The sequence below is a fragment of the Mustelus asterias genome, chromosome 14 (genome assembly GCF_964213995.1).
Source record: "Mustelus asterias chromosome 14, sMusAst1.hap1.1, whole genome shotgun sequence".
Taxonomy (NCBI): Eukaryota; Metazoa; Chordata; class Chondrichthyes; order Carcharhiniformes; family Triakidae; genus Mustelus; species Mustelus asterias.
In genome coordinates this window covers 20,597,203-20,741,381 of record NC_135814.1, presented here as the reverse complement: position 1 = coordinate 20,741,381, position 144,179 = coordinate 20,597,203, and the positions used below count along the sequence as shown (strand labels likewise).

At 43.8% G+C, this 144,179-nt stretch overlaps 2 protein-coding genes across 3 annotated transcripts; one reads left to right on the top strand and one right to left on the bottom strand.

The window, feature by feature from the left end:
* Positions 1-72,763: 72,763 nt before the first annotated feature.
* Positions 72,764-107,657, bottom strand: mmadhcb (metabolism of cobalamin associated Db). 2 transcript variants are annotated; one of them, XM_078227975.1, is made up of 8 exons: positions 107,516-107,657; positions 101,306-101,344; positions 96,979-97,123; positions 95,257-95,474; positions 91,537-91,645; positions 90,169-90,299; positions 75,865-75,951; positions 72,764-73,340 (listed from the first exon to the last, which is right to left on the bottom strand). In XM_078227975.1, exons 2-8 carry the CDS (start codon positions 101,312-101,314, stop codon positions 73,137-73,139), a joined length of 903 nt encoding a protein of 300 aa, XP_078084101.1. In that variant the 5' UTR covers positions 101,315-101,344; positions 107,516-107,657; the 3' UTR covers positions 72,764-73,136. The 2 variants fall into 2 exon arrangements, with proteins under 2 accessions (XP_078084101.1, XP_078084102.1); XM_078227976.1 differs by having other exon boundaries at positions 101,306-101,339; positions 107,516-107,635.
* Positions 107,658-107,877: 220 nt separating this feature from the next.
* LOC144503531 (spermatogenesis-associated protein 24-like) lies at positions 107,878-128,921 on the top strand. Its single transcript, XM_078227974.1, has 6 exons — positions 107,878-108,054; positions 117,226-117,291; positions 121,110-121,240; positions 124,040-124,110; positions 124,828-124,930; positions 126,971-128,921. Exons 1-6 carry the CDS (start codon positions 107,962-107,964, stop codon positions 127,104-127,106), a joined length of 600 nt encoding a protein of 199 aa, XP_078084100.1. The 5' UTR covers positions 107,878-107,961; the 3' UTR covers positions 127,107-128,921.
* Positions 128,922-144,179: the final 15,258 nt, after the last annotated feature.

Here is a 144,179-nt window from a genome sequence, read left to right as displayed (position 1 = left end):
TCCAGTGGCGGTAAGATTGCGGGAGGCGAGAAATTGGGGGTGAACCTGATTTCTCGGCTCATGGGCGATCTTACCGGCTCACCACCCCCCCCGCCATCGGCCGGCAGGGCGCGATGGTAAGATCGCCCCCAAAGTGTTTCTAAGAACCGTAAACGTCAGGATGTTTCCACACATGTCGGTCACCTGCCTGAACCAAAAAAAGTTTAGAAATGCAATCAGTCAGTTTTTATGCGAATGAGCATTTGGCCTTATCTAGGAAGCAGTTTTTTTGGCTCCCGTACAACACATTTCCTCTTGTCGTCTGAATGGTTTGATCATTGATGCTGAATAAAAATGCTGGTATCAAGATGTTTTTATAACTTACTGTACAAACGCTTCCGATTTGCAATCATAAACATTCCAGAAAATGGTTACAAAGGAACCGCTGAGAATTCTAATGACTGTTTTAAAGAGACTATCTCAGAGTTTTACTCCATATATACGTTCTTGAACACCTTCCAGTGCCCCAGTGCAGTTCAATATCTGCCTTTCCAATCCTTAATCCCTCTACGATTACATGCCAAAGTTAAAAGCCATAAAGGACAGGAAATATTTGCCCCGGAGGCGATGGACAGTGGCCAATTGTAAGTTTCTATTATACATCGACCTTCAGGGAAGTCGATAGAGATGTTGGTGCCCTTTGAAAGGCTGCAAGGAATTTGCAGTTGGACTGGCTGCTGATACTAGCCAAGCTTAAGCACAGAACATAGCCACTTTTATGAGGTATTGTGGGAGGGATCTTGTCCTTGGAACTAGATTCCAGTATAATTCTGCTTTCAAATAGGGATGACTATGGAAGAAATTAAGAGGAAGCTTATAGACTGGAGTAACGCTTCAGTTGGCTTATTCTTTCATGATGATTAATCATCCCAGTCATTCGCGATAATCATGCCTTGCTTATGATGTGTGATTATATATAATTACAATAAAGGCTGTTTTTTCCCAGGCCCTTTGGGGACAAGCTGGGATGCAGGAAGGCTGACAAAATGATGCGGCAAGACATTGAGGAGGGCCTGGTCTTTTCCCACTGCCCACTGGCAGGAAAGTTGACCAATCAGCCACCTGCCAGCAGGCTAACTGAGCCAATTAAAGGCCACTTCCTGCCTCTGCACTCGTCCAAGTTGAGAGGCCACTGCATGGGGAGACAACTATGTGAAATCTGGCAGCCTCCCGTTGAGTTTCCTCCTTTGCCGGCGCTGTGTGGCCAGGGAGATCGTTAAAGGGTGGCAACGGCCACCTTCGTGGCAATAGTGTCACCAACCCTCAGTGGATACCCCTTCCTCTGATCGCTGGAGTCTGCTGACATGGTTCCGGTGATTCCCAATGCCACTTACCTGCCTTCAAGAGAGCCCCAATCATTGAAGTGCACTCCCGCTGAAGCTGCAGATTCAGCACTGGCCACCACACCCTGTGGCGCTGTTGAGTTGCTGGCCCTTTGATTGTCTGGTGGTGGCAAAATGCTGCTCTGGCTGCTATTGCCCACCAGACCAGAGCGGAGTCATTGCCCATTCTTGGCAGGCAGTGGGCGGGCGGACCTCTGACCTCTGCACAAAATTCAACCCAAAGTTATTTGAACATCATTAGTGAGTAGTGCAGGGTTAATTTTTCCATCTATTGAGTAGCTGCAACATCATAAAATGGGTGAATCGACGCATATGAGCTTCTCCTGTGTGATGCCACAGAGTGGAAACAAAAGGGTCTGAAATTCTCGGCATGCTGAATTGCAAACATCCCACTGCAGGGAAATGGTGAGTGACATCTCCCACAGGGGAAGGGTGTGGAAATCAGATGGAGAGGCATTCTCATTGGCCTATAAATGACTGGTTTCACAACACAGTTGTCAAGGGGCCTATAGGTAGCAGGTTGCAATCCTGGATTTTTGGCGGATGAAGTGTTGTGGCGATCGAGTCTGAGAAAAAAAGAGATTGCATCAGGACAGGAGTTGAAGAAAGTGACTGTAAAAAAAAACCAGGGCAATTTTCAAAAATGGTTTCAGAATCTCACTTCAATTTATTTCCGTGACTATCAATCTTCCCGATAGATTCCAAGATCCGATACACTTCAAAGTTAAATAACCCGCAGCATGAATTTTTAATGCTAAATTACTGAATGAATAATACCGTTTTAGGGTTATCTAGTTATTGTATCAGATTATAAATCCTATGTAAGGGAAGGTGAAGAGAAGGAATGTGGAGGTTTGTGAGGAGGCGGGGGGTGGGGAGGTGGGGGGGGGGGGGTGAGGGGGTGTGGGAGGGGGGAAGGGTAATAGTGGGATTGGTCTTCCCTCTGGCTGGTGGTGTGAACACTATTTGCATTCACTTCCATCTCATGAATGTTCATTAAAACTGCGGCCCGGCAGTGCCCCATCGGGCCTTCAATCTTGCATCACGCCAGCATGAAATTACGTTGGTCTAAAACGCGATTGCTCGAGTCGCGCACACAAGGCAGTCTTCAGTTGTCAGGAGACTTCGAGGTGAATGCAACAAGCCCTTCATGTCACAGTGCTGTGAGGCTCCTGATGGGCTGTTCACCACTCTGCCAGGGCAGACTGCTTCCTGCCCTCCATCTCCATGCCCAGCTGGTCTCCATGGAGAGCATCGTGCTGCTGGACCCATGGACCCCCCTATGCACCAAGTTGGATCAGTCCTGCACCTGGGTTTAGGGGGTACAGGGGTCTCCTCCCCCCTTGGTTCCATGCACCAGTGTCTACCCGGACAGCACTGTGCTGCTGGACTCATTTAGCCACCACAACAAAGGTCTGAAGTTCGACTGGAGTTGGAGTCTGGGTTGAGGCCAGTTTGCAGGGGGGGGGGGGGGGGGGGGTGAGGAAGATGGCTGAAGACAAGGGGGACAATGCGGAAGGAGGGCTGTGCAAGGAGGCTGGGGGAAGGGCGAAGGCTCATGATGGCAGGCAGAGGGGCAAAGAGGCGGATGAAGTAGCTGAACAATAGAAGGCAGAGGGAAGACGGATGGGAGGAAGCTGGACTCTGACATGGCTGCTTGAAGAACTCATAAACAAGGGGGGTCACACATCATTTACTGGAAGGGGATGGATGAAGACCCCTGATGCAGTGGGTAGAAGTTCAAGTGGGTCCTGGGCAAGTGATTGGCTTTCGGGATGGGTGGTCTAATCGAGGACGAGGCTTCCTCTTCAGGCTGCTAGCCTTTACCCTCTGGATTGCTGACATCCTGGTGAAGACAGGTGGGCTGGAGAGAAGTGAGATGAGTGTGCTGGGCTGGTGTTTAAATATGGCGCCAGGACCTTGGAACATGTCAGTGAGGACGGGCGGACGAATCAGTTGCCAGCCGCCTGGTGATTCGGAGGGGAAATCGCCTGTGCATAATTAATGAGGCTCCGAGCGTAGAACCTGGCGTGGGATCCTGCCATTCCGGTTGGAGAGAAACTTGCTGCTGGAGCTGCCTGCCACCATATTTAGTCTTAAAAATTGGGAATTCCCCCAAGCAGTTAAATAAGGCACCCTGATCACTTATTTACATTTAAAAAATAATATATATCAGTTGCAATTTGTCCATAGAATAGATGTTAGTGTCCAAGGATGTGCGGGTTAGGTAGATTGGCCATGCTAAATTGCCCCTTAATGTCCAAAGATGTGTGGGTTAGGTGGATTGGCCGTGCTAAATTGCCCCTTGGTATCAGAGGGACTAGCTTGGGGTTATGGGGATAGGGCCTAGGTGGGATTGTGGTCGGTCCAGATTCGGTGGGCCGAATGGCCTCCTTCAGCACTGTAGGGATTCTATGATACTATGATGAGAAGTTATAACTGTAATTCCTTAGCCTTTCGCTGAGATCTGAGCTCTCAAAACTGCAGAGGAGGGAATCAGATCTTCAAGTTGGGCCACTTCCATATGCCTCCTGGTGGTCATCTACAGTATGACAAACAGGGCAACATTTTAAAATTTCACATCCAGTTCTGAGAGGAGGAAAGACTCCACAGGTGGTTAAGAACGACAGCGGGAGCCGGATGTGGGAGTCCTGCTCCCATTTCCAGCCGAAACCGTTTCTGTTTGTGAAGGGAAGTGGATGGGGCATTTAAAATAGTGGAGAATTTAAACAGATACCATTTTTGCTGGTGTGAGTGTCTTAACCCTGGAATTGTAAATGCTTCTGAAGGCCTGCTTAAAAAGTGTGTCTCCCTTGTGCAGAGCTCTGCATAATTGAAATTGTGAATGTGGAGCCTTCTTTCAGAGATAGAGGTTGGTGCCAGGTGGGGGCTGTGAAAGTGAAAGGGAATATCCCCTACCCAAAGGTAGGGGAGTCTAAAACTAAAGGGCATAGGTTTAAGGTGAGAGGGGAGAGATACAAAAGTGTCCAGAGGGGCAATTTTTTCACACAGAGGGCGGTGAGTGTCTGGAACAAGCTGCCAGAGGTAGTAGTAGAGGCGGGTACAATTTTATCTTTTAAAAAGCATTTAGATAGATACATGGGTACGATGGGTACAGAGGGATATGGGCCAAATGCGGGCAATTGGGATTAGCTTAGGGGTTTTAAAAAAAGGGAGGCATGGACAAGTTGGGCCAAAGGGCCTGTTTCCATGCTGTAAACCTCTATGACTCTATGACTCTATGTGGCCTGTCAGGAGTGTTCCTTCTCTCGGACAGCCTGTGGAGCTAGGCTCACTGGATGAAGAGTGTGTAGTGAAAGAAGGAAGTTTTAAAAAATGGGTAGAGACATCTGTGCCATGGTGGAGGAAGGTCTAACACCCAATCAACTGATCCCCATGCCCGTCCTATTGCACTCCAAGTTACTGTGATCCTCAATTTCTATACAGCCAGCACCATCCAGGGATCCGTCACAAACCTCTGTGGCATTTATCAATGCGCTACCCACCCTGAATCAACACCATCATGGGATACACTCTGTGCTTGGGTGGGGAACACATCAACTTCCCCACAAATGTGGCATCACAGACACAGAGGACAACAGGCCTTGCCTCCATAGCCGGCTTCTCACAAGTCCAGAGAGTGGTAGACTGTGCCCACATAGCCATAAGGGCACTAATTCAGCAGCTGGAGACATTTCTGAAAAGGAAATCATTTCATTGCATCAACATGCAGGTTGTGTGTGAGGCCTTCCTGCACGTATGTGCACATCTCCCGGGCAGCGGCATTCTGAGGCATTCACACCAGCTGCAACTTTTCCAGCCCAGGTCCGTTGTTGGCCTCTAGGGGATAAAGGGCACCAATTAAAGAGATGGCTGCATACTCGCTTGAGGTGACCAGAGATTGGAACCTCAACATTAGAACAATGGCCAGTTGCAGACGAAGATCATCTTTGAGCAGGCTTTGCTGTAAATGCAGTTCAAATGCCTGGGCTGCTCAGGAGGAGCACTCGGGTACTTGCCTACAAAGAGTGGGAGGGGGGGGGCATTTGTGGGGGCAGGGGGGTGGGGGAGGGTGGTCAAGGATAGTAGTAATTTGCCGCATGCTCCATAATTAGGTGCAGCAGATTCTGGACAGAGAGCTACATCAGTGGAGGAGAAGGAGCCCATCGTCTCTGATGGGGATGCCAGCGAGGAGGAGGGTGACAATGGAAGACATCCTGAGGATAGGCCTAGGTATCCTTGGCTGGATCCATCCAGGGTGCCATTGTCACCAGGGACCCCTCAATCCAGAAGTATTCACCTGAACAGTCTTGAGGATTTGAATACAAACCCAGCAGCAAATCCCTGGCGAGCTATTGCCACATAAATGCCCATGAACATTGCACACCAAATCTTCCAGGAGATTCTAATTCCCAACAGGAGAGAATACCAATAGCAACTCAATATCACCAGCATGGCTGAATCCTGCACCACCATGACCCTTTGTTCACCATTTTCCATAGATTGCCCTTGAGATGCCTTTTAAAAGCTGGGCCTGAAATTGTAAGCTCGAGGCTGGCAAATAACCAGAGACAACTTCACCTTGTGTCTAACCAAAGTGTGTCCACCATATCAAACTGCACATGCTCAGTAAGAGTTGAGATTTAGGATCTGTAGATATGAGTGTGGGCTAACAGAGCTGCAGTGATTAGAAACTGTGCAGGAAAAGCCACACATCTGTTCGCCATGCCACCCACTTCCTTCCACCCAGCACTGACACACAGTGACATCAGTATGGGACATCGAGAACATTCCATGCTGCAACTCACTGAGGCTCCATGTCAACTCATTACCAGCCAGAAGGACAAAAGTTTCAACTCACAAACCACCAGCTTCACTCAGAGACACATAACACATTTTCTTGTAGAGCAGCCAGTGTATCATCATCAAGCCGGTCTCACTGCCTTCTGTACAGCACAGACTACAGATGGTGAACTGCATCTTATCAATGGGTTAGATCATCACAACTTCCTCCAATGCACCTATGAATAGGCAACAAATGCTGGAATGCTACATCCACACCCCTTGGTGCACTGGTACCTTCTCCGAATGGCTGGATGAAGACGCAACCTTCCCATTGCCTAACATGCATGGAAACATCCTTCAAACGCATACCATCACTAAGAGATGGGCTACTGACTGCAGTCTCCATTGGCACTGGTAGAAACCTGCTGCTTTTTCTTGATCTGGTAATTTTAGCCAATACCGTATAATGACAGACTAACACACCCTTTGTAGAATATGCAATGTATATTTACAAGGTGTAAGCAAATAAATATTAACATAATGATAGTAAATGGCACCCTTTAGTGATTGAGGCAAAGTGGCACCCTCCATTCGGGAACACTCCTATGTGGTTCTTCCCATGTTGCCTGGGAGGAGGTGGAGACAGGCTGCTCATCTCTCCTGCTTTACAGTATTGAGGGCTGTGGTAGACGGCCTTGTCATGTCGTAACTCGTTGGGGACATACTGAGACTGCCTCCTCTGCATTTCTGCAGGACAACTATTGTCACTGGGCCACGTACTGCAGACAAAGCATCTGGTGGAGCTGCTGGGTTGGGCCGCATTTGCAGTATTGCGTGCAATTCTGGTTGCCACACTACCAGAAGGACGTGGGAACTTCAGAGAGAATGCAAAGAAGGTTCACCAGGATGTTGCCTGGTCTCGAGGGTGTTGGCTATGAGGAGAGGTTGAATAAACTGGATTGTTTTCACTGGATATATGGAGGCTGAGGGGAGACCAGATAGAGGTCTATAAATTTATGAGAGGTATAGGCAGGGTGGATAGTCAGAGGCTTTTCCCCAGGGTGGAAATGTCAATTACCAGGGGGCACAGGTTCAAAGTGAGAGAGGGAAAGTTTAAGGGAGATGTGAGGGGGAAGATTTTCATGGAGAGTGGTGGGTGCCTGGAACACGAGGAGTTGGTAGAAGCAGGCACATTAGAAACATCTAAGAGGCAGCTGGATGGGTGCATGAATAGGGAGGGATACAGACCGAGTCAGGGCAGAAAGTTTTTTTTAGTTTAGTTAGGGCATTATGATCGGCACAGGCTTGGAGGGCCGAAGGGCCTCTTCCTGTGCTGTACTTTTCTTTGTTCTTTGAAGATAAGGGTGTGAAACATTTGAGTCTCATCCTCCTCACCCACCTCCGCAGCCCTGGGGTGGCTTCCAGGTGAGTTAGATGGGGCTGGTTCCTGGGGCACAGCAGGTGATCCTTCTAGCCACTGATGTGCCATCAGTGTGAACGTCCTGTTGGGGGCACACAGCTCCTCATGTACTCCATGGAGATCGGCACTCACAGGCTGGAGCAAAAGCCTACTCCAGGACACTGAGCCTTGAACCTGTTGCAGGACATCACGCTGCTCTTGCATGTACTTGATGTGACGCTGCATGTGCTGCCCTATGAGATTGGTCATTCTCTCATGTTTAACTCTGCTGATTTAGCGACAGCTTTTGCTGTAACATGACATCGAAAAGTTCTTGCCATTAGTTAGATTTGTTCCTGCACCCAACAGCTCCGAACATTCCCGCCACAGGAATTGTCACAGGCAGGGGCAGAACATGCAAAGATCCGTTGACCTCGGGCGGGATTTTCTGGCCTAGGGGCGAGTGTGGCTGGAAATCCAGCCCACAGTGCGAGATCTGGGCTCAACAAGTTAAGGCTGGTGGGAAAACTGGTGGTGGAACACTGGGCTACCTTGAAAGAAAACAGAGTGCGGGCACAGTCAAGGTATATTCCCTCAAAAGGGAAACAAACCCAGAGCTTAAAGTTTATTTATTAGCGTCACAAATAGGTTTACATTAACACTGCAATGAAGTTACTTTGAAAACCCCTAGTAGCCACACTCTGGCGCCTGTTCAGGTACACTGAGGGAGAATTTAGCATGGCCAATGCATTTAACCAGCAGGTCTTTTGGACTGTGGGAGGAAACCAGAGTGTCCGGAGGAAACCCGTGCAGACACGGGGAGAACATGCAGACTCTACATAGACAGTGACCCAAGCCAGGAATCAAACCCGGGTCCCTGGCGCTGTGAGGCAGCAGTGCTAACCATTGTGCCACCATGCCACCCATTCCTGGATGACAAAAGAGATAGGAGTTAAGTGAAAGTGTGCTTATGGCAAATGTCATGTTGCAAACACAACCGAGAACCGGGCCTTATATAGAAGTTTCAGAGGAGAGGTGAAAAAGCGAATAAGAGAAGCAAAGAGAGGGTATGAAGAGAGAGTGACAGTCAACGTAAAAGAAGAATCCGAAAGTCTTCTACAGACATATCAATAATAAAAGGGTGATAAAGGGAGAAGTGGAACCAAAAATGGGATTTACACCTGGAGGCATAGGGCATAACTGGGATATTAAACAAATACCTTGCATTCAGAAAATACTACCCTGGCCATGGTGAAAGAGAAGGTAATTCAGTTAGTAGAAGGCTTTAAAAGTGACAAGAAGGAGGATTGGATAACTGTCTGTATCTAAAGTTGATAAGACACCAAGACTGGATGAGATGCAGCCAAGGACACCGAGGGAAGTGAGAGTGGAAATTGCAGAGACACTGGCCATAATTTTTCCGTCTTCCTTAGACTCAGGAGTGATGCCAGAGGACTGGAGAATTGCAAACATTACAAAAGGGGAAAAGACAAACCCAGCAGCTACAGGCCATTCAGTTTAACTTCAGAGGGGGGAGACTTCTGGAAACAATAGTTCAGCGCACAATGAATAGTCACGAGGACAAATGCAAGATAATTAAGAAAGGCCAGCATGGATATTTAAAGGGAATACCGTGTTTAACTAACTTGTTGGATTTGAAGAGGTAACAAAGAGGGTTGATGAGGGCAATGCTGTTGATGTGGTGTACATGGACTTCCAAAAGACATTGGATACATTGCCACACAACTGGCTTGTGAACAACTCATGGAATAAAAGAGACAGTAGCAAATGGGTTCCAGAAGAAGATTTGTGGTCGAGTTTCCCAGGGACTTCTGCTTTTCCTGATAAGATCTTCCTCTGCCTTGGTATACAGGGCACAATTTCAAAGTTTGCGGATGATATGAAACTTGGAAGCATTGTGAACTGTGAGGATAGCATAGAACTTCAAAAGGACATAGACAAGTTGGTGGGATGGGTGAACAAGTTCAATGGGCAAATGAAGTTCAATGTGGATACATGTGAAGTGATTCAGTTGGTACACTTGCAATAGTTAGTTTGAAGTGCCAGAGCGTTTGACAGCAATTAACCAATATCATACTGGTAAAGTAGTACTTACATGACTCATTACAAACATCTGTAGCAAGTTTATTTTACATGTGCAGCACAAATATAGCAACTGTGGGATATTCATTGCACCTCAATGTTGAGGCAGACAGCGAAATGCCTGTTTTGCAACTCGAACAGTGATGTGGGGCATCCAAAGAGAAACTTTGAGACATTGACATTTACCAACATTCCCAACTCTCACCTGCAGTTGTTGTACCATAAATGCATAAACAAGAGTAAGTGCCATGAGCCTAAATTGTGTTTAGATGCAAATTATTATATATGAGAGACACTGCGTTTCAAAGAGAGTATATATCAAAGACATTTATTTCATTTACCACTGGGTTAAAAAAAAGGAATATTTTGGAAAAGCTTCTCCCTTTATATTCTAATCCTTCGTTGCAGTTCAGCTGTCTTTTAAATATTGTTTTTATGATTAGAGGCATAGAGTACAAAAGCAAACAAGTTATGCTAAATCTTTACAAGTCACTGATTAGGCCTCAGTTAGAGTATTATCTTCAAATTGTGGCACTAACTTTAGGAAGAATGTTAAGGTCTTTGAGAGGGTAACGAGGAGGCATACGACAAGGATACCAGGGAATAGGGTACCTCCTATCATGATTCTAGAAGCTGAGTTGTCCCCCTTCGAGGGGAGAAGGTTAAAATGATCACAAAATTGTTATGTCAAGAAGGTCATTTGGCCCATCGTAAACACACCGGCTCTCCAAATGAGCATCATGACAATGCCATTCCCTTGCCTTTTCCCCGTACCCTTGCATATTATTTCCAATTAAGTAATCATCCTCTTGAATGCCTCGATTGAACCTGCTTCCGCCACGCTTCCAGGCAATGCATTCCAGTCCTGAACCAATCGCTGTGTGAAAAAGATTTTTCTCACCTCACATTTGCTCCTTTTGCAAATCACTTTAAATCTGTGGCCTCTCGTTCTTGATCCTTTTATGAGCAGGAACATTTGCTCCCTATCTACTCTGTCCAGCCCCCTCATGATTTTGAATATCTCTATCAAATCTCCTCTTAGCCTTCTTCTCTCTAAGGAGAACAGTCCCAACCTCTCCAATCTATCCTCATAACGGAAGTTTCTCATCCTTGGAACCATTCTTATAAATCTCTTCTATACTGTCTCCAATGCATTCAAATACTTCCGATAATGTGGCACCCAGAACTGTACACAATACTCCAGCTGAGGTCTAACTAGTGTCTTGTATAAGTTCAACTTTACCTTCTTGCTCTTGTCCTAGATGCCTCTATTAATAAAACCCAGAATAATAAATATATGCTTTATTAGCTGCTCTCGTCACCTGTCCTGCCACCTCCAATGATCTATTCATATATACACCCAGGTTCCTCTACCCCATCACCTTTTAAGAATTTTATATTGTCCCACATGTTCTTCCCACCAAAATACATCATCTCACACTTCTCCGCACTGAACTTATCTGCCCGTTGCACCAACTTTCCTATGTCCTTTGGAAGTTCTACACTGTCCTCTTCACAGTTTATAATGCATTCATGTTTTGTGCCATCTGCAAACTTTGAAATTGTCCCCTGCACACCAAGCTCTCAATCATTAATATATATCAAGAAAAGCAACGGTCCCAATACCGACCCCTGGGGAACTCCACTACAAACCTCCCTCCAACCCGAAAAATACTTGAATTATGACAGGATTTGATAGAGTAAAAAAAGAAGAATTGTTTCCATTGGCAAGAAATTTACTAATTAGGGGGCACAAATTTAAAATAACGCAAAAAAACCAGTAAAGTGAGTTGCTATAAACTGGAATGCACTGCCTGAAAGAGTGGTGAATATTCAACAGTAAGTTTCAAAAGAGAATTCAATATATACCTGAAAACGAACAGTGCTAGAGTTAAAGAGAGGAAAGAACAGGGCTATGGAATTCATTATATTGCTCATCCAAAGAGCCAGCACAGTTATGATGGGTTGAATGGCTTCCTATTGTGGTGCATGACTCTATGATTCTATATCTTTCATACCTGCAGCAAAGAGGACTGGTTATTGGCTTTTTCCACACCTACTGCTAAAACTGCATTGCAGATTCTCAGGAGGGTCCAGAGATTATCCACATATGATCCATCTCTGATCTTCGCTCCTTCCGCCTTGGGAGAAAATGCTTCATCTCAGTATCTCCTAAGACTACTTTATGGCAGGGAAGAGCAAAATGTGCAAGCAGCGCTTGCTTACCTGTGGTTTAGCACAACTGTGCCACTTTGGATTGTATTTAACATTTAAACTTGCCTGGTTTCATGCCTCTGCCTGTGACATATGTAAGCAAAGGCCTTTGTTCTGTCTTGCCTACTGACTAGACACTATGAAATATTCTCTGAAGCCCAATACAGTTTGCCTACTGAAACTGCGCAACAAGCACTGCAGAAATTACTTTTCCACATATTGCAGCTGTATAGCTAATTGCACCAAGACCACACAAAACTACAAAGGGTTGTGAACGTCACCCAGTCCATCACGCAAACCAACCTCCCATCCATTGATTCCTTCTACGCTTCCCGCTACCTCAGAAAAGCAGCCAGCATAATCAAGGACCCCACATGGCACAATGGCACAGTGGTTAGCACTGCTGCCTCACAGTGCCAGGAACCCGGGTTCGATATCCGGTTTGGGTCACTGTCTGTACGGAGTCTGCATGTTCTCCCCGTGTCTGCCGGGTTTCCTCCCACAGTTCGAAAGAAGTGCTGGTTAGGTGCATTGGTCATACTAAATTATTCTTCAGTGTACTCAAACAGGTGCTGGAGTGTGGCAACTCGTGGATTTTCACAGTAACTTCACTGCAGCGTTACTGTAAACCTACTTGTGACACTAATAAACTAAACTTTAAACGCACCCCAGAAATACCCTCTTCCATTTTCTTCTGTCGGGAAAAAGATAGAGTCTGAGATCATGTACCAACCGACTCAAGAACATCTTCTTCCCTGCTGTGATCAGACTTTTTAATGGCCCGATTATACATTAAACTGACCTTTCTCTTCACCCTACCTGGAACTGCAACACCATATTCTGCACTCTATCCTTTCCTCCTCTCGTATGTACTCTATTTATGGTATGTTCTCTCTGTAAAGCGCACAAGTAATAATTTTCATTGTATCCTAATACATGTGACAATAATAAATCAATTCAAATCAAAACTTAGTATCACAATCAAATAATATTTTGAATAAAATGTTCTGAAATCTTTTTACACAATCATGCAGAATTATGTTATAAAATAAAACATAAAAAACTGTTCAGAACAACATTCATATCTTCCCATTCGGTTCATATACAGGGGCAGGGTATTGTACACTATCACCCCAAGTGTACACAATGACACCTATATGGTTAGGCTAAGAGCTTGATACAGTTTGGTATCTACAAATAAAAGAAAATTAAAATTGGAAGGTATACAATTATAAAGACAAAAGATTTTATCAGGATTTTCCCATGGCAATAGCCGAGTCAGTACATTATCAGCTTCCAGACCTATGAGCAAGTCTGAACCCAATGCTAACTCACATTCATAGCAATATATTATACAGGTATAACTTCAAACAAATCAGCTAATATTCAGCTGGCAGGCAAATCGGAAGGAATTACAAAACTGGAACCTTGGGCAGATTACATGCATTCCAGCACCAGGCTCTAATTATATTCCAAACCTTTGGATTTTGGTTTTAGTCTATTGTGGCCAGTACCAACACTACTCTCTAAGAAATGCACTTGCAGATTCTTCATTTCACAATAATTCACTGTCCATATGTAAGTAGGCAAACAGATAAAACTTCTGACATTTTTTTTGGTGTTGCACCTTTTGGCCTGGAGTTTGATCTCTTTGGGATCTGCCTCCATGTCCTATCCATTGTGAAAAAAAACATGGCACTTTGTTATGGTTTAGTGAACAATAGTCAAGGATCTCACAGAACCATAGAATCCCTACAGTGCAGAAGGAGGCCATCTTTATTCCATCAAGCCCGCACCGATAACAATCCCACCCAGGCCCTATCCCCGCAACCCCATGTATTTACCCTGCTAATCCTCCTGACACTAAGGGGTAATTTAGCTTGGCCAATCAACCTAACCTATACATCTTTTGGACTGTGGGAGGAAACCGGAGCACCCGGAGGAAACCCCCGCAGACTCAGAGAAAATGTGCAGACTCCGTACAGACAGTGATCCAAGGCCGGAAATGAACCTGGGTCCCTGGCGCTGTGAGGCAGCAGTGCTAACCACTGTGCCACCATGCCACCCATTCAGATACAGAAGTAAAGAAGAAAACCTTGACATAAGGCACAAAATTCCCTTTTAGCTTGTCTTTCAGTTTGTGTTCCCCTTTTGTACATTTTCTACTTCTTACTGCAAAATGCAAGAGAATATTTCTGATTATTGAATGTTACTGCAGCAGTCAGACTGGGAGGATTAGAAACTTTGGACATTCCTTTATGAGTTTGGTGAGCTGCATGCACAGATAATTGTGTGGGAATATGATGTTATGATGATAATGCAGATGTGTTAAATATTCCTGTGTTCAAGTTGGTTTCGAATGTTAAGGAAGGAAATTGGAAGTGGTGGCATAATTGATACAAACAAACGTATGAGCGTACAAATTAGGAACGGGGTAGGCCATTTGGCCCCTCAAGCCTGCTACGCCATTCCATGAGGTTATGGTTAATCTGACTGTGGGCCCAAGTCCACATTAATGCTTACGTTTTTGGTCCTTTGTGTCACAAAATGATTTTTTTTGCGCAAATAAATTTAAACTGCCATGTATTTTTGTAAACCATATCTAGGCAGCTCCTCAGAGAAAGGAAATAATAGGAAAGAATAGAAAACAGGGTATTCTTTGCAACTGATACAATTGGTAGTCAAAGTGCTGTGAACCAGGAATCAGTTTAGACACAGATGAGGTGTTGAAGAAGCAGCAGCAAGAGAGAGAGAGAGAAAAAGAAGCAGCTGTTCTCAGCTTAGGTGGAGTTGAAGTGCTAAAGGCAAGTCAGTTTGTGCAAAAAATTGTTTTCTTTGTTGAACCAAAGACAATTCCCAAGTCCTGGTCATTTAAGCTGTACAGTATGGTAATCACTGGCTAGATTTGACCAATAGGTTTATGGTTGTTGTTTGGGAAACGGGGTCTCAACAGAGTTTAGGGTTATGGGGGGAACAGATAGCTTTGGGTTTTCAGTATTTGAGGGACTAAGTGCTTACTGTTAATTTGTCGAATTATAAGATTGTTCTTTGTCGCGTTTTATTATCTTTCTTCTACTTTAATAAATAAATTACCTCTGTCCAAGGAAACATGGAATCAAAGATTTGCAGGCAAAACTGTAGTAGAGAAATAGCCAGTTTTTCACGAGGAGGTGGTTCAGGGATAGCTGGAGTATATTCCCATAAGGGGAAGGGTAGGGAAACCACAGCCTGAGGTCCTTGGATGAGGAAATAGACAGAGGCTGGAATTTTACTGCCCCGCCCACCATGAGAATCAGAGTGGGCGAGGGGCAGAACATGGAAAGGTTCATTGACGGCAGGCGGGATTTTATGGTTTTGGGACAAGCGGGGCCATAAAATGCCAATCACAGAGTAGGTGAAAGTGATGCATATGACAGATGTTAGGTTGATAATACAAGTGAAAACCAGGGTGAATATGAAAAGTTCAGAAGAAAAATGGGAAAGGAAATGAGCAAGGCAAAGAGAGAGAGAGAGAAGAGGTTGGCAACTAATATAAAGGAAAACTCTACAGGTACACAAATTGTAAAGATGGTCAGAGGAGAGGTGGGGTAAATTGGGTATTGAAAAAGCATAGAGGCAGAAGGCACAGTTGAGGTACTAAATGAGTAGCTTGCATCTGTCTTTGCTAATGGAGATTCTATCAAAGTTATTATGAAAGGAGGTATAGTTGAGACACTGGTTACACTACAAATTGATAAAGAGAGGGTATTGGAAAGGTTGGCTGTACTTAAAGCTGATAAACCAGCAGGATTGGATCAGATGCACCAAAGGGTCCTGTGGGGAATAAGAATGGAAATTCTTTATCGTCCTTAGGTACAGGGGTGATGCCATCACGTCCTGCAGTGAATGGAGGGGGATTGAAAATCCAATCTTTTGTTCAAATTTCAATCTTTCTAAAATAATTACAGAAAGAACAGAGATAATGCAGGTAAGTGAGTGACATTGGAATTTGAATTTATGAAAACTGGACCTTGGGAAAATAGTAGAGAGTGTTCCAGAAAAAATGCAAAAGTCTTTTCTCTGGAGGATTGGCTGCAAAGGTCTTTCCCTGATGGAAAATTATTGGAGAAAGTGAAAGAAAAATGGATAGCATTTTGGATAGGTTCAAAGTTAAGGTTAGGAGAGTGGGCAAAGAAGCAGCAGATGGAATACAATGTGGAAAAGAGTGAGGTTATGCACTTTGGAAGGAGGAATGGAGGCATAGACTATTTTCTAAATGGGAAAATGCTTAGGAAATCAGAAACACAAAGGGACTTGGGAGTCCTTGTTCAAGATTCTCTTAAAGTTAACGTGCAGGTTCAGTCAGCAGTTAGGCAGGCAAATGTTAGCATTCATGTCGAGAGGTCTAGAATACAAGAGCTGGGATGTACTTCTGAGTCTCGATCAGGCTCTGGTCAGACCCCATTTGGAGTATTGTGAGCAGTTTTGGGCCCCATCTCTAAGGAAGGGTGCGCTGGCCTTGGAAAGGGTCCAGAGGATGTTCACAAGAATGATCCTGGAATGAAGAGCTTGGCGTATGAGGAACGGTTGAGGACTCTGAGTCTGTAGTCGTTGGAGTTTAGAAGGATGACGGGGGATCTTTTTGAAACTTACAAGATACTGCGAGGCCTGGATAGAGTGGACGTGGAGAGGATATTTCCACTAGTGGAAAAAACTAGAGGGCACAACCTCAGGCTAAAGAGACGGATGATCCTTTAACAGCCAAAGAGTGGTGAATCTGTGGAACTCTTTGCCGCAGAAGGCTGTGGAGGCCAGGTCATTGAGGGTCTTTAAGACAGAGATAGATAAGTTCTTGATTAATAAGGGGATCAGGGGTTATGGGGAAAAGGCAGGAGAATGGGGATGAGAAAAATATCAGTCATGATTGAATGGCGGAGCAGATTCATTCGATGGGCCGAATGGCCTAATTCAGCTCCTATGTCTTATGGTCTTATGGTCTTAAACCAAATGGTTTCAACGAAGGGCAAATAATATAATTGGGTATTGTAGTTCTTAAAATAAAACTTTCATAGGATGTTGTGATCTGTCAAGATATTAACATGGCTTCACACTCTGCAAAGTGGTGTAAAGAAATTGAATGCATCTGAAAATTCAGTGCAAATGAGGGAATGAAAGCCTGGAGAATAGTTGGAAGTGATCGCAAAGGATCATTACAAGAAGAATCTCCAATCAACAAGAGCTCAGGTGATTGTCTGACTCATAGTTAATAACATATATGTTGAAGTTAATTTAGTAATCACAAGTAGACTTACATTAGCATTGCAATGGAGTTACTGTAAAAGTCCCCTGGTTGCCACACTCTGGCACCTGTTCGGGTACACTGAGGAAAAATTTAACAAGGCCAATGCACCTAACCAGCACATCTTTCAGACTGTGGGAGCTAACCGAAGCACCCGGAGGAAACCCACGTGGACACGTGGAGAACATGCAGACTCCACATAGACAGTGACTCAAGCCAGGAATCGAACTCAGGTCCCTGGCACTGAGACAGCAGTGCTAAGCACTGTGCCACTGTGCCGTCCTCAAGTTAGGGATTGGTGCAGCATTTACTTTTTGCTGAGGAGAATAACATATTTGAATATTCTACTGCTACATATCAGTCAGACATCCATTTACTGGGAGTAGAGTAATTAAACAGTTGCCTTTTAAATCATCATTTTCTTTTTCCTTTCTGTTAAATCTGTAGCCATTTGAATTTTGCTGTAATCTTCTTAAATCTGTGTTTATTTCAATCCTGTAATGGTGAGTAGAAATAAACTAATCCCAATAAGTATAACAACCCTTTGGGTGTGTCATTAATTTGTTCTCTTGTGGTTTGCAAGGCAAAGTGAATCCTTGTTAAAAAAATCTACGAAGCGTGACAGGATTCACGCAACCGTATCAAAAATAAATTACATATTTTACCATTGCTTAGACTTCTGCCTCTGAGTTAGAAGGTTGTGGGTCCAAGCCCCACAACTCCAGTTTGAGCAGAATGACTGACACTTCCGTGCAGTATGGAGAGTGTTGCACTGTCAGAGGCACTGGTTTTCAGATAAGACATTAAACCGAGGCTCCATTTGCCCTCTCGCCTGGACTTGAAAGGTCCTCAGCACTGTTCTGAAGAAGAGCAGGGGAATTCTCCCATGGAGAGGAGTTGGGTTGTCTAAAAACAGCAAGCACCAAATACCCTAAAAATCACACTGTAGCTGTACGATTGAATTCAGACACCTCAGCCTGGATTTTCACTGTGTCAGGGTGACTCAGGAGCCTTTTAAAAATGGCGGGTCACAATTCTGGTATTCCCGACCCCATTCTTGGGCAGTCTGATTTCTAGGAGTGCCTTTAAAAGGTGTGGGGTGGTTGCTGTCAAAATCCTGCATTAGGCACACTCAGCCTAACCGACTCCATTATGGGGATAGGGATGTCCTACTCCTCCGCCAATTTCATCAGGTCAGGGAGTCGTGAATCCTAATCTGCAGGAGGGGACCTTTTAACAGGCAAATTCCAAAGGTCCACATCATGCCCCTGTGCCTGCTCTGCCATTTTTTCCACCCCTATGGCCCTCATGTAACTATGCCAAGCTCTGCTATGGCAGCCACCCTATATGGTACTTCCATGCTCATTGACCTGCCAAAACCGCAAGAAACTACAAAAGGTCATGAATGTAGCCCAAACCATCATATAAACCAGCCTCCCATCCATTGACTCTGTCTACACTTCCCGCTGCCTCAGCAAAGCAGCCAGCATAATTAAGGACCTCACTTTCTCTCTTTCACCTTCTTCCGTTGGGAAAAAGATACAAAAGTCTGAGGTCAGGTACCAACCGACTCAAGAACAGGTTCTTCCCTGCTGCCATCAGACTTTTGAATGGACCTACCTTGCATTAAGTTGATCTTTCTCTACACCCTAGCTATGACTGTAACGTTACATTCTGCACTCTCTCATTTCCTTCTCTATGAAGGGTATGTTTTGCCTGTATAGTGTGCAAGAAACAATACTTTTCACTATATGTTAATACATGTGACAATAATGAATCAAATCAAATCAAATCAAACTGTATTGAACCAATTAACCCTATAGTGAGAGTACGATTTATTAAAAGCAGCTTTAGAAAAAGTGATTCATTTAAAACTTTCTACTATGTTGATATCAATAAAATGATGGGTAGGATTATCTACCACCCACCCCCCCCACCCCACCCCCCCGGCCATGGCATGTTTTCAGCAGCAGGGCGGCTCGCCATTGGCTGCTGGTAGGAAAGACTAGAAAATTCCATCCAATCTTCTGGCAGCAGCTGTTTCAACAAGAATAATTGTTGTCTGGGCTCTCAACCAAGCTTCATTATGTATGCTTGGCTGAGAGTCCAGGCATCCATTAGGATTGTTGCATTAGCTGTGTCCTTGAGAAAATATCGTTTGATTGACAGCTCAGGTTCTCCTATCTCTGCTAACAATTTAATAATGTTTATTCAGATTACACTAAGTGGTTTCAAGGGTCTGTGGTTTTTGTTAATTTTTGGTAATTTAAAGGGTCTGGATGATTGACATTTTTATTGGCTTCTAGTGAAATTATGTTTTTTTCGACATAGCTGAAAGTTACGAAAGAATAATTTTGTTTCAAAGCTTTGTTTTTACATAAAGTACGGTCACTATAGGCTTCATTGGTTCTAGACAGCGCATGGAAGTGCTATTGTTTGGCATGGGGGAATGCGGGACCATGGAGGGTGGGTGGAGGTCATGAGAAAGGATGTCGTATGAGGAATGGTTGAGGACTCTGGGTCTTAACTCGTTGGAGTTTAGAAGGATGAGGGGGGGAGCTTATTGAAACTTACAGGATACTGCGAGGCCTGGATAGAGTGGACGTGGAGAGGATGTTTCCACTAGTGGGAAAAACTAGAACCAGAGGGCACAACCTCAGGCTAAAGGGATGATCCTTTAAAACAGAGATGAGGAGGAATTTTTTCAGCCAGAGTGAATCTGTGGAACTCTTTGCCGCAGAAGGCTGTGGAGGCCAGGTCATTGAGTGCCTTTAAGACAGAGATAGATAGGTTCTTGATTAATAAGGGAATCAGGGTTTATTGGGAAAAGGCAGGAGAATGGGGATGAGAAAAATATCAGCCATGATTGAATGGCGGAGCAGACTCAATGGGCTGAGTGGCCTAACTCTTCTCCTATGTCTTATCGTCTTATGGATGGGGAATGAGATGTGTTTGCAGAGTAAGGGAGTGTGAGAGGTAAGGGCTAGAGGGCCTGTTTTCGTTTTAACTGGGTCGAAGTCCCAGGACACCAGGCTGGCCTTTTTAAACAGCCAGCTTTGGTACCTGACTGCCCCTGTGGCAAAAATTCTTCCTGGGCCAGCTGGCCTGCCTCCAGCCAGCAGCCTTCCCCCGGCAATGAAGATCCCACCTTTGCAGGCACTTTCTCCTGAAGTGGGTGGGCTGAACCGGGAATTTTCCAGACTCCTGCTACCTATCTGGAGGATGAAAATCCAGTGCTTCATCCACGGAACGCAATTAGTCAGGCAGGATAATGTTGATTGTTGTATGAGATTAATATCCACAATTGTTTTTGAGGGTTGAGGAAAATTTCACAGAGCATTCACTTTCTTGACTTTTTTCATCTCTGTCAGGTGACTGTGTAGGTTAGGTAAAAGTCTTACGTTTATATGTTCTGTGATAGGTTGATTCCATGATTTGTGGTAAAGAGATGACTGATCAGAAGGAATATGAATGAGCAACAAGCGGCAAAAGAGACAGCACAGTGAAGATGGATGAATGATTTGGGGCGACACAGTGGTTAGCACTGCTGCCTCACAGCAGCAGGGATCCGGGTTCAATTCTGGCCTCAGGTGACTGCCTGTGTGGAGTTTGCATGTTCTCCCTGTGTCTGCGTGTGTTTCCTCCGGGAGCTCCGATTTCCTCCCACAGGTTAGGTTGATTGGCAATGATAAATTGACTCTAATGTCAGGGGAATTAGCAGGGTAAATACATGAAGTTACAGGAATAGGGGCCTGGGTAGGATGGTGGTCAGTGCAGACTCAATGAGCCGAATGACCTCCTTCTGCACTCTGGAGATTTAATAAGAACATTCAAATTTTGCTTTGTAGAATTAACACATTGTAAAAATTCCTTTCTTCTTCAGGAAATACTGATGGACCTGAAATACTGTGATTGGTTTTTCAAAAGGGATTTTAAAACTACACATGATGGGCCCGATTTTACCATCGCGTTGTGCCCGTTTTCAGACGCGAAACTTTGTAAAGTCGGGCGTGAGGCAAATAGCGCGATCTGCGTCTGACTCTGCGCTGGTTCCCCCTTTACCAAGGCCCAAAAATGGCCGCTATCGGGACCACACCTGAAATTGGCGCGACGGCTATTTAAATGCATTTGCAGGCATTTAAATTGACTTGATGGGCTGCATGCCCACCTTACCGGCACTTCCCCCTTTACCACCACGTTCGTCCATCCAGAATCGGCGCGAAACAAGCATTCTGTACAAAAGTCCAATTCGGGCACTTCAGCTAGTGAGGAGATAAGTGCCGAGCATCCGATGGCTCTCTGCTTGAGATCAGGGGCGGGAGGGGGGTCCACTGCCACTCTGCCTGTGATCAGTGAGAGGAAGGGGGGAGGGGGCCGTGATCGGTCTGGGTGGCAGGCGGGTAGGGGGATAAGAGGGTCAGTAATGTTGTGGGAGTAGGGCAATGTCTGTGGGGGCCAGAGGGAGGCATTATCCAGCTCGGGGGCGATGTGGCAGGGGAGCTGCATTCTAATTATTTTTTTGCTGTGCATGCGCGATTGGAGGCACCGATCGGAGCTGCGGGATTTTAAGTGAGTTAAGCCCCGCCCACAGGTTTCTACAACGCGATTCAGAATCGCTGATATTTTTGCAGGCGGAGTGCGTATGGGGGTGCCTGAGAACGGGTCTAAAAGTTGGATCTGAAACACTCCCAGTTTCAAATCCGCCCAGCACTTAGAATCAAAATGGTAAAATAGGGCTCGATACTTATTGAGTGGCACTGCCGGCTGCTATGAAATTAATATTATGGTGTCATTTTTGCAAATAATGCCAAGCATTGCACACACGCACGCTTTTGTATGTATTCTTTAAATGTCACTGATCTCCCCAAAGTAGTAATGATTGATCACTGATTTCCAAAAGATAGATTAAATGGGGCTATTGGCAAACCCACTGCATCACATTGGAACATATTTTCTGCTACATATCCCTGTTCCTGCTTTAGTGTTTACATGACAAATGAAGTCAGATGGGTGACCAGGTCATGGGACTCAGAGTTGAATAACTATACAAATATAGATTGGTGCAAGAGAATGCTGGAGCAGAACATTATTGTAATTCAAGTCCTGCCTGTCCACTGAACCTTTTCTAGTCAGATAGCCCTAAAACAGAACATTCTTGGGTTGGGGGCCCCTATCAATTTATGGCCGGCAGGGTGGTCCATCCCTCTGGGGTCCACTTGCCTTTCTTCATCCATATTCCTGGGCCATAGATACCCTCTCTGCTTTGCCAGATTTTTCATGTTTCCCGCTTCCTAATGGGACTAAAGGCTGACAAGTCCCCTGGACTCTACAGTCTGTATCCTGGAAGTGGCTGCAGAAATAGAATAGAGTCCTACAGTGCAGAAGGAAGCCATTTGGCCGATCAAGTCTGCACCGACCACAATCCCACCCAGCCCCTATTCCCATAACCCCATACATTTACCCTAGCTACTCCCCCGACACTAAGGGGCAATTTAGCATAGCCAATCCACCCGCACATCTTTGGACTGTGGGAGGAAACCGGAGCATCCAGAGGAAACCCATGCAGACACGGGGAGAATGTGCAAACTGCACACAGACAGGGACTCAAGCTGGTCCCTGGCGCTATGAGGCAGCATTGCTAACCACTGTGTCACCGTGCTGCCCCGGATAAAGGATGCATTGGTGGTAATCTTCCAAAATTCCTTAAATCTGAAAAGGTCCCAGCAGGTTGCAAGAAATGAGGGAGACAGAGAGCAGGAACCTATAGGCCTGTTAGTCTCACATCTTTATTGAGGAAATGTTGGAATCCATTATTAAGCAGGACATTCTAGAAAATCATTATACAATCAGGCTGAGTCAACTTCGTTTGATGAAAGGAAAATTGTGTTTGAAAAATTTATTACAGTTCATTGTGGAATTAACAAGCAGGGTGGATAAAGGGAAGCCAGTAGATGTGGTGCATTTCGATTTCCAAAAGGCATTCAGTAAGCTGCCTCATAAAAGCTAAGCGCTCACTGGGGTTGGGGGTGAAGAAATCAATTAGGAGAGGAAAGAGGGGACATGAGAAAGCTCTGGCTGGTATAAGTAGGGAAAGTCATAAGATATCCATAAGTATATCAATGGGAAGAGGATAACCAGGGAAAGAGTAGGGCCCATTAGGGACAAAGGGAGAAAACTGTAGGTGGAGGCAGAGGACATTGGTTGGGTGTTGAATGAATATTTCACATCTGTCTTCACCATGAGAATGAGGAGGTAGTTATGGAACTTGGGAAGAGAGACTGTGAGGCTCTAGAGAAAATTATCATAGCGAGTGACAAGGTATTGGAGGTATTGGCGAGTTTAACAGTGGACAAATCTCCAGGCCCAGGTGAATTGTGTCCCAGGCTGTTGTGGGAGGCAAGGGAGAAAATTGTAGGGGCTCTGATCCAAATTTTGAATTTCTCCCTGGCCACTGGGGAGGTGCCAGAGGACTGGAGAACAGCTAATGTGGTCCCACTATTTAAGAAAAGTTGTAGAGACAAGCCAGGGAACTACAGACCAGTGAGTCTCATGTCCATGGTTGGGAAACTACTGGAGAAGATTCTGAAGAAGAGAATCGATCTCCATTTAGAGAGGCAAGGTTTGATCAGGGATAGTCAGCATGGTTTTGTCAGAGGGAGGTCAAGCCTAACAAATCTGATTGAATTTTTTGAGCACGTAACCAAGTGTGTGGATGAGGGTAGTGTGGTTGATGTAGTTTACATGGATTTCAGCAAAGCCTTTGACAAAGTCTCACCTGGGAGACTTATTAAGAAGGCTAATGCACATGGGATACAGGATGATCTGACAAGTGGATTCATAATTGGCTAAGCGGTAGGAGACAGAGGGTGGTGACAGACGGCTGCTTGAGTGACTGGAGGCCTGTGACCAGCGGCGTACCACAGGGATCCGTGCTGGGCCCCCTATTGTTCCTCATTTATATAAATGACATAGAGGACTATGTGGGGGTAGGATCAGTAAGTTTACCACTGACACAAAGATTGGCCGGGTGGTTAACAGTGAAGTTGAGTGTCTTGGGTTACAGGAAGATATAGATGAGATGGTCAAAAGGGCAAATAAGTGGCAGATGGAATTTAACCCTGAAAAGTGTGAGGTGGTGCACTTTGGAAGGAGTAAGTTGACAAGAAAGTATACTATGAAAGATTTGACACTGGGAAGTTCCGAAGAACAAAGGAACCTGGACGTGTTTGTCCATAGATCCCTGAAGGCGGAAAGGCAGGTTAATAGGGTGGTGAAAAAGGCATATGGCACACTCACCTTTATCAATCGGGATATAGATTACGAAAGCAGAGAGATCATGTTGGAGTTGTATAGAACTTTGGTGAGGCCACAGCTGAAGTACTGTGTGTAGTTCTTGTCTCCACATTATAGGAAGGATGTGAACGCACTGGAGAGGGTGCAGAGGAGATTTACCAGAATGTTGCCTGGGATGGAACATTTAAGTTATGAAGAGAGGTTGGATAGGCTTGGGTTGTTTCCATTGGAGCAGAGAAGACTGAGGGGTGACCTGATCGAGGTGTACAAGGTTATGAGGGGCATAGACAGGGTTGATAGGGAACAGCTGTTCCCCTTAGTTGAAGGGTCAGTTATGAGGGGACACAAGTCAAAAGTGAGGGATGGGAGGTTTAGGAGGGATTTGAGGCAAAACATTTTTACTCAGAGGGTGGTGGCGGTCTGGAATGCGCTGCCTGGAAGGGTGATGGAGGTGGGATTCAGGTAAAAAGTACATGAATGAGTACTTGGCATGCCATAACATTCAAGGCTATGGGCCAAGTGCTGACAAATGGGATTAGGTGGGCAGGTCAAGGCATTTCATGCATCGGTGCAGACTCAATGGGCCAAAGGGCCTCTTCTGCACTGTACTATTCTGTGATTCTGTGATTCTGTAATATATTGACATGTAAACGGGATTGGATAACTAATAGAATACACAGGGGATGATCTTACCACTATAGATCCCTATAGATCACCTCCGGCCAATTGGAGTATCGATTATCCCTACTCTCAGTCCCTACCTCTCAAGCAAAATTCCCTACCCAATTCAATAGGTTGTCTTATGCATTCTCATTTTAGTTAACATTCTCTCATGTGGAACTTTATTGAATGCCTTCTGGAAGTCCATGAAAATAATGCCCATAGACACTCTCATTTCTATCACATTAGCTCGCTCCTCAAAATAATCAACAAGGCTCATTATACATGATCATGTTTGTCACTCTCTAGACAGATCTGTCTTGTCTTAAGAGTGAAGTGCCTCAATATTTGGAGTTTCAATTCATTGACAACGCTGGGAATAGGTTTTGAAGTAAATATTTATTCTAAAGATGTTGAAATTCACTGCATTTCATTCTGTTGAGAGACTGACAACATTTTGTTAACATTTGTACATTTCTGATTCTTAATGGTAATTTTCAAAAACAAATGGCAAAAATACTGTGAATACTGGAAATCTGAAATTTAAACAGAAGATGCTGGAATCACTTTGCAGTCTGGATGATTGACACTTTTATTAGCTTCCAGCTTTCTACAATGGAGAAAGTTATGAATGATTTTTTTCAAAACTTTTGTTTACACTTTCCACTCTCACTATATGGCATGGCAGAGTGGGTCAATGTGTAAGTACCATAGCTAGGCATAGAGAGAAATTGGCCAAAATGGGCCTAGAATCTCCAGAGTTTCAAAGAATGAGAGGTGATCTCATTGAAATCTACAAAATACTTAAAGTAATAGACAGGCTAGATACAGGATAGGTGTTTCCCTTTGCTGGAGAGTCTAGAACCATGGGGCTCAATTACAAAATAAAGGGGAAGCTACTCAGGACCAAGATAAGGAGAAATATTTTTACCCAAAGGGTTGTGAATCTTTGCAATTCTCTGCCCCAGAGGGTTGTGGAGGCTCAGTTATTGAGTATGTTTAAGGTAGAGATCGATAGACTTCTGATTAACAATAACGGAAAGAATGATGGGGATAGTGTGCGAAAGGCATTGAAGCGTCCAATCAGCCATGAACATATTGAATGGCAGAGCAGGCTCGATGGGCTGAATGGCCTATTCCTGTTCCTATGTTCCTATTGACTCAATGATTATTGCAACGTTTGACGCTGCCACTAATTAGGAGCATTCAAATAGCTCAATTCTCACATTCTAATTCATATATTTGACTCTGTATTAAAATTTGTATAAAAGGGGTAGAGGGCTACACAACAAATATTTGCAAGAGGATTCCACAGGTAGAAGTGCTGTGTGAAGCCTTGATGCAAGTACTCTGTGTGGGCAATATGCAAGACAAAATGAATATCTTTCATGCTCAAAAGTCACAGAGCAGGTAACTCAGAATATTTTATAGACTGGTCATGGAAATATACCTACAAAACAGTTAGACTTAGGGTGGGATTTTCCAGCTCTGCCCGCTGTCATGAACATGCGGCCCCAACAAATGTCAATGGACCTTTGGCTGAGCTGCCAAGTTTTCCCGCGACGGGTCCCACCAAGACGGGGCCTGAAACTCCTGGTCTTAGGCTTATTTCCTGCAGCTAGAGACACATGAGGCAGACAAGGCACAAGTTTGAGTCTGTTTTCTGCAGCTTGTTTTTACCTGGAACAGATCACTGACTTGAAACCAGAGCTATAGCTTGAGGGGCATCACTCGGCATCAAGCATGGCTGATCAGGAGTCTCTCCCATTCTTACAAAGTGCCACAGGCATGTTGGAAGGATTTGCTGGCTGATACTCGACCTGTTTGACCACCTTATGAACACACCTTCCATGGCCACCAAGTCCCAGAGTGGGATTTGAACACAGAGCTTGGGGCATAGAGGCAGGGGGCACTATTCACTGAACCACAAGACATTGTGCCCAAGTTATCTGTTCAAAAATTAAGTTTATTAGTTTGAATTTTTAAAATCTGTATTTTTTAAGTTTGTGTTGTAATAAAGATGTTTTGTAAGTTAAAGATCTCTTTCAAGCGCTACTCTTTAATATCTTGCCACAGCGACCAACTAATTACTTTGAATTCTTGAAGCAAAATCTAATGGGATTACAGGACTGAAATTTCACACAACACGTTATACCCTTCAACAAAGAGGCAGCTGTGAGTTTAGTGGGACCAGGGTCAGATACTGAAATGCAAGGCTGTATTGAGCTGTTCATTCTTAACCTTGAAACCTATCTGTTATTTGTTCTATGGGAATGAACAGGATATAACAGCGCCACATTGAGACCTTTTTTCAAGTATTGAGCAATATATATGTGTGAGGCATCCATCAGTAAAATCCAGGATTCATACTTTCAGTGGAGTCGCTGGCCACTAGTATTCTCACTTAACAGGAAATAGTTCATTAGAACATTGTGATGCTTCCAGGGAATGAGTGCCTTGATAAATAAAAACGTTTTAAAGTAGCCACTGTTTCTCTTTTAAATATCATTTTGAAATTAGAACGTTGCTTAACCCTTATTCATCCTCAAAATTTCTTCAATCGAGCATAATCTTCAAGAAGAATCCCAGGAGTGAATACTCTGGTGGGGTTTCTTCAGACTAACCAGTCGAATCCTAGAGAAGTGCCATGAATAGTCAATGATGCTATTTCTTTTGGGTTTCCACCAATCTTCCAGCAAGCTTGTGATAGGCCGGCATGGTGGCAGAGTGGTTAGCACTGATGTCTTACAGCGCTAGGGATCCAAATTCGATTCCCGGCTTGGGTCACTGTCTGTGCGGAGTCTGCATGTTCTCCCCGTGTCTGTGTGGGTTTCCACCCACAGTCTGAAAAACCTGCTGGTTAGTTGCATTGGCCATGGTAAATTCTCCCTTAGTGTACACAAACGTGTGCTGGAGTGTGGCGACTAGGGGATTTTCACAGTAACTTCATTGCAGTGTTAATATAAGCCTACTTGTGACATTAATAAATGAAATAAAATAGACAATCAGAGAAAAAAAAATAGAAGTGTCTTGCCATTTACTGCGGTAGCGAGCCAGACACAGAAAGAGGGATTATCCTGGGCAGAAGGGGTTGAATTTAGGTAGAATCTTTCTAGTCCCAGTTGTGAAGAAGTGGCTGGGGTGAAATATCAGCCAAGGATTCTTCTGCCAATTATTATCTTGTGACCTCCTGCTGGAATGTGCATGTGCTTGGTATCAAAGTAGCTAAAGGTGAAGTTGAAAGGGATTTAGGGAATTAAATCGCCTTGCCATATCCAATCTCTTCGAGACACCAATCAAGGGAAGCATTCTCACCCACATTGTTAAACCAGTTAGAGGAAGTCATGCTCAAACTCTGTAGTGTTCCAGCTAACCCACAATTGGAATCTTGTTTCTATTTTTGAACAGTGGTGCACAAGGGTATACTCAAGTCTTGGAAGCAGTTCAGTGAACCTAATCCTTAGTGCCAGAGGATTGAATTATGAGTTAAGACTAGAGAGACATTAACTATTTAGCTTTAAAGGGAGGTGACAAAGAGGTACTGGTTTATAAATATGTATGTATATATCTAATATATATATATAAACATAGACAGTATGTAGAAATCTAGCTATTAAAAATTGCATTAAACTAAAATATGAGAATAGGAGCACAGGTACAAGAGAGTAAAATGCAAAACTCGGGACTAATTGCTGTCTTTCTTCTTCACACAAGATGATATAAACCTAATTCTTAGAATAATATTTGAGGCAAAAACCTCAGCATCATTTAAGAAACAATGAGATGTGGGGAGCTATTTTTTCGTGTTTCTTTACTCTTTTTGTCCTCTGTATCTTGGACTGCATCTATGGGAAATCCTAAACTCCTCCTGTCCCAGAGAGGGTTTCCCCTTGCTTGGAGATCTAAAGGCTAATTCACAGTGAACCACAGACCAAAGTGAGAATTTTCTCATTTCCTTCATTTTATTTTAGCTTCTAGTTTTATCAGGCGATCTCATCTGACCTTTCCAATGATGGTAATATTCTAGAACTTAACTTAACCTTTCACTGTCAAAAACCAGCCTCCCATCCATTTGCTCTGCCTACACTTCCCGCAGCCTCGTAAAAGCAGCCAGCATAATCAAGGACCCCACGCACTCCGGACATTCTCTCTTCCAACTTCTTCTGTCGGGAAAAAGATACAAAAGTCTGAGGTCCCGTACCAATAGACTCAAGAACAGCTTCTTCTCTGCTGCCATCAGAATTTTGAATGGTCCTATCATATATTAAGCTGATCTTTCTCTTCACCCTACATGTAACTGCAACACTATATTCTGCACCGCATCCTTTCTTTCTCCTTATGTACTCTATGAATGGTATGTTTTGACTCTATAACATGGAATACTTTTCACTTTATCCCAATGTGACAATAATCAACCAAATCAAATCAAATCAAAAAAGACAAACAGCAGTGATACTGAGCTTATTGAAGTATTGAGCTTAGCTAACTTTTCAAATTATAGATAATTATAAATGGCTAGTGTTTTAAACTAATGAGTGAACAATATTTTTTGCATGGGAGAACTTTATCTTACTGTCATGCAAGTTGTTTGCTTTGACTGTCTCTTCAGACAGGTTTGCTTGGCTAAAAAAACAATAGGCTGCTTCAAGCTTTGAAAAAAATATCCGAGCCAAGCAAATTGAAGTTATTGGTTTGGTTAAAAAAAAAGCTGCCAAATACTTATGTCAGTAAATCATGATGGGCTTGGCCTCTCCCTCGGACATCAGGCGCAAGCAAACTGATTAAAACCTGTAGCGGTATAACCGAGTTAGCCAGGAGTACGATTTCTGTGGATGGAGTTGCTTCATGTACCATGAAAGAATTAAAGAGGTCAATAGCATGCCAAACCTAAGAGAAGGAAGGATGAATGAGCTAAGATGACCCAGATGGCCTTCATCATTTATATTTAGCTTTGCCCTTTCTGAGTGGCATATGGTTTCTGTTTGGTTCAAAGAACTTGACACAGAATTATATGTTATCGTTGAATCATGCGATCATGTTGAATAATTTGTGCAGAGTTTCTCTGTTCATATTCCCTTTGATGGTGTCCTTTTAATTAATATATAGATATATATATTTAAATCCTAACATTTAGACATTTTATGCTGGCAACCATCACTTAGCATTCCCAGCTTGTCCTAAGCACTCTCAAATGTCTGGTACAGCGACAGATGCGAGAGCAAACTTGAATCACCAGATTGTGTCCCAGTAGCAAGCACAGCATACACTATACTCTCAGCATGAAAAGGCAGGTGTGCCAGGGAGTCTGGACTCATCATCAACAGTCTTTCCCCGATGATTCAAGCTTAAGCCACATGATCACATATTTTGACAGGGATGAACTAAACCAGCTTATCTCTGAGGGGGAAAAAAAATAAATCTCATTCCTCCCGTGATTAATGTTAAGCTAAATATTTTCTCAGCAGAGGAGGGCACAAGGCCTGAGATTGTATTTTGTATCCTAGCCTTGGGTTCGTGACATCTCCTAGCACTGTTGTTGCTAGAATTGCCTTATTATTGCCGTACGGGTACAAAACAATGCTACATTAATCAGTCAGAACTTCAGGGATGAGTTGGACTGTTTTTGTGGACCATATTCGCAAAATATCATTGTGGAACAATTCTAAGAAAGCTTCAATTTACCTGAAAATCGTGCATTGAAAGATCGTGATATTGTTCCCTTATTCGAATGAACTGAAACTTGCTGAGGTGGGAAAAAATCCTGATCTTTATTTCAGGCAGGTAAAGCTAACAGAGTGGAATAAAGAATTCTATATTATGCATTTGTCTCGATTAAATGTGTGACAGATGTGAGGAACACTATCTGAATGATAATGAGGTTCCCCTTTCAATTCCTGGTACATTTGACTTTCTGAGGTAATAACAACTGACCATGCTGCTATTGATTAAATAATTTATATAAAGCCTCAGGCATGGGAGCATTGGGTAGATTTTTGTTCCACTCCCTACAAATTATTGCAATGTCAATGCGTCAGTGTTGTTGGTTCAGATTTTCTGGTATTGTAGATACTACTAAAGTAATTTCCCTGCTTTGCTTCAAACATAACTACACATAACAGTGTATTAGAGCCCAGGAAATCTATAGGAGACCTTTCTGGGGACAGATCTATGTTGGGATCAATCATATTCACCTGGTCGATGGATCTGACCTCTGATCGTATCTCATTTGATTTGATTTATTATTATTGCCACATGTATTAACATACAGTGAAAAGTATTATTTCTTGCGCGCTATACAGGTACCATTCATAGAGAAGAAAACGAGAGAGTGCAGAATTTAATGTTACAGTCATAGCTAGGGTGTAGAGAAAGATCAACTTAATGCAAGGTAAGTCCATTCGAAGGTCTGACAGCAGCAGGGAAGAAGCTGTTCTTGCGATGGTTGGTACGTGACCCGATGGAAGAAGGTGAAAGAGAGAATGTCCGGGGTGCGGGGGGGTCCTTAATTATGCCATTCAGCCCTTTGAACCTGTTTCACCATTTAATAAGATCACAGATGACCGAAGGCTCATGAAGTTCCCTTTCCTGCCTTCTCTCTGTAACCCTTAATTCCCCGACTGATTAAAAACCTATCGACCTCAGCCATGAAAATGTTCTAGGACTCGGCCTCCATGGTTGGTCCATGAACGAAGCCATGTGGGCCTGTACTGGAAGTTTGTGTTAAACCTCCTCTCGAGGTTAACATTAGGCACTGGAAGTGTAAGTTGTTCTGTCCCTCGCATTGATTTCATTTGCTTTCATGACCACAAATGCATAACCTCCCTGAAGAAATAAACCTCTAAGAATATTAATAATTGTATGCACAGACTTCAATGCAATTACCGCCCACCTAGATTAAATCAATAAAGCAAAGAACAAAGGAAATTATAGGTAGCTACTGAATTTCATTAAATAACATTTCCATGGACTATAAATATGCTCCTCTAATGAGACAACCTTTTTCACTCGTTTGATGTAGCAATGATAACACATCTCATCAAATTGAAACTCATCCTGTTTTTATTTTATTGTTTTACAGCAAGCCTAAAAGTATTTTGCCACTCTGACTTTTCCCAATGACCATTGCATCACCAATATGAAACTCTTTATCCAATTTTGACAGTTGTTCAATAAAAGATGGGCAAATGTCAGAGCTGATGTGGAGATGCCGGCGTTGGACTGGGGTAAACACAATAAGAAGTCTAACAACACCAGGTTAAAGTCCAACAGGTTTATTTGGGAGCAAAAGCCACTAGTTTTCGGAACAGGATGTCCCTTCGTCAGGTGGGTGGGAGTTCTGATTACAAACAGGGCACAAAGACACAAACTCAATTTACATGAATAATGATTGGAATGTGAGTCTTTGCAGCTAATCAAGTCTAAAAGGTACAGATAATGTGAGTGGAGGGAGTATTAAGCACAGGTTAAAGAGATGTATATTGTCTCCAGACAGGACAGCTAGTGAGATTTTGCACATCCAGGCAGGTTGTGGGGGTTACAGATAGTGTGACATGAACCCAATATCCCGGTTGAGGCCGTCCTCATGTGTGCGGAACCTGGCTATCAGTCTCTGCTCAACGACTCTGTGCTTACAAATGTCAGAGCTGCCAGAGGAGGTGGTAGAGACGGGTACAATTACAATATTTAAAAGACAATTGGATAGGTACATGGATAGGAAAGGTTTAGAGGGATGTGGGCCAAATGCAGGCAAGTAGGACTAGTTCAGTTTAAGAAACCTGGTCGGCATGGGTGAGTTGGGCCAAAGAGCCTTTTTCCATGCTGTATATGTCTATGACTCTATGATTCTATTTAAATACTGCAAGTGGCTATCCCTCTCTCAACTTCAACTTCATACAGCTTGTGCAGGTGAATGAAGATTTTCATACTTCTGAACTAAAGAGTTTGGAAAGATCGACATGTTCAAGTGAATGCAATTGAACACAGGTAAATTTATCAGGACGTGCCTTCAAGAGGGAGCTGGACCAATTCTTGAGTCATAGGCCCTGATTTTACCAGCACAGCCGCCCTGAAATTGGAGCAGGCGAAGCTCGCAGAACGGCAGTCCCCACTGACCGCGGGTGCGATCTTATGAGCCTCGGGTGGCCATGCCAGTAAACTCAGGGCCATAGAGTCATAGAACTACAGAGGTTTACAGCGTGGAAAAAGGCCCTTCGGCCCAACTTCTCCATGTCGCCCAGATTTTACCATTAAGTGAGACCCAATTGCCCACATTTGGCCCATATCCCATACACATCTTACCCATGTAACTGTCTAAATCCTTTTTAAAAGACAAAATTGTACCCGCCTCTACTACTACCTCTGGCAGCTTGTTCCAGACACTCACCATCCTCTGTGTGAAAAATTTGCCCCTCTGGACCTTTATGTGTCTCTCCCCTCTCACCTTAAACCTATGCCCTCTAGTTTTAGACTCTTCCACCTTTGGGAAAAGATATTGACTATCTAGCTGATCTATGCCCCTCATTATTTTATAGACCTCTATAAGATCACCCCTAAGCCTACTACGCTCCAGGGAAAAAAGTCCCAGTCTATCCAGCCTCTTCTTATAGCTCAAGCCATCAATCCCGGTAGCATCCTAGTAAATCTTTTCTTCACTCTTTCTAGTTTAATAATATCCTTTCTATACTAGGGTGACCTGCACACAGTATTCCAAGTGTGGCTTTACATTCGTCAGCTCACTGGCCCAATTGATCAAGATCACATTGCAATCCTAGATAACCTTTTCTACTGTCCACTATGCCACCAATCTTGGTGTCTTTGATTTGATTTGATTTATTATTGTCACATGTATTAGTATACAGTGAAAAGTATTGTTTCTTGTATGCTATTCAGACAAAGCATACTGTTCATAGAGAAGGAAAGGAGAGAATGCAGAATGTACTGTTACAGTCATAGCTAGGGTGTAGAGAAAGATCAACTTAATGCAAGGTAGGTCCATTCAAAAGTCTGATGGCAGCAGGGAAGAACCTGTTCTTGAGTCGGTTGACCTCAGACTTTTGTATCTTTTTCCCAACGTAAGAAGGTGGAAGAGAGAATGTCCGAGGTGCGTAGGGTCCTTAATTATACTGGCTGCTTTTCTGAGGCAGTGGGAAATGTAGACAGAGTCAATGGATGGGAGGTTGGTTTGTGAGATGGATTGGGCTCCATTCACATCTGCAAACTTACTAACCATGCCTCCTAAATTCTCATCCAAATCATTAATATAAATGACAAAAAAGAGTGGATCCAGCATCGATCCCTGAGGCACACCGCTGGTCACAGGCCTTCAGTTTGAGTGGGGCAGAAATCATACCATTTGGAAGGTAACATATGGACCATGTGATCTTCCGGACTGGTTCCAATCTCTTGATGGGGATGGAGAGCAATTTTCGATCCCACTTTCTCTTTCCTTACTGGCTGTGGGTTTTACTCTGGTTTCTGCTTGTGGAGATTACATAGCTGTAGGTGGGTAGTCCAGGCACGCTGCTGCAGTCACCATGGACAGTCTTGCTAAACAAGTTGTTCTTGTTTTTTATAATGTTCCTAAGATGGCAGCCTTCGCCCATCACAGAGGCCCAAGCAGCCGAACTTCAAAAACATTTTAATTCCTGCTTGGGTCTTTCTTTAAGATGTAGATTGCAACATCAATGGATGTCTGATAATTGTAGATTTTGTTGTAAAATCCGAATCTCATGCTTCCCCTGCTTGCAATGCGAGTTATCTGATTTGCATTCTGTGTCTCTGTGATTATGTAATTATATCTCCAAGCTGCAGGCTGTCCATTTTTGAACTGGATTTGTTGAATGGATGTTCTTGCGAAGTAGAATTAGTTACTGAGTGTGGCATAATGCCTGCAATTAGATTTTAAAGGATTTTCCGAAACTCATTTCGATTAAACAGTTAGGAGTTCCAGTACCTTATACAAACATCATTTCTTAACTTTCAAGATCATATCCGCTGCTTAACATATGCTTAATGTGTTTCAGCTTTCTCACAAGGGTTTTGTATCAAGGCATCTTTTAGTAGCACTGAATGCCTTTTTTAAAAATTCATTTTACGAGATGAGGGGCATCGCAGGCTTGGCCAGCATTTATTGCCCATCCCGCTCCATCCATTTAGAGTGGTAGAGATTTACAGCATGGAAACAGGCCCTTCAGTTTTTTTTAAACACCTAAGCTGGTCGCAATTGCCTGCATTTGGCCCATATCCCTCTATACCCTCGTACCCATGTGAATTCTAAACGCTTTTTAAAAGACAAAATTGTACCCGCCTCTACTACTACCTCTGGCAGCTTGTTCCAGACACTCACCATCCTCTGTGTGAAGAATTTGCCCCTCTGGACCCTTATGTGTCTCTCCCCTCTCACCTTAAACCTATGCCCTCTAGTTTTAGACTCTTCCACCTTTGGGAAAAGATATTGACTATCTAGCTGATCTATGCCCCTCATTATTTTATAGACCTCTATAAGATCACCCCTCAGCCTCCTACCCTCCAGAGAAAACAGTCCCAGTCTATCCAGCCTCTCCTTATAACTCAAACCATCAAATCCCGGTAGCATCCTAATAAATCTTTTTTGCACTCTTTCTAGTTTAATAATATCCTCTCTATAATAGGGTGACCAGAACTGTACACAGTATCCCAAGTGTGGCCTTACCAATGTCTTGTACAACTTCAACAAGACGTCCCAACTCCTTATTCAATGTTCTGACCAATGAAACCAAGCATGCTGAATGCCTTCCTCACCACTCTGTCCACCTGTGACTCCACTTTCAAGGAGCTATGAACATGTATCTTGAGATCTCTTTGTTCTGTAACTCTCCCCATTGCCCTACCATTAATGGAGTAAGTCCTGCCCTGGCTCAATCTACCAAAATGCATCACCTTGCATTTATCTAAATTAAACTCCATCTGCCATTCATCAGCCCACTGGCCCAATTGATCAAGATATCCCGTTGCAATCCGAGATAATCTTCTCCACTGTCCACTATGCCACCAATCTTGGGGCCTGATTTTACCAAAACTTCGTGCCCGTTTTCGGCTGCCTTTAATGCGATCTGCACCCGAATCCGAGCAGATCGCGGCTTCACCGACATCTGATTTGGGCGCGGGTCTGGCGCGCGTCCGAATTGGGCAACCTGACGATTTAAATGCATTAGCATACATTTAAATCGACTTAATGAACCACGCGCCCAACTCTACCGCCAAATCCCACTTTACCGTCTTCTGGCCCGATCCGCGTCCGCGCTGTAACCGACCTGCAGAATAAAAGTCTGAAGTTGCCGCTGCAGCCTCCGAAGAACGGGGTCAGAGACTGCAACGGCTCTCTGACCCAGACCATCCTCTGGATGGGGCGGGAGGGGGGTGGGAGGAGGAGAGGGGGTGTGACGTCTCATCCCCTGGGGGGCGGGGGGGGGGGGCTGAGGAGAGGGGCTGTGACGTCTCATTCCCTGGGGGGAGCGGGGGGTGGGAGGAGGAGAGGGGGTGTGACATCTCATCCTCTGGGGGGGTGGGGGGGAGGGGGTGTGACTGATCATCCCCTGGGGGGGGCAGGAGAGGGGGTGTGACTTCTCATCCTCTGGCTGGGAGATTCCTGTGCCTGTCTGCGGCCGATCCCTCCTGGCACCATCACTGGTTCACTACCAGCCACAGATTACTCTTCCCTGCAGGTGCGAGAGAGTGGGAGAGATGGCTGTGGCTGGTAGTGTACCAGTGATGGTGCCAGATGCGACCGGCTGCAGACAGGCAGCGGAACCCCCCCCCCGACCAGAGGATGAGATGTCACACCCCCTCCCCTCCATCCCCCCGCGCCCCCCCCCCCCACCCCCAGGGGATAAGACATCACCTTCCCTCCAGCCCCCCCAGGGGATGATCGGTCACACCCCCTCCCCTCCTCTCCGCCCCCCCCCCCCACAGGGGATGATCGGTCACACCCCCTCCCCTCCCACCTCCCCTCCCGCCCAACCCCGACCAGAGGATGAACGTCAGAGAGCCGCTCTTTCCGCTTTCTGCTTTTTTTCGCGCTCGGGCGCGCTGTCAGATTTTTTTCGAACTGCGCATGCGCAGTTCAGAGCTCTGATCGATCCGCCAGCGCTAAGCCCCGCACACAGCGCGGATCGGGCCGGAGCCGGCAAAACGCGTATGGGCGCGCTGGAAAGAGGATTCCTGGCGCAGATCTATTTGACGCCCAGATCCGGCACTTACACTCAAAATGGTAAAATTCCCCCCTTGGTGTCATCTGCAAACTTACTAACCATGCCTCCTATATTCTCATCCAAATCATTAATATAAATTAATATAAATTTCAGAAGACATTTAAGAGTCAACCACATTGCTGTGGATCTGGAATCACGTGTAGGCCAGATCAGTAAGGATGGCAGATTTCATAGAATCCCTACAGTTCTAAAGGAGGCCATTTGGTCCATCGAGCCTGCGCTGACAACAATCCCACCCAGGCCTAACCCCAGAACCCCACGTATTAATCCTGCTAATCCCCCTGACACCAAGGGGCAATTTAGCATGGCCAATCAACCTAACCCGCACACCTTTGGATTATGGGAGGAAATTGGAGCACCCGGAGGAAACCCAGGCAGACACAGGAAGAATGTGCAAACTCCACACAGTCAGTGAAGCACACTTTCAAAGATTCAGTGTCTTCAGTGGATGCTGTGTCCAGTAATAACATCAACTAGGATCATAACAATTGACAAGGAAGTTAAGGGGGACAGGCAGGAAAGTGGAGTTAAGACAACAATCAAATTAGCCATGATATTGTCGAATGGCAGAGTGGGTTCCATGGGCTGAATGGCCAACTCCTGCTCCTATTTCTTATGATCTTATGATATTACATTCTAGCATTGTCTGTTGCCTCCAAAAGAGGGCAGGAAGGAATGGGTGAAAGTCAGCACAAGAAGGTAGAAAGAAAAAGTATTAAACAGTTCCTGCTGAGTACAATAATAGGATTTATGAGATTTGAATCTAACAGGAGGAATCCCAGCCTCATTGGTTTATTGTCAGGTTATGTTCCTCAGTAAAAATGGATAAAATCTTCTACACTTAGTTTAAAGTCACAGGTAGGCTTACATTAACACGACAATGAAGTTACTGTGAAAATCCCTGAGTCACCACATTCCCACAGCACTCACCTGATGAAGGAGTAGTGCTCTGAAAGCTCATGCTACCAAATAAACCCGTTGGACTTTAACCTGGAGCTGTGAGACTTCTTACTGTCACCACACTATGGCGCCTGTTCGAGTTCACAGAAGGAGAATTTAGCATGGCCAATGCACCTAACCAGCACATCTTTCAGACTGTGGGAGGAAACCAGAGCACCCAGAAGAAACCCATGTAGACACAGGGAAAACGTGCAGACTCTGCACAGACAGTGACCCAAGCCAGGAATTGAACCCAGGTCCTTGGCACTGTGAAGCAGCAATGCTAACCGCTGTATCACTATGCCACCCACAATTCTATTTAGAAGAAAATACGTTGAAAGTCTGCACAGGTTTTCACAATACTTTCAAAGCAATGGAAACTCTTCATGTTATATTTAAAATATAAATAATCCCAAACTATCAAATGTATGACAATTGCCAATTTAATAGCTATTTAACACCTAACAGTTGTGATAATTGGGTAGGCAATCTGATTGAAGTTACAAGCAGATTGGCAAAGCAAAATTTCCTCTTGAAAGTGTTTACATTCTAAGCACTGTTAAAGCAAACACATATAAGCCTTGTGAACCATTGCATATTATTACTCGCTTACACTGTGTCATACACCCAAAAAATCTCTTAGAATAAGCCAAATCAGTCACTGAGTATGAAATACAAATGTCCAGAGATACTCTCTCATTTGCCGGTCTACAGGATTGTTATTAAAGCTTCAGTGACCAAAGGAGATTTTTAAAAATTCGTAGTTTTAGAGAATAACCAACAAAAATCAACGACATGAGAGAAAAGTAAGATGTAAATATTCTGGACGCAATGGGAGGGCACGTATCAATGCCTCAGAGGATACAAAGCTGCCCTTAGGTCAAGATTAGCAATCTGTGGTGCCACTCTTGATAATGGAAACAACAGAAATCATTCTGCAGTCCCACATTCCCAGAAGCTGCAACACAGTGACCACAGTTCGACCACACTGGGCAGTTTTGCATGAACACAGCTCCCTATTGTATCACCCCAACTCTGGGTGGCACAGTGGTTAGCACTGCTGCCTCATAGTGCCAGGGACCTAGGTTCGATTCCAGCCTCAGATCGCTGTCTGTGTGGAGTTTATGGACTCTCCCTGTGTCTGCGTGGGCTTCCTCTCGGTGCTCTGGTTTCCTCCCACATTCCAAAGATGTGTAGGTTTGGTTGATTGGTCATGCCAAGTTGTCACTTAGGGTGTGATTTTATGGCCTTGCTCGACCCAAGACTGGAACACTCTGCCCAAGGTCAATGGACCTTCTCATTGTCCGCCCCTTGCCAGCTCTGAATTCCAACAGTAGTATCACAAGGAGTAGCAGGGTAAATACATGGGATTGGTGGGATTGTTGTCAGTGCAGGCTCAGTGGGCCGAATGGCCTCCTTCTGCGCTGTTGGGATTCTATTATTCTAACTCTTATTCATTCCCAGGTCCTTAACACTGAAGAACCTCTTGTTTTCTGCAACCTATTTGGTCTATCTTTTTCCCCTTACAAACTGCAGCGCTTCAAAATCCTTGTTTGGTATCCAGAACTTCCTAATCTGCTTATAATTTCCTTTTATTTTCAGTTAATTTTTATTTTTGCACTTTTCTTTTCAACCTTGGGGTTGTTTTGTAGGAATCTCAGGAATTCACTGTTGCTTTTCAATTAAGAACATTAACTTACCACTTACAATTGCTAACCTAACCGCATCAAATAAAATAAGTAAAAATTACTGTCATTATTGTAAAGCAAATTAGGTGTCGACAAGGCAAGAAGAAACAATTATGTTTTAAGAGTAACATTGAAACAACAGCAGCTCAGAGATGTGTTTCCCTTAATCTGAACACTTGACTTTTAATTGAAAAGATTTCAGCACCTACCTAAAGCTTTTGTGTTGAAAGAATAATACGGTGGTACAGTGGTTAGCACTGCTGCCTCACTGCGCCAAGGACCTGGGTTCGATTCCTGCTTGGATCACTGTCTGTATGGAGTCTGCACATTCTCTCTGTGTCTGTGCGGGTTTTCTCCGGGTGTTCTGGTTTCCACCCACAGTCCAAAAAACATGTTGGTTTTGTGCATTGGCCATGCTAAATTCTCCCTTAGTGTATCCGAACAGGCGCCAGAGTGTGACGACTAGGGGATTTTCACATTAATTTCATTGCAGTGTTAATGTAAACCCACTTGTGACACTAATAAATACACTTAAAAAAAGCTTAATTATTCTGATTGCATGATCAATTAAACTTTTCCCACTGAAGGTCTGCTTGTTTCTATTCAAAAAAAAGATGCATCCCAAATATAAACTTTTTATATTTGTGAGTCTAACTCACAAAACAATTATTTCAATAGAATCTACTTAACAACAGAGTTAAGAAATAGAACTGCCTTTTAACAGTACAGTGCATTTTTTGTTTGTTGTGTGATCATAAAATGGAATCATAGAATCCCTACAGTGCAGAAGGAGGCCATTCGGCCCATCAAGTCTGTACAGACTCTCTGACAGAACACTTTACCCAGACTCTATTCCCGTAACCCCATGTACTGAATAATCCTAACTTACACATCTTTGGACACTAAGGGGCAATTTAGCATGGCCAATCAACCGAACCTGGACTGTGGGAGGAAACCGGAGCACCCAGGGGAAGCCCACACAGGGAGAACATGCAAACTCCGCACGGACAATCACCCAAAGTCGGAATTGAATCCAGGTCCCTGGCCTGGTAAGGCAGCAGTGCTGATACTAGAGTATGAATGCTTAACGTTACCTCAGAGATAAGAATGCACCACCCACTTTGAAAGTTCACCCTGCAACGCACCAACTCCCTTTATCTGGGAATAACTCTGCAGCAGAAATATAGTGGATAAAGGAAGTCTATATGCAGTGTCAAATGTTCATACTCTGATATCACATTCATTTTACCCATTTCTCTATGCTACTTAAAGACAGTTTGAATAGAGTGAGTTGGTTGCACAGGAAGTGTACAGAAACATAATTATAAAGTTAAGTGATAAATGTTGTCCCAAACAATGAAATTGGTCAAATAAATATAGCTGAGTGTGATCTACCCAGACACAAAGCTATACACCCGCTGATTTCTATACTGCGTGTCCTTCATACACTCATTACACAATTGGAGTTGAAACTTCCCAACTCTTCAAAGTTCAGATGAAATTTTCAGTTCCTGGACTGCGATAGAATTCAAATTCCAGGTCTCAATGTGAGATGGGCAAGGAGGGTTGCAGAAGTGGAGTGGGGAGGGGCAGCAGTATGTTGGGTCATAAGGGTGGTGCTATGTAGGCAACACTGTGGCATAGTGGTTGGTTGGCACTGGGCTGTGGGTGGCACAGTGGCACAGTGGTTAGCTCTGCTGCCTCACAGCTCCAGAGACCCAGGTTCCATTCCTGGCTTGGGTCACTGTCTGTGTGGAGTTTGCACATTCTCCCTGTCTCTGCGTGGGTTCCCTCCAGGTGCTCCGGTTTCCTCCCACAGTCCAAAGATGTGCGAGTTAGGTTCGTTGGCCATGCTAAATTGCCCCTTAGTGTCCTGGTAGGTTAGAGAGATTAGTGGGGTAAATATGTGAGGTTATGGGGATAGGGATTAAGTGGAATTGTTGTCGGTGCAGACTTGATGGGCTGAATGGCCTCCTTCTGCACTGTAGGGTTTCTATGATTTCTATGAACACATTTTCAGACACTTCTAAAGCTAAATGGCTCGTTTGTGCCAAGACTCAGCTTTATTGTATTGATGTTATCAATATTTTTAGTGCTTCTGTGTGATAAATGGAAATTGCAGATAAAAGCTTTTAGAAAATATTGTTTGAGGGACCTGTTTGGTTTGTTCTGGTTTCGGTTTGCTGGATTTTGGAAAGAAAAGGATTGATTTAGTTGTGTAGTGTCTTCCTGTTATTGACATTTTTTCGTTGAGTTGACAGAATAACTCGGCCAATCAAGTTAGTTTAATATTCAGTTGTCGTTCCAACCAGTCATGAGCTTTACCCTTTGTGACAGTAACTTGAAAAATGCCAAAAGCACTGGAAGAATTTTAACCTTTGACCATAGTCATTGGGTGGAATTTTCCAGCCGCTCTCACCCCAAAATGGGAATATTCCGTCCGAGGTCAATGGACCTTTGCATGGTCCGTCCCCCCGCCCGCTATGATTCCTGTGTCAGGTGGGACGGGAGAACCATCCCCCCATGGAGCCAAATGGTGTTTTTTAACGGTCACCCGGCATCAGGTTTGAAGAAATTAGAATCGCAAAGTTCAATGTGTGGCCTGCCGGTCTTCCACCTGCCCGTGCCTGACCCGTCCTCCATTTTACGGAGGGCAGGGGAGCGATGAAAGTATCAGTGGCTAATTAAAGGCTACCGCTACTATTTTACCTACTGCAAGGGGGAGTCCCATGTCATGCAGGTAGCCTGCTAGTTTTAGTTATGCAAGCTGTTGTTGGATAAAGTGTTAAGTACCTCCTTTGGGAATTGCCTGTGCCCATCAGAGGCATCACCCACGATCATATGCCCCTTTTAACCCTCTACCCTCTGACTTCTCAGACCCAGTCCCGCAACATCCTTATCCTCCCTCCTCGGACCTGCCAGCCATACTCTGGACTTACCTTCAGTCTGTCCTGCTTTAGATTCTCTTCCTCGGGGACTGGCTGTAATCCCAGCCATGGCCACAACTTTATCCTGGCGCTGCTGGGATTACAGAGTTGCCAGCCATCCGACTGGTCAACAGCTCTCTAAGGCTCCGCAGATGATGATGGATATCTCACCCTAGCCAATTAGTGCCCTGCTGAATCTTAAGTGGCTGTGGGGAAATCCTGCCATCTGAAACATAGATTCACTTACAGCAGAAAGGGAGGACACTTGGCCCATCAAATCCCTACTGGCTCTCCATTCAATCCCATGCCCCTACTCCATCCTGTAGCCTTGCAAGTTTATTTCCTTCAAGTGCCCATCCAATTTCCTTTAGAAATCATTGATCACCTCCCACCCCCAACACCCTCGTGGGCAGCAAGTTACAGGTGATGAGCCAATACAGGGACTTGAGTTTTGAGGTGTTATCAGGTCAGGGTAACAATAGCAAGTAGGGAGAATGACAGAGGAGGTATGGCAGCAAAAGGAGGAGTATTTGAGCATTGAGCCATAGGACCTATTTAAGAAACCGTAAGGTAGATGGTGCCTGGAAAATACGACCACAGTGTTGGAGACGGCTAGGAGAATACAGAGGTACGAATGCACCACCTACTTAGAAAATTCAGCCTCTAACACTCAAATCAGAGCAATAAAACAAGAACAAAAATGTAATCATCGTAACAAAGCATGATAGTCAGATCTGTCGGACTGACGTGATGAGAAAGATGTCTTCGAGCAAGTATGAAAAGGAAGTGTTAAGGGAAGTAACGATGATACATATAGGAACTGTGCATTTTTAAAATATCTCATAGATAAACATTGTGTTAGTGATTAAGATTGGCATAAAATGATCATAAACAAACTGATAATCACAAATATCAAGTAATGCTTTTTGAAAGGTATCTTTTACCCAGAGGATGGCGACGGTTTGGAATGCGCTGCCTGGGAGGGTGGTGGAGGCGGCTTGCCTCACATCCTTTAAAAAGTACCTGGATGAGCACTTGGCACATCATAATATTCAAGGCCAAGTGCTGGTAAATGGGATTAGGTGGGAGGTCAGGTGTTTGTCGCGTGTCGGTGCAGAATCGATGGGCCAAAGGGCCTCTTCTGCACTGTGTGATTCTATGATTCCATGATTCTATGGTCCCAAGTTAAGATCCTGAAACAGTTTTAACCTTCACCATTGGAGAAAAGTACATCCATGCCTCATCTCTAACAAGAGATGTTTTCCCCATATTTTCCCTGTTTCACTGACGAATGCAGGGAAACAATTTCACAGCGCTCCCGTTCCTCACCATCCCTCCTGTGTGAGTTTAGAGTGAGCATTGGAAAGTGAGTTAACCTTGGGGAATCTTGTCCACACCACACTAAGCTCAGGACTTTTTCAGATAAACTATTTAATTGGGTCTACTTTCATAATCATCATATTCGACAAAGACCTGTTGTGCACCTCATGATAATGCTCTGATCAGCAATAATACTGACAAATCTGAGAATGGAAATAAATTGCCAGGGTAAGCAGATGTTATTCTGATTTTCTCTTGCGAAAATCTGTCCGAAATTTGCAGTAAACGCTGAAGTGTATTTGTGATGATCTCATGCATCAGTGATGTACCTATGCCTCTGAACAACTTGGATTTAATTAACACCTTTGAACTGTTCTGCGTCTATTGTATAAGGAGCTCAAGTGCTCCACCAGTGCAGGAATTAAATGTGCCACCTTGATCATCAATCAATATTGTCAGAAATAATATGGGTTAACACGATTGCTGCTTTGTGCTGTTCTCATATTACTCTCTTGTCATGTATGACGCTTAAGGTTTATAACTTTTGACAGTCAACAGATCCAATAACCAAAGCACAACTTGGCAGAACTAAATTGACCTGCCCTTTCATCCCTTTCTTCACAGAACACGATGCAGCATAGGAGAAAATGCTAGAAAATCTCAGTAGATCTGGCAGCATCTGTAAAAGGAGAGGAAAGAGCTGATGTTTGCTTTTATAAGGTGCAGCATTGCATATTTTAATCAATGCATTCCTTTTTATTGATTTGAACATTGATTTTAAGTTCATAGAATCATAGAATTGAATCATAAAATCCCTACAGTGCAGAAGGAGGCCATTTGGCCCACCGTGCCTGCACCGACAACAATCATGATGTGGAGATGCCGGCGTTGGACTGGGGTAAACACAGTAAGAAGTCTCACAACACCAGGTTAAAGTCCAACAGGTTTATTTGGTAGCAAAAGCCACTAGCTTTCGGAGCGCCGCTCCTTCATCAGGTAAGTGGGAGTTCTGTTCACAAACAGGGCATATGTGGCTTCCAGCCTGACAGGCTGGAGAATTGCCCCCTTGGTTCCTGGATCCATGTCATACTGAAATAACCATTCCAGCTGCCTTCATGTCATAGAATCCCTACAGTGCAGACGGAGACCATTTGGCCCATCGAATCTGCACTGACTCTCTGAAAGAGCATCTTACCCAGCTCTCTCCCCTGCTCTTTCCCTGAAACCCCACACATTTACCATGGCTAACCCATCTAACCTATATATCCTGAGGACACTAAGGTCAATTTAGCATGGCCAATCCACCGAGCTTGCACATCTTTGGACTGTGGGAGGAAACCAGAGCACCCGGAGGAAACCCATGCAGACACAGGGAGAATGTGCAAACTCCACACCGACAGTGATCCGAGGCTGGAATTGAACCCGGGTCCCTGGAGCTGTGAGGCAACTGTGCTTAACCACTATGCCACTGTCCCGCCCAGTTTCTCGCCTCGTTAATCTAAGTTTAAAAGGGCAGAGTTTTGTTTCAAAAGATACCGATGAGGAAGGAAATAAAGAAATGTTATTCCTATGGCTCCTTAACGCATCTTTGGGCATTTTAAATCCTTCAGAACCAGAAGTTACTTCAATGGCACTGTTAAATAGGTAAGTGTGGCAGCTGGTTTAGCGTGTAGCTGGTGTTCCAAACACCGGAAAGGAATGAACAATGTGATCGTCTGTTTTGAGTGTTGAGTGCAGAGTGTTGACCAGGGCACTGTAAGAGCTCCTAACACTTCTGGTCTTTAACATCAATGTGAGCTGCCAGCAGCCTTGGCTCATTACCTTATCCAAAGACAATGCGTCTGACAATGTGGCACTGCCTCAATACTGGACTGAAATGTCGCTTAGATTATGTGCTGTAGCTAATTGTGAGGCTTAAACCCACAAACTTCTGATTCTGAGGCAAGAGTGAATGAGAAAGTATGGGAGCCTCCAGAATCACAGCAGACACTAGAACCGGTCTCTTGTTCGGTATGACTCAACTACTCATAGGGGTCCCTGCTATTTACTAACGTTTTACTTGCTATTACCAGTTTATTATCAATGCAGAAAAAAAAAATTAATGTGAGTAATGAAATCACCTAAGCATTTTCAACCAGGGCATTCTGATTGTAATACCTCTAGCTGGATACTGCAACAAACAGCACGTATATTTCAGTAATGATTTGGTCATAATGTGCAAGCATATTAAAAAAGAAAAGCTGCAAAAATTCCACTTCCGAATATGTTGTTCATGTGCTGTGGGCCTGCATCTAATGGTCTCATTATCTGAGATTGTCCTCATTACACAAAGCCTGCAATCTACTTAGTAACTGAAGCTTTTGAAGTATTTTCTCAAGAGGGAGAAGCTTATGAGAGAGTGAGTCAGTGTATATGGCTTAGTGCGTGGATCTTTCCATCAGAGACAAAGATCTGAGTACGGGACTAAAATAAAGAGAGCAGCTGAAGCTATCAGTCAATCCTACAGTCAGAGTAACAACACCAATTAGAGAGCTGAACTGCTCATTATACACACGATAATTCAAAACATAGTCTACATAGCATCCTTTTCTCCAAATTCATTTGTTCCTCTCTCAATTCTGTCCCTGATTCCACTGAAGGTGCTAATGAGTGTTAGTGTGTAACTCCACCAGCATCTGCAGCCCCACTCACACTTCTCATTCATATACATCGGGTCAGTTGCAATGATTAATGGCTATGCAAATTGCAATATGATTATCAAGACGTGGTGTTTGGGTGTAAATTGGTTCTCATTAGACACTTTTGAAATATCAGACATTTGGGAAAATTATTAATGAAATTCACAAATGCTTAATTGACTTCGGTTTCTAATTAGCAGATGCCACGCGATATAAATATTCACCGCAGGAAGTCTTCGAACCTTTAAAGTTATGGAACTGAAGCGGTTCTTTTGTTTTGTACCTAGTACCTAAATCATAGAATTAACAATGCAGAAGGAGGCCATTTGGTCCATCGAGCCTTTACTGACAACAATTCCATCCAGGTCCTACCCCCGTAACCACACATATTTACCCTCCTAATTGGGGCGGCACAGTGACACAGAGGTTAGCACTGCTGCCTCACAATGCCAGGAGCATGGGTTCAATTCCGGCCTCAGTTCACTGTCTGTGCGGAGTCTGCACATTCTCCCCGTGTCTGCCTGGGTTTCCCTTCAGGTGCTCTGGTTTCCTCCCACAGTCCAAAGATGTGTGGGTTAGGTTGATTGGCCATGCTAAATTGACTATGGTGTCAGGGGGATTAGCAGGGTAAATGTGTGGGGCTCCGAGTATAGGGCCTAGATAGGATTGTGGTCGATGCAGACTCGATGGGCTGAATGGCCTCCTTCTGCACTGTAGGGATTCTATGGATTCTATGATAATCTCCCTGACACTAAGGGACAATTTGTCATGGCCAATCAACCCAACCTGCACATCTTTTGGACTGTGGGAAAAAAGCGGAGCACCCGGAGAAAACCTATGCAGACACGGAGAGAAGGTGCAAACTCCACACAGATAATCACAGAATTGAACCCGGGTCCCTGGCACGATGAGGCAGCAGTGCTAATCACTGTACCACCGTGCTGCCCATCTTTTATAGAATGGGCCTTCTTCATTTCATGAAAGATAGCAGGTCAAACATTGTTTCACATATCAAATCTAGTCATAGGCTGTCGAATTCCTGTATGTGAGAAGTCTAATGTGTAAGCGACAACTAAAATGTGTGCATCTGTGGGAAAGAAGGGGAGTACAGAGGATGAACATTTTGTTCTTAAAAACAAAGGACAGATTGTGCTGTGATCCCATTAGTACTGGAGACAAAATACATATTAGCAAAGATTATGGGAGCGATCGTACCATTTCGCCCCGCTGGCTGATGGGTGGGGTGAGCTGCTAAGATCACAAGAGACCCGAGAAATCACAGAGCACAGAGATCTGCACATGAGCGATTGTGCCCTCTGCTGCTACATGCCGGCTGGATGAGCTAGGCCCCACCCACTCCCCCTGTTGGCGAGAAACCAGTTTGGCCACATTGTTTTGACAGAATCAGGTAAGATTTGGTTTTTAAGCTGCCCAAAAAAAGACACTAATTTCTCCAGTTTTCACGCTCATTTGGCACTTGGAATTTGTTTGGTAAGATTGCTCACCCCCGTGATTTAAAAGGCAAGTGTGAGACGTGATCAACTCAATTGGAGAATATTACATGACAACCCTTCATACGACCTCGGTGACTGTGGCAGTGGAGTTTAAACTTGTAAGCCTAGATGCTGGGAATTCAACTGCCACCTTAACTGAAACTTAAATTTGGCAGCCCCCTGTGAGCCAAGTTTTGTCAGAGCAGGTGCTTGGCACTGTGAGGCAACAGTGCTAACCACTGTGCCACCGTGGTGAGGCAAGTGATTGAAAAAATACTTGCCTGCACTATTATGCCAGTTTGAGGTCAGCTACTTCAAGCTGTCTAATATTACATGTTGCTTCATTGTGAAGCCATGTTGGTCTGTGATTATCATCTCTGCTGAATGACACCTCAATTACTAATGAAGGCTAATAGCGCTGAAATAAGATGGCAACTCTCAATGTGGCCCCTCTCCCTTGGGAACTGATTTGACTCTAGTGCTATTTAAAGGGCTGTTCTTCTTCATTCAGGTGTCTGAAAGTGAATGAAGCACAAAGCTCCCTGGTCAGAAAACATATGACAGGGTCAACTAAGTGAGGGCAGTAAGGATTTCTTTCTTCTTTGGTCCTGTGCTGGTGAACCATTATAAGCAGTGTTAGCTTTGACTGACACACTTTTATTAGTTAGTGAGGTGAGAGGAATGTAAAACAGGTTACAATTAAAGCACTAATCATATGGAGGAGAGACTTTAAAAACTAGAAAGTATCCAATTTCAGTCTGAAAATCGCCAACGAGAACCATATAAAGAGAAAAGACGAGATAATAGTTCTGGTATGAACTCTGTCAGAACTCAGAGGCACAGTTGTTAAAAGTTAAAGTATTAGTCACAAGTAAGGTTTACTGCAAAGAAATTATTGTGAAATTCCCTTAGTCGCCACAGTCTGGCATCTGTTCAGGTCAACGTACCTAACCAGCACGTCTTTCAGATTGTGGGGGAAACCGGAGCAAGCCCACGCAGACAACATGCAAACTCCACACAGACAGTGACCCAAGCAGGAATCGAACCCGGGTCCCTCACATTGTGAAGCAACAGTGCTAACCACTGTGCTACCGTGCTGCCCTGCTAGCACTGCTGCGCCAGAGCACAGCACCTCACAGCACCAGAGTTCGATTCCCGGCTTGGGTCACTATCTGTTTGCACTGTTTGCATGTTCTGTCCATTTCTCCTTGAGTTTTCTCCGGGTGCTCCAGTTCCTTCCCACAGTCCAAAAGACGTCCTGGTTGGCTGCATGGCCATGCTAAATTCTCCCTCAGTGTACCCGGACAGACGCTGGAGTGTGGTGACTAGGGGATTTTTCACAGTAACTTCGTTGCAGTGTTAATGTAAGCCGATTTGTGACAATAATAAATAAACATTAAACTTTCATCTGAAATGTTAACTTGTCATTTCTTTTCACAGATGCTGAAAGGCCTGATGTGTAATCCCAGTGTTTTCAATTTGTGTTAATTCCGAGGCTTCCGTGGAGGTAGCTCCAAAGAAGTCACCTGGAAAAGGCAAGCCACAGGAACAATAGTGTTATGCATGCCCCACATACACAACAATTTGTATTTCCACCATTTATAAAATTCCAATTTGAGTTCTTAGTCTACAAGAACTTTCTGCTTCTAGATAAGTTCCTTATACTCTCAATTTTATTAAAATGTACACTCTGGGCATGGAGGAACTTTTGGCTGTTTTTTGTGGGGGGGCAAAATACAGTTTAACTTCAGGAAATAATTTACTCATCTCAACCGGGAGGAAGGATTTAAATGGTTTCCAGGACTGGAAGATTTCTTATTCATTCATGACACATGGGCATCCCCACATCTGACTTTATGATGGAAGGAAGGTAATTGATGAAGCAGCGTAATATTGAATGATTAAATATTGAATAACTGTTGAAAGACACTTCAAACAGAACTATATTTAAGTAACTATCCTCCTCATGGTCAGTTCCAATGTGGTATTAATTGCAGTTTTGAAAAGAAAGATATGGGCCGGGATTCTCCCAAAAGAAACCAAGTGCCCAACGGGTGGGAAAAGGGGAGAGTTACAGAACAAAGAGATCTTGAGATACATGTTCATAGCTCCTTGAAAGTGGAGTCACAGGTGGACAGAGTGGTGAAGAAGGCATGCGGCATGCTTGGTTTCATCGGTCAGAACATTGAATACAGGAGTTGGGACGTCTTGTTGAAATTGTACAAGGCATTGGTAAGGCCACACTTGGAATACTGTGTGCAATTCTGGTCACCATATTATAGAAAAGATATTATTAAACTAGGAAGAGTGCAGAAAATATTTACTAGGATGCTACCAGGACTTGATGGTTTGAGTTATAAGGAGAGGCTGGATAGACTGGTCTCTGGAGCGTAGGAGGCTGAGGGGTGATCTTATAGAGGTCTATAAAATAATGAGGGGCACAGATCAGTTAGATAGTCAATATCTTTTCCCAAAGGTAGGGGAGTCTACCTAGAGGGCATAGGTTTAAGGTGAGAGGGGAGAGATACAATTTTTTCACACAGAGGGTGGTGAGTGTCTGGAACAAGCTCCCAGAGGTAGTAGTAGAGGCGGGTACAATTTTGTCTTTTAAAAAGCATTTAGATAGTTATATGGGTAAGATGGGTATAGAGGGACATGGGCCAAATGCGGGCAATTGGGATTAGCTTATGGGTTTAAAAAAGAGGGCAGCATGGACAAGTTGGGCCAAAGGGCCTGTTTCCATACTGTAAACCTCTATGACTCTATGCCACCTGATTTTTGGGCGTACTTACCAGAATGAATCTCTGACACTCAGAGTGGCTCAGCATGATTCACTCTGGAGAGCAGAGGGTGGGACGTATTCCCACCCAAGAGGCCGGCAGCATAGGGCTAAACAGGCCACAGCACATGCGCTGATCTGTCAGTGCAGAGATTGGAGAATGCACACTGGCTCCCCCATCGCCAGCCTCCTGATCGCTGGCCTCTGATTGCTGGCCTTCCCTGGAACTCCCCCTGATCACTGGCCTTCCTGACAGCCACACCCGCTGATGGTTGGCCTACCAGACCCCACGGCCAGCCCCAGTCCCCTCCCCCACCACCCCTGCCAGCACCCATCTTTCATACTGTCTAATCCCATGGTGTAAAGCTGAACACACATCATCTGAAGCACTTCATGTTGAATTTTCACTCTCTTGATCCTTCGCTCTCTGCATCTCAAGAAACTATTGTTATTCCAGTTGGCAAGGGTATCATATCTCTGCCCCATTATCTGAGCTGGTGTATCCTCGGGCAATCATGTCAGCTGTTTTGCTAATTATTGGCATATTGATCTCGCGATCTGTGTGTATCATTCTAGCTCATCTTTCCTTCTGTGTCGATTCTCAGCAGGAATTATTATCTGGAGAGAAAATGGGCAGCCAGTTATAGAGTATTTTAAAAAGGAGAAATAAAAAGACAAATGGGAAAAAAATCTTCAATACTAGTGCAAGTGCTGTCTTTTTGTAAACTCCTGCAGTGATAGGTTGTATGTCAAATTTTATGATAATTTTATGCCTGTATTTTCTTCTTCTCTTCAAGACAATGGGTCATGTTGGTGTTTGCACCGTTGATGCCAGAATCCTCTGGCTCTCGTAAGCAAGTGGACAATCTTTATGCGTGAGGTTGAACAATGAGATCCCACAAATCTGCTGAACACAATCCCAGTGATTAGGCTTGGATGATGCCCACTGGTGCCCTCGAGGCCTGCATCAGATTGTGGAGTCAGTAGGAGGGCATAGATTTGCATAGGGTGGTCAGGTATAAGTGCCACTGTGGGAGCACCCCTGGCACTTTCCCAATAGGTCAGAAAATTTGATGCCTTACTGCTGACAGGCACTGCTTACTCAGGCTGCACCTCCCTCAGACCCAAGAAGTTTTCCATATGTCCCTGTGTAACGGAAGGATGATCATTCCGCAGAATTCCAGGTTAATTCTCTGTCCTAGATCCTCGCTGGTGTGGCCCGGGACTGCTTACCTAGAGACTGGTATGCTTCAGCTCAATCAGTAAAGCACCTTTCAATTCAACACCATGTTCTGATCACAGAATCACAGAATTGTTATGGTGCAGGAGGAGACCATTTGGCCCATTGTGTCTACACTGGCTCTTCAAACAAGCATCATGAGTTATTGCCATTCCCCTGCCTTTTCCCCGTACCTCTGCACCTTGGATGGGATTTTCTGCATCCCCTCTAGCATGTTTTACAGTGGCGGAGGCAGCCTGCCATTGGCCGGTGGTGGGATCTTCTTGTCCTATCGCTGTTAATTGTGTTTCCCATTGTTCACACCCTTTGCTGCTGGGAAACCCGTACCGGGGATTCCATTGGCAGGACCATAACATCCTGCCGGCGGGAAGGGCTGATCCTCTTGCATGCCTTGATTGAACCTGCTTCCACCACACTTCCATATAGTGCATTCCAACCCTGAACAACTCGCTGTGTGAAAAAAGATTTTTCTCACATCAGTTTAGCTTCTTTTGCAAATCACTTTGAGGGAGTGCAATGGGAATTTAGTAGAGTACGCTCATCCCTGACACCACCTCTGGTTCCGACCCCTCGGCATCAGTTGCTTTGTAAATAGATTTCTCCTTTACAAGACTGGATGGAAAATTCAGAATGCAGCAGAGACCAAATATAACCTATAGGTACAACGTGACAGAAATTCTTGGGATTTTCAGCGCTTGAGTACCAGCAAATCCTGTCCACCGCTGATGATCCATAAGTGCCATTAAATAGTGGCCAGAGCAGAAACTATGGTGATCTTCTGTCTTGACTGGAGGCTATCATAGAACATCACAGCTGAAGTCAGAAGACCAGTCCAAACGAAGGATCAGATGTGAGAACCTTTAGGGTTTCAGGGTTCCTCAATTTCAAAAGTATTTAATTGACTGTGAAGCACTTTGCAAACCTTAAGGTTGCATGTAAGATGCTATGTATGTTTAAGTTTATTCCTTCTATGGTTGAATACCATAATGTGTTTACCTAGTGAGTACTGAGCTTAAAAGGTTTCGATGCTAACAGAACTACCCATTTTACTGCCACCGACATCACAGGAATTATATGCCTTTAACCTTATTGTTAACTTGCACCTATTGTTAAGAACTTCTTGTAAAAGGGAAAAAAAACATCTTTTCAAGCCCATGGAAGACACTGCTTTTAAAGCAATTATCCTGTGAAATAGATTTAATTGATTATAGAACCATAGCAGCCACATTGTAAGGATTATAAAATAACACAGAACAACAGATGGGGCATTGATAGATAAAAGCATTTTCTTTGTTCATATCTCTATCTTTGAATGGTCCTACCTTGTATTAAGTTGATCTTTCTCTACACCCTAAGTATGACTGTAACACTACATTCTGCACTCTCTCCTTTCAATGAATGGTATGTTTTGTCTGTATAGCGCACAAGAAACAATACTTTTCACTGTATGTTAATACATGTGAATAATAAATCAAATCAAATTAAATCAAATCAAATCTACAGTAATGATAATTGAATATAACAGGATTGAGCCAATACTGTACTTTTTGATTATTTTGTGGAAATGGGCGTCAATTGCAAAGTCAACATTTATTGCCCGTGTAAAACAAAATACTGCGGATGCTGGAAGCCTGAAATAAAAACAGAAAATGCTGCATAAACTCAGCAGATCTGCCAGCATCTGTGGAGAGAATTAGAGTTAACATTTCATGTCCTTGTGACCCTTCTACAGAACTGCTAGACCTGTTGAGTTTATCCAGCATTTTCTGTTTTTATTTATTGCCCATCCATAATCACCCCTGAAGTGGTAGTCCTGCTTTCTTAACCACCCCCCGTCCCCCAGTGCAGACCATGTGAAGAAGATACTCTCTCACAGTGCATTCGGATAGGAAATTCCAGGATTTTGACACAATGGGGATGAAGGGAACAGCGATTATAGTTCCAGTGATGTGTGTATTGGAGAGGAACTTACATTTGGTCATACTGCTTCCAAGTCTTTCTAGGGCATAGAGGGTAAGGTTAGGAAGGTGCTATCCGAAAAGCTAAGGTGAGTTGCAGTGCATCTTGTAAATGGTACGCACTGCAGCTAAGATATGCCAGCGTTCAAACGTTTACATTGAAAGACTGGTGGCAGTCGGTATTCAAAACAAGCACTGGTTTTGTCGTCTGTTCCTACTTCATCCTCTAGTTCAATTCCGCAAAGCAGATCATGGGCTGGATTCTATGTTCCCCCACTAGTGGGTTTGAAGGTGGTGGACGGGGTCATAAAATCCAACATGTCGCCTTCCCACTGCCTCATATGAACCATCAGTAGTCTCACATCAGAGATGTTGATTTTTGTCCTGCGTGTGCTTGCATCAATGTTTTATGGAGGTCAAATTGGCCTTGAGTGGTGGCGTAACATGGATTACCAGCAAATTGTCATTCATTTCTCTCATGAAGTCAGTAGAGAATAAAATTGGGTGGGTGTAAATCTGATGATTTGCCATGTCCCATTTAACATGAATGCTGCAAACTTATCACGTGCCCAAACATCGAGTATATTTAACACAGAGATAGATAGTTCTTGATTGGTCAGGGGCTCAAAGGTTATGGGAAAAAGGTGGGAGAATGGGCTTGAGAAACTTCTCAGCCATGATTGAATGGTGGAAGAGACTCAATGGGCTGAATGGCCTAATTCTGCTCCTACGTCTTATGGTCTTATGGTCTAACGTGTGCATATTGTCAATTGAAGTCTCCAAATACAACTTGAAAAATAATAGGGCTTGTAAAATCAGTCTGACTTCACTGAAGATTGATTAATAGAGTTGCAAGCAACTGAACTCGGGCCAGTTGTGACTGTCTTACCATGGGGTGGCATGGTAGCACAGTGGTTAGCACTGCTGCCTCACAGCGCCAGGGACATTCAATTCTGGTCTTGGGTCACTGTCTGTGTGGAGTTTACACGTTCTCCCCGTGTCTGTGTGAGTTTCCTCCGGGTGCACCGGTTTCCTCCCTCAATCCAAAGATGTGTTGGTTAGGTGCATTTGCCATGCTAAATTCTTCCTCAGTGTACTCGAATAGGCGCCGGTGTTGGCGATTAGGAGATTTTCACGGTAACTTCTTTGCAGTGTGAATGTAAGCCTATTTGTGACTTATAAATAAATAAACTTTAAAATTTTGTCCTAGAAGCAACGAGCCAATCTTTCATATTGGTGGAAACCATCCCACTGCCCAAAACCGCAAGAAACTACAAAAGGTCGTGAATGTAGCCCAATCCGTCACGCAAACCAGCCTCCCATCCATTGACTCTGTCTACACTTCCCACTGCCTCAGCAAAGCAGCCAGCATAATTAAGGATCCCACGCACCCCGGACATTCTCCCTTCCGCCTTCTTCCTTCGGGAAAAAGATACAAAAGTCTGAGGTCACACACCACCTGAGTCGAGAACAGCTTCTTCCCTGCTGCTGTCGGACTTTTGAGTGGACTTACCTTGCATTAAGTTGATCTTTCTCTATACCCTAACTATGACTCTAACACTACATTCTGCATTCTCTCCTTTCCTTCTCTATGAACGGTATGTTTTATCTGTATGGCACGGAAGAAACAATACTTTTCACTGTATACTAATACATGTGACAATAATAAATCAAATCAAATCAAACAAATATATATTACTCCCTGCAAACCATCATTCTTGGTTTCACAACACATAAGCTGGATGGCCATTCTATTTAGTTATCATTGCCAACCTCTCACTTCTCTTTAATGAATACTCATCACAGTGTCAATCGGAAAGTTGTGCTACTTTGGTCAACATCTATTAAATTTTCTCACAAAGTAACTGCATCAACTCCCATGTTCCTTTTCGAAGGCTTGTTATAGAAAAGTTCTTTTTAATTTCCAGTTAACAATCTGAAACAAGTTTTCCTTATTTTAATTATTAAAAGAACGCCATGGGTGAATATAATCCTTATTTCTGGCAGGGAGTGACTAAGTCTGCTTTTCATCACAGTAGCCTTCTGGACTTCCTCCAGGCCCCACTACCGAGTTGTGTCAGAATTTGATATTTAGCATGCAGAACAACAGAAAAAATGTGGCTTCATCCCTAACTATAATTTACTTTGGTGATACATTAGTAATGGGAATGAAGGCACAGTTGGGGTAAATAGGGAGAAGATTTCTTTTATGCAACATGAAATGATACAATACGCAACCTATTCCCGAAATATGGTATTTCAGGCTCAGAACATGTTTTGACATTTATTAAAATACTCCCGACACCAGAATACACCACAAAATATCATAGACTGTTATGCCAAGGGAAATGAGTCCTCCCTAGTTATGTCCCAGGCATCACTCTGAGTCTTAGGACTATCCTTTACCTTACAGAATGTAAAAAGTGCAATACCAATTTAATAAACATTTTTGTTAAGAATCATAACTGAAGTTGGGCCATTTCGCTACATTGAATAAAGACTGCGATTGGAAAACAACTCAAAAAGTAAAATCTCACACCAGATTCAGATAATTAGCTCTTGGTTGCTTCCTTCAGTAAGGCCATTAATTGGCTTGAGAGGGAGGTCCTTCTGCCCGCATGGGACAGGAAATCCTTCCTCTGCTGTCCAATCAAAGGGCAAAGATATTAATACAAATTAACACCTAAGAATAGTTTTAACATTGAAATGGTGCTCAATTGTCATCAAATCAATGTTTTGGTGAGGAACCTGCCATTTCTAACATTAATAACCATCTATTTAAGCATAAATAAGAACTTATTTTAGTACTGTATGGCAGTGCAGGGTAGAGCTGGCCTTTTGTTCGATTAAGGTGATCAGAAGTGATGGTGAACATTGTGGCTGGAAGTAGCAATCTCACCAAGTACTCCAGTGACACCAAGTGGTAGTACAGTAACCTGGCAAATTAACTATAAGTTTTACGTTGGTCTTATTGGTCCAAGAAATGGAAACTGTGATAACAGCGCGACCCCCAAATTTTAAATTTCTTATTCCTGTTTTATTTCAAAATTCCGTAGTAAATTCTGAGAAAAGTGCCTGCAGGAAACCTTGAATTTTATGACTCTTGAAATCCCTTGAAGCTGGCGTAGATTATTATGCTAATTAGTAGAACTCCTAAATGTAATCTGAAGGTACGGTCTGAATAGACACTATAATACTTTTGGGCTCAGGAATTGAACACTTTGAATGGCGGAACAGACTCGATGGGCCGAGTGGCCTAATTCTGCTCCTATGTCTTATACTAGTTTTTGCAACATTTGAAGTTTCCTCTTTAATATCCTCAAATTCTTTTGTCAGCCTAATGGCTAATCTTTGTGGAATTCTTGTTTCTCATTGGAATATATTTCTTATGAGGATGCGGAGTTTTCTTAAAATGTTTGCCCGTACATTTAACTGACAAAAATTTTAACCCTTTTTTAAAAATCAACCCAAGATCACTTGCCCCTCAAGATTATGTAACCAACTAAATTTAAGGCACTGGCTTGAATTTCTAAAATGGCAGAAGAGGCCAAAATCTGGAAATCCGGCTGCTAGCATTTACTGTTCTTGTAGGGATAGGACTGGGCCAGGATTTGTGCATGTGCATTCCACAGAGGTGGCTACCATATAAATCAGCAGCTGGCTCCACTGATGCTTAACTTTGATGATCCAGGTGTGTGAAACATGTCATGCGCAAGTTAAACCTGGTAGAAGCAGTTCTGAACTTTGTGCAGCCCGTAGGAGAGGTGGGGTATGTCTTTGATTGTGGTCCTGGGACACCTTTGGGGAGGTAAGTTGCACCTTGGGATTGCTACAAGTGGATGTGAATGTGCATACAAAGTGCTTAAGCTAATTGTCAAGCTGATTGGAACTGACAAAAGTATCAAAATGAACTGTCAAATGCAGCTGACAACACCATTTAAATCTCCTGTCCTTTGGAAAAAAGTGTCAGTGTTTAAATGCATCAAAATCCAGTTAAATTTAAATCCATCAAAGAAAGTCGTGCAATGTTGGTCTGAAGAATTGGATGATCTCCTACAGGGCTGCTTGGAGTCAGTGGATTGGTCAGTATTTAAAAACTCTGCGACCAGCCTGAACGAGTACGCCACAACAGTAACTGATTTCATTAGTAAGTGTGTAGAAGACTGTGTGCCAAAGAAGCAAATCCGTGTGTTCCCCAACCAGAAACCATGGATGAACAGGGATATCCACTGCTTGCTGAAGTCCAAGTCTGAGGCGTTCAAGTCAGGCGACACTGACCTATATAAGAAATGATGTGGAGATGCTGGCGTTGGACTGGGGTGAACACAGTAAGAAGTCTCACAACACCAGGTTAAAGTCCAACAGGTTTATTTGGTAGCAAATACCATAAGCTTTCGGAGCGCTGCTCCTTCGTCAGATGGAGTAAGAAAGCCAGATACGATCTAAGGAGATCCATCAAAGATGCCAAAAGACAGTATTGGACCAAGCTAGAGACCCAGGCAAGCCACATGGAGCCCCGCTGACTATGGCGAGGTCTGCAAGACATAACAGGCTACAAAGATGAAGGCACGTAAAAATCGCCAGCTCCAACACACCACTCCCTGATGAGCTCAATGCATTCTACGCCCATTTTGAGCAAGAGGTCAGCGAGTGCATGCCCTCCACCCTGGATGAACCCGTATCTAGGGTCACCATTGCAGATGTCAGAGCCGCTTTCGCGAAGGTCAACCCACAGAAATCGACTGGCCCGGATCGGGTACCCGGATAAGCACTCAGATCCTGTGCAGGTCAGCTGGTGAGGGTATTCGTAGACATCTTCAACCTCTTTTTACAAGAATCTGAGGTCCCTATAGATTGGACAAATCAAATTAGCCACAATGCCGTAGAGGAGGAATTCCTGGAGTGTAAGCGGGATGGTTTTCTTGACCAATATGTGGAGGAACCAACTAGAGAGCAGGCCATCTTAGACTGAGGGTGAGGTATCCAAATGGATACAAAATTGGCTTCTTGACAGAAGCCAGAGGGTGGTTGTGGAGGGTTGTTTTTCAAACTGGAGGCCTGTGACCTGCGGTGTGCCTCAGGGATCAGTGCTGGGCCCACTGTTACTTGTCATTAATATTAATGATTTGGATGAGAATATAGGAGGCATGGTTAGTAAGTTTGCAGATTACACTAAGATTGGTGGCATAGTGGACAATGAAGAAAGTTATCTCCAATTGCAACGGGATCTTGATCAATTGGGCCAGTGGGCTGACAAATGGCAGATGGAGTTTAATTTAGACAAATGCGAGGTGATGCATTTTGGTAGATTGAACCAGGGCAGGACTTACTCAGTTAATGGTAGGGCGTGGGGAGAGTTACAGAACAAAGAGATCTCAAGATACATGTTCATAGCTCCTTGAAAGTGGAGTCACAGGTGGATAGAGTGGTGAAGAAGGCATTCGGCATGCTTGGTTTCATTGGTCAGAACATTGAATACAGGAGTTGGGACGTCTTGTTGAAGTTGTACAAGACATTGGTAAGGCCACAATTGGAATACCATGTGCAGTTCTGGTCACATTATTATAGAAAGGATATTATTAAACTAGAAAGAGTGCAGAAAAGATTTACTAGGATGCTACCGGACTTGATGGTTTAGGTTATAAGGAGAAGCTGGATAGACTGGGACTTTTTCTCTGAAGTGTAGGAGGCTGAGGGGTGATCTTATAGAGGTCTATAAAATAATGAGGGTCACAGATCAGCTAGATAGTCAATATCTTTTCCCAAAAGTAGGGGAGTCTAAAACGAGAGGGCATAGGTTTAAGGTGAGAGGGGAGAGATACATAAGTGTCCAGAGGGGCAATTCTTTCACACAGAGGGTGGTGAATGGAACAAGTTGCCAGAGGTAGTAGTAGAGGCGGGTACAATGTTGTCTTTTAAAAAGTATTTAAATAGTTACATGGATAAGATGGGTATAGAGGGATATGGGCCAAATATGGGCAATTGGGACTAGCTTAGGGGTTTAAAAAAAGGGCGGCATGGACAAGTTGGGCCGAAGGGTCTGTTTCCATGAACCTCTATGATGCTATGACTGGGTATTATGTAATGAGAAGGCAATCATTGCCAATCTAGCTGTTTGAGACCTCTTGGGGATGAGTGACCATAACGTGATAGAATTTTTAATCAAGATGGAGAGTGAAGTAGTTGATTTGGAGACTACGGTGTTGAATCTTAATAAAGGAAACTATGATGATATGAGGGGTGAGTTGGCCTTGATAGATTGGGGAGAGTTACTTAAAGGGATGACAGCGGATAAGCAATGACAAACATTCAAGGAACGCATGGGGGAGCGGCAGCAACTGTTTATTCCTGCCTGGCACAAAAGCAAAATGGGTAAGAGGGCCAATCCATGGCTTACAATGGGCGGCATGGTAGCACAGTGATTGGGCGGCACGGTAGCACAGTGGTTGGGTGGCACGGTAGCACAGTGGTTAGCACTGCTGCTCCACAGCTCGAGGGACCTGGGTTTGATTCCCGGTTTGGGTCACTGTCTGTGTGGAGTTTGCACATTCTCCCCGTGTCAGCGTGGGTTTCCTCCGGGTGCTCTGGTTTCCTTCCACAGTCCAAAGATGTGCGGGTTAGGTTGATTGGCCATGCTAAATTGCCCCTTAGTGTCCTGAGATGCGTAGGGTAGAGGGAGTAGCGGGTAAATGTGTAGGGAAATTGGGGTAGGGCCTGGGTGGAATTGTGGTCGGTGCAGTCTCGATGGGCCTGATGGCCTCTTTCTGCACTGTAGGGTTTCTATGATTCTATTTCTATGATTCTAAGATCCCCCCTCTTCCTTCTAAACTCCAACGAGTACAGACCCAGAGTCCTCAATTGTTCCTCATACGACAAGCTCATCATTCCAGGGATCATTCTTGTGAACCTCCTCTGGACCCTTTCCAAGGCCAGCACATCCTTCCTTAGATACAAGGCCCAAAACTGCTCACAATACTCCGAATGGGGTCTGACCAGAGCCTTATACAGCCTCAGAAGTACATCCCTGCTCTTGTATTCTAGCCCTCTCGACATGAATGCTAACATTGCATTTGCCTTCCTAACTGCCGACTGACCTACACGTTAACCTTAAGAGCATCTTGAACAAGGACTCCCAAGTCCCTTTGTGCTTCTGATTTCCTAAGCATTTTCCCATTTAGAAAATAGTCTATGCCTCCATTCTTCCTTCCAAAGTGCAGAAACTCACACTCTTCCACATTGTATTCCATCTGCCACTTCTTTACCCACTCTCCTAACCTGTCCAAGTCCTTCTGCAGCCCCCCTGCTTCCTCAATATTACCTGTCCCTCAACATATCTTTGTATTATCTGCAAACTTGGCAACAGTGCCTTCAATTCCTTCTTCCAAATCGTTAATGTATATTGTGAAAAGTTGTGTCCCAGTACTGACCCCTGAGGCACACCACTAGTCACCGGCTGCTATCCCGAGAAAGACTCATTTATCCCCACTCTCTGCCTTCTGCCAGCCAGCCAATCCTCTATCCATGCCAGGATCTTACCCTTAACACCATGGGCTCTTAACATATTTAACAGTCTCCGATGCGGCACTTTGTCAAAGGCATTCTGGAAATCTAAATAAATCACGTCCACTGGTTCTCCTTTATCTAACTTCCTTGTTACCTCCTCAAAGAATTCTAACAGATTTGTTAGACATGACCACCCCTTGATGAAGCCATGCTGACTCAGTCCTATTTTATCATGCACTTCCAAGTACTCCGCGATCTCATCTTTAATAATGGACTCTAAAATCTTGCCAATGACCGAAGTCAGGCTAACTGGCTTATAATTTCCCGTCTGCTGCCTCCCTCCCTTCTTAAACAGCGGTGTTACATTAGCTACTTTCCAGTCCTCTGGTACCCTCACTGCCTCCAGTGATTCCTGAAAGATCACCACCAATGAGTCCACAGTTTCCTCAGCTATCTCTTTTCGAGCCTCTGGAATACCAGTGACATTACCACTAAGTTAACCATCCACAACCAGGCCACTAGACATCTCAAAGTGCTGTCCAGCCAATGAAGAATTTTTGAACTGCAGTCACTATTGTAGGAAATACAACAGCCAAGCAGCTGTCAGCAAACACCCACAAACGACAATGTGACAATGCCCAGCTAATCTGTTCCTATGATGTTGATTTAGTGATACATAAGGCTAAGACACCAGGGATAACTCCCTACTCTTATGCGAAATACTGCTATGAAATCTTTTACATCCACCCAAATAGGTAGAATGAGCCTTGGTTTAGCATTTCCCCTGATAGGTGACACCCTTGACAGCACAGTACTTCCTTAGCATCAGCCTTGAAATGGGACTTGAATTCAGAACCTTCTGAGTCTATTTTTCATGTCTTGACTTATATTTTCACAAAATCATAAGTATAAGCTTTAGCTCTGAAATATGAACCATGATACATCAGAGGGGGTCTAAGGGGATGGGTTGGGTCGGGTCACCCTAATGCTATCGTGGTATGTGTGTGTATGTATGTTGGGGGGGGGAGGTGACCCATGATTTGAGTGGTGTGGGAGAGGATGCATTCTTTTTTGAGGGATTGCTAGTGCTCTCCTGGACCCTCAGGGTCCGGAACACATTGTCCCTGCTTGTGGGTAGCATAAGTAAAGCCTACCTGGTGCCATTCCCGCTGGCTGGGCTTGGTGAATGGCGGGAGGCTGGTGAGTGTCCTGTCAAATCTGCTAATGACATTTGAATTCAGTCCACCGAATCTGTTAAGACATCTCCTTTCTCGAACCCACACAGGAAGGCTGGAAGGGAGATGTGCAAAGGTTTACACTGCAACTGGAGAGTTAGGGTTCTGAGACTGGAGTTAAGGCAAGGGTTTATAGTTTCAGCTCTTCTGCACATGATATGAGAGTACTTGATGCTGCTGATGGATATCTAAGATGGAGAAAGAAAAAATAATCCTCAACAATGCAATTATATCAAAATATCTAATGTTACATAGAAACATCGAAACTAGAAGCAAGAGTAGGCCATTTGGCCCTTCGAGCCTGTTCCACCATTCATCTTGATCATGGCTGATCATTGAATTCAATATCCTGATCCTCCCTTCCTCCTATATCCCTTGATCCCTTTAGCCCCAAGAGCTAGAGCTAATTTCTTCTTGAAATCAGATGTTTTGGCCTCAACTACATTCTGTGGTAGTGAATTCCACACGTTCACCGCCCTCTAGGTGAAGAAATTTCTCCTCACCTCTGTTCTAAAAGGTTTACCCCTTATCCTCAAACTATGAGCCCCTAGTTCTGGAATCCCCCACCATTGGGAACATTCTTTCTGAATCTACCCTGTCTACCCTGTTATGAAGAGAATTATTGCCAAGTGTTCCTTGTTTTGTTTTCATAACAGATTCGGCCTATTGAAATAAATTACAATAAATAAAAAGAAAACCCATCACCTTAAAAAAAAAAGTTATTTTGCAGTTCAAAAATCAACCTATTAATATCTTGTGTGAACCAGCTACAATTAATGGTGGATAGGTATTTAAAACCACAATAGAGGTAAATATGATGGAATGTAAAATGGTTAAATATGAGGATCAGTAGCCTGGTTTTGCTGTAATGCCTGTTAGCTTACAGGTCCATGTCTCTAACTCCACTGCTGGAGTTGTTTCAATATATACCATCTCTTTCCACATTACACAAGTTGCATCTATGGAATTCTCAGCTTGGCATTTGCCTGGGTCATCCTGTATCTTTTTAATATTTCCCCAGAGACATACAATTGAATTTAAAGGAGCACAGATTCACCAAAGGCACTGATGCTTTCGGCACATCATTTTGCTCAGTATGGATGTGCAATGCCTTGATCTTTTTTTTGTCTGCAGAAAAATTTGGTCTTGCTCATGGATTGCCAATTCTCTTTCAAACTAGTTTTGAACGATCTCAGTTTTGTGGGTGAAACTAGTTATATATTAGAGATTGGATGAACAATTTCTTTTTTAAAAAAGTGTCTGGGCCTTTCCTGTCACCACCCTGGCGAATATTTTAGAAGGGTATGTGAGGGTAAAGGGATTGAATAGGAAGAATCAATCCAGTAATGGATAGTCAGGACTTGGCTACAATTTTGATCAAAATTCAAGTCTAATGTGTAACATTTATTCTTCTCAAAATTATTTTCCGATGATCTTCCTCTGTGATTCTATCATTCATTAAATCTCTAATTATAATGTGGCCCTTCATTAGCTAGTATTATTATGTTGTTATATATTTAAGTGGTTACATGATTGCTTTAAGAGTCAGTAACATGATTTGATGGGAATGTCATTGGGGTTTTGCACAGTCTCCTGTTTAGTTTCATTTTCTATTCTGTACGGGCAACAGCTTCTTACACAGAATCGTAGAATCCCTACAGTGCAGAAGGAGGCCATTCAGCCCATCGAGTCTGCACCGACCACAACCCCACACAGGCCCTATTTCTGTAACCCCACATATTTATCCTGCTAATCCCCCTGACACTAGGGTCAATTTAGCACAGCCAGTCAACCTAACCCGCACAGCTTTGGACTGTGGGAGGAAATTGGAGCACCCAGAGGAAACCCATGCAAACATGGGAAGAATGTGCAAACTCTATACAGGTGGTGACTCGAGGCCGGAATTGAACCTGGGTCCCTGGTGCTGTGAGGCAGCAATGCTAACCACTGTGCCACCGTGTTGCCCTTCAATAAATCTGTTGTTGTTAGTTCAATCTATGTGCGCAAACCACAGCTCTTTCTTCTTTGTTTCAAACTCACAACTGCTGACGTAATTAAGGCATTATGTCATGCCTAAGTTAATTATCACGGTCAACTAAATGCAGCCATTTAGTTGAACCTGCTTTAAAATATCAATGGCTACCTTGTATGTATAAAATACTTCATTGCTGGAAAGGCGAGGAGTTCGATAAACTTTGAAATGGAAATTCAACTAACTTTTTGATGAAGTTTTTCAGATATTTTTTTCCTTAAACTGCCTAATTGTGGGAATCTAAAATCCCTGGAAATAACATCCATTTTGAATAAAAGGAAACTAATTTTAAATCATCTCACATGCCTTGTCAGGTGAAGGACTCGGAATGAAAAATAGCCCCAGTTATAGTCATTGTCTAGCCAGTGCCGTGGATTTATTAGATGTGATTACTTTTTAAAAGCATCACACGAGGAAAATTCAATGAAATATAAAACCGTAAATCATTTAATTCATTATTCATACACATTTAAGAAGCTGTCATCTAACATCATTCAACAACGTTTAGGTTTGAAAATGGGTTTGAAAATGCCTGAGGAGAAGTAAGCAGCTCCAAAGAAGGTTTCCAAGATATCGGTGACTAGAGCACCATTAAATGCGGAGAAATTTGGGAAGAAGAAATATTTGGTCTACAAGGTGATGAAGCCCTTTTACTCTGAGACTGGAGTTCCTCCAAGACCATAAACACTATGATCTCCAACGTGAATGATATTTTCAAGAGCATTGTGGGTGAGGGTTCTCAACTGGCCATTACATAAGTGTCATCCTATCAGTTCCTGAGATATCCAGATCGCCACACACCTGATGCCACCCAGATAACTGGTCAAGCATCCATCTCAGGAAGAGCAAAGCCAGCGACCAAGTATGCCAGTTCCAAGTGAAACTCCACGATATACAACAGTAGAAATACAGAATAATGAGCCTGTTGTGTAGTTTCAAGCCTCATTGCAATCATATTTTCTGCATTTGAGGGAATGGATTAATTACCTGGTGAAATAATTACTGTGAGTAAATGTTTGAAAACTTTGTGCACATTTACAAAACGACCACATAGGCGTTATGAAGGAGTAATCCAATTGCCTAATTCTAACGACAGAACTGTTAAGAGCTCCTGCCTTTGAGTATAAGAAATTAATCTTCATATTTGCTTGCATTGAACAACCTGACTTTGAAATTCTTTACAGATTTTAACCCCCCATGGGTGTGGCATGGTGGCACAGTGGTTAACACTGCTGCCTCACATAGCCAGGTACCTGGGTGCGATTCCAGCTTCCAGTGGCTGTCTGTGTGGAGTTTGCACGTTCTCCCCATGTCTGCGAGGGTTTCCTCTCGATGCTCTGGTTTCCTCCCACAGTCCAAAGATGTGCAGATTTGGTTGGTTGGCCATGCTCAATTGCCCCTTCATGTTCAAAGATATGTAGGTTAGGTGGATTAGCCATGGTAAATACATGGGACCGAGGGAATAGGGCGAGGTGGGTGGGGTTGAGTAAGATGCTGTTTTGAAGAGTCGGTGCAGACTCAATGGGCTGAATGGCTTCCTTCTACACTGAAGGGAATCTGTGGTATGGCTATGGTAATAAACAGGTTAACACCTCTGTTAAAATATCGGAAGGGAGATTTTCATACTAATGCATTGTGTTTAAATACTTGTATCCGAGGGGTAATTCCAGCATTTATTGTCCATTAGTGCTGTTAGGGAGCAAGTTCCAGAATTTTGTCCCTTTAAGGAAGTGAAGGAACAGTAATATAGTTCCAAGTCAGGATGGTGTGTGATTTGCAGTCAAACTTGAAGGTGGTGTTTTCATGAGTCTGCTCTCCATGTAGCTCTAGGTGATAAAAGGTTGTGGGTTTGGACGATGCTGCTGAAGTAGGCTTGGGTTGCTGCAATGTATTTTGTAGTTGGTATACACTGCTGCCACTCTGTGCCAGCGGTGGAGGGAGTGAATGTTTAAAGTGATTGATGGGTTGCCGATTAAGTGGGCTGCTTTTTTCTGTAAGGTGTTGAGCTTCATGAGTTTGTTGGGGCTGCACTCATCCGTATACTCCTGACGCGTGATTTGTCAAGGATGAACAGGCTTTGGGAAATTACTCCCACTTAATTCAGAGGGCACAATCTTACCTGTCCTTCACACCACGCTCCCAACTGCAACGAGGTTGGAAAATTTGGTGCCCAGTCAAATCTCCGCTCACTGCAGTGGGATGGGAAAATCCCAATGGTGGTAACATTTCAGCTATAGTATCTGCTTTTGCAGCCACAGCATTTATATGGCTGGTCCAGTTCAGTTTTCAATCAATGGTATCTCACAGGCTGTTGAGTGGGGAATCTAGTGATGGTAATGCTGTGGCAATCCAAGGACCGATGGTTGGATTCTCCCTTGATGGAGATAGTCATTGCCTGGTGCTTCCCTGAATGTTGTCCAGATTTTGCTGCATGTGGACATGAATGACTTCTGTATCTGAGGAGTCACAAATGGTACTGAACACTGCAATCATCAGCAAACATCTCACCTCTGACTTTCTAATGAAAGGAAGGTGAATGATGAAGCAGCTGAAGTGGTTGGACCTAGGATCCTACCCTGAGGAACTCTGCCAGTGATATCTTGGGGCTGAGGTGATTGACCTCCATCAATCACAACCATCTTCATTTGAGCTAGGCGTTACAAACAGGGGAAATACAGTAGGATCGTTGCCTTTTTGTCCACGTCTTGAAAAACTGCAACAAGTCGTGTTTTAAAGAAGTGTTTTAACCCCTTGAGTGCTGGGTTTCACAAACAGAAACAAGACAGGTTTTCTTGTAGGTTTAAAGGAAAATAAAGAATCAGTGTTTATTTTCTCAACAACCGAAATGTAATTGCAATAGCACCCACTCACCCATTCACGCAAGACGCACACAGAAAAAAAGCTGATTACAAAGGATGGAGCATGTATGTAATTTCCTTAAGGGTCCAAAAAAATACTTTTGCTGTTAGTCCTTGAGATGGCTGCTGGAAACCTTGCAGATCTTCTCTTGGTTCACTGACAATAATTAAGGTGTGAAGTTTCTAGTTATCAATTCACAATGGCTTACTCCACACAGCAGCAGATTTCTGGCATTGCTCCAGTAGAAGTTATATGTTGAGCCCCTGTAGTGAAGATATTATCAGCAAGTAAAAGAATAGTCCACTTCTCTGGTGAACTTCTCGACAAACTTCCCCATTTTCATGTTTTCCCTCTTTGGTCTCTGTAGCCAGACTGACTGCCCTGGGCTGTGAATTAATAAGATGATTCTTACAACAATCCAGTTTCTGTCAGGTGACCACAATATCCGTGTTCCCATTATCCATACAAATAGTATGATGGGCTAAGCAGTTGTCACACAGTGGCAAATGTTTAACATCCCTACCGATATTCCAACTGTGAACAGCCTCCAAACATCTTTAATTGTATTTGCATCTCCATGAGGCTGGCAAGTCATTATTACTCTGTGTCTCATTAATTGCGTGAGAGAATTATCAGCACCTGGGAAGGTAATTTGCACTTAGGTGACTTTCCATAGACCTGACCTGATATAAGTCAGTCCTTGTGGTTGTACAGAAAACACAAAAGAAAATTTACCTGACCCCCTGGACTCCATCTTGTGTCAAGCTAAATTGTCCTTCTATATTCTGCTTTTGTAAATTAAAGTGCGCATCTTCTTCATAACTTCACAGGCGTAACATATAACTTAAACCAACAGACTGTTTTCCCCCTGATTCCCATTGACTTTAATTATGCTAGGGGTCGTTGATGCCTCGCTCAACAAATGCTGCATCACTCATCAGCTCTGGACTTCAGTCCTTTCTTCCTGTTTGAATCCTGGTTGTAATGAGGTTGCAGCCAAGTACTCTGGACAAACCAAACCGAGCATCGATGAGCAGGTTTTGCTGAATAAGCACACTGTGTGATTGTAGGTTTTTGAGGTATAGAACCCTTCTAAATTCCTAATTGCTTATGCTAGGACCCTCACTTGTACCCGATCTAACAAGATATGAATAACTAGTAGTTATGAATCAACCAGAATGTATTAAGCAAGATTTTAAAAATACTTAACAAAAACAGTAAAGACAACTTGGAATCTCTCATCTCTCAAGTTCCTAGGATTCCTTGAATGATGCCAGCACTGAGATGTCTTTCTCTTAGTCTCTGTAGTGATGTTGAACTGTGTCTCAAAAGAGTTATACCACAGAAGCCATGGTTAAACTGTGCCAAAGACTCCAATTTCCCAACTTTTATCTTCACTTCTCATTGATGTGAAATCCTTTATTTGGAAATAGTCCAAATTCATCTCTTCTACTGGCTTAGGGTGCAGTCATCTGGTCTCAAGCCACTTCTTACGGGAGTCATGTAGACTCAAGACAAATAACCATCTTGTGTTTCCCTGGGCACAGAGAATTTACATTCCATTGTAAACAAATGACACATTTCCTTTCGATCCCGAGCAGTTAGAGAGACAGAGCAGTTAAAAACAAATTGCATCCGTTTCAGCACATCTGAACCCAAGTCCCACAGATACTAAAGCCATTAAGAACAAATGTTAGGAACTCTTATCAGAGTTGAACATATTCAAGAGGTGGTTGGATATAGCATTTGGCTGAATGGAATCAAAGGTTATGGGGAAAAAGCAGGATTAGGCTATTGCGTTGGATGATCAGCCATGATCGTAATGAATGACGGAGCAAGTTTGAAGGACCAAATGGCCTCCTCCTGCTCCAAGCTATGTTTCTAGAATGTCAAAACAGAAAGAAATGTTTCCCTCTGATATGGATGTTCCGTCCTACAAATATGGTTAATCAATTAAATCTATGCCTGGATAAAGGTAAAATATTGTGGATGCTGGATTCTGAAACAAAAATAGAAAATGCTGGTAAAAGCTCTGACAAAGGAGTCATCCTGACTCATAACATTGGGTCTATTCTCTCTCCATTGCTGCTGTCAGGCCTGCTGAGATTCCAGCATTTTCTGTTTTTGTTATGTTAAATCAATGCGTGGGTTTTGTTTAAAGGTAAGGTATCATCCTAGGTCCAAGTTACTTTTCAGCCATTTCTTCAAAGCTAATTTGAAAAGCTTCTTAAATGCCAACAATTAAATTAAGACAACGTACAACTGCTGAACTCAGACCCTCAGCCAACTTAAACCATTAAGTGCAGTTTCTCACAAATTCATCTGCCATCCTGTAAAGTATCTCAGCTAGTAGAAATTCAAACTATTTAAAATGTGATTAAAACTAAAATCCATTGATCAAATCAACACCGAAACCTAAAAGTTAGTATCAAAATATTACAGTGCTGCTTAATAGTACTGCTAATGACATTGTCAATCATTTTGCTTATGATTATGAGTAGACTGATGAAGGCAGTCTTTGGATAGGTTTGTCCTATTGTTTGTGGACAGGATATATCTGGCCAATTTTTCACATTGTCAGGTGGATTCCACTGCTTTAGCTGTACTGAAACAGCTTGGCTAGAGCATAACTACTTCTGGACCATAATACAGCAGCTGGGCTGTGGTCAGGGTCCTTATTAGTCTTTGATGTAACCAATGCCTTCGGCCATTACTTACTTGATGGCACATGGAGTGAATTGAATTAACTGAAGACTACCATCTGTCATGTTGGGGACCTTCATTGGTCGTAAAGTGCCTTGGGATGTCCTGAAGTCACGGAATGAGGCCATATCCAAGCTATTTCGTTAAATATCTTTGATTCACTGAGTGGGATGTATTATATTTTTTATTTTATATTAAGTTCTTGGCTTTCATGTCTAACCCTCTCGCACCCAACTGCTGGTGAGGTGAAATTATTCCATATTCTAACCTTTCATGAGGCAGCAGATTGAGATATAGCTTTCACATAAATGTGTGGTGGATCATGTGAATACCAGAAAAGATGTAAATTTAAACCATTTAGAGATAAAGTACATAATTTAGAAGGTTCAAAGAATATTGGCTCAGATCTTCTGGCCTCTGAATCGTCAAGAGATTGGACATACCAACCAAGATGTTAGGTGGATTGGTCATGCTAATTGTCCCTTAGTGTCCAAAGATGTGTAGGTTAGGTGGATTAGTCATGGTAAGTGTGTGGGGTTATGGGCGGAGAGAAAGGCTTGGATGGGATGCCCGTTCAGAGTCGGTAAAGACTCGACAGGCCGGTTAGTCTTTATCTGCATTGCAGGGGTTCTGAGGAGGCTCACCACACCATCTCAAGGACAATTAAGGATGGGCAATAAAAATGCTGGCCTAGCCAGTGAAGCCCACATCCCACGAAAGGATAAAAATCCATGCTGCTGTTGACTTTGCACAGGTTAGAATATTTATTAGAGGAATGCCACAGACTGCAGCAGCCTGTGGCACCTCATTACAGGAAAGGTGCTGTATAGTTAAATTATACTCGTTTCGATGTTTGCAGAGTAAGCTGCAGCAATTTTCTTGAGTACAGTTGACACAACAAATTTGGTTTCTAAAACTGCTCTAACACCAGCAACTATAAATTGTTTTATAAACACCAGTATCAGCAATAATCCATTCACTACAGTTACACTAAAAATACAATTCCACATAGTCCAATTAGGCACACAAATTAATACTCTGGTTCTAACCTGCCCTCCGCTTTATAGATGAACGTAACAACCGTGCATTATAAATGGCAAAATACATCTGTTCCATGATTTTTACCTGTTTATAAGCAGGGAAAACAGATTTGATCAAGTGGAACTCAGCAGAAAAAGGGCAACATCTTTGGATCCTGGATACTTTTCGGAACCCTGCAAAATCCAGCGCAGTACTGACATTTCTTAAATGAAACTGTTGCACCCACGGCAAGATTTCAGCCCACGCACTCCAAAAGGCAATTATATACATTTTACTGGGTACAGCAAGACATTTTTAAAACAGAATTCACTCCCCTGTGTAAGAATCCAATTGAACATTTGTCAGAAGTCTTCGGTGCTATAAAGCTGGAAACCCTATAATTTGTCAGCAACATGTTATAGGTTTGGAAGCACGAATGGTCGTGGGTGTGGTAGAGTCACTGGGTTTCACTCACTGTTTTGCTTGCTGCTCTTCTCTTGGCATTGCTACTGTCTTTGTGCCATCGTCGACTCACCATGTTACCCGACCTTCTTCTAGAAAGCATTCCCACGATAGAATGGTGTGTTTTTCAGTGGTTTACACCATTCTGTACCAGCTGGTTCGTCTGTTGCGCAGTCAAGAAGCCATCATTTGTGTCCCAGTGCAGTACTGAGGGCATACTGCACTGCTGGAGGTGCTGTCTGTAAGATGAGGCATTAAACCGAGCCCTGTCTGCCATCAGGTTTCACGGTGCCATTCTGAAGAAGGGCTTCTGGCCAATATTTATTCCTCAACCAACATCATTACAAACATGATCAGATTGCTGTTTATTGGAGTTTGCTCTATACAAATTGGTTGTCATGTTTTCTACATTTAAACAGTAGCTATACTCGAAATGTACTTCATTGACTGTTAAAGTGCACTGGGACATCCCAAAGTCATGAAAAGCACAATACAAGTGTTTCTTTTTTCAAAATAAAAGTCACTTTTAACAAAAATTGGAAAAAATCAATTGCATCCATACGGCTGAGTTTTCGGAAATGTAATTTATTATCTGCTAAAGATAAGTTGCCTGATTGGAATTGGATCAAACCACAGCACGTGGTTCAAATGTCATCAGTAAACAGTTCGAAAATGTTCTTAGAGCACCACTGATACAATTTCTTTAGTGACATTTCCTTTGTATAGAATACCGGTGAACATATCCCAGCAACATTTTTCATGATCAGTCTTTTACAATGTCATTCGAGGTAAACTAAAATAAATATTACTGAATATATTCAGCATCTTATAGTTTTCTTCTTAAACTACATACATACGAGCAACCAGAATGCATCAATAAAATAGAACTTTGTAAGCAGGCTTTTGGCTTCCTCTCAGTATTAAAACAATGACTGAAATCAAGGCAGGTTGTTCCCTTGTAGTTTCTTCATTACAAGGCAATCTGTAGGTGCATTTGTAAAAAGACTTCCAACAAACACATGTGTCCCCCAAAGCTTGTGCTGGATAACTTTACAACAGCCCAGATCTTCAATGCGGAAACCGAGATGCCGATAGCGCTCATCTGTTTCAAACAGTGTGTTATTTGTGTATGGTCCAAAGTACTGGAAGAAATTGAATTAAAATGTTACTACAACTTTTTAAAGTAAAGTTTATTTATTAGTCACAAGTAGGCTTACATTAACACTGCAGTGAAGTTACTGTAAAAATCCCTCGTCGCCATACACTGGCGCGAGTTCGGGTACACTGAGGGCGAATTTAGCATGGCCAATTCACCTAACCAACACATCTTTCACATTGTGGGAAGAAACCGGAGCACCCAAAGGAAACCCACGCAGACACGGGGAGAACGTGCCGACTCCGCGCAGACAGAGACCCAAGCCGGGAATTGAACCCGGGTCCCTGGCCCTGTGAAGCAGCAGTGCTAAACACTGTGCCACCCTTTACATCAATGTTTTATTACTTGAAGCAAAATAATACTCGATAAACAAAGCTGTTGTTACTCTACTTGTAAGTCTGGTTGCAAGGCTTGTACATTTAAACTTCTGATAGGACAATGTAGATCTTGATTCAACCACAAAACTAAAATTGCAACGTTCAATACAGGAAACTGCACCATATTAGATACTGAAATCACAAAAGCTCCCTGCTTTGATGTGGTCATACATCTTTGATGAACAAGGCCAGATACTGAGATGATTTGCAAAGTTTTATTTGACTTATGAGATAGCATGTTCTTTCAAGGTGGTTGTCTCTGCACTCAGCGAATCGCCCCAGAGCCCGGTAAGAGTCCCATGCTCAACATGGCAAATGGCAAAACCAGTGAATTTTTGGTGGTGATGACAATATAACCAGAACCTTGAGGAACAATGGCTGCTCACAGGCAGGGGATCCTTCAGAAAGACTTATGTTTCCTCGAAGCCTGCATGAGGAATGCAATGGGAAACCACCTCATGTACTCTTTTCCTCTGACATATTGTTCACAGAAATTGAAACTGAGGGGCCCCTAACAGCATCTGAGGCAGAAAACGCAAGACTGTTTGGTGTGGAGAAATGAGTAGAGGGCCTAACTTTAGGCAGGTCACGACTACTTTTTGACCTCCTGAAATCTTAATTTAAAAAAAAAAATTATATTTTGCCCTTCAGCCTTTAAAATATGGATATATTTGTGTGATCAAGTTGGACCGAATAATAGTTCTAGCATTCCGATCCTGTTTTGGGCTGAATTTGAGGTTGGGAACCCGGAAGTGGGTGTGAAAGGATCCTGGAGCAAATTATTACTGCCAGGAAGCTGCTAACATGCCATCCGTGGGCTCTAGTCAGATCAAGGGAAGCACCCGCCATCTGGAAGATTTAGACAATGTGTGAAGAATTCCCACAATTGGCATTTAAATTGGCCTAATTGGCTATCTGCCATTGGCAGACAGGTAGACAACCCCCCCTGCCCCCTCCCTCAGAAGCCAAGTCCTTGAAAATAGGCCAGGGGAGGGCACATGCTGGCATACAGGCATGCTGGACAGTGGCATAAAACTGTCTGTATGTCCATCTCGAAACCACTGCGGAATAGTGGGTGGATCCTCTGCCCATCAAAGCCACCAGACAACCAATTCTAATGTCACCTTAAAATGTATTTATTTCTATTCAAAGAACAGTGCCACCATGGCTGCTCTTCACAGGCAAGACTTCACTAAAGTCCTTGTATAAATGTAACGCAGGTTGCTCTTCTCTTCCATCCAGCCCATTTCAGTTAACTTTTTACGACAGGGTTAGATAGATTCTTGACTGACAAGGGAGTCAAAGGGTTAGAATTATGAATCCCTACAGAGGAGGAGGCCATTTGGCTTATCAAGCCCACGCTGACAACAATCCCACCCAGGCCCTATCGAGGTTAGCTAGGAAAGTGTGGCTGAAGCCATAATCTGATCAGCCATGATTGTATTGAATGGCAGAGCAGGTTCGCGGGCCAAATGGTCCTTAATTCAAATGTTCATCCTACTTTCTGGAAACCCCTTGTGTTGCACAAGTTTCCATCATATACACAAGACATGATAGAAAGTTAGTGACACTGTAACAAGATATTTGCTCAGTCATTTCAGGCCTCAGGTTTAAACCTTTGGGTGGGCAACACAAGAAAATTGAAATGTTGCAAATTTCTGGCTAAACACTACACCAAAAATCCACTAAAGAAAAACTCTTACCCTAATAAAAAGGCTTAATTTAAAAACTCAGAATCCCTACAGTACAGAAGGAGGTCATCGAGCCTGCACGGACAATACTCACACCCTAGCCCCATAAACCCACATATTTGGCCTGCTAATCCCCCCGAAACTAGGGTCAATTTAGCATGGCCAATCAACCTAACCTGCACATCTTTGGACTGTGGGAGGAAACCGGAGCACCCGGAGGAAACCCATGCAGACCCGGGAAGAATGTGCAGACTCCACACAGACAGTGACCCAAGCCGGGAATCGAACCCGGTTCCCTGGCGCTGTGAGGCAGCAGTGCTAACCACTGTGCCATGTACTATGAAAGATATCTTCATTACAAAGAAAATCATTAACAATTAAGTTTCTCCAAACAGCCCTATAAAAGGAATAAATGAAACAATAATAGCTGGAGGATACCTACCGCGAGACCTGAAGATGGATCAATAAAGTCAGCCCAGTAACCCTCTGAACGAAGTGCGTAGCAGATTTCCTTGGCACCACTAATGAACTGCAATATAAATAACCATTATTTAGTTTAAAACAAGATCACTTTCAAACATAAGGTGCAAATATAGATGCATTTGATTTTGTTCATTGTAACTTTTCATCAGTAAACGGAAAATGAATAAACTCAAACATAGTCCTACAGCTTAAAACCACATGAGGGTTAACACCAGAAAAGCTCATTTCAATGTAATTAAAATCACTTGGTAGAAAAATTACTAGTGACAAATGGCAGGTCTCTGCCTTGCAGGCACTAGGCAGCACTGACTGCTACATTGTAAGCACAAACTTTGCTGAATTGCTGAGATCTGTCAGTCTTATGGATAGGATGTAGATGCATTATAGGCAGTTCGCTAATTGATTCGAACCAAAGAAAAACATGCAAAACAATAATGGATGGAATATTGAGAAACTGTGCTTTTGATTATTTATCAGCCAGTAGGCTCACAATTGGTTGCGTTGACTAAAATTACACAAGCCTGAAAAACAAAACATGATTAAGACAAAGGTTCCTCTCTCTCGAGCCGTGATGTGTTCTATGTAAAAGCTGCGTCCCCTACAGGAGATTACATTGTAAAACTGACTATCCAACACATCTTGTCACTAAATTGATTCATTTTGAGCTGATGTTTCAGGGAAATTCTCAGGCAGAATAGTGATTTATTCTGCAGCTCGCCTGACTTATAATCTGCGAGGACCCAGTGTATTGAAATTTCAGTGCATCTTTCATGTACATAAAGACAATATATTTTGGGGGAAAGGTTAAGGCACAAAGCTGAATTGAAAAGGATGAGTATATAGTTGTGAAGCTCTCTTAATATCATGAAAGAAACTGTCAGAGGGAATTAATGAATAAGGTTTATTACAACAATTTCTTAGGGCAAATAACGAGTATGGGTTATTAAGGGATCTCCATAAAGGTTAAATGCCTCACCACAATGGAATAGGGAATCGATGTAAAACTGCTATATGTTGATACATAAACAAAGACTGTTTACATGGGTGAACAGCTAGCTAGTATGCCTGGTGCACAAGCATTAGGGAAGAGACTTACAAGGAGCTGAAAAGAGATAAGAAAGACAGATAGTTCTTAGGATAGTAGACACACTGCCTTGTGAACATCTGCAAATTGTTTAATGTAAAGCCTAAAATCAGACAATGTTGGAAAGTAAGTAATGCCTTGCCTGTGTGACTCACAATGTATAAATATTGCATGGTTCTTCAGCTGGGCAGAGTGTCCCAGAGAACTTTGTTGGGGTTATGCTCTCCCAATGCATTGACTAATAAATGATCATTTTGTACTGGGTCTCCTGATATTCTTTTGTACAATAATCTCCTCCACAACAAGACACACTTTTAACGCAATACAGTGTATCAAGACACAAAAGATTAGATTGGAACACATCTTGGTTGGTAGTTGTTATTTTCACTGTTACAATATACCTTAAATATATGTTTATATGTCAACAGTTCTTTTTGCCATTTAGATAAAGGCAAGAAAGACTAGAGCTACTCCTCAAAGTGGAATAGAATTTACACAACAGTTAACTCTCCTGCATCCTTATTTGCTTTATAAATATATAGGGGGAGATGCTCCCATCCAGCTGTGCTAATTTATTAATGCAGCGGGCTGGGAGATTTCAGTGGGGCTGGATTAGCGCGATCTGCGCTGAGCGTCCAGCCCCCAGTGCCTCTCCCAGCGCCAGGTTTCTGGCGCGTCAGCTCCGTGCCATAAATAGGCAGCATTACGCATTCAGGGATTTATTTAAATATTATTGAAATGTGATTAGCGGTAGACTCTCCCCGCCAGAGGGGTCTACAGTAGCTCCCCACTTTCGGGGAGCCAGCGGCCCGATCCCGCTGGAGTGAAGAGGGTCAGGGAGTGGAGGGGGGGTGCCCTCTGGGCTTTGGCACCCTGGCAGTGCCAGCCTGGGCCCCCTGGCAATGTCCAAGGGGCAAACTGGCAATGCCCAGGGGCACCCTGAGAACTGCCCATCAGGCATGGGGCAGTGCCAAAGGGTGGGGCATATGAGGGCAGGGCCTGATGGGGTCAGGGCCCCGCTGCCACTCTGCAGTTGGGATCGGTGGGGGAAGGAGGGTCGCCAGCAATCGGGAGGAGGAAAAAAATCAGAAATCGGCGGCAGACGGGGGGTTGGGTGTGTGTGTGTGTGTGTGTGCGTGCGGAGAGCTGGCATTGTGGGGGTCGCAGGGCTGTCCCGCAATAGGGAGGCCGACAGTGCGAGGCCACTGCACATGCGCCGATCTCTGCACTGACAGATTGATCCATGCGCAGAAGCCTGCTCAGCCCACTGATTCAGCCTCTCCAGCGGGAACAGGCATCACCCCCTGAAATTTAATGATATTCGCGTTGGTGGCCTCTGCAATGCACAGAGTGTGGGAGATTCTTCTCTGAACTCCTATTGAAAAACCAGTGTGAATTACTCCAGTTTTCACGTGAATTCGACTTAGAATTCTTTTGGGTGAATTCCGGCTATAGTTTACAAAACCTTATATACTGTGCATTTCAAGTACCTACATGCACATTTATGTTGGAAGTGCCTGTATAAACGTGATGCCATCCAGTGCATTTGAAGGATACTCCTGCCACTGCACTTAATATTTACTCCCTCCATCACCAACACAGTGTGACTGCTGTATGAGAGCAACGAGATGCGTGGCAGCAGCAAAGTGAACTTTCTTCAAACAACACTTGTCATCTACTACCAAGAATAACAAGAGGAGCAAGATGATGGGAAGACCATCAACAGCAGGTCATTCATCATTGTGACTTGGACGTATGTCACTGTTCTTTCATTATTGCTGCTTCAAAAGCCTGGAACATCGAGACAGCATCATCAGGACAATGACTACAAATGGGCAAATAAATGTGGTCTTGACAGCGTGGCACAGATCCAATGAATAAATTATAGAAAACCCACCCTGCCACCTGTGGTGGCACTGTTTAAAGTTTAAGTTTAATTATTAGCGTCATAAGTAGGCTTACGTTAACACTGCAATGAAGTTACCCTTTGCTTTGCCTCAGTGTTACACCTCCCAGTCACAGGGAGCCCTATGCTCCAACCAGCTCCACTAGATTGTTTCCTAACCTGCAATACGCTTTGCTATTTAAACAGAAAAATAAAATACTGATTAAAATTAAAAACTGTCACAAAATACATGACTTCAAAATGGGGATCGAATATTATCTGTAAGACCTGGTCCAAATTATCCCCAAACTTTTAAAATTGCTGAACCTCAAGGCTGTACTTGGTCTCGATTCCCTGCGTGCAACGGAATAGGAGATTAACCAGCATTAAGAGTGATATGTCTTGATGTCCTCTAACTTGCCAACACATGCTATGGTGTTTTCATTTCAGTTGTGTCCATAAGACTTTTTCGCAACCGCTTTTAAGTTGGACTGTGAGAAGATATTCCAATTAAGAATCCTTGACTCATGTTTTTCAATCACAAAAGCTTTTTATCTATTAAAGCATTTTGTTTTGAGTCTGACTCAAGGTCTATCTCCTTGGAACAAATGTTTCTCAGCTTCTTCTTCCAGCTCTAAGCCACGTTGGCTTTTGTCAAATAAAAACAGAAAATGCTACAAACACGAAGCAGGTCAGGCAGCACCTGTGAAGAGAGAAACATATCAGGCACGATCCTACTGGCTGTTCACACCCTGCTGCCAGCAAGGACCCAGAATTTGGTGCTCAGCCAAATCTCCGTTCACCGCAGCGGGACCAGAAAATCCAGAAGATTCTGCCCATTGTCATTAATCTGAAAAGATTAATTGGTTTTTCTCTTCACAGAGGCTGTCTGATCTGCTGAATACGTTCATCACTTTCTGGTTTTATTTCAGATTCTCGGCGTCTGCTATTTTGGATTTCAGAAAAGTGTTGGTTGATGAGTGTACATTTTTCTTTTGTTGTTGTTTCAACAAAATACTCTTTCCAACACGCGTAATGCCCTATCCCCTTCTAGGCATCCCTGCTAGTAATTTTCATTCCTTGCCCTCCTTCCTTCACATGGTCACCCCAACACTAAATACAACTAAAAAATGAACATCCTCCTTCATGCAAATTTTACGTTGAATTTTTAGAGTCGTCATCGGTCAGTTTTGTTGCCAAAAAGACAACTTTTGTTTCCGTGACGTTTCCAACTCTGCCTCCCCTCCTAGTTCCAACTGCCCCATTGCTCCCTGGAGAGTTCTGTGACACCTGTCTGCCCCCACTGTCAACTTAGGCTCCAACATTCAGCCACTCAACCTCCCATAACCTTTTTTAAATGTCTTGTTCCAGGCATCACAATGTTTCCCCCTCCTTTCTCACAATATCTGGCCTCTGCAGCATTGCTACTTTCTCCCAGCCCAATTGACCACATCTCACTCTTCATTAGGCCTAAATATTTGGATCTTTTTCCAGCATCTTTATAAAGAACCTACATTTGCCTTCACCAATCTATTTCTCTTCACATGCCTACAAAAGCTTTTACAGTCAGTTTTTATGTTTTCTACAAGCTTACTTTTGTACATTATTTTCCTCTTCTTAATCAATCCCTTTGCCCTCCTTTGCTGAATTCTAAACTGCTCCCAATCCTCAGATCTGTTGCTTTCTCTGTATGCCTCTTCCTTGGATCTAATAATATCTCTAATTTCCCTAGTCAGCCATGGTTTAGACATCTTCCCCATTTTACTTTGCACCAAACAGGAATGAACAATTGTTGCAGTTCACCCAGGCGCTCTTTCAATGTTTGCCATTGCTTATCCACCATCATCCCTTTAAGTAACATTCTCCAATCCATCATAGCCCACTCACGCCTCATATCATTGTAGTTTCCTTTATTTAGATTCAGGGCCCTCGTCTCAGAATCAACTACACCATTCTCCATCTTGAAGAATTCGATCATCTTATGGTTGCTCATTCCCAAGGGGTCTCTGACAACTAGATTGTTTTATTGCACAATACCCAGTCTAGGTGGCCTGTTCTCTAGTTGGTTCCTCAACGTATTGGTCCAGAAAACCATCCATATACACTTCAGGAATTCCTCCTCCATGATATTGCTACTGATTTGTTTTGCCCAATCTATATGCAAATTAAAGTCACGCATAATTACAGATGTTCCTTTATCGCATGTGTCTCTAATTTCCCGTTTAATGCCATTCCCAACATCAACAATACAGTTGAGGGGGGGGGGGAATCCTACATATAAAACCCCTGCTAATGTTTTTTGCTCCTTGGTGTTTCTCAGCTCTACCTATATAGGTGCCATATTGTCAAGAGCGAACGTCCTTCCTCACTATTGCATTTATTTCCTCTTTAACCAGCAATGCAAGTCTGCAGCTTTTACCTTTTTGTCTGTCCTTTCTAAATACTGAATACCCCTGGATGTTCAGTTCCCATCCCTGGTCACCCTGTAGCCATGTCTCCGTAACCGCAACTATATCATACCCATTTAGATCTATTTGCATGATTAATTTATCCACTTTATTGTGATGCTTCCCTCATTAAGGCTCAAAGCCTTGAGGCTTGTCTTTTTAACATTCCTTATCCCGCTCCCATTATTTTTGGCTATGGCCCTATTTGATTCTTGCCCCTCATTTCTCTGCCTATCAGTTTTCTTATTCCCCTTTCTCTCTTTTGTTCTTGTCTGTGTTTCCCCCTCCACTCATCCCTTGCAAAGGTTCCCATCCCCTGCCATTTTAATTTAAACACTCCCTAACTACTCTAACAAATAAAGTTTATTTATTAGTGTCACAAGTAGACTTACATTAAGTTATAATGAAGTTGCTGTGAAAATCCTCGAGTTGCCACACTTCGGCGCCTGTTCGGGTACACTGAGGGAGAACTTAGCATGGCCAATGCACCAAACCAGCATGTCTTTCGGACTGTGGGAAGAAACTGGAGCACCTGGAGGAAACCCATGCAGACACGGGGAGAACATGCAAACTCCACACAGACAGTGTCCCAAGCCGGGAATCAAACCCGGGTCCGAGGCGCTGTGAGGCAGCAGTGCTAAATGCTCCCCAAACATGTTTGAAAGGGCATTTTTCTAAAAAAAACCCAAACAAAATAATTAATGAAATAATTAATTACAAAGTCAGGAGTTTGGACAGTCTATTTATATACATTTAAATGTATTCTTGAAGTTTATATATATCCTGTTCCACGTATGGTAGGAATTCCAGAGACTGTGGACACTTTTCTATTGATGGTATGTTCAAAACGTCAACAGTCACTCCATTTTCAGTGGCATTCCATTATAAGATAAATACCATGCCTCTTATCACACCTAACTTCATGTATGTTCCGAGAGTGGAGATTAGCTGTGCAAAAAGACACCAACTTCTTTGTATTGGACTACCAGAGGACGTTAGGAGCACAGAGACACAGTGAAAATGGGAGAGTGGGGTCCGAAATGCCCACCTGTGTGCTGTTCTCCACTCCACTGAGAGTTTGTGTGTCCTTTTCACAAATTATGTTGATCAGCACTTGCCACAAGGCTCTGTCTCACATTTCCAGAAAGGTGTTGTGACACTGGTAAGCACTCCAGGATGTCATTTCTGTTGTTCATGTAGTGTTTGTGAGCTTGTGAAACTGTGGGTAACAGATTTATTGCAGCATACAAAGGATCCATGCGGTGTATTAGTAATTATTTTTCTTTCTATGGTTCAAATGTGGAAATTTAGAATTCATCTGTATTGAAAGTATCTGTAAAATTATAAAAATGTAAGCAACCAATAGAACCCATTTCATGATCATCAAGCAATTCAGGAAAACGAAAAGCCCTGTATTTTCTTCAGATTTTCTCTGAACACTTGCAGTCATTCCTTGCTGTTTTGCATTAGCCTTTGTTTGCTTATTTTATTGGTCTTTACAATGGCTACTATGAATATGAAATCTGAGCCAATGTAAATGCAATTAATGTTTTTTTTACAGCAAGATTCCAAAATCAATGTTTCTTTCCCCCCAAAACTACTGGATTTTTATTTCGTACCAAAGTAAATCTTTCCAACGATTCCATTTTAAGGGCCTGTAATTTGTTGTGTATTCCACAATTATGACTCCAATGGTGTAGTTTGCCAGGGTGTACTCTCCCCCAGCTGGGAGGATGGAGCAGTTCAAGTCATGGACTTCTCCACGGTTATGAACAAAATTGGATATGCTAATAACTCAAAATGTAGCATTCTGGTTTTATTTTTAATCTTCTCCCCCTTGCCTAGAGCATCAAAACTCAGAAACAATAAAACTTGGCTGAACAATTAGTTCTTCAGTCACCTCCTCACTATATAACAGTGACAGCGCTGCAAAACAAAATCATTGGGTGTGAAGTGTTTTGGGACACCCAGTAGTAATGAATAATTTAAGATCTTACTTTCTCCAAGAATCAAATAACAATTCCGTCTTTGTCTCAGCACGCTGAAATACGCCTTGGATGTCTACAGTGCAGCCAATGGTGAATTTATTTAAAAAAACTTCGTATTTAATTGTCAATTGTTGCTGATTAAACTGGTATAGCTCAGTTATTATTTGGGGTGCCTGCATGATATCCGGGTGTTTCCATTTCATTGGCTTCACATTCAGGTCACGCTCATGTGACTTGGCCAACAGAGCCAAGAAGTTGCTTGTTCCCCAGTCTACCATGATAAGAACATAAGAAATAGGAATTGGCATAGGTAATGTAGCTGCTCCACCATTCAATAAGAATCATAGCTGATCTTCCATTTTGTCATAACTTCCCATGAAATCCCTATATCCCTTAATGCCCTGTCAATCCTGGCTTGAATATGCTTAATAACTGAGCATCCATAGCTCTCTAAGTGGACATTCCAATGGTTCTCAACATTTTGAGTGAAGAGGTTACTCCTTATCTCTGTCCTAAAATGTTAACATTATGCACAGCGAAATATTATGCAAGAACTGAATAGGATTCAAGATGGCACTGGAGCAAGGTGACTTCTTGCGAGCTGTCCCAGCACACCCTCTAATTCTATCTTTTACTCTCATTCTATGCTCTTAAAACTTAACTCTAACTCTCTTAAAACTCTCTAATAATGCACCCTAGCTATGACTGTAACACTATATTCTGTACTCTCTCCTTTCCTTCTCCCCTATGTACTCTATGAAAGGTATGTTTTGTCTGTATAGCGCGCAAAAAACAATATTTTTCACACGTGACAATAAAAAAAATCAAATCAGCTGCAAGCAGACACACCAAGAACTTTTCAGAACATCGAACCCTTACATTTTTATACCATTTTACTGCAGAAAAGGTCTCAATGATCATCAATTGCTTTGACAAAGAAAAGCAAGAACAGCAAATATAGAACATATAGAACATAGAACAGTACAGTACAGGCCCTTCGGCCCTCGATGTTGTGCCGAGCTTTGTCTGAAACCAAGATCAAGCTATCCCACTCCCTATCATTCTGGTGTGCTCCATGTGCCTATCCAATAACCGCTTGAAAGTTCCTAAAGTGTCTGACTCCATTACCACAGCAGGCAGTCCATTCCACACCCCAACCACTCTCTGAGTAAAGAACCTACCTCGGACATCCCTCCTATATCTCCCATCATGAACCTTATAGTTATGCCCCCTAGTAACAGCTACATCCACCCGAGGAAATAGTCTCTGAACGTCCACTCTATCTATCTCCCTCATCATCTTATAAACCTCTATTAAGTCGCCTCTCATCCTCCTCCACTCTGAAGAGAAAAGCCCTAGCTCCCTCAACCTTTCCTCATAAGACCTACCATCCAAACCAGGCAGCATCCTGGTAAATCTCCTCTGCACTCTCTCCAATGCTTCCACTTCCTTCTTATAGTGAGGTGACCAGAACTGCACACAATATTCCAAATGTGGTCTCACCAAGGTCCTGTACAGTGAAGCATAACCCCACGGCTCTTAAACTCAAACCCCCTGTTAATAAACGCTAACACACTATAGGCCTTCTTCACGGCTCTATCCACTTGAGTGGCAACCTTCAGAGATCTGTGGATATGAACCCCAAGATCTCTCTGTTCCTCCACATTCCTTAGAACCCTGCCGTTGACCCTGTAATCCGCATTCAAATTTGTCCTACCAAAATGAATCACCTCGCACTTATCAGGGTTAAACTCCATCTGCCATTTTTCGGCCCAGCTCTGCATCCTATCAATGTCTCTTTGCAGCCTACAACAGCCCTCCACCTCATCCACTACTCCACCAATCTTGGTGTCATCAGCAAATTTACTGACCCACCTTTCAGCCCCCTCCTCCAAGTCATTGATTAAAATCACAAATAGCAGAGGACCCAGCACTGATCCCTGTGGTACACTGCTGGTAACTGGTCTCCAGTCTGAAAATTTTCCATCCACCATCACCCTCTGTCTTCTATGAGATACAGTAAGAAGTCTCACAACACCAGGTTGAAGTCTAACAGGTTTATTTGGTAGCAAATACCATAAGCTTTCAGAGCGCTGCTCCTTTGTCAGATGGAGTGGAAATGTGCTCGCAAACAGTGCACAGAGAGTGCTCTCAAACAGTGCACATCTCCACTTCTATGAGATAGCCAGTTACTTATCCAATCGGCCAAATTTCCCTCTATCCCACACCTCCTTACTTTCTTCATGAGCCGACCATGGGTAACCTTATCAAACGCCTTACTAAAATCCATGTATACGACATCAACTGCTCTACCTTCATCTACACACTTAGTTACCTCCTCAAAGAATTCAATCAAATTTGTGAGGCAAGACTTACCCTTCACGAATCTGTGTTGACTATCCCGAATTAAGCTGCATCTTTCCAAATGGTCATAAATCCTATCCCTCAGGACCTTTTCCATTAACTTACCGACCACCGAAGTAAGACTAACCCGGCCTATAATTACCAGGATCATTCCTATTTCCTTTCTTGAACAGAGGAACAACATTCGCCACTCTCCAGTCCTCTGGCACTATCCCTGTGGACAGTGAGGACCCAAAGATCAAAGCCAAAGGCTCTGAAATCTCATCCCTTGCCTCCCAAAGAATCCTAGGATATATCTCATCTGGCCCAGGGGACTTATCGACCCTCAGGTTTTTCAAAATTGCTAATACATCTTCCCTCAGAACATCTACCTCCTCCAGCCTATCAGCTTGTATCACACTCTCATCCTCAAAAACATGGCCCCTCTCCTTTGTGAACACCGAAGAAAAGTATTCATTCATCGCCTCTCCTATCTCTTCTGACTCCATGCACAAGTTCCCACTACTATCCTTGACTGGCCCTAACTTCACCCTGGCCATTCTTTTATTTCTCACATAAAAGTAAAAAGCCTTGGTGTTTTCCTTGATTCGACCCGCCAAGGACTTCTCATGCCCCCTCCTAGCTCTCCTAAGCCCTTTTTCTACCTCATTCCTTGCTACCTTGTAACCCTCAAGCGACCCAACTGAACCTTGTTTTCTCATCCTTACATACGCTTTCTTTTTCCTCCTGACAAGACATTCAACCTCTTTTGTGAACCATGGTTCCCTCACTCAGCCATTTCCTCCCTGCCTGACAGGCACATACCTATCAAGGACATGCTGTATTTGTTCCTTGAACAAGCTCCACTTTTCATTTGTGCCTTTCCCTGACAGTTTCTGTTCCCATCTTATGCTCCCTAATTCTTGCCTAATCGCATCATAATTACCTCTCCCCCAATTATAAACCTTGCCCTGCCATATGGCCCTATCCCTCTCCATTGCAATAATGAAAGACACTGAATTGTGGTCACTATTTCCAAAGTGCTCTTCCACAAACAAATCTAACACTTGGCCCGGTTCATTACCCAGTACCAAGTCCAATGTGGCCCCACCTCTTGTCGGCCTATCCACATATTGTGTCAGGAAACCCTCCTGCACACACTGCCCCATCCGAACTATTCGAACTATCAGGGTTCCAATCAATATTTGGAAAGTTAAAGTCACCCATGCCAACTACCCTGTGACTTCCACACCTATCCATAATCTGCTTTGCAATTTCTTCCTCCACATCTCTATTACTATTTGGGGGCCTATAGAAAAGTCCTAACAACGTGACCGCTCCTTTCCTATTTCCAACTTCAGCCCATATTGCCTCAGTTGGCAGATCCCCCTCGAACTGCCTTTCTGCAGCCGTTAAACTATCCTTGATTAACAATGCTACTCCTCCACCTCTTTTACCACCTTCCCTACTCTTACTGAAACATCCATACCCTGGAATTTCCAACAACCATTCCTGTCCCTGTTCTAACCATGTCTCCGTAATGGCCATAACATCGTAGTCCCAAGTACCAATCCACGCTCCAAGTTCACCTACTTTATTCCGGATGCTCCTTGCATTGAAGTAGACACACTTCAACCCACCTTCCTGTCTGCCGGTACACTCCTGTGACCTTGATACCCTCCTCAGTACCTCACTACACTCAACACTGGCTTCTGGACTACAGCTTGCTGCATTGGTAGTTTCAGGCACAGGTCTGTGTTCCCATTGATTGCAAAACCTATTAAAGTAATCACCATGTTTATAATTTTACTTCAACTAAACGATTAATATTTCACCCATGACAAAAATCAAAAATAAATGTATTTACATATTTAAATTTAATAAACATGGGTGTTTGCCAACTTAAGTTATGAGTTATAAGTTATGTGGCATGGTGGCACAGTTTGGGTTACTGTCTGTGTGGAGTTTGTATGTTCTCCCTGTGTCTGCATGGGTTTCCTCCAGGTGCTCCAGTTTCCTCCCACAGTCTGAAAGATGTGCTGGTTAGGTGCATTGACCCGAACAGGCGCCGGAGTGTGGTGTCCAGGGGAATTTCACAGTGACTTCATTGCAGTGTTAATGTAAGCCTTACTTGTGATTAATAAATAAACTTTAACTTTTTTTTAAGGTCCAGCTTGTGCTTTCTAGTTATTGAGGTTGTTAATTCTGAGAAAACAAGTCATTTCAGAAGCACTTCCTGGTGTGTGGCTAACAGTGTAAAATTAACTGAGAACAAATTTTAAAAAATATTTACAGATTCATTAACTACTTCACATATTCTTTTAAATAATGGAATGGATTGAAGATACATTTTTGTCAGAGAAATCACAACAAGGAAAAGATTCTTGGCCATTCACGTCAACCCTTCAATTAATGACAGGGTCAGAGTATTGAAGATGCTTGGATAATAATTTAAGTGAGGAAATTTCACACAAGACCAAAAGACATAGGAGTAGAGGTAGGCCATTTGGCCCATCAAGTCTGCTCTGCTACTGAGCGAGATCATGGCCCTCAGCTTCACTTTCCCGCCTTATCTCCATAATTCTTGGTTCCCTTACTGATTAAAAGTCTATCTATCTCAGCATTGAACATACTTAACGACCCAGCTTCCACAGGAAAGAATTCCACAGATTCGCTACCCTCAGAGAAAAAGTTCCTTCTCATCACTTATCCTAAATAGGCGACCCCTTATTCTGAGATTGTGGATGGATCTGAAGTAAAATAAACTGTCTCCAACTTACTCCAATACTGGTCACCAATCTTAGTCCTTTGCAAAATGAAGTTTGATGCATTGCGTAAATTCTGTTCAGCATAATCTGACACCATACAGTTTAATACAAAACTGCTTAAAGCTTGTAAATAATTTTCTTTTTTTGTGGTTAAGATTTATAACTTTTTTGTTTTAAAAAACAACTGATCTCAGAGCAGTCAAAAGTATTGCTGAAGCAAGGGTGCCATCTACAGGCAGCAGCAAGAAAACACTGCTGGGCAGAATATCTCACCGTTCTGAAACAAAAGCATGAAATGCTACCAGTGCTGGCAATTAGAAATGAAAACAGCAAAGGTTGGAAATATTCACGTCAGACAGTTGCCAAAGTCTTGCTGCCGTTCACGCCGGTGTGATCTTACGGTACTGCCGATGGTGCATCCCTGCTGCGGGTTTCCCGGCGGTGAGGGGTGTGTTCAATGGGAAACACCGATGACAATGGCGGAACCGTGCCAGAGCGGTGCACCACCTCTCACTGCCGCCAAACACGCCACGGAGAGGGAGAACAATCCTGTCCTAAATCTGCGGCGCAACACAGACTTAACCTTTTGATGACCTTTCAACAGAACTGTCTGAGGGGGATACATTTCTCAATGAACTCAGTCAGTTTGCCCCCCCTCCACCCCCCACAGCACTTTTCAAGTGCCAGCGTTTTGTCTCCTCTTCCCTGCCTGTGAGTAAAGAGGTTTCCAGACGATTACTGTATTAGTTGACCATATCATAGCGCCATAGAATCCCTACAGTGCAAAAGGAGGCCCATTCGGCCCATCGAGTCTGCACCGATCACAATCCCACCCAGGCTCTATCCCCATAACTTCGCGTATTTACCCTGCTAGTCCCTCTGACACTAAGGGTCAATTGAGCGTGGCCAATCAACCTAACCCGCATGTCTTTGGACTGTGGGAGGAAACTGGAGCGTCCGGAGGAAACCCACGCAGACATGAGGAGAATGTGCAAACTCCACACAGACAGTGACCCAAGCCAGGAGTTGAACCCGGATCTCTGGCACAGTAAGACAGCAGTGCTAACCACCCGTGTGGCCCTTGGTTGGCTATTGGCAATCTTTAAACTAGATTTTAAATTGAAATGCCAGAAAGCTGTGTGAAGGAGAATGCTGATGACTTTTGTCACTTCCTGGAATACCAAAGCCTCAGAAGACTGAAATATGACCTTCTGGATTGCTTTCCATCACCACAGCAGGTCGAGTGGAATTTTGGATAATATTTCTCCCCCCCTTTGGACTTGTTTTTCTGCTGCAGAGCATACATGGCTCTGAGGGTGGAAGCGAGATGGGGTTTGTGGATTATGGGGTGGGGACAGAAGTGTTTAGCTACAATGGTCTGACTATCATAATGTAGGGCAGAGCTGGCAGGTCTTTACCCACCTGGCAATTTTGTGCATTTGTGTGTGGTGTGTTCCTTTAAAAATAAAACAGTTTATTTGGCCAGTCACACCCAACAATTCCCTGGCTCTCATCAATTTTAGAAATTATGACTGAGCAGATTAAGTGAAGCTTACAAGCAAGAAAAGGCAAGATAAATTGAGTAGTACCGACAAGATGCTGTCAAGTGTTAAGCTCCGAGTTGGATTGTGGGAAGGAAGGCTAAAAGAGTTTTTGATCATAGCTGTAAATCCATTTTCCCTCTTGAGGTGCAGTTCATATTTTCCAATAGATTCATATTGATACCGATATTAATATATGTTACTTACTTTCTCGAGTAGCTGTTCTCGTTCCTCCTCTACTGCTTCGTTCCATAAAGTCATATCATTAATACTTCTTTGGGTCACAGTAAGTACAGTAAATCCAGCAACTGGAGCCTCAGGAAACATAGATTGAAAATCTGAGGAACAACATGAAGGCCAAATCAAATCTCTGGCTTCAATCGCACACCATTATAAGTATCCTCACTGTATTGTTGAATATGTTTAAATCACGGGTAGATAGTTTTCTGATCGATAAGGGAATTAGGGGTTATGGGGAGCAGGCGGGTAAGTGGAACTGATTCGCTTCAGATCAGCCATGATCTTGTTGAATGGCGGGGCAGGCTCGAAGGGCCAGATGGCCTACTCCTGCTTCTATTTCTTATGTTCTTATGTTCTTATGTATTCACACCAGACTGAGCTTTCAGTGTTGACACTACATTGGTCGGCTGATGATGATGAGCTGAGTGAACCTGAAACATGATCTACTAGTGGCAAGAGAAAATAATTTCCTCCTTCCACAGCCAATAAGTTAGAAGCATTCCAATTGCTGTACTTTCTGGATCATTGAACAAACATTAAGATATCGCAAAAACAATTGTTAAGTTGCATGATTGGAAGAAGTTTATTAGTGTCACAGGTAGGCACACATTCATATTGCAATGAAGTTACTGTGAAAATCCCCTAGTCGTCATACTCCGGCGCCTGTTCGGGTACACTGAGGGAGAATTTAGCATGGCGAATGCACCTAACCCGCACAGCTTTGGACAATGGGAGGAAACCAAAGCACCCGGAGGAAACTCACGCAGACACGGCGAGAATGTGCAGTCTCCGCGCAGACAGTGACCCAAGTCGGCAGTTGAACCCAGGTTCGTGGCACTGTGAGGCAGCAGTGCTAACCACTGTGTCACCGTGCTGCCCTACTTAGTAGTTAATGAATAGGAAAGCATCTGTGACATAGGGTGGAATTTTACCAGCATGTCCACCTGAGGCCAACGGAGAATGCTGTTCTCCGAGCCTCGCCTGCCCCCGGAATCGGGGCGGGCGTGCCGGTAAAATTCTGGCCCCAGAGTCTGAACATAGTCTTTGTTTTACTTCTCTAATAAAGAAAATAGAGGAGTAAGACACAAGATAAAGAGACAAGATGCAAAGAGGTATCCTGAAAAGGGATTGATAATTAAACAAACACAGGGTCCCCACGGGGTTGGTAATTAAGCAACCCACGGGGTTTGGAAGCTCTCTTCCAAAACTTGGAACAGTGTGATGCTCATCTACACACATGGTATTTCTGCGCAAGGATAATTTAATTACAAGGATGCATTTACCAACTATCATAAAACAAATTCCATTTAAAGAAACAAAAAAAATACAAGAGACCTTTTCGTAGAAGTTCTGGGCAGGTTTCTATTGCACATTCCACCTTCGCATTCTCAAAGTAATTTTCTGCAGTAGTGACTTCTTGTGGTTGAGGTTCAGCTTCATTTCCCTGAAATAAATAGAAGAAACAAAGCATTATTCTCCTGGAAAATATTGATGACAGGTCATTACAATGGGTCTAATTGTCATTCTTCTCCAACAACATAAACTGAACAGCAGTCGCACAATAGCATGACAACAGGCCAGAATTTTCCAGCCCTGCCAAAATCAATGGAAATTTGAATGGCTACCTGTATCCGCTGTGAGGCAACCCACTGCAAGAGAGCCATAAAATTCCAGCCTCTGATCAAAAGGATTAGCAAGGCAATGGAAGTCACTAAGTGAACTAAATTTCCATTAAAAACCACACCCACACAGCAGCAGAGTCATAGAGACATACATCATAGAAACAGGCTCTTTGGCCCACCGTGACTATGCCGACCATCAAATTACAATCTACTAATCCCATTTACCAGCATTTGGACCATTGCCTATTGTGCCTTGGTGACTTAAATGCTGCAAGAACACTTGCCTCCACCACCCTCAGGCAGCGTGTTCCATATTTTCACCACCTACTGGGTGAAAAGAATTTTCCTCAGGTCTCCTCTAAGCTACGTACTCCATAAAGCTATGCCCTCTGGTCTTGGACATCTCTGCCATGGGAAAAATATTCTTACAATCTACCCTATCTATGCCTCTCATAATTTTGTATAATTTATCAGATCCCCCTCAACCTCCTCAGTTCCAGGGAAAAGAAACACAGCTTTTCTAGTCTTTCATCATAGCTGAAATGTTCCATCCCAGGCAACATCCTGATGAATCTCCACTGTCCCCTCTCCAGTGCAATCACACTCTTCCAATAGTGTCATTTGCATACACAATATTCCATCTGTGGCCTAACCAATGTTTTATAAAGTTGTACCAAGATCCCGCTGCTCCTACATTCTCCCGAGTAATGAAGTCAAGCATTCCGTATGCGTTCTTCATGATCCTATCTAACTGTGCTGCCACCTTCAGGGATCTATGGACTTGTACCTCAAGGTCCCTTTGTTCAATACTCCCCTAGGAATCTAGCTCTCATTGTGTATCTCCTACCCTTATTAGATCTCCCAAAATGCATCACCTCACACTTAGCTGCGTAAAACTGCATTTGCCATTGCTCTGCCCAATATACCAGCTGATCAAAATCAGTCTGTAGCCTGAGGTTATCCTCCTATCAACAACACTACCAATTAATTATTATTGTGCAAACTAGCTTTATTCTTCACAGGTTTGGAAAGTAAACATTTTTACCCTCCCCTATAATAAATTTGAAGACATCCATTTGCAGCAACATTATTAGAGACATGAGGTTATGTCAGTGATCACAATGGGTGGAATGTTGTGGAAGCGACAGGGGTTTTGGCCGCTGGGAAGACAGTTAGCGAGAGCCCTATGCCACCTCCTGCCTGCTGCACCCTAACCGCCCAGTGAAGGAACAGCAATATAGCTTCAAGTCAGGATGGCTTGGAGGGTGGTGTTCCCATGTATCTGGTGCCCTTGTCTTTCAAGATGGTAGAGGTCACAGGTTTGGAAGGAGTCCTGGTGAGTTGCTGCAGCGCAACAGGTACTGATGCACATTGTTGCCACTGTGCATTAGTGTTAGAGTCAATGATGAAAGTGGTGGATGTGGTGCTAATCAAGCAGGCTGCTTTGTCCTGGATGGTGTCGACCTTCTTGAGTATTATTGGAGCTGCATCATCCAGGCAAGTGAGAGTATTCCAGCACACCTAACTTCTGCCTTGTAGATGGTGGGCTGACTTTGCCGAGTCAGGAGGTGATTATTCGTTGCACAATTCCCAGCCTTTGACTTGTTATTGTAGCCACAGTATTCATGTGGCTAGACCGTTTGGACTCTGTTTTTCTGCTCCTCTCTTTTTCCTTAATTTAACTGGGACCTCTCCCTGTCCCCCTCCCTTGTCCCTTAACTGATATACTTGCTGGCTGGCTGACTGACAAAAGTTAATGTTCCAGAAGTGCTGTTCACTGACTCTTGAGCTAATCTGGTGACCTACCACAACACTCCAGAGGACCCCGCCCTTGTTACTAGGCAGAAGCAAATGTAACAGGAGAACATCCTGTAGCTTAAATATCACAAACTCCACAGACTACAAGCTTATATAGCACACAGAGGCACAGAATGAATGGATTTCATTGCAATCTCCTCACCTGCCTGATTGCCCATCAAAGCCCCACCTCGCCCCGACCCTGACCAGTGACCAACTCTAAAGATTTGCCTGGCCGAAGGGGTGTGACCATCTCCTGGTACAAAGTGTCCAGGTAACTTACCCCTCCCTGATGCATCAGTGCTTGCAGCTTGGCCTCCAGATCAATAACTTTGAGCTGAAACTCCTCAAGCGATTGACACTTAGTGCAGATGTGTTTGCCCTGGGTCACACTGGTGTCCAGGAACTCCCACATTCAAAACACATCACCTGCCTTGTCACCGTTATTACGTCAAAATTAATTTATTCCTTTTTAATTAATTAATGAACACTATTATCCCCAAAAGTTTTATTACTATTACAGCAGAACCTTATTACTAATAAAACCTTAATGTTACCAACAATTTGTACCAGCTCTTCAAAGATAAACGAGGACAGTCCACACACTGAGCCCCATGATTGGCACTGGCTCTGCTCTCAGTCTCACGCCCGTCTGCACTCTTTTAAGCCTCCAGTTTCACTCCAGGCCTTGATGCACAAAGTCAGAGACTGCTTCACTATCCGAGGGTGGCACTGAACATTGGGCACTCATCATCGAACATTCTGACTTCTGATCTTATGATGGAGCGAAAGTCATTGATGAAAGAGCTGAAGCTGGTTCAGCCTAGGACACTACCCTGAGGAACTCTTGTAGCGATGTCCTGGGACTGAGATGAATGACCTCAACAAGCACAAACATCTTCCTTCATGCTGGGCATGACTCCAACCAGAGGAGAGTTTTCCCCTGATTCCCATTGACCTCAGTTTTGCTAGAGCTTCTCGATGCCACGCTCAGTCAAGTACTTCTATTATAACATTTTATATTACAACGCCTTCAAGCTTTTGGTGTGATATGCCATTATGGTATAATGGGAACACTTTTGCACCCCATCAGTGAAATGAGATGCCAATTAACCAGCAATATTTGACAGATGGCAGCAAAATGATAGCAGAGACCAAAACAAATGGGATGAGATCTAGGATCAAAAACATGTCTCACGAAATGTTGGTCACCAGTTTCAGAAACAAAATGGAACTGGCTGATATTGCTTGATATAACTGGAGTTTAGAATCACATGTTCCATTGAGAGTTAGTACGAAATATAAAGCATAAACAGCGAGAAAATTTCACACTATTAGGCAAGGACAGCTTCTTCCCTTCATTATCATACTTTTGAATGGTCCTAGCATACATTAAGCTGATACTTCTCTTCATTCTATCTGTAACTGCAGCACTATATTCTGCACTCTGCCCTTTCCTTCTCCTGACATACTCTATGAACGGTATGTTTTGTCTGTACAGCGCACAAGAAACAATACTTTTCACTGTATCCCAATACATGTGACAATAATAAATCAAATTAACTCAAATCACAGGAGGTTGAAAATTTGATACGAGAAGCCCATAATTTAATTATCAAAAATGGTGCTGTCTTGCCTGAAATTCGTTGACAAATTGTGCAAGAACGAACTCGTGCTTCTCACTGGTTAATGGCTCAGTTAGCACATCTGGAAGTATTCTGTGTGTTGAGATTCTCTTCTGATTAGCAATACCATTAATATGGGTATCAAACCCTATGTTACCCGGCAGCTGAAACCGCTGGTCTTGAGGTCCAAACGGCCCCATCTTTTCATCGGGCCATATAGTCTGTAAACCTGGTAATTAAACACAGTATTTTATTTAACTTGGCACAATAATATTCAACATATACATGACAGTGCGAGAGAGTAGAAACAAAACCATCACAAATACTCATTATGAAAAAACTTTCAGGGAGCTATTTTTCAAAATACATGAATGCTTATTTGCAGATGTATTTTCTCTGTTGGTACTACATCACTGCTTTTAAAGTAAGTTGGAAAGCAGAGTGTGAAGTGATTTTCGATTGTAGAGTGCTATGCTTCCTTAGTGATTGAATGAAATGGATTTTTATTAAGTAAATAAGCAATTTAAACTCACTGGTCTGTATCATGTACTTATGATGTGGAGATGCTGGCGTTGGACTGGGGTAAGCTTCATGTACTTATAGGCAGGACATTTCCTACTAAAAATGAATGCAGGTTGTACAAATGGTGTTGCTGCAGTGCCTGTTGTAATTCAGCAATTTCCAGCAACATGTATCTGCTATCAACTCAGTAAAAATGTAAAGTATTGGCCTGAATCTATCTGGGATGCTGCATGTTAATCTGGTCACATGGTTATTGGAAGAATATTAATGGGTTTGAAACAGGCTGGTTGGACAACGTGATCGGCGCAGGCTTGGTTGGTCGAAGGGTCTGTTCCTGTGCTGTACTGTTCTCTGAAACAGCAGTTAAATTTCTTAACTTGAATTGAAATTGATGAGGTGAATTAAAGCATTCGGCATGTTTTCTTCGGCAAGAAAAAGACACCAAAACGATGGCTGGAATTTCCGGCCATTCATGCAACCGCTGCCGCTGCGAGGGAGGACGGAGAATTTGGCGCTCAGCCAAATCTCTGCTCGCTGCAGAGGGGCCAGAAAATCCCGCTGGTGCGAACAACCAAAAAATTCCGCCCCCAACCATTGAAGTTTAAGATTGTGATGGGAATTCTCAAAAATTAAATGGAGCAAACGGTTCACCATGATGAAGGGTTTTAAACAAAAGGAAACTAATTAAAAATCAGGAGGTTAGGAGGAAGAGAGGCCAGGGAGAACTTTGGCACCTGAAGGAAATAGAATAACTCAGTAGCTACAAGTGAAGTCCACTGGAGACATTTCATCATGCAAAGAGTGGAGAACTCACTGAAGACAAATTAAATCAGTTCAATAGATATCTCGATACATTTCTAGAGAGGGAAGGAATTATGCTTTATGATGAAGAGGGCAGCTGCCAATCTCCAAAAAAAAAGTACTAATGGACTTCTCCGATCCTACACGTTAACTATTCTTCCAAATATTTTTAAAAACTGGATCACGCTTCCTTCAACATTCTCACCTCCGTTAAGTTCAGTTCTATTTGTGTCCTCCTAACTTAGAACAGAAAGGCACAAAAGCATGATGTGCAGGCACAGCTTGCTCAGTGATATGGATATTTGTACTTAAATGCTAATTCAAAAACACCTATCAGTGGTTTTCCAAATAAGTTCCATCCACCCTAATGTATTAACACAAATGCTAACAGTGAGGAAAATTATAGCTACCTTGATCAGGTGGCATAACTGCAACATAAGGCTCGTCAGAACCTGAGGAGCCTGCTGTGGAAAATGTTCTAAATGTTGCAATCCTTCTAACGATCGCATGAACCCCTGGCAGGTAGGTCACCAGCCTGACCTTGGTGCAGAGCGTCTATTTGAGTGGAACACAAAATTAAAAGGAAGATAAAATTTTAATTTTCAGAGTACAAACTATTGGTATACGAACTATTTGTTGCAGTACAAACATAGCTAACACATAGAACATAGAACATAGAACATTACAGCGCAGAACAGGCCCTTCGGCCCACGATGTTGCACCGACCAGTTAAAAAAAAAAACTGTGACCCTCCAACCTAAACCAATTTCTTTTCGTCCATGAACCTATCTACGGATCTCTTAAACGCCCCCAAACTAGGCGCATTTACTACTGATGCTGGCAGGGCATTCCAATCCCTCACCACCCTCTGGGTAAAGAACCTACCCCTGACATCGGTTCTATAACTACCCCCCCTCAATTTAAAGCCATGCCCCCTCGTGCTGGATTTCTCCATCAGAGGAAAAAGGCTATCACTATCCACCCTATCTAAACCTCTAATCATCTTATATGTTTCAATAAGATCCCCTCTTAGCCGCCGCCTTTCCAGCGAAAACAATCCCAAATCCCTCAGCCTCTCCTCATAGGATCTCCCCTCCATACCAGGCAACATCCTGGTAAACCTCCTCTGCACCCTCTCCAAAGCCTCCACATCCTTCCTGTAATGTGGGGACCAGAACTGCACACAGTACTCCAAGTGCGGCCGCACCAGAGTTGTGTACAGTTGCAACATAACGCTACGACTCCTAAATTCAATCCCCCTACCAATAAACGCCAAGACACCATAAGCCTTCTTAACAACCTTATCTACTTGATTCCCAACTTTCAGGGATCTATGCACACATACACCTAGATCCCTCTGCTCCTCCACACTATTCAAAGTCCTCCCGTTAGCCCTATACTCAACACATCTGTTATTCCTACCAAAGTGAATTACCTCACACTTCTCCGCATTAAACTCCATCCGCCACCTCTCGGCCCAACTTTGCAACCTGTCTAAGTCTTCCTGCAAACTACGACACCCTTCCTCACTGTCTACCACACCACCGACTTTGGTGTCATCAGCAAATTTGCTAATCCACCCAACTATACCCTCATCCAGATCATTAATAAATATTACAAACAGCAGTGGCCCCAAAACAGATCCCTGAGGTACACCACTTGTAACCGCACTCCATGATGAATATTTACTATCAACCACCACCCTCTGTTTCCTATCCGCTAGCCAATTCCTGATCCAATTTCCTAGATCACCCCCAATCCCATACATCTGCATTTTCTGCAGAAGCCTACCATGGTGAACCTTATCAAACGCCTTACTAAAATCCATATATACCACGTCCACTGCCTTGCCCCCATCCACCTCCTTGGTCACTTTCTCAAAAAACTCAATAAGGTTAGTAAGGCACGACCTACCTGCCACAAAACCATGCTGACTATCACCTATCAATTCATTACTCTCCAAATAACTATAAATCCTATCCCTTATAATTTTTTCCAACATCTTGCCGACAACAGAAGTGAGACTCACCGGTCTATAATTCCCGGGGAAGTCTCTGTTCCCCTTCTTAAACAATGGGACAACATTCGCTAACCTCCAATCTTCTGGTACTATACCAGAGGCCAACGACGACCTGAAGATCAGAGCCAGAGGCTCTGCAATCACTTCTCTTGCCTCCCAGAGAATCCTTGGATAAATCCCATCCGGACCAGGGGATTTATCTATTTTCAGACCCTCCAGAATATCCTGCACATCCTCCTTATCAACTGTAATACTGTCTATTCTACTCCCTTGCAACCCAGTGTCCTCCTCAGCTATATTCATGTCCCCTTGCGTGAACACCGAAGAGAAATATTGGTTCAATGCTTCACCAATCTCCTCCGGTTCCACACATAACTTCCCTCTGCCATCTATAACTGGCCCTAAACTTGCCCTAACCAACCTTCTGTTCTTGACATACCTATAGAACGCCTTAGGATTCTCTTTAACCCTATCCGCCAAAGTCTTCTCATGTCCCCTTTTAGCCCTTCTAAGCTCGCTCTTCAACTCCCTCTTAGCCAATCTAAAGCTTTCTAGTGCACTACCCGAGTGCTCACGTCTCATCCGAACATAAGCCTCCTTTTTCTTTTTAACCAACAAAGAAACTTTTTTGGTGCACCACGGTTCCCTAGCCCTACCAATTCCTCCTTGCCTGACAGGGACATACCTATCACAGACTCGCAGTAGCTGCTCCTTGAAAAAACTCCACATGTCGGACGTTCCCAGTCCCTGTAATCTCCTAGTCCAACCTATGTTTCCTAATTCTCTCCTAATAGCCTCATAATTACCCTTCCCCCAGCTAAAACCACTGGCCCGAGGTTCATGCCTATCCCTTTCCATCACTAAGGTGAACGTAACCGAATTGTGGTCACTATCACCAAAATGCACACCAACTTCCAAGTCTAGCACCTGGTCTGGCTCATTTCCCAGCACCAGATCCAATATAGCCTCACCTCTAGTTGGCCTGTCTACATACTGAGTCAAAAAACCTTCCTGCACGCTTTGAACAAAAACTGACCCCTCTAACGAGCTAGAGCTATAACAATTCCAGTCAATATTAGTCAAGTTAAAATCCCCCATAACAATTGCCCTATTACTTTCACTCCTAAGCAGGATTGACTCCGCAATCCTTTCCTCAACCTCTCTAGAACTTTTAGGAGGTCTATAAAAGACTCCCAACAGGGTGACCTCTCCTCTCCTATTTCTAATCTCCGCCCATACTACCTCAACAGATAAGTCCTCATCAAACCTCCTCTCTGACACTGTGATACAATCTCTGACCAATAATGCTACCCCTCCCCCTCTTCTACCTCCTTCCCTACTTCGACTAAAACATTTGAACCCCGGGACCTGCAGCATCCATTCCTGCCCCTGCTCTATCCATGTCTCTGAAATAGCCACAACATCGAAGTCCCAGGTACTGATCCACGCTGCAAGTTCACCCACTTTATTGCGAATACTCCTGGCATTGAAGTATACACATTTCAAACCCTGCTCCACCCCACCTCTGCAATGCCGTGCATTGCAGTCCCCATCCATGCATCCCTCACTTTCAGCCCCACTACTCAGGATCCCTCCCCCCCCCCGAATCAGTTTAAACCTCCCTGCATGGCCTTAGCAAATTTACCCCCCAGGATATTGGTCCCCTTCTGAATTAACCTACAGAAGACGTTGTTTCCACTTATATTACTAGAAGGGAAAAGTGTTAATTATAGCTTGTGGGTACTTTCTTGCTGCATATGGGCACAGACTGCTTCAGTATTCGAGGAATCGTGAATGGTGCTGAACATTGCGCACTCTCACCTCACCTCTTGAGTTCAGCTTTTTTTATCCATATTGGGACCAAACCATAGAACCTGCACAGTGTAGGAGGCCATTCGGCCCCATCGGGTCTGCACCAATTCTCCGTAAGAGCATTTTTACACAGGCCCACCCACCCTATCCCCTCAACCTCACGCATTTATCATGCCTAATCCACTTAACCTACACATTTTGGGCTGCACGGTGGCATAGTGGTTAGCACTGCTGCCTCACCACACCAGGGACCAAGGTTCGATTCTGGCCTTGGGTCACTGTCTGTGTGGAGTTTGCACATTCTCCCTGTGTCTGCGTGGGTTTCCTCCGGGCACTCCGGTTCCCTCCCACAGTCCAAAGATTAGGTTGATTGGCCATGCTAAATTGTCCCTAGTGTCAGGGAATTTGCAGGTTAAATATGTGGGGTTACTGGAATAGGGCCTGGGTGGGATTGTGGTCGGTGCAGACTCAATGGGCCAAATGGCCTCCTACTGCACTGTAGGGATTCTATGATCTTTGGACTGTGGGAGGAAACTGGAGCACCAGGAGGAAACCCCCGTGCAAACTCCACACAGACAGTCACCCAAGGCTGGAATTGAACCCAGGTCCCTGGCGCTGTGAGGCAGCAGTGCTAACCACTGTGCCACCGTGCCGCCCTGCTTATATTATTGGTTCCGACATGGACAAAGGCAACTGGTTTCAGGTTTGTTTTCAGTGTGAGAAGCTGTCTTTTAATCAATAAGTGATTATTGATTAAGTTCAGTTCTATTTGTGTCCTCCTAACTTAGAACAGAAAGGCACAAAAGCATAATGTGCCCTCCCCAGCATTGTAACTCCACAATTTATTCATATACTCTTCAGTCCTGAAGAACCAACATAAGACAAAGAATTGATTTAAAGCTTACCTTGGCCATTCTGCTTGGCTTCTGCACCAACCACCTGTCCTGCAGAACAGAAATCAAAATGATTACCAGAAATTCAATTATTTTAAGAATTCCACAATTAACTTTGACAACATTAACCACCGTGGCATGGCGGCAAGAAAGAAGAAACCAGAGCACCCGGAGGAAACCCACGCAGATACGAGGAGAACATGCAAACTCCACACAGACAGTCACTCAAGGCCGGAATTGAACCATATGATGCCAGGGAGGATTATTAATCAATTCAGTAACTGTTTTTTTCATAAAGAATATCAGTCTGAAGGGACAAACAATCCCACTTGACAAAATATAGAGGTACATATTGAAAAGTAAATTGTAGAAACTCTCGTTATTCAAATTTATCATACCCTTTAGAACAATTCAAATTGGGTCTTCCCATCCCAGCATCCTTTTTACGCTCAAAATTAATTAAGAATTATAAAAACAACATCCTGGGAGGTAAGGGAAAGTAAAGTTTATTGTTTTGTCACAAGTTGGCTTACATTCACACTGCAATGAAGTTACTGTGAAAATCCCCTAGTCGCCACACTCCGGCACCTGTTCTGGTACACTGAGGGAGAATTTAGTATGGCCAATGCACCCAACCTGCACATCTTTGGACTGTGGGAGGAAACCGGAGCATCCGGAGGAAACCCACACACTCACAGGGAGAACGTGCAAACCCCACACAGACAGTGACCCAAGCCGGGAACCGAATCCGGGTTCCTGGCACTGTGAGGCAGCAATGCTAACCACCAATAAGAGAAAAGACAAATTATCAATTTGCCAGCTACCCTTTTCCCCAACCAACAGAACAACTGCCATCTCCTGCCCCATTCAGAGGAACAGGAAAATCCTGGTGGCATAGTTCCTTAGATCACCAGAAGATCATGGGTTTCAAAGCCACTAATGTTGATGATAGCAATCCAAAAGCAAATGCTTTGTTCAAATCGTCCAAGTTAACAAGTCCTACTCTTCATTTCAAATTCAAAAGCGATTTCATCATGATTACTTTTCAAAAAGTCACTTATTAACAAAACTCATACAGATCTTAACGCCAACATTCCAAGCGTGCCCGAGTGCTTGTTTACAGCAGTGGGTGACTCTGAATCTCAATTTCTAATTATATTACATTCAGTGCAGCATTAATATAACAACATTCTCCAATTGTAGATCTGGTCCTGAACAAATTATATCCTTCACTCAGCCCTTCAGCACTGGCTTCAAAAACAGCTGACAAAGAAAATCAAACTGGAGTTGGCTGATCCACAATGTAGGACAAGGTTAATGTAATCACTGGTTACACAACATTCAGGGTGAGAGTTCCAGGGGAGTTTGGAGGTGGTGGGAGGAGGGGAGCAACTACCTTTGGGGACTGGAACCTGTCAAAATGAACGCATCAGCCCGACTGGTTTGATATCTACTCCCTAGATTTTCTCACTGTTGACAAGTGCAAGATGACAACCTTCAAGTGGTCCATTCTGCTAAGTTACAAATCATGATTCATATCATCAAACACTTCATATCATTGATCAATGACCCTGGTCTTCACAGCAACAACTCAAGCCTCCATTGCAGCCGATAGAGCTTTGACAAAGGGTCATCTGGACTCGAAATGTCAGCTCTTTTCTCTCCTTACAGATGCTGCCAGACCTGCTGAGATTTTCCAGCATTTCCTCTTTCGGTTGCAGCCGATAGCCTGGATCAAGGATCTTCCAACTCAAGATGACGGCAAATATCTCAGCAACATGCTGAAGACACATAACATTGATGCCCTCACACTCAAATAAATCCACATGTCCATTTGACCAACAGGCCAGCTGTTAATATATCCATGGAACCAATCTTACGGCTAACCGCTACCATCCAGAACACCACCAAAGATATTGAAGAAACAGTCACCTACAGCACTGCCATCAATATAGGGGAGCACATTAGTCGCATGTCCAAAACCCTTAATTTTAAATGGCTGAAGCTTGTGCTTCCAGAGGATCAATGCTAGCCCAATACATTGGCATTTTGTCAGCCACCACACTATATGGAGCTACGAAGCAAATGAAACCAGTAGCAAAGACCTCGCAGACTGGATCTCAGTGCAAGATCTGAAACTGGTCTTCAATCCCAAACAGCAAGTAACTTTCCAATCTGCACAATGACAGAGACTACAACACGGACCTCACCTTCATTTCCAAGGATCAAAGTAGGAGCACATTTCATGCAGTCAGCAAAATAATTCCTAATTTCTCCAACAGCCAACATCACCCCATCATCAACCAGGCTGGCATTGAAATCCCAGTGACTCTACTGAAAGAAGTCTCACCCAGGAAAAGTTGAGGAGGTGGTGACCTGTGTTACAGCGACACAGCAATGTGATCATTTGTTTGATCTGCCTCCTCACCCTTGCTGCCAAGCAGATAATGCCTCAGGGTTTCCAGGAAGAATGGGCAAAGGTAACGCAATACCTGCTCCTACAGCACAACCAGTCAGATTGCACTCAGATTGTGAAGAGATCATTTGGCAATAACACCAGGTGAGAGATCCAGCATTGTCTTCACCAAGAAATTATCTCAATTCCTCTGCAGGACCCCAGTGCCATTAGCTCACATAAAAAGGAAGGAGGTGTTAGCCCCAATGAAGAAAGGGCATCGCCCCAGCATTTCTTCATCCTCTCAGCTGCAAAACTGTACACCAATGCCACGGAATCTAGATGCATCCCGAAAATATCCAGTGGTCATTGTCATGCTCAAATCTGGCAAGCTGATCAACATCCTGGAAGCTATAGATTTATCACTCCTTATACCAACTCTGAATCAGCACTCTTGTTGAGTTGGTCATCCCAAAAAAGGCAAGCAGGACTCTCATTACAGTTTCTGTGATCAAGCTTTGACCCTTGCAATGCAATGCACACAGAGTGGATTCTGGAAGAAATCAAGATTGTCTCAGCTTGCCATGCTTACGACATGGTCTAAATTAAAGAGCCGATGCTGAAGCTCACCGGGATCGCCCCGTCTCAAATTTCGGAATCTGTTTAGGATGGTGCCGAACAACAGGTGACATAGCTTCCATTTGGCCAAAGTTACCTCGTCCTGGTTACTCAGCCACAGACTGCCGCAAGCTTCAATACTGGTGCCAACGTTTCTTCAACGTTGACAGCAAGACGGCAGAAGTTGGGTCTGTACTCCTTAAAGAGGAGAAGATTTGGTAGAGGTGTTTAAAATCATGCAGGGACTGGACAGCGTAAATGAGGAGAAACTGTTCCCACTGGCAGAAAGGTTGAGAACCAGTGGACACCAATTTGAGGTAATTGGCAAAAGAACCTGAGGTAACTTGAAGGAAAATCTTTTACCGTGGCAAATGATTAGGACTGGAATGCCCGACCTGAGTGTGTGATGGAGAAAGATTCATTCGTGGACTCTGAAATAGAATTGGATGATTATCTGAAGAGAATAGATTTGCAGAGCGACGGGAAAAAGTGGGGAAGTGGGTTTGTTAAACTAGCTGAAACAAAGACAAAGGTCAACCTGGTCCAGAAACTGGGGAGCATCAGCATCAATGCTTTGGACATCAGTGATGAGCCTGGTGTACTGTGTAGCCACTGTGTCACTGTGTACTGTATCACACTATCTATAACCCTTACGACTTGCCTGGGCTTGCAAAATCTCACTAACTGTCCTGGCTGGAGACAATTCACACTTTTTTAACCTGTGCTTAACCCTCTCTCCACTCGCATTTTCTGCACCTGTAAAGACTTGATTACCTGTTAAGACTCGCATTCCAAACATTATCTTGTAATTGAGTTTGGGTCTATATATGCCCTGTTTGTGAGCCGAACTCTTCACTCACCTGATGAAGGGGTAACGCTCTGAAAACATCATGTTTCTAATTCAAATCTCCAGCATCTGCAGTACTTTGCTTTGATTAAACTCTTACTAAGACTAGCTTTCAATTCCAGATCTTTTTGTGAATTAATTGCACTTAAGTTGCATAATAGGATTTGAATTCATGCCCCCAGAACATTAGCTTGTACCTCTGGATTACTGGCCCAGTGACATGACAACTCTTCTACCATCTCATCTGTTGCCAGGGAGATGGAGGGAGTCAATACCTTCAGAACAGAGGTTGGGGCAGTCACTGAAAACAATGGTTTCAGTAACAATGATCTCAATCTTCCCAATATATAACTGATGAAAATTATCGCTCTGGAAAAGTCAAGAGAGGCAGTGTTGGCGATGGAGGGTGAAGCAGAGCTGGGTCTTGTCAGCATACACATGAAGACACATGAAGAGGGTGAAGCAGAACCGGGATGAAGATCAATGTTGATGAGGGGCAGCATTTAGATGGGAAACAGTGAAGTGGGTGGACGGTGGTGGTGCAAGGATCGACTCACTACTCCTGAAGTAATAAACTGGATTAGGCACATAAATGTTAAATTATAATTGCTGCTTCACATCAGCCATTTTGATAGAGAGTCGACCAGATGAAGAACTGAAGAGACGAGAGTGTTGACCAATAGAGAGAATGTTGACCAGATGATGGGAGACAGTCCTATAGTTCCAGTTGCCCTATATGTCCAGCCTTCCTCATAAACCAAACCTGCCCCAGAAATCTAGCCTATCAAAGAAGTCCAACATATGCTAAAGATCCAGCCTGAACTAAAGAACCAATCTGCCCTACAGACCTAGCCTGCCCTATAGATCCAGCCTACTCCAAATCAAGCCCGTCCGATAGCTCCAGCACGTCCTATAGATCCAGCCCTCCCTAGACATCCAATTCTCCCCATAGAGCCTGTTGCCCGATAGATCCAGTCTTCCCTATGGATCATGTTGCCCTGTGGATCCAGCCTGCATGGACCTGGCTGACCTTTAAGACCTGGCTGGCTTTAGGGATTCGCATTCTAATCAGTATTTCGTAACTTGATTTTGTCTGTTCGCACTGTTTGAGAGCACATTTCCACTCCATCTGAAGAAGGAGCAGCGTTCCGAAGGCTTATGGTATTTGCTACCAAATAAACCTGTTGGACTTTAACCTGGTGTTGTGAGACTTCTTACTGGATCCAACCTGTCCCATGGCTCCAGCTTGCTCTGTGAATCCATCCTGCCCTGTGAATCCAGCCTGCTCTGTGAATCCAGCCTGCCCTGTGAATCCATCCTGCCCTGTGAATCCAGCCTGCTCTGTGAATCCAGCCTGCCCTGTGAATCCAGCCTGCCCTGTGGATCCAGCCTGCCCTATGGATCCAGCCTGCCCAGTGGATCCAGCCTGCCCTGTGAATCCAGCCTGCCCTGTGGATCCAGCCTGCCCTGTGGATCCAGCCTGCCCAGTGAATCCAGCCTGCCCTGTGGATCCAGCCTGCCCTGTGAATCCAGCCTGCCCTGTGAATCCAGCCTGCCCTGTGGATCCAGCTTGCTCTGTGGATCCAGCTTGCTCTGTGGATCCAGCCTGCACCATGGATCCAGCCTCCCTGTGAATCCAGCCTGCCCCATGGATCCAGCCTGCCCTGTGGATCCAGCCTGCCCTGTGGATCCAGCTTGCTCTCTGGATCCAGCCTGCCCTGTGGATCCAGCCTGCCCTGTGGATCCAGCCTGCTCTGTGAATCCAGCCTGCCCTGTGAATCCAGCCTGCCCTGTGGATCCAGCCTGCCCTATGGATCCAGCCTGCCCAGTGGATCCAGCCTGCCCTGTGAATCCAGCCTGCCCTGTGGATCCAGCCTGCCCTGTGGATCCAGCCTGCCCAGTGAATCCAGCCTGCCCTGTGGATCCAGCCTGCCCTGTGAATCCAGCCTGCCCTGTGAATCCAGCCTGCCCTGTGGATCCAGCTTGCTCTGTGGATCCAGCTTGCTCTGTGGATCCAGCCTGCACCATGGATCCAGCCTCCCTGTGAATCCAGCCTGCCCCATGGATCCAGCCTGCCCTGTGGATCCAGCCTGCCCTGTGGATCCAGCTTGCTCTCTGGATCCAGCCTGCCCTGTGGATCCAGCCTGCCCTGTGGATCCAGCTTGCTCTCTGGATCCAGCCTCCCTGTGGATCCAGCCTGCCCTGTGGATCCAGCCTGCCCTGTGAATCCAGCCTGCCCTGTGGATCCAGCCTGCCCTGGGCCTGCTGGTCCCTCTATCAGCGACACCTCTCTGCTGATGTTGAATGTTCTGACGATCCGCGGGCCGGAGACACAAGCTCGCAGCCTCGGGCTCACACTCACAGGCAGCTCCACCTTCCTGCTCCTCTCCCCGGATCCGCCGCCCCGCTCCTCTCCCCGGCTTCTCTTCCGCGGCACCTTGGCCTCCCCGGCTCACACCTCCACACACGTCATCACGCAGGCAGCCCACCCCCGTAACTATGGCGCCGTCTCCATAGCAACGGGGCCTACCCCGCCTCTTCACACCAATAATCCCGCACGGAGACATCATCACCGTCCCATACAATCAATTAATTATTCCCGTTCATCTCAACGCGGCGGCCGGGCAGCGTCACAGTGGCGGGGCACAGATTCACATTATTTACAAATTTACATTATTCACAAATTCACTTTATTTGGGGAAAACAGTGAGAGGTGGGCGGGGCCCCCCGCTTCCAGAAGCCGCGCTCTGATTGGTGGGTTTGTTGTCACAGTGATTGAAGCGGCTGTGTGATTGGTGGAGCCGGCTAATGGCGGACGGGGAGACGCACGGGCTGGTGCAGCAGCAGCTGCGGGATGTGATCCTGACCCAGCAGCGGCACATCCAGAGCTGCGCCCGCATGGTGAGCACTGACCCCGGACCCGGCTCTCAGGCCATCCTGGATAGGGAGGGCTCCTGGCTTCTCCGCTGCCGCACATTCCCCGAGCGGCACGGCGGTTAGCGCTGCTGCCTCACCGCGTCTGGCTTCAATCCCTGGCTCCTCCCTGCTGTGATGCGGCGCGATCTTCTTGGGCGATCCTCTCCACTTGGAGCCGGCTGTTCTCCCTGCCGCACGTTCCCTTTCTAACCCCAGACAGCCAGTGTCCGAATCATCGATTACCATCTGTGGTGAACCATCCTTGGTTCCCACTGTGGGGTTGTTCTAATGTTGTTGTTGGGCTAGGGTGTTCACACTGTGGGATTGTTCTAATGTTGTTGTTGGGCTAGGGTGTTCACACTGTGGGGTTGTTCTAATGTTGTTGTTGGGCTAGGGTGTTCACACTGTGGGGTTGTTCTAATGTTGTTGTTGGGCTAGGGTGTTCACACTGTGGGATTGTTCTAATGTTGTTGTTGGGCTAGGGTGTTCACACTGTGGGATTGTTCTAATGTTGTTGTTGGGCTAGGGTGGGATTAATACACCTGTGGTTGTTACTGTTGTGGCACATCCCAGTCGGGCTCCGCCTCCTGGGAGAGGTATAAGACCCCCTGCTCGGGCGGGACCTCGTCAGTCTGGGATGGTGTACTTACGTTCTAGTAGTTCCATTGTTAGGCAATAAAAGCCTTCAGTTACCGAAGCCTCGTGCCTTGAGTTCAATTGACGTGCATCAATTTTATTGCCTAACACTAAGCTCTCGACGGAAAGGAGAGTATGGAACAAATCTTAAAGCCAGAGCGTCTGACGCTGGATCCACGTGCGGTGGGCGCCTCTAACACCTTCGACCACTGGCTGAAGTGTTTTGAGGACTACCTGGCAGCCTCCGCAGCGGTCACCACCGATGATGACAGACTCCGGGTCCTCCATGCGAGGGTAAGCGACACTGTCTACCTCGCGATCCGTGCGGCCACCACTTACCCGAGGGCCCTCGAGCTTTTAAAAAAGCGCTACACGAAACCTCCCAACGAGATCCACGCTCGTTACCTCCTCGCTACACGACGTCGGCAGTCGGGCGAAACCATGGAGGATTACGCCAATGAGCTCTTGAAGCTTGCCAGGGGCTGCGACTGCAAAGCTGTGTCGGCTGAGCAGTATATGTATGACCTCGCCCGAGATGCGTTTGTGGCAGGGGTAGGGTCTTCGTACATCCGTCTCAAGCTGCTAGAAAAGGGGAATCTCAACCTGACCCAAGCTATGGAATTGGCTGAAATGCTTGAGGCGGCTTCGAAGAGCTTGGTCCTGTATCCGGAGGACCACGTGGAGACAACGTGGCAGGGGCAGTCACAAATCCCTCCTCGCCCCACGGGCTCGAAGTGCAGTGTTATGGCGTGCTCCCATGTATACCCGACGACGGCGGCAGCCCCATGCGGCCCGCGGTGCTAATTCTGCGGAGGAGCCAAGCATCCACGACAAAAGTGTCCTGCTAAAGCGGTGGTCTGTAATCAATGCGGTAAAAAGGGGCACTACGCGAAGGTGTGCAGATCGAAGCCCAAGAACGGCAGTGCAGCCTGTGACCCTTCAGAACGGGGATCATCACCATCGACGTCGAAGTACCCACGGGGTTCGTCCACGTGCGAGTCCAGGCGACGCCATTGTGGTCGACGGAGTCGGAGGAGGATGACCACCGGGAGTTGCTACGCTTGGCGCCCTCAACCATGTGCGATTCATGGGGGCGGCCATTTTGGTCGACGACGACCAGGAGCGACCAGCAGGGGCCCTCAGCATCCACCTCAGCTGCCTGCAGTGACGTTCAAGGGCCAACGGTGGTGTCGATCACCCTGAACCAGGCTAAGCACCACAGGCTTGACTGTTCAATGATGGACATAGAGGTAAATGGTCGTGCATAGAATCCATCATAGAATCGTAGCACTGTGGTTAGCACTGCTGCCTCACAGCTCCAGGGACCTGGGTTCGATTCCCAACTTGGGTCACTGTCTGTGTGGAGTTTGCACATTCTCCTCGTGTCGGCGTGGGTTTCCTCCGGGTGCTCCTGTTTCCTCCCACAGTCCAAAGATGTGCGGGTTAGGTTGATTGGCTGTGCTAAAATTGCCCCTTAGTGTCCTGAGATGCGTAGGTTAGAGGGGTTAGTGGGTAAAATATGTAGGGATATGGGGGTAGGGCCTGGGTGGGATTGTGGTTGGTGCAGACTCGATGAGCCGAATGGCCTCTTTCTGTACCGTAGGGTTTCTATGATTTCTATGAATCCCTACAGTGCAGAATGAGGCTGTTTGGCTCATCGAGTCTGCACCAATAACAGTCCCACCTAGGTCCTATCCCGGTAACCCCACACATTTACCCTGCTAGTCCCACAGGAGACACAGTGGTTAGCACTGCTGCCTCACAGCACCAGAGACCCCGGGTTCGGTTTCCGGCTTGGGTCACTGTCTGTGTGGAGTCTGCACGTTCTCCCTGTGTCTGTGTCGGTTTCCTCCGAGTGCTCCGGTTTCCTCCCACAGTCTGAAAGATGTGCCGGTTAGGTGCATTGGCCGTGCTAAATTATCACTCAGTGTACCCGGACAGGTGCCGGAGTGTGGCAACTGGTGGATTTTCACAGTAACTTCATTGCAGTGTTAATGTAAGCCTACTTGTGACACACTAATAAACTAAAACTTAAACTCAAGACAGCCTGTCTTAGAATCCCTACAGTGCAGAAAGATTTAAGTTTTGATTTGATTTATTATTAGTCACATGTATTAACATACAGTGAAAAGTACTGTTTCTTGTGCCCTATGCAGACAAAGCATATCATTCATAGAGAAGGAAATGAGAGAGTGCAGAATGTAGTGTTACAGTCATAGCCAGGGTGTAGAGAAAGATCAACTTAATGCAAGGTAAGTCCATTCAAAAGTCTGTCAGCAGCAGGGAAGAAGCTGTTCTTGAGTTGGTTGGTACGTGACCTCAGACTTTTGAATCTTTTTCCTGATGGAAGAAGGTGGAAGAGAGAATGTCCGGGATGCGTGGAGTCCTTAACTATGCTGGCTGTTTTGCCGAGGCAGCAAGAAGTGTAGACAGAGTCAATGGATGGGAGGCTGGTTTGTGTGATGGATTGGGCTACATTCACGACCTTTTGTAGTTCCTTGCGATCTTGGGCAGAGCAGGAGTCATACCAAGCTGTGTTACAACCAGAAAGAATGCTTTCTATAGTGCATTTGTAAAAGTTGGTGAGAGCCGTAGCTGACATGCCAAATGTCCTTAGTATTCTGAGAAAGTAGAGGCATTTGTGGGTTTTCTTAACTATAGTGTCGGCATGGGGGGACCAGGACAGGTTATTGGTGATCTGGACACCTAAAAACTTGAAACTCTCGACCCTTTCTACTTCGTCCCTGTTGATGTAGACAGGGGCATGTTCTCCTTTACACTTCCTGAAGTCGATGACAACCTCCTTTGTTTTGTTGACATTGAAGGAGAGATTATTGTTGCTGCACCAGTTCACCAGATTCTCTATCTCACTCCTGTACTCTGTCTCGTCATTGTTTGAGATCTGACCCACTACGGTAGTACCATTAGCAAACTGAAAATCAAATTGGAGGGGAACTTGGCCACACAGTCATAGGTGTATAAGGAGTATAGTAAGGGGCTGAGGATACCACTAGTGTTGAGGATGATCGTGGAGGCCGCAGGGATCGGTACTGGGGCCTCAACTATTTACCATTTATATAGACGATCCGGAGGAGGGGACTGAGTGTAGGGTAACAAAGTTTGCAGACGACACAAAGATAAGTGGAAAAGTGAAGCATGTGGAGGGTGTAGAAGGTCTGCAGAGAGATTTGGACAGGCTGAGTGAGTGGGCGAGGATCTGGCAGATGGAGTATAACGTTAACAAATGCGAGGTTATTCACTTTGGAATAAATAATAGCAAATTGGATTATTGTCTAAATGGAAAGAAATTACAACATGCTGCTGTGCAGAGGGACCTGGGGGTCCTTGTGCATGAGACGCAAAAACCCAGTCTGCAGGTGCAACAGGTGATCAAGAAAGCAAATGGGATGTTGGCCTATATCGCAAGGGGGATAGAATATAAAAGCAGAGATGTCTTGCTGCATCTGTACAGGGCATTGGTGAGGCCGCAGCTGGAATACTGTGTGCAGTATTGGTCCCCTTATTTGCGGAAGGATATATTGGCCTTGGAGGGAGTGCAGAGAAGGTTCACCAGGTTGATACCAGAGATGAGGGGTGTTGATTATGAGGAGAGACTGAGCAGATTGGGTTTGTATTCGTTGGAATTTAGAAGGCTGAGGGGGGATCTTATAGAGACCTATAAGATAATGAAGGGGCTGGATAGGGTAGAGATGGAGAGATTCTTTCCACTTAGAAAGGAAACTCAAAATAAAGGGGGGTCAGTTTAGGACAGAGTTGAGGAGGAACTTCTTCTCTCAGAGGGTGGTGAATCTCTGGAATTCTCTGCCCACTGATGTGGTGGAGGCTACATCGTTGAATATGTTTAAATCACGGATAGATGGATTCCTGATCGGTAAGGGAATTAGGGGTTATAGGGATCAGGCGGGTAAGTGGAACTGATCCACTTCAGATCAGCCATGATCTTATTGAATGGCGGGGCAGGCTCGAGGGGCTAGATGGCCTACTCCTGCTCCTATTTCTTATGTTCTTATGTTCTTAGGAGGTGTTGTTGCCTATCCTTACTTATTGTGGTCTGTGAGTTAGGAAGTTCAGGATCCAGTCGCAGAGGCCCAGGCCAAAGAGTTTGGAGATGAGTTTCATGGGAATAATGGTGTTGAATTCTGAGCTATAGTCAATAAATAGTCTGACATAGGTGTCCTTGTTATCTAGGTGTTCCAAGGTTGAGTGCAGGGCCAGGGAGATGGCGTCTACAGTGGACCTGTTGCGACAATAGGCAAACTGTAGTGGATCAAGGTAGCCCGGGAGGCTGGAATTGATTCGTGCCATGACTAGCCTTTCGAAGCACTTCATAATGATGGATGTCAGAGCCACCGGTCGATAGTCATGAAGGCATGCTGCTTGTTTTTTTTTAGGTACCAGGATGATGGTGGTCATCTTGAAGCAGATAGGGACCTCAGATTGTTGTAAAGAGAGGTTGAAGATGGCTTGAAGAATACTCCCGCCAGCTGATCCACACAGAATCTGAGTGCTCGTCCGGGTACACCATTCGGGCCAGTAACTTTCCATGGATTGATCTTTGAGAGAGCTGCTCTGACATCTGCAATGGTGACCCCAGATACAGGTTCATCCAGGGCTTTCAAGTTGGAGGGCGTGCTCTCGCTGACTTCTTACTCCAAGTGGACGTAGAATGCATTGAGCCCATCAGGGAGGAGTGCATTGGAGCCGGCGATTTTACATGCCTTCATCTTGTAGCCTATGTCTTGCATACCTTGCCATAGTTGGCGGGGGTCGGTGTGGCTAGCCTGGGACTCTAGCTTGGTTCGGTACTGTCTTTTGGCATCTTTGACCTCCTTAGACCGTATCTGGCTTTCTTGTATAGATCAGTGTTGCCTGACTTGAACGCCTCAGATCTGGAATTCAGCAAGCAGTGGATATCCCTGTTTATCCATGGTTTCCGGTTGGGGAACACAAGGATTTGCTTCTTTGGCACACAGTCTTCTACACACTTACTAATGAAGTCAGTAACTGTAGTGGTGTACTTGTTCAGGCTGGTCGCAGAGTTTTTAAATATTGACCAGTCCACTGACTCCAAGCAGCCCCATAGGAGATCATCCGATTGCTCAGACCAACATTGCACGACTTTCTTTGATGGATTCTCCTGCTTCAGTTTTTGCTTGTAAGCTGGGAGCAGGAGCACAGCCTTGTGGTCTGATTTGCCAAAGCGATAGAGCAGTAGACATGTTTGATATTTGTGTAGCAGTGGTCTAGGATGTTTGGGCCTCTGGTGGTACAGGAGATGTGTTGGTGGTATCTTGGTAGTACACACTTGAGCTTGGCCTGATTGAAGTCCCCGGCCATGATGAACAAGGTCTCGGGATGTTTCATCTCAAGACTATTCATAGTGGTGTATATTTCGTCCAGTGCAATCTTCACGTCCGCATGAAGTAGGATGTAAACTGCTATCAGGATAATGGAGGTGAACTCCCGCGGAAAAAGGCTATTTGGCCCATTGAGTCTGCACTGACAACAATCCCACTCAGACCCCAGCCACACAACCCCTTGTATTTACCTTCCTAGTCCACCTGACACAATTTAACATGGCCAATGTACCTAACCTACACATCTTTCAGACTGTGGGAGGAAACCGGAGCACCCAGAGGAAAGCCATGCAGACATGGGGAGAAAGTGTAAACTCCACACAGTCATTCGAGGCCAGAATTGAACCTGGGTCCCAGGCGCTGTGAGGCAGCAGTGCTAACCACCGTGCCTGTCCTCACCAAGCACAGCAAAACTCCCTTTTTTGGCAGGGATATTAGTGTACTCGGGAAGCAGATCAGAATCCAATTTCTGTGTAAATCTACATTATGGATGACAGAAATTAAAGAAAAATGACAGCACCTTCACAACCTCAGGGTATATGTAGCGCAGCCTTTTGGAAATACTTTTGAGTGCAAATGGCCTTGGTTTAACACTTTGGACTATGTGCTCAATTGTCTGGAATTACAATGGAGCAAAATAGCTCGAAAGTACCTGGAAGGGACAAACAAAAAGACACAGCATCAACAACAACTTGTATCACACCAAACATCAGGGAGTTCCACAGGCATGTTATGAAGCAACATTTGATGCACTGTCAGTCAGATATTAGGGGGCAGTTGAGCAACAAAGATTGGTCAAGGGTTTAAGGAGCATCTTAAAGGAAGTCAAGGGAGATTTAGGCAGAGCATTCTATAAGCTTCACTCCTGCTCAGTGTCTTTTTAATTGTTTGTCTCTCCCAAGTACCTTGAGCTATTTTACTCCATTATAACTCTGAAGACTTGAGCATGTAATCCAAAGTGTTAAACTGAAGCCATCTGTCTTCTCAGGTGGGTGCAAAGGATCTGTGGCATCATTTGAAGACAGTAAGAGTTTTAACAACACCAGGTTAAAGTCCAACAGGTTTATTTGGTAGCAAATGCCATTAGCTTTCAGAGTGCTGCTCCTTCGTCAGATGGAGTGGATATCTGCTCTCAAACAGGGCACAAAGACACAAAAATTGATTTTGTGTCTGACGAAGGAGCAGTGCTCCGAAAGCTAATGGCATTTGCTACCAAATAAACCTGTTGGACTTTAACCTGGTATTGTTAAAACTCTTACTGTGTTTACCCCAGTCCAACACTGGCATCTCCACATCATCATTTGAAGAAGCAGGGGGTTGTTCCTTTGCCAATATTTCTTCCTCAGCCAACATTATTAACAGAAAACTTTATTTGATTTTGTGAGAGAATGTTACAGTTCAAAAATATTTCCAAAAGACTGCACAACACTTTGGATCACCCTGAGATTGTGAAGGTGCTGTATACACGTAATTTTTCCTTCCTTTCTGTCTTCCATAGTGTAGATTATTTACACGGAAATCAGATTCTGATCTTCCCGTGTACACTAATATCCCTGACGAAAGATAACTTGCACTCTGTTGAAGTTGCAGTAGATGCAGCAAAACTGTCCTGACTGCTCGTGGCAATAATTAATTGTAATCTGAATAGTTATAATGTTCTGCCTCTATAATTTAACTTGGTGTATAGATTATTCCAGACATTTGGATTTCTTGATTTTCTGTTGAATCCTCAAATTTGTGTTTATCGTCCTTTACCTTTAGCATATCCACACAATTGTGTTTCATTGCCTACCCTTTAATTGGCTTTTTTCTGGACTATAAAAGCTATGTCTCTCATTTGTAATGGAAACCTGAAAGAGTCAATTCTTATAAATCTTGTTGATCTCCTGCATTGCATGGAGAGTTAAAGCATAAAGGAGAGTTAAAGCCAAGTATATGCTCTTCAAAGCAGCAGGATTAGAGGGAGGGGGAATAATTGTATCAGGGAATGCAGTTCTAATTCAGTCACTTCTAAAGTCGTTTATCATTTCCATATTTTTATGTTCTATTTTAAATTCCCTTGCCTAAACTTGCCTTGTTGTAATTATACTGGAAAGTATACCTCCACTGGTAGGATGTTATAATTACAACATAAAGTAATGTTTTTATTCTAAATATGCACATGGGGATTTATGTTGATAACGAACGCTGCAGTATTTTAAATATACGTATTCGAACTATTCTGCTTAGTCTCCCACTCACTCAGAGATGTACCCATTATAGCTACACTTTATCACCTGTTTATCTGGAGTGGGAGGGAGGAGAATCTAAGGCCAAAATCTGATGAGTGGGAATTCAGTTAGCTTCAAGGTCTGGAGTTGGAGCTACATCTGTCAGTGACAAGTTTTTCTCTGCACCTGTGTATCACTCCTTGTGTGTACCTACACTTTATCACTTGGTTAGTGCTTATGTGATTTTTCTCTCTCTCATGTACTTTATGTTGTATATGTGTAAATTTTTCTCAGTTTCTCACTTTGCGTTTTCCACTTATCTAACTGGTTGAATGGTGGCTCTAACATGATAGTTATAAAAGCAAATTGCTTTGTTTATTCATTTTGCTGTATTTTACAATGCCTGTATCAGAATGGAACAAAGAAACGGAAGCTGGGATTTTAAAAAAAGTTCCACCAGTACTTTTTCAAATCATTGCAAGACTTGGTAATATTTTTCTGTTCATTCCAGAATTCTACTGCAGAATTTAACAACTTATTACTCAACATTTACCTCAGTTTACCTTATTTGATGACTACCAGGCTCTGTGTTCTACTAAAATCTGATGATGATCTAGGAATTAAGGGCTATGGGGAGAGAGCGGGTAAATGGAGTTGAAATCAACCATGATTGAATGGTGGAGTGGACTCGATGGGCCGAATGGCCTTACTTCCGCTCCTATGTCTTATGGTCTTATAGTTGTATTGTGCATCTTACACTTCTTCTGTCATCACGGGTGTAATCTTGCCGTGCAATCAAATTTATTATTAATTAATTTTATATATACTGCTACAGATTTTCCATCCATCAGCTCAGCAGCCTGATGACAGGGCCAAGAGTTTTTTATATTTGAGACAAAGCTACTTAACACATCAATGCATTCCATATTTAGATACAACAACGAGAAGAGGAGTCAGTAAGCAGAGAGGAGTTTGACGTTGTTGTGGAGGATTTGGAGGTGAGAACCTTTGAAGCTAATTGAGGTCATTGTTAACAAGACTGATCTATATGTTTTTGATATTTAGTGCCTAATCAGTTTCTACACCAGTGCACATATCTATAACACTTGTGTATGTAATTTATCAGATTCAGATTTTTTAGAAAAATGACCTTCAAACCAGTACCTACAGTATCTTTTGTATGTATGAATAACATAAGGCACAAGTTTATTTATAATGTACTATACTTATAGGGACAGTTATAGAATCATTATGGCACAGAAGGAGCCCATTCACGTCCTAACTTTCTGTTCAGTAATCCAATCAGTCCCATTCATCTGCTGTAACCCCCATTGTTCTGTACATTTATTTTCCTTAAGTATCCACCACCCTTGTAGGTAACAAGTTCCAGGCAATTAGCACACTCAGTGTGGCGGGGAGACAAAAATGTTCCTTACAGCCTCCTTGTATCTCTTACCTAAAACTTTAAATCTCTATCCCCCAGCCCTTGTCTCATCGGCTAATGGGAACAGCTTTTTTTACTAGTATATCTAAACCTGTCATAGTCTTGAAGACTTCTATCAAATCTCCCCTCAGTTTAATTTTGTCAATCTCTCCACGAACCCCAATAACTGGAAGCTTAAATTTCTTTTACAATAGCTGAAAATATGACGCACGGTGGCACAGTGGTTAGCATTACTGCTCACAGCTTCAGGTTCCCAGGTTCGATCCCCGACTTGGGTCACTCTGTGTGGAGTTTACACGTTCTCTCTGTGTCTGCATGAGTTTTCTCTGGGTGCTCCGGTTTCCTCCCACAGTCCGAAAGACGTGCTGCTTGGGTGCATTGGTCGTGCTAAATTCTCTGTGTACCCCAACAGGCGTCAATGTGGCAACGAGGGGATTTTTACAGTAACTTCATTGCAGTGTGAATGTAAGCCTACTTGTGACACTAATAAATAAATTTAATTTAAATTTTAAACATTTCCCTGGGACTTGGAGACTCTGTGTGTCCACTGGCATCAGGGCTGCCTTTAGCATTGTCTGCAAGTGTGCATGCCTTGCACTTCCCAGTAAAACAATTTCTACCTTCCTTTTAATTTTTAACAGCCCCATCGCCCAGGCCAGTTGCCTAGCAGATTTAGGTCACCGTCATTTGCCCATATGTTAAAGACACATTCCCAAAACACAATGAACTTCAATTCAATTTTTGAGAGCAGCTCCAACTTCTCCAATCTAACCTTGTAGCTAAAATCCTTCCTGGAACTATTCTGGTAAATCTCTGCATGCTTCCTAGGACCTTGCATTCCTAAAATGTGGTGATCCAGTCAGGACAAAATATGTTAGGTGTTTCATAAAACTACAAAGAACAAAGAAAATTACAGCACAGGAACAGGCCTTTTGGCCCTCCAAGCCTGCACCGACCATGCTGCCCGACTTAACCAAAACCCCCTACCCTTCCGGGGGACCATACCCCTCTATTTCCATCCTATTCATGTATTTGTCAAGACGCCCCTTAAAGGTCACTACTGTATCTGCTTCCACTACCTCCCCCGGCAATGGGTTCCAGGCACCCACCACCCTCTGTATAAAAGATCTGCCTCGTACATCTCCTTTAAACCTTGCCCCTCGCACCTTAAACCTGTGCCCCCTAGTAATTGACTCTTCAACCCTAGGGAAAAAGCTTCTGACTATCCACTCTGTCCATGCCTCTCATAATCTTGTAGACGTCTATCAGGTCGCCCCTCAACCTCCGTTGTTCCAGTGAGAACAAACCAAGTTTCTCCAACCTTTCCTCATAGTTAATGCCCTCCATACCAGGCAACATCCTGGTAAATCTTTTCTGTATCCTCTCCAAAGCCTCCACATCCTTCTGGTAGTGTGGCGAACAGAATTGAACACTATATCCCAAGTGCAGCCGAACTAAACGTTCTATAAAGCTGCAACATGACTTGCCAATTTTTAAACTCAATGCCCTGGCCGATGAAGGCAAGCATGCCGTAAGCCTTCTTGACTACCTTCTCCACCTGCATTGCAACTTTCAGTGACCTGTGTACCTGTGCACCCAGATCCCTTTGCCTATCAATACTCTTAAGGGTTCTGCCATTTACTGTGTATTTCCTATCTGTATTAGACCTTCCAAAATGCATTCCCTCACATTTGTCCGGATTAAACTCCATCTGCCATCTCTCCGCCCAAGTCTCCAACTGATCTATATCCTGCTGTATTAGCTGTGTTCTGTCTCTGTTTGTAAAGCCCAAGATCCCATATGCATTGCTAATGCCTCTTTCAATATCTCCTGCCTTCTTCAAAGGTCTATACATACAAAACTCCCCAGGTTCCGTCTGTCCCTGCACACTATGAGGAACTAAGATCTCAGACTGTATAATTTTATAATGTATAGATATGCTCATTGCTATTTTTAAAATTTTAAAACTGATCCTGAAATGGCTGAAACTATGTCTGCCTGTGACCCTGAACAAAAGAACTTGCACCATGTCATCTCTGAGGAGCCACTGACAACCGATGGGTATAGAGGGATATGGGCCAAATGCGGGCAATTGGGATTAGTTGAGGGTTTAAAAAAAAAGGACGGCATGGACAAGTTGGGCCGAAGGGCCTGTTTCATGCTGTAAACCTCTATGACTCTAACCCCCCTTTGGACTGTACAGCCCAACTTCAAAGAGAGGTATGCAAAGCCCATCTGTATATAATAACCCAGGCTGACTAGGAGATGGATCACCTGCTCAGACAAAAGGCTGTGCAACCTTTCAACTCCTAATGGCTGAAACAGCTTTGGAATCCATACAATAGATACACATTCTTTGTCAAAGATGGTGGCGAGGTGGGAGTCAAGTGACATGGGCCTCTAGCTTGTGGAACAAGTAATATTGTCTTGCTGAACTGCATAACCCGGTCTGCTGTTTACCATCTGACAATCTCACAGAAAAGGAGCTCTAGCCCAGGTTGAACATCCGACCCCATCAGCACTGCTTCTGGTGGAAATTCTGTTCCATTGCTTACAAGACAGGCACACAAGGTGAATCAATCTTATCATGTGAAGTCAACCTCACCAGAATACTGAATTATACAGCATTAAGTTTCAGCCTGATGACCTCCGTGAAGGAATACCTCATTTGATTTTGATCCTGGATTCTGGAACGCACATGAAACATTTATTTTCTCCGTGGTCTCTGCACTATAAATCTTTCTTTTCTCTATCACTTTCTTTACTGTCCGAGTATGGAGGCAATGCTGTGACCCTCCCTTCAACTTTTGAATGTGTGCAAATAAACTAACCCTTTGAGTTCATCCAGTCTTGAGTTTGCTGTGTGGTTATTAATAGAAAATTGGATCGCACCAAAACTGAGGGGTTGGGAAATACACCACCACTTTTAAAAGAGGGAATCCAATCAAAAACACCTTTCTGTTTACCAATGGGTGGCAAGAGGAGAAATTAGTGCTGTTTAAATTAAAGACCCTGTTTGTAATAACGCACTCCATGGAATATGCCATTAAGCTTACATTGCCTCTCCCTATCCTTACTGCTAAAATGCAGTACCTCAAATTTTTCATAAAATTCCCTTTGCCCATTCTGCTTGTCCATCTATGTACTCTTGAAGTAATTGGTATTTTTGCTGACCTTTACTGCATCTATTCGGTCAAATCAGCTTTTATTTTTATTCAGCTGGAGAAAACTTTGAAATGTTCTTTCAAATAGTGGTTATAATGTATGATTCAACTGAACTCCACTTGCATCATATTTCAAAGTGCCCACATTGTTCTATTCAGATTTGAGCAGCTGAGCCAATTCTATTAACTCTGCCGTGCTTCTTTACAGAATGAAAGACTTGAACATGCTAAAACTAAAGCATTACTTTTCAAAGAGTCTGAAAAACTACAGTTTGCGCTCGGTGAAATAGAGATTCTAATGAAACAGCTAGATCGGGAAAAGAAGGCCTTTGAAAATGCGTAAGTTTTGCTATATAACCTCAGTGTATATATTTCATTTAAGTAATTAATTGGCTCTGCTTGGGGATATTCTTAGGACCTGGAAGGAGCCACATAAATACATGTTTGTTGTTTAAAGTTCTGCACTCCCTTAGTATGCTGTAACAAATCTCTCGACACCAGATTAAAGCCCAACAGGTTTATTTGAAATCACAAGCTTTCGGAGCGCTGCTCTTTCCTCAGGTGAGTGGCTAAATTAAACCTGTTGGATCTTAACTTGGTGTTGTGAGACTTCTTACTGTGCCCACCCCAGTCCAACGCTGGCATCTCCACATCTTAGTGTACTGTGGTAAATTTTGGTCCTGATTTTACTGTTTTGAAAGGTTTGGAACTTGCCATATATAAATATTAAGTTTTTTTTAAAGTAAGTACAGCCCTTGTTAAACTATTATGTATTTCATTCCTGCTTGAGCTTAAGATCACAACTGAAGTGTTAGATTTAAGAATATGGTGCAGCTAGTTTTAAATATGACCTTCCTGCAATGGCATTAATCGTTTGCATGATTTTGCTTCTATCTGGTGATGGCATTCTTGGTTTTCATATTAAATGCTGTGCTGTTGCCTCATCAGCACAGCCCACTGTCTTAAATTTTGATAGTAATGGAATGCCATAAATGGAATTAGTCAGGTTGTTGCCTGTGAAAACACTTTGCTGCCTGTATGACTGGAACAAGAAGGAAAAAAGTAAATAACTATTATAGCTACAATTTTGAAGTTTAAGAATGGAATTGTGAAAATTAACAGTTGAGGAAGGTGAGGAACTAACTGCAGGCAGTGAATTAATCTACTGTGATACGTGATTTGTGAAGTATAGAAAAAAAAAAAAGACTTGATAAATTTGTCATCTTTGCGTTAATGGGAGCCTCAAGAATACTATGTGATTTATAGTTGCAAGAGATTGAAAGATGAATTCCATTTTCCTCCTTGGTTGTAATTCATCGGAAAATGCAGTTGGGGTGGGCACTTTTCACCCGCTGCTGTCCAGGTGGATTTACTGAATTGAAAAACTTTTGGATGGGAACTAGGCAGGATTCCACCAGTGCTAGTTAGCCCTAATAGGATAAGAGGGGGGAAAGTAGTGTGACTACTTTGGATCTTCGCAATGGATCATGGCTGACTAAGGCACAACATTATTATTTGACATGCTGTAATGACTCTGACTGTTTCAAAGTTCAATTCTGTCTGCATTTCCTTTTGAATATACCCATCCAGACATGACACACCTGGCAGGGGGCATGTCAAATATCTCCAAGCTGATTTTCATTAAACTCCTCTGCTTGATGGACCTGGAAAACAGATTGCATAAGGAAAGAAGATCTAACACATGGCCTTCTCTTTTTCTGAACACATGGCTTTTGACAGATGTATAAAATATGCTCCAAATTTACCTCCTAATGACTTGCATGCAGTACTTGCATGTCGATTGATAGTCTGTCAGTCTATGAGTCAGAGGTTGTAGGTTCAGAGACTTGAGTATAAAAATCTAGGCTGATATTCTAGTGGATGGGGAGCTACTGCTTTCTTGATGAAATAGTAAAACAAGCCACTGTCACACTCTCAGTTGTGTGTGAGAATGGCACTATTTTGAAGAAATGTTTGAATCATAGAATCCTACAGTGTAGAAGGAGGCCATTCGACCCATCAAGTCTGCACTGACAACATTCCCACCCAGGCCCTATCCCCATAATCCCACATATTTACCCCCTAATCCCTCTGAGCTACACATCCCGGGACACTAAGGGGCAATTTAGCATGACCAAAGCACCTAAACCCGCACAGCTTTGGGAGGAAACCAGAGCACCCGGAGGAAACCACGCAGACACGGGGAGAACGTGCAAACTCCCCACAGTCAGTGACCCAGGCTGGGAATCGAACTCGGGTCTCTGGAGCTGTGAGGCAGCAGTGCTAACCACTGTGCCACCATTTGACCTCTTCCCGGTGTCTTGTGAATATCTATCACTCAATCAGTATCATTAAAGCTGTTTATCTGATTGTTATCACATTGCTGCTGGTGGATCCTGCTGAGTGCAAATTGGCTGCCACGTCTTCTAAATTAAAGCAGTGGTTGCACTTAAAATACTTTGGGGAGACCTGAAAGATGCTATAAAAATACAACACTTTTTAAGCTCAAATTAATCTGTACACCTATTTCATCTCTGCAACCTCTGCAATGAGGTTGTGGAGCCCTCATGATTATGATATAGGGGACTTGCCTCCAATAGAAATTGGCGGATAGTTCCTGACTCGTGCTGTTGATTTGCTGCTCTGAACTTCTTCCACCTAATCAGCCCGCTACATAAAGACAAGATGCAGCTAATCCAATGGATATTCGCCTGACCAATGTAATTTATGTTTCTACTTACCAGACACGAATAACCTTGCGAAATGTTTTTATCACAATGCCAGTCATGGAGGGGTCCCCCAAGCTCTCAAATTGAGCTCAAAAATTAATACACACTCAGCTCCAGCAATCTTGAAGGCATTCTCCACAATGGTTTGCACAACAGAAGAATGCACTTAAACAGGCAGGTTCAATGTTGAATGTTCAAGTTAATGGTTCCACTGTACTGCAGAGCATGTGGATGAGATGCATGAATGAGTGGATATTTTTCTTGTGTAGAACCCCTTGGACTTGTATGACTCATATTGTATCCAGTATCATAAACCACAATTGTATTGAAGCACCTCAGTGTGTAACGTGATCTATGTAGAAAATCTGAATAACATACAAACATGTCTCTATTTTCATCTTTTACAAAGACTGGAAAGCATTAAAAACAAAGCATTGAAGGAGTCAACGAAAAATGACAAGTTAATAAGCAAATGCAATGGTAAGTCATAGTACTATTGGAAATATCTATTCCTTTTTTATCTGGAATATGTTGCAAGCTATAATTTATTTCCAGAAAACCCATGAAGTTTTTTAAAAAATGAACATGTTACCACTTAGAATTTTCTCCTCTCTCACTCCACCCCTACGCGTGCGCACACATATACATGTGTGTCCTCACAGACACGTGTGCATGCACACACGCACCCATCTGCTTTGTGACCAGGAACAGTACAACAAAAGTGCAATATACCTGTTCAGGTTTGTGTGTGCCTAGTTTTCCTGTCCCTAGCCATTATAATGGTCTGGAGGCACCCCTGGGCCTGACAACTTGATGTTCTTCAGCACTAATCCAGGAGTCCGTAAGATCTGATAGGTAAATTGTCTTATTTCTGAAACTCATCTTTTTGGGCCCTCTTTAATCTGCCGCTGCATCCCTTTTTGGTGACTCTGTCTAGATGCACAAAAAGCAAATCACTATGCAAAAATTGTAAAATTAATGAAGCCTCAACAATGGTGCTAATGCTAATAGTAACAGTTCCAAAAAATGATAGAAAGGGAAGGATTTTTAATTTGATTGTCTGATGGTTGTAGCATGCAAATTGCAGGAATGACGGGGTTTTATATTTCCTGAAAAATGTATGGTAGATTTTGTGAGGAACTAATTCAGCAGAGTTAGAAACTAATTATTTGTGAAAACGATATGTTTTCTTTGCAGAGATTGAGAATCATATGGAAAAACAAGATGATATTTTGAGTATGAAAGAGGTTCAGATTAAAGAACTTAGTCAGCTACTTGCAAAGCAGAAAGATTCATTGAAGTAAGTGTCTAAATCTTTCTTAAAGAGGGTTTTGATGTGTTACGGTCAGAGATATTAATATTTTATAAATACAAATATAAATACAAGTTGTTCTAGTTAAATGGGACAACAATTTTCTTTACTAGAACATAGAACAGTACAGCACAGAACAGGCCCTTCGGCCCACAATGTTGTGCCGAGCTTTATCTGAAACCAAGATCAAGCTATCCCACTCCCTATCATCCTGGTGTGCTCCATGTGCCTATCCAATAACCGCTTAAATGTTTCTAAAGTGTCTGACTCCACTATCACTGCAGGCAGTCCATTCCACACCCCAACCACTCTCTGCGTAAAGAACCTACCTCTGATATCCGTCCTGTATCTCCCACCACGAACCCTATAGTTATGCCCCCTTGTAATAGCTCCATCCACCCGAGGAAATAGTCTTTGAACGTTCACTCTATCTATCCCCTTCATCATTTTATACACCTCTATTAAGTCTCCCCTCAGCCTCCTCCGCTCCAGAGAGAATAGCCCTAGCTCCCTCAACCTTTCCTCATATGACCTACCCTCCAAACCAGGCAGCATCCTGATAAATCTCCTCTGCACTCCTTCCAGCGCTTCCACATCCTTCCTATAGTGAGGTGACCAGAACTGCACACAATATTCCAAATGTGGTCTCACCAAGGTCCTGTACAGTTGCAGCATAACCCCACGGCTCTTAAACTCCAACCCCCTGTTAATAAAAGCTAACACACTACAGGCCTTCTTCACAGCTCTATCCACTTGAGTGGCAACCTTTAGAGATCTGTGGATATGGACCCCAAGATCTCTCTGTTCCTCCACAGTCTTCAGAACCCTACCTTTGACCCTGTAATCCACATTTAAATTTGTCCTACCAAAATGAATCACCTCACATTTATCAGGGTTAAACTCCATTTGCCATTTTTCAGCCCAGCTTTGCATCCTATCTATGTCTCTTTGCAGCCTACAACAGCCCTCCACCTCATCCACTACTCCACCAATCTTGGTGTCATCAGCAAATTTACTGATCCACCCTTCAGCCCCCTCCTCTAAGTCATTAATAAAAATCACAAAGAGCAGAGGACCAAGCACTGATCCCTGCGGCACACCGCTAGCAACCTGCCTCCAATCCGAAAATTTTCCATCGACCACCACCCTCTGTCTTCGGTCAGACAGCCAGTTGCCTATCCAATCGGCCAACTTTCCCTCTATCCCACACCTCCTCACTTTCATCATAAGCCGACCATGGGGGACCTTATCAAACGCCTTACTAAAATCCATGTATATGACATCAACTGCCCTACCTTCATCAACACACTTAGTTACCTCCTCAAAAAATTCTATCAAATTTGTGAGGCACGACTTGCCCTTCACGAATCCGTGCTGACTATCTCGGATTAATCCGCATCTTTCTAAATGGTCGTAAATCCCATCCCTAAGGACCCTTTCCATCAATTTACCAACCACCGAAGTAAGACTAACCGGTCTATAATTACCAGGGTCATTTCTATTCCCTTTCTTAAACAGAGGAACAACATTCGCCATTCTCCAGTCCTCTGGCACCATCCCCGTGGACAGCGAGGACCCAAAGATCAACGCCAAAGGCTCTGCAATCTCATCCCTTGCCTCCCAAAGAATCCTAGGATACATTTAATCAGGCCCAGGGGACTTATCGACCTTCAGTTTATTCAAAACTGCCAAGACATCCTCCCTCCGAACATCTATTTCCTCCAGCCTATTAGCCTGTAACACCTTCTCTTCCTCAAAAACATGGCCCCTTTCCTTGGTGAACACTGAAGAAAAGTATTCATTCATCACCTCGCCTATCTCTACTGACTCCATACACAAGTTCCCACTACTGTCCTTGACCGGCCCTAACCTCACCCTGGTCATTCTTTTATTCCTCACATAAGAGTAAAAAGCCTTGGGGTTTTCCTTGATCCGACCCGCCAAGGACTTCTCATGTCCCCTGATTCTGGGACTGATTCTGTGTTCCATTTATAGGCAAAAGGGACTGATTCTGTGTTCCATTTATAGGCAAAAGGTTACTGACTTCGAAATACAGAGGCAACAAGATGCTTATATAGCACGTGTGCTGAAAGAAAAAAAGAGGAAGACATTTGGAAAATTCCCTCCTGCCCCTCTAGCAATATCCAGACAGACTTGTAAATAAACATAAATATTTCTTCAAATTTTGCATTCGTGTTTGGCAGCTGATTACATTGTGAATGTTTGGTGGTGAAACTAATGTTAAGCATGTGGCTCCCCTAGCAGCATTTGACAATGCTGACATTTGACATTTCGAGTCTGGATGATCCTTCGCCAGAGCTTCAGCAGCTCTGACGGAGGGTCATCCAGACTCTCAAATTTGACTCGATTCTCTCTCCACGGATGCTGTCAGACCTGCTGAGATTTTCCAGCATTTTTTTTTCTTGTTGCAGATTCCAGCATCCGTAATATTTTGCTTCTATTTTAGAACAACAAATGGAGTGTTCATTCCTCTGATCATGTTCCTGGTGACTTGAGACACGCTTTTCTCACTTAGCGAGTAATTGAGAGTATTACAGTGAAATTTGCACAAGTGGAATCTGAATTTCATTCCTACGCCACAACTTATTATGTGCTTTGCCTTTAACTGTATTTGCAGTCAGAAATCGTGGAACCTCATCAGAACCTCCGTCTTAGTCTCATTGCCCCAGAAGCGGGTTAACTAATAGTGCCATTTGTCACTGACAGCATTTGCATTATCATGGAAGCAAGTGAAAACTGATGTAAGATTTAAGTATTTTGGCTCATCATTCATTTGCTTTGGTTGCTACAGCCAAAAAACTTAGTGATATTCACTATTCTGAGCAGTGCCAATTGCTCTTTTTAAAAAATACGGTTAAATGCTGAGATAACTTTCTAATCTCGTAGCCTCAATTTTGTTGGCAGTATTTGAAATGCTAGAGCCTTCTCTGATGAGGATTCCAAACATAAACTTACCAATTTATTACATTATATAAATAAACAACGTGAATGACCAGCACTCATTCCCCGAGGACCCAACATTCAGTTCCCTTCGAGAAGTTGATCTCTCACTGTTTTGGTAATTGTATGATTTGTTTTAAGAAGGACAGTATATCAATACATATCTGACATTTTATTCAAATGATTTACCTCTGCAGTGGATGCTCATGAAATGGATTTTATTTCCCTAGCTTCGAGCTCAGCGGCACTTGAGTATTTAGATTATTGAAACTAAATTGTCAGTTGTAACATGACATTTCAGGAACACTCATTGGAAGTGCAGGAATGAGTTTTACACAATAGTGAGTTTGGTTATAATTCTAAGATGTTAGTACCACTTAAGGGCGTGGTGGTACAGTGATTAGCACTGCTGCCTCACAGCACCAGGGACCTAGGTTCAATTCCTGGCTTGGGTCACTGTCTGCAGCGTCTTCTCAGTTCTCCCCATGTCCGTGAGGGTTTCCTCCGGGTGCTCTGGTTTTCTTCCACAGTCCGAAAGATGTGCTGGTTAGGTGCATTGGCCATGCTAAATTCTTCCTCAGGTGCCGAATAGGCGCCAGTGTCTGGTGACTAGGGAATTTTCACAGTGACTTCATTGCAGTGCCAATGTACTTGTGAAACTAATAACAAACTTGCACCTTTTTAAAACTGTCTAAAGAAATTTAGGACCAACATGGTTTGACCTAAATAGGAGATTTTGAAAAGAACTTAAAAAATTTTAAAGTTACCATCATAGTGGAAAGTAGCAACTATCCCTTCTTTCAAGAAAGCAGGGAGGCAGATAACAGGAAATTATAAGTCAGTTAGCTTGACATCCGTCATGGGGAAGGTATTAAAATTGATCATTAAAGAAATTATGATTGGGTATTTAGACAAGCTCAAGGTAAATTTTGATCGTGTTAAACCTTTTGATGAAAGAATACCTGTAAATTCTGTGTGTAAAGAAGCATTATTGCAATAAAGATACTAATTTTATTGCATTTTTTTTTACAAATTTTTACAAGTTGCTACAAAATCATTCCTTGACTGTTCAAAGCATATGAAGCACAGCTTTGGCTCAGTGCTAGCATCTTGACTCGGAGTTAAAAGCATGTGAGTCCAAGCCCTGCTCACAAAATGCTTGGGCACATTATCCAGCACTTTAGTATAATACCTACTGAGTGCTGCACAGTAAGTGGTGGAGGTATCATCTTTTGGTTGAAGTGGTTGTCTGCTCTCTGTGGACATAAAGAAAAGAATAAAGGAAAATTTGACACCTTGGGCACTCAGTGTTTTCCAACTAGTGAAGTTAATGTGGCCATTGTTGCAATCTTAAAGACTCCAGGCAATATCCAAGGAAGGGCATGGGATTTTTCCTTACCTCCTGGTTAACATTAATCCCTTAAATATCATCAAGAAAAAAGACTCTTTGGTTGTTCATCTCATTACTGTTTGTGTAACCTTCTGCACAAAAAATGATTGCCAAGTATCCTTTTGTTTTAACTGGACTACATTTCAAAAGTCCTTCGTTTAGCTGTAAAGCACTTTGTGAGGTTCCTTGGATGTGGAAGGTGTTAAATAAATGCAAATGATCTCTTAATGATACAAAAGAGAAAGAATCATCCAGACTGGAAACATTAGCTCTGTTCTCTGCACAGACGCTGTCAGACCTGCTGAGATTTTCCAGCATTTTCTACTTTTGTTCTAGATTCCAGCATTCGCAATACTTTGCTATACCAAACTAAATTTTCTTTTGTGAAAGCAAACGGAAGGAGAGCACAACTCGACTACGAAGGCTAAGAGCAAGCATGAAGGAAAGCAGTTAGAATGAAGAGTAATAGTAAAGGATTTTAGAGACACGGTGAAGTAAAAATTGCCTTAAAGATTAACGATGAAAAAGGAAGTCTATGAGAGATAAATGAATGGCAGGAATATTAAATTAGTATTTTCATTATAAAAGGAATTATGGAAATTAAGTACTAGAAGAGGTGATGGGGCATTCAGATAAGAAAACTGGAAAGAGCACTGAAAATGTTGGTGAGTACTTAAAGTGGAAAGAAATTGGGCCATGATGATTTGTATTCCTTCTTATGATCCCAGCTGACAGTACTGTTTGATCCCAGGATGAAACCTGGCTTGAAGTATCCTAACTTTTTTAGTAACCATGGAAGGAAGTTACTAAACAATTCACAGGAGTTTGCTGATAAACATTTAACACAAAAAATTAAATACGAATAATGTACACCAGACAAAAAGGTTGAAAAAAATCTCAATCCAATCAAAAGGTGATTCAAATATTCGCTATTCCTTTACCCCAGCAATAGCTCTACAAACACAACTTCAGAAAGAAAGAACAATGTACAATAAGTATGGGGCATATGCGAATTAACAGGTGAATTGTGGTCAGACATGTAACACTACAAAGTAATGGCAGATGTGACCAAAGAAGATTCCATGGATTTCTCAACAATCCACCCAGATGTTTGACACATTGTGCGCAAACCAGTCTTACAGAAACTTTTTGTCTTTCTCCAATCTCCATATTTGAAGAACTTGCCTTAGAATTCTCTTCACATGTCCCTTCCACTCGGATGGCTGCAACAATGCCCAACCTTGTATGGTTTCCATTTTGTCTTCCAAGATTCCTTTCCTCTGGAATCTGTAGGTACACTCAAGCTTCACCTTCCAAGCATTATTTCAGATTTTCGGCCATGCAGAACTCCAAAAGACCCACAGTATGAGTCATTAATCTTTGGCAGCCTTGCTGGATCTTCAGGGCTTTTCTTGAGTCCATTTTGCTTCAAGTCTGCTTCTCGCAGCTCTGTCTTTAAGTCTGAGCCTATTTCTCTGCTCCTTTCTTTTAACTTTACTTCAGGGATCTCTTTCTGATCCCTGCCTTTGTCCATGCCAGGTTCTTCTGGAGCCTCTCTTGTCCCCCTCCCCATGCCCTGCTCCCTGGTTCACCTTCGGTCGAATGGTGCACCGGTTCCAGGTCACCTGACCTTTCTGCGCAGGTGAGTGGGGCTGATTCCTGACCTGAAGAATGAGAACCGTGCACTTGTGGCCACTTCCTGGCCGGCACATGCACAGGAGACCCGAGGCCCTCTGGGCACTAAAGGTCTTGTCCTGTGACTGTCGACTTGGGTAGGCATTTGTGTTTCTTAACACCTAGAATGGGAGGAAATCCAAGAAAGAATAGCGGAGGTCCTGCCCACAACCTTTTCTTTACATCTTTGGTTATGGCACATGTGCAAATGGGCTGAAGGTTTCCAATATAACATTGTTGTTCAAGAAAGGAAAAATGAATACCTGATCTAACCATAGACCAGTCGGCTTAATATTGGTAGCTGCTGGAAGATTATTAAAATTAATATTCACTTTATTATAGGCAGCCGGCATGGATTTGTAATGGACAAATCATGTCTTGAGATTCAATAAAGTTCTTTGATAAAATAGTGGAGGGTAATGATAATAATGGGGGCGATTCTCCCATCCCGCCGCGGTAATTTTTTAACGTGACGGGCCGGGGGAATCGAGTGCTGGCCGATTCGCAGGATTCCCAGGGGTGTTCGCACCGAGATTGCCCCTCCCAGGCCCAGATTTCTGGCAGCATTTGCACGACGCCGGAAGTCAGCTGGGAGGCGGCGCTGATATGGAAATTTGATTTGATTTATTATTGTCACATGTATTAACATACAGTGAAAAGTATTGTTTCTTGCGCGCTATACAACCAAAGCATACCGTTCATAGAGAAGGAAATGAGAGAGTGCAGAATGTAGTGTTACAGTCATAGCTAGGGTGTAGAGAAAGGTCAACTTAATGTGAGATAGGTCCATTCAAAAGTCTGATGGCAGCTGGGAAGAAGCTGTTCTTGAGTCAGTTGGTACGTGACCTCAGACTTTTGTATCTTTTTCCCGATGAAAGAAGGTGGAAGAGGGAATGTCCAGGGTGCGTGGGGTCCTTAATTATGCCAGCTGCTTTGCCGAGGCAGCGGGAAGTGTAGACAGTCAATGGATGGGAGGCTGGTTTGTGTGATGGATTGGGCTACATTCACGACCTTTTGTAGTTCCTTGCGATCTTGGGCAGAGCAGGAGCCATACCAAGCTGTGATACAACCGGAAAGAATGCTTTCTATGGTGCATCTGTAAACGTTGGTGAGAGTCATAGCTGACATGCCAAATTTCCTTAGTCTACTGAGAAAGCTTTCTTAACTGTAGTGTTGGCATGGGGGGACCAGGGCAGGCTGTTGATGATCTGGACACCTAAAAACCTGAAGCTCTCGACCCTTTCTACTTCATCCCCATTGATGTGGACAGGGACATGTTCTCCTTTACGCTCCCTGAAGTCGATGACAATCTCCTTTGTTTTGTTGACATTGAGGGAGAGATTATTGTCACCATACCAGTTCAACAGATTCTCTATCTCATTCCTGTACTCTGTCTCGTCATTGTTTGAGACCCGACCCATTACAGTGGTGTCATCAGCAAACTTGAAAATCGAATTTGAGGGAAATTTGACCGCATAGTCACAGGTGTATAAGGAGTATAGTAAGGGGTTGAAAAATTCTATTTTAAATCCAATTTAAATGTATTTAGTGGCCCCGGGACTGAATTCACCGGGCATCTCCCACCCCCCCAGTACAATTTTTGATTGGTGGTGTTCAGACTTGCTCCCCACTTTTGGGGAACTACTGGGACATCACCGTTGGAGTGAAGGGGGGCAATTGGGGCCCCCAGGTGGTCAGGCAGCAGGGTGGCAGCCCCTGGGCATGGACACCCTGGCAGTGCCCGCCCGGGCCCCTGGCACTGCCCAAAGGGCAAAGTGCCTAGGCCCAGGGGGCACCTTGGCACTGCCCACCAGGCATGGGGCGGGGCCAAGGGGAGGGGTCTGCTGGAGGGCGGGGCCAAGGGGGCGATCCATGGCGAGAGGTGCAGCTGCCACTCTGCATTGGGATCGGTCAGGGCTGGAGGGAGGCCAGCGATTGATACGGCCTGGGGGGCTCTGCAGGGGATGGTCTGCCTAGCGGGGTGTGTGTGCCGGGGGGATGGGGGGAATGGGGCTGGAGATTGGGCGCTCCTGGAAGAGGGGCTGTCGGGGGTGTTGGGACTGGCCTGGGAATGCTTGTGGGGGCCGTGATCGGGCTGTGGGGATGTCAGGTGGGGGAGCACTGCAGGGGTCCAGGGCTGGCCAGTGATCGAGCTGGTCAGCAAACTGCAGGCTGACAGTTGGGGTCACTGCACATGCGCAGAGGTCTGGAACTGTCAGCCTCTGACGTGAATAGCTCCCCCCCGCCCCCCGTGCTTTTAACTATATTCACGATTGTGACATCTGCATTGCACAGAGTGTGGGAGATTCATGTGAAGCTGCACTGAAAAAACTGGTGTGATTTGCACCAGTTTTCCCACAAATTTGACACTTAGAACTTTTTTGGGAGAATTGCGGCCAATGTGTGCATGGGTTAGGGTTAGGGTTAGGGTTGCACTACAATACATGTCAGCTTTGCCCAACACCTATTGTAATCATGGACAAATGTTGCTGCTGAGCTGCGTTATATTGAACTCATCTAATGGTATTCTGTTGTGCTTTTTGCGATTGACATTATGATCTTTATCAAATATCAGCTTCCTTTTCTTTGAAACAAAATTAGTGTAGCCAGTGTTATGGTACGGTACAATCAAAGTTCAGTGTGACATCTGTACATAGTTGCAGTAATTAATAAAATTTCCTGTTGTGTACTATCAGGTCATCATCTCTGAGGTTAATGATGGTGCATTCAGGCTGACAGTTAACCTCTGGTTGTGTTCTTTTTATTGCTTTTGCTTGAGAATTTCCGCAAAGATTTTTCAATCTTGGTAATTGCCCAGCTAACCTTGTTTGATCTCTTGCAGTAAATTACAGCTGCTATTAAGTAATTTGATCAAGTTAACTGCCAACATATTCCCTTAAGCACACTGTATCTCCTGCAACAAAATAATGCTTGTTGAAAATCACATAATGGGGAGGCATGGTGACATAGTGGTTAGCACTGCTGCCTCACAGCGCCAGTGACCCAGGTTCGATTCCCGGCATGGGTCACTGTCTGTGTGGAGTTTGCACATTCTCCCCATCTCTGCGTGGGTTTCCTCCAGGTGCTCCGGTTTCCTTCCACAATCCAAAGACGTGCTGGTTAGGTGCATTGGCCATGCTAAATTCTCCCTCAGTGTACCCGAACAGGCGCCGGAGTGTGGTGACTTGGGGATTTTCACAGTAACTTCATTCGTGTGAATGTAAGCCTACTTGTGACTAATAAATAAACTTTACTTTAACATAATTTAATCAGTATATATAAATGGAGCGTGTTGCATGATTTATTTTGTAGGGATTTGCTCAAAATTCTCAGTGCTTTAAATTGTGGGAAACACTATTCAGAAGAAGGATACTCTTCAAGAGCCCTTTTATCTGCTTTCTTTACTTTTCAAGCTGTTGATTCACAAATGTACAATTATACTTGTTCCATTGTCAGAGGTAGCAAATCAAATGGAAAACTATTTTGATTTGATTTATTATTGTCACATGTATTATCATACAGTGAAAAGTATTGTTTCTTGCGCGATATACAGACAAAACATACCATTCATAGAGAAGGAAACGAGAGAGTGCAGAATGTAGTGTTACAGTCATAGCAAGGGTGCAGAGAAGGATCAACTTAATGCAAGGTAAGTCCATTCAAAAGTCTGACAGCAGCAGGGAAGAAGCTGTTCTTGAGTTGTTGGTACGTGACCTGAGACTTGGGAAAGGTCTTCAGTTGTCAAAGGCCTTTGACAAGGTACCGCATGGTAGGTTGTTGCATAAAGTTAAATCTGACGGGATCCAGGGTGAGGTATCTAAATGGATACAAAATTGGCTTTTTGACAGGTTGTAGAGAGTTGTTTTTCAAACTGGAGTCCTGTGACCAGCGGTGTGCCTCAGGGATCAGTGCTGGGCCCACAGTTATTTGTCATTTATATTAATGATTTGGATGAGAAGATAGGGGGCATGGTTAGTAAGTTTGCAGATGACACCAAGATTGGTGGCATGGTGGACAGTGAGGAAGGTTAGCTCCAATTGCAGCGGGATCTTGATCAATTGGGCCAGTGGGCTGACGAATGGCAGATGGAGTTTAATTTAGACAAATGCGAGGTAATGCATTTTGGTAGATTGAACCAGGGCCGGACTTACTCAGTTAATGGTAGGGCTTTGGGGAGAGTTACAGAACAAAGAGATCAAGGGGCACATGTTCATAGCTCCTTGAAAGTGGAGTCACAGGTGGACAGAGTGGTGAAGAAGGCATTCGGCATGCTTGGTTTCATCGGTCAGAACATTGAATACAGGAGTTGGGACATCTTATTGAAGTTGTACAAGGCATTGGTAAGGCCACACTTGGAATACTGTGTGCAAATCTGGTCACGCCATTATAGAAAGGATATTATTAAACTAGAAAGAGTGCAGAAAAGATTTACTAGAATGCTACTGGGACTTGATGGATTGAGTTATAAGGAGAGGCTGAATAGACTGGGACTTTTTTCTCTGGAGCATAAGAGGCTGAGGGGTGACCTTAGAGGTCTATAAAATAATGAGGGGCATAGACAAGGTAGATAGTCAATATCTTTTCCCAAAGGTAGGGGAGTCTAAAACGAGAGGGCATAGGTTTAAGGTGAGAGGGGAGAGATACAAAAGTGGCCAGAGGGGCAATTTTTTCACAGAGGGTGGTGAGTGGAACAAGCTGCCAGAGCTAGTAGTAGAGGCGGGTACAATTTTATCTTTTAAAAAGCATTTAGATAGTTACATGGGTAAGATGGGTAAAGAGGGATATGGGCCAAATGCGGGCAATTGGGATTAGCTTAGGGGTTTAAAAAAAAATAAGGGCGGCATGGACAAGTTGGGCCGAAGGGCCTGTTTCCATGCTGTAAACCTCTATGACTCTAGTTCAGCAAAGAAAATGATTTGTTGCAAAAACTGACTTGCCTTTAGAACTTCAACTCTAACTCAGCTGGGAATGGCTGCCCCTCTCTCTGTCTTGCTGCTGCTTCTTCAACACCCCATCTGTGTCTAAATTGATTCCTGGTTCACTAATTGTATCAATTGCAAAGAACACCCTGTTCCCTATTCTTTTTTTTCCTTTCTCTTAGGTGCTGTCCAGACATGGTTTAAAATTACATGGCAGTTTGATTTTATTTGTAAAAAAAAATTCATTTCAATAGCACAAAGGACTCAAAGGGTAGGCATGAATGTGGAGTTAAGTCCACAATCATAGAATCCCTACAGTGCAGAAGGTGGCCATTCGGCCCATTGAGTCTGCACCGACCACAATCCCACCAGGCCCTATTCCTGTAACCCCACATATTTACCCTGCTAATCCCCCTAAATAGACACTGGGGTCAATTTAGCATGGCCAATTAACCTAACCTGCACATCTTTGGACAGCGGGAGGAAACCGGAGCATCCAGAGGAAACCCACGCAGACACAGGGAGAACGTGCAAACTCCACACAGACAGTGACCCAAGGCCGGAATTGAACGTGGGTCCCTGGGGCTGTGAGGCAGCAGTGCTAACCACTGTGCTGCCCAGATCAACCATAATCTTATGGAATAGCGGAGCAGGCTTGAGGGGCCAAATAGCCAACCTCTGCTCCTAATTTGTATGTTCATATATTTATTTGTACCAATCGTGCCACCACTTACAATTTCCTTGCATAACATTCCTGAACAGCTTAATCACAGGAATAATACCTAACAGTCTGAGTTAGTGGTGTAATGAAAGAATGAAGAGAGGAGCACTAGATGGCAGTATAAGACAGATGAAAAGCTGTGTGCTGGAAATCTGAATTTTAAATAAATATTGTACATTTCCAATATTGTTTTACAGCTTCTGTACGAATCCCATAATATTGAATATTAGGTTGTAATGTAGACCATAAAATAGTGTACCACAGTTAATATACAGATACTGTTTAAATACCATACCACATGCACGAGACAAATGCCACTCAAATTTGCAATTGCATTGTTTATCAATTTCTATGCATCTGCAATAAGTTGCCTTCTTTACCAAACAAGCTCATGGCTGAGATCTTACGGTATCTGGATTATCGTACGTCTCTGGATGTGCGACCCAGGACGCATGCCAGGAGCCCGGGGAAATCCCAATGCGCTGACATCTGTGGGAATTCTCCGGAAACTTTGAACTTCCTGGCAATTTCCCAGGATCTTTAGTGAAAGTCTCTGACAGTTCTGTTTAATTGGGAAAACACAGAAAAATCCTCATCTAACTTCTGGGTAACTACAGAGCTGACTCCCCAGTCACACACTGTGGGTCCCCTGACCCGACTACCCAGTCACCCACCCTGCCCTCTCGCCAACCTGCTCACCCACATTCACTAATGGTCACACTGGTCCTTTAAATTTACCATATGGCAGCTAGTGCTGTGTCATGTCTTCCCCCTTCACCCCTCACCCCAATACTGCTGTGAAAGTGCTCTCCGAATGACACGGAGCTCGATATTTCTGCAGAAGCCAGGCTTGGAAGTCCTGGAAAGAAATGCAGAGCAGCATCAGGGCGTGAGAAAAGTTCAAGCAGAGCAGAGCAGCAATGATTGCCACTTCATGGGAGATCCGGGCCAGCATTTGAACACAAAATGAGCCATGTTGGCAATAACCACAGGAGGTAGATGGGCCGTGCAAAGTGAGCAGGAATGTAGGTGGGCAGCTCAGTGGCACATGGTTAGCATTGCTGCCTCACAGCACCAGAGACCCGGTTTCAATTCCGAACTTGGATGACTATCTGTGTGGAGTTTGCAAGTTCTCCCCGTGTCTGCCTGGGTTTCCTTCGGGTGCTGCGGTTTCCTCCCACAGTCCAAAGATGTGCGGGTTAGGTGAATTGGTCAGGCTAAATTGCCCCTTAGTTTCCCAGGATAGGTGGGTTAGGGGGATTAGTGAGGTAAATACGTGGGGTAATGGGAATAGGATGCTCTGTCGAAGAGTCGGCGTAGACTCAATGGCCTCCTTCTGCACTCTGGGGAATTCTATGATTCTAAGATTGATTAAATACAGGATGATGTGGACAGGTGGATAAACAGGTAGGTAACATTTCTGACAGAGCGCAGAAACTGAGATCAAAACACAGATCTTTAAAACATAGGATTACTGGTGGAAAAGACATAAATACACATGGAGGGTGTAAGTTTTACATTGAATTCAATGTAATATAATGAATTTGTGCAAGAGGTAATTAGTTTTGAGCACCCCATTCTGGAAATGATCTTGGCCACATGGTAAGTTTAAAGGGACCAAAATGGGCGACATCAGTATTCACTGCTGCACATAAGATTAGATTTTAAGTTTTTAAGATTAAAAAAAAATAATTAAAGGATTTCCAGTAGTTGGTGAATTAATAGCAATGGGCATGTAAATGAGAAATTAATATGGAAAAATCAAAGGGAGAGGTTCAAAAAGATTTTGTTTAAAGCTAAGAGCTATTAGATAATGGAATGATTCACCATGAATGATTATCGAAATTGAACAAATTGCGAAGTTTAAAGGGAATGGAAGAATAAAGATATTAAGGGTACAAAAAAAATCAAGGGGTTGGGTTATAATAAATAGTTTTCAAATGTGCAGTTTTGGTCTCCTTATCTAAGAAAGGATATGCTTACCATAGAGTGCAGCAAAAGTTCACCAGACTGATTCCTAGGAAGGCAGGATTATCGTACGAGGAGAAATTGGGTCGAATGGGCCTGTATTCAATGGAATTTAGAAGAATGACAGTGGATCTAATTGAAACGTATAAAATTCTGACAGGACTGTACAGATGATGCAGGGATGTTGCTTCCTCTGGTTGGAGGGTTCAGAACAAGGGGTCACAGTCTCAGGGTATGGGGTGGGCCTTTTAGGACTTAGATATGGAGATGCTTCATACACAGTGTGGTGAACCTATGGAACTTTCTACCAGATAAATACATGGGGGCCAAATCACTGAATATATATCACTGAAATAAATAGATTTCTAGACTCAGGTGTCAAGGGATATGGGGAGAACTCTGGAGTTTGGCGTTGAGATAGAGGATCAGCTATGATCATTTTAAATGGCGGATTAGACACATAGGGCTAAATGGCCTCTTCCTGTTCCCATTTTCTATGTTTCTATGTATGTTTCATTGGGGAACAAGCATGAGCACAGATACATTCCAAAATATATTCAAAGACCTCGCTTCCTGAATTAAGAATGTCCAGCGGATGTTGGGGACAAAGTGGGGTTGGGGTTTTGTGGAAGGTTGTTCCAGCCCTTCTGTTTTTGGGAGGGTGTAATAAGTCCTCGGAGGTGGAATGGCCTCTTGTACCATAATTTCTAAAATTCTATATCTCCTGTACAATTGACATCTGATTGTTATGAGATGTGATCAGATTACCAATGTCAGTTTATTTGTTTGCACTAGATGCTGTATTTAACCAAATTAGCAAGACATGCTACATTTCTCATTGAATAGTCTCAGAAATATTTTAAAGTTCTCATAGTTACTACAGTTATACAAGATATTACTGAGGCTACACCTGGAGTGTTGTGTACAGTCCTGGTTTCCTTACCTAAGGAAATACATGCTTGCTCGAGAAGGAGTGCAACAAAGCTTCACTAGGCTGGTTCTTGGAAAGAGGGGATTGTCCTATGAGGAGAGATTGAGTAGACTAAGCCTATACTTCCCTGGAGTTTTAGAATAATTAATTAGATCTAATTAAAACATATAAGATTCATAAGGCGCCTGACAGGGTAGATGCTGAGAAAATGTTCCCTAGCCATGGAATCTGTAACACAGGGTAACAGAGTCAGACTAAGGGGTTGGCCATTTAACACTAAAATGAACCTGTTCATCATTTACAAGACAGGAGTGCGATGGAATACTCTCCACTTGCCTGGGTGAGAACAACTGAAACGACACAAGAAGCTTGATACCATCTAGCAGCTCGCTTGATTGGTACCCCTTCCACAAGTACTCTCTCCACCAGCAATGCACAGGAGCAGCTGTGTGTGCTATCAACAAGATAGAAACATAGAATCCCTACAGTGGAAAGAGGCCATCCGGCCCATTGAGAGCGCACCGACTCTGTGGAAAAGCATCCCACCCAGGTCCTCTCCTGCACCCTATCCCCGTAACCCTGTACATTTACCATGGTTAATCCACCTAACCTACAGATCTTTGGGCTGTGGGAGCACCTGGGGGAAACCCACGCAGACACAGGGAGAAAGTACAAACTTCACACTGTCACCCAAGACCGGAATTGAACCTGGGTCCCTGGTGCTGTAAGGCAGCAGTGCTAACCACTGTGCCACCATGCTACGATGCACTGCCGAACTCAACTCCTTAAACTGCTCCTTCAAAATCCACAACCGCCACCATCTAGAAAGGCAAGGGTAGCAGATACCTGGGAACAGCATCACTTGCAAGTTCCGCTCTAAGCCATTCACCATCCTGACTTGGAAATATATCGCTGTTCCTTCACTGTCACTGGGTCAAAAACATGGAATTTCCTCCCGAGCAGCACTGTGGGTGTCCATACACCACATGCACTGCAGCGGTTCAAAAAGACAGCTCACCACCACCTTCTCAAGGACAAGTAGGGATGGGCAATAAATACTGACCCAGCCAGTGGTACCACATACTGTGAAAGAATAAAATAAACTGCCTGATGAATGATCATCGCCAAGAAATATTGGCTGAATTTTTACTGTCTTGACCATATTGTTTTAAATAAAGATCTATTTATTAGTGTCACAAGTAGGCTTGCATAAACACTGCAATGAAATTACTGTGAAAATCCCCTAGTCGCCACACTCTGGCACCTGTCTGAGTACACTGAGGGAGAATTCAGCATGGCCAATCGACCAAACCAGCACATCTTTCGGACTGTGGGAGGAAACCAGAGCACCCGGAGGAAACCCACGCAGACACGGGGAGAATGTGCAAACTCCACACAGACAGTGACCCAAGCCAGGAATCGAACCCGGGTCCCTGGCGCTGTGAGGCAGCAGTGCTAACCACTCTGCCACCGTGCCACCCCAATGAACCATTGGTCAGAGACACTTACCTTATGAATCCACAGAATCCCAGCTTTGATAAGGATGCTTCAGAAACCCAGGCAGCCCGTAGTAAAAATACACAATCACGATGGCAAAGAGGCTGCAACCCATCACCTTGTATTGATTTGACTGCCTGCTCAACTCCCAATTTACTTAAAGCCAGAAATAGGTGGATTCGAGGTACATATGCATCAGGAAGTAAATTTCTGAGTTGCCTCCATGACCCAAGCCCAGCCATTCTTTCGGCTGACATTCAGCCCTTTAACTCCACTTCCTCCGTCAGTTGACCTGCTGAAAGTTTCCAGCTTTTATTCCACTCTCTTGGCAACAGTGGTAAACCTTTAGAATCCTGCATTAAACAATCCAATCACATTTCCACTCAGAGTCATACAAGGCCCTTCAGCCCATCGAGTTTGCACTGACAAAACCTACCACTAAAGCCGCACGAATCCCATTTTCCAGCACCCGTCCCATTTTCCTTGAATGTTATGATGTTTTGAGTGCACATTCAAATACCTTTTAAAGGTTGTAAGATTTTTGGCCTCCGCTACCTTCTCAGGCGGTGCATTCCAGATTCCCACCACTCTCTGAGTGGAAAAATGTTTTTTCAAATCACCTCCGAATCCCACTTACCCTAAAATTATGCCCCCTCGTGAGTGACCCTCAACTAAGAGGTACAGTTGCTTCCTATTCACCCTGTTCATACCCCTCATAATCTTATGCACCCCAAGCATGCCCCCCCAGCCTTCTCTGCTCTGGAGAAAACAACTGCCATTACTTTAGAACCCAGCATGGTATACACATGCTTAGCATTAGCCATACCTATGTGCTTAACAATACACTTGTCTGCACTAAACATCCTCTGCCATACATGAGCTAATTCCTCCATGGCCTCTAGATTTAATTCAAATCATTTTTCCTCTAACATTCTGACATGGCAGGAATCTCTGCTTGACCTGTGAACTCACGGACAATGAGCCCCAGTGCCTTCATCCAGATGATTAATACAGGTCATAAAAAGCAATAACCTCAACACTGATCCCGTCTGATTCATTTCTGGCCTCGGGCAATGAAGCCAAATTAACATCCCTATCATAACTTGTAGAGAAAAGTTAGCACAGCTTGGCACAGCTTAAGGATCAAATGGAAGATTTTCATGATCTCCTTGGCACAGTGCTACATCAGCCAATGAATTAATTGCTGAACTATCAGGGCAGCCACTTTATATAGGAATAATGTAATAGACTCGATCACTCCACTGGATTTGGCAAATTACATGTGTAGCTAAACTTCAAAATTAATTAAAGTATTTAAAAACATGTCTAAATAGGAGATGCTTGTTTACACATTTGAACAGCTCTTAAACAGGATAGAACAAAATATTTTGGAGCAGTTGCTTCAAACAGTTTTCTGTTCCTAAGAAAATAGACTGCTTTTGATCAATGATGAAAGAAAACACTTTAGTGATTAAGTAAGATATCTGGTGTCCGAAAATACTCTTATGTGAGTGGTTTAGGGGGAAGAACCTACATTTTATTAGTAAACACTCTCAGCTGGAATTTTTAAAAAATCCTTTTGGGGACAGTAGTTTTGAACTAAACCTGATTACACTCCCTCGCACTCGCTTCCTGTAAGGACTCTCTATTCCACTCTCCCAGTTTCTCTCTCCCCATTCTGATGATGCCACCTTCCACACCACTGCTATTGTAAGGAGTTATGAGAGTCTCACTTAGGTTCGGAGCTGGACTCTGGACATAACGGAAATGAGTGACCATGACAACTATTGTGTTAAAACAACTATTATATTGAATATTGAATAATGATAATGACACGACAATTATAATTGATAATATAAAATGAGACAAAAGTAAGGAGAAAAAAAGATGCCTTTACTGAAAGGAGAGAACGCTTTGTGTACATCTGAAGAAAAGAAAAAAGGGAGATTTTTCTCAAGCACAAATAATAACCCCAATTTTGTCTATCCCACAAAGCTCCCCAAATTGGTACATGCGTTACCCTCCCCTTGGTACATACATTAAAGTAAAATTTGTTTATTAGTCACAAGTTAGGCTTACATTAACATTGCAATGAAGTTACTGTGAAATTCCCCGAGTCGCCACACTCCGGCGCCTGTTTGGGTCAATGCACCTAACCAGCACATCTTTCAGATTGTGGGAGGAAACGCACGCAGACACAGGGAGAATGTACAGACTCCACACTGACAGCGACCCAATCCAGGAATCGAACCCAGGTCCCTCGTGCTGTGAAGCAGCAATGCACTGTGCTACCGTGCTGCCCGGTGACCAAGTCACTGAGTAACTTCAACAGGTGGGCAGGCGCTACAGTCAGTCACTCCATTCCTGGCCCTTCCTCTCATCTCTAGTGGTGACTAATCCACTATGGCTGCAGCACTGAGACCCCGAACAACGTCCTTTTTAAGCCGAATGCTGCATCCCAGCTTTTCGAGGCCTGGTATTGCTGTTCCTGATACAAATCTCAGCTCTTTTCAGTTCTTCTCACAGGGACTGCAAGACCGTGCAGACTTTGCAATATTCAAAGTTTTTTTATCCAGCTCTTGATGGTGTTTTCTCATCTGTCATCAATCAGTTGTTGTGTTCATCAACCAAACTTCATAATCGGATAGTTTAGAGTGACCGCGCCATTTTAAGATTACTAATCTGTTGTCCATGGGTCACTGAATGCAGTAAAAGAGAATTTCTGACAATCAGAAGACGACTAATTTTAATTGTAGCTTGAAAATGGAAAACAAAGATGTAGCGGGTGGTCTGACCATTTCGCCGCACCGGCCGATGGGCAGGGTGAGCCGGTAAGATCACGAGAGCCGAGAAATCAGGTTCGTGCCCGATTTCTTGCCTCCTGCAATCTTACCGGAACCAGATATCTGGCGAGAGCAACTTCAGGCCCGGAAAGGGCACAAGGCTGATCTCAATAGTTAAATCGCATTTAAATGCAATTTACGTATTATTGGTGAGCCTGGGAGGCTATCATCTGGGTTCACTTGCCTCTGTGGGCTCGCTGGCGAAGGTTCTGTCTGGCGGGGATCATGTATGGTCCTCATTAATGAGAGCCAGACGTGATGGCCTTGCAGGTAGAATCGGAGGCCATTGAGGGCGCCCCCCCCAGGAGGTCAGGGACAGAGGGGACTGTGGGG

Coding starts and splice junctions, on each gene's coding strand:
- mmadhcb (XM_078227975.1), bottom strand. Junction 91,646..95,256: donor AATTTGTCAACGAATTTCAG/GCAAGACAGCAC, acceptor TATTTATTTCAG/GGAAATGAAGCTGAACCTCA. Junction 73,341..75,864: donor ATCCATCTTCAGGTCTCGCG/GTAGGTATCCTC, acceptor AATTTCTTCCAG/TACTTTGGACCATACACAAA.
- LOC144503531 (XM_078227974.1), top strand. CDS start 107,962: ATGGCGGACGGGGAGACGCACGGGCTGGTGCAGCAGCAGCTGCGGGAT. Junction 108,055..117,225: donor TCCAGAGCTGCGCCCGCATG/GTGAGCACTGAC, acceptor TTCCATATTTAG/ATACAACAACGAGAAGAGGA. Junction 121,241..124,039: donor AAGAAGGCCTTTGAAAATGC/GTAAGTTTTGCT, acceptor TCTTTTACAAAG/ACTGGAAAGCATTAAAAACA.